Below are 144,179 nucleotides of genomic sequence, written 5' to 3'. Positions count from 1 at the left end.
CAGGTGTTTTAAGTACCACATGTTAATAAAGTGATCTGACAATATCTGTGTGATATAATATTTCACAAGTGCACTCTTGATCTAGTTTTGAAGTCAGAACTAAATACTGTTCTTTCCTCTTACAGGCAGTGTGCTAAGACCCTGCCCTAACTGACTTACCTTATCAGGCTCCAACACCCCTGGGTTATTGAATCTAATACACAACTGCCTGAGGCCCCCTGATACCCAACAGTCAAGGATGGCTTTTTCTTCCTTGGGCCTGCAGAATTATTCAGAATATCCAACCTCTAGGAAGTCACAGAACTTAGCTAACCCCACCTTGATCGCTAAAGAACTGCGCTTACAGCCCCAGCTTGCTGACCCTGTCCCAGGTGCAGACTGCTGTGTGGCCTTTCATGGCAGCCTCCTCCAGTTTGGAGCTGCAGCAAAAAGTTCTGCCTTTCACCCGAGTGTCACTGCACTGTCCGACCATTCAAAGAACCCAGAATCATACCTATTATCATATATTTATGAAATAACCTGGTATGTGCTAAGCACTCAGTGAACATTGCCTTTTTAAAAATGGGCTTTCTATTCCCAATTTCTGTAAAATTCTGTGCACATGAATGTTGCAAGACTATTTCTTTAAAAAATTCAAACTATTTAACCTTTAGACTGGAGCTAATCTCAGTAGAAAAATATTTTTTCAGCTTTAATGTAGTTTAACTTTATTGTCTTCCAGAATAAAAACTGAAGTATATTGAAGGAAGCCAGAATGTCACCCCAAAATATGCCTCTTAGACATAAAAATTATTTTAAGCTGAAGGCAACTAAGAAGCAGAAAACAGAAAAAGCGGCCCCTTTTCTGCTTAAAGGCAGGAAGTGAATTCACCTTTTACTGGAGACAAAATCTTATCAGCCCAGAGAGGGCACTAGAAGAACCTGCAAACCAGCCTTTTTGTTGTTCCTCATCTGAGGGTGTCTTTTCCCCCGTCATTGATTTTTAAAGAGAGTGGAAGGGAGGGTGGAGGGGGAGAGAGAGAGTGAAACATCGATGTCAGAGAGACACACCAATTGGTTGCCTCCTGCATGAGCCCTGAGTGGGGCCAGGGATCGAACCTGCAATGCTTTGGTTCGCGGGCCAACATTCTAACCACAGAGACACACCACACACTGAGCTAGGGCTGCTCACAGGTTTTTAACCAGAGGCTGACCTCCTTAACATTAAAAGCCAAAACACAGAAACAATGAATTAGAAAGGCCGTGCTCTGCTTTTGCTGCTGGAACAGTGGTTAGGGAAGAATACTGGGGGCTTTTCTCAGCCTTACTGCTAAATTATTAACAGAATCTGAAACTTGAGGAAAAAAACAATAAATATAGGCTGTCCCCCCAAAAATGTATGCACACATTTTGAATAATTATAAAGGCAGTGTTTATTAAAATACATTTCATTTTTGAAATTGACCTATCCACTGTTAAAGTGTGTATACATTTTGGGAGGGGATACCTATATCTTTGACCTTTGAGTTTTCAAACTTTCCTATAACTTTTTTTAAAAAATTTTTTATTGATTTTTTTTTTTTTTTTTTTTTAAGAGAGGGAAGAAGGGGAAGGGGGAGAGAGAGAGGGAAAGAGAGAGAGAGGGAGGGAGAGAAACACTGATCTGTTGTTCACTTATTTAAGTATTAATTGGTTGATTCTTATATGTGCCCTGACTGGGATTAAACACGCAACCTTGGCATATCAGGACAACACTCAAACTCACTGATCTACCCAGCAAGGGCCTCTTGTAACTTTTCTATCCTGCCTTAGACATTATATAAATTATTATTAGTATGATATGCATTGGTGCCTGGATTCCAGTCAAGCATAAATTCTCCTCAAAGAAAACCTCTGCATGACCAGACTGCCTGACACCCCTCGTGACCACCACCTGAAATTTATCTTTTCCCCATTCTGACTCAGGAGCCTGTAATTTTCCACTCCTAGTCCCTCCCTCTCAACCCCAGAGTCCTTAAGACTACCAGAGCCTTTTGTTTGGGGCTCCCTTGATAGTGAGACGACCCCCACATCTGTGCAGATCCACATGACCCTCAACCAGTGTGCTCTTCCATGGGGGGAAAATGGAAAAGGGGGAGGCAGTGGTTTTTTTCTGATTTCAGACTCTTGCTTATGCCATCGCAGTAAGTGATTAGAGGCTTAACTCTTTTGTTTTTGGCCTGTTGCTTTAATCAGCTACACTAGAAACAGGCAGCTCAGCTCTCTCTCCCAGCCCAGTGGAGCTCCTGGCAAATCTCAGGCCCAATTCACCTTAAGCTAAAGTGTAGTTAAAATCAAATAGTTTAAACCATAGTTAGATTTCAACAAATGTGTGAAGTGCCTACTGTATTCCAGGCACTGTGCTGGGCTCTGTGAATGTAGCAATGAATGAACCACAGTCTCTGCCTCTGAAGAGTTCATGGTCTGAGGGGCCTAGGAGGCCAACAGTTTACTTCAGTGTGGTGACTGCTGTGATATAGGTAAGCACGGGGTGCTTTGAGAACCACTGTTCTATACCGTTTTTGTTCCTGAGCTGAACAGGTGACTGGGCAATGTAGGATCTCTTTAGAAACTGGAAAGGCTCTTGTACAATTCCCACATTTACAAACTGTTCTTTCATAAACCACAAGTTTTTATTTATTTCCAAAGAAATATAGAACTGAAAGTGATAATTCTTGCTTTTTGTAACAAAGGTTGTTGTGACTCTGTCCAAATATTAGGACATAGTCCAGGACCATGTCACTGGTTTCTCTGCTATGAGCTCTATCTGCCCTAGGGTTGGGTTAACATCTTAAACAATTTGATGGAATAATCTACACAATATCAAATTGCAATTATTTAAAGGTGAAAGATAAGATGCATTTTATCTTGGAATAGATACAAAGCAACTGGGATTGCATTGTATGGTATATGTGTATGTGTAAGCACATGAATAAAGTTTTATATTCTATAAAAGTACAGGAAAAGATAGTTCTTCTTTATCCATGGTTTCACTTTCTGTAGTTTCAGTAATCCACAGCCAACTGTAGTCCAAAAATACTAAATGGAAAATTTCAGAAATAAACAATTCATAGTTGTAAATAGTTGTTTTGAGTAGCATGGTGAAATCTCCGCATTCGACCCTACTCTGTCCCACCTGGAATGTGAATTATCCCTTTGTCCAGCTGTATATGTTGCATGCCTGTTAGTCACTTAAGTAGCCACCTTGGTTTTCAGATCAACTGTCATGGTTTGTGTTCAAGTGACCCTTATACTAGCCTAATGCTGTGTCACAATGCCTATGTCATTCATCTCACTTCATCTCATCACATAGGCATTGTGTCATCTCATGTCATCACAAGAAGGGTGAGTAGAGTACAATAAGATATTTAGAGAGAGAGAAACCACATTCACATAACTTTTATTAGAGTATATTGTTATAATCGTTCTATTTTATCATTAGTTATTGTTAATCTCTTACAGTGCCTAATTTATAAGTTAAACTTTATCATCGGTATATATATGTACAAATAAACATAGGATATGTAGGGTTTGGTACTATCCATGGTTTCAGGCAGCCATTGGGGATGTTGGAACATATTCCCTGCAGGTAATGGCAGGACTACTATAATGGCATTTTTAGCAACTATAGTTGACTCTTGAACAACATGGGTTTGAAGTGCACAGGTCGACTTATACGTGGATTTTTAAAAATAAATATTGGAAAGTTTTTTTGAGATTTCCTTACTCCCATGAGGCAATCACATAGATTATACTAGGCTACCATGAAGTAATCATATTGCTGCTTCTTCATTATCAATATCTGAATTGTTACACCTGTAGATAAACATATATCTCTTTTTCACATTATTTTAAAATTTTTTGATAATTCTTGAAACTGATGATGACTATAGGGATTCATTAGCTACATTCCTTCTACGTTTGTGTTCATTTGAAAAGTTCTATAATCAATTGTTAAATATAAATCCTGTATACTTCGTGCACATGAAAGTCCTGGGTTTGAAAATTTTTAATTCTGATAAAGCAAGTAGAGCGAGGAAAAATTGAAGATAGAGGTTATTTGTTGAGACACTAAATGTGACTGACACTGTGCTAGGTGTTTGTCAAATTTCAACTAAAAAAATCTTTGTAACAACGCCTTGAGATGGATATTATGATACGTGGTTTATTATGAAACACCGGGAGTTTGGAGACATTAATTAATCCACTGCTAGAGAAGAACAGTGCAGGAATTTGAGCCTTGCTTGGGCCCCATTCTTAGTCACTGTCATCATTGGTATCATATAACCACATTGCTAAGAGGACAAACTGAGGCTGCACACCTGTTTAAAGGTGGAGGAATGTTTCACAACCATGTAGGTTCTGTAATAGAAGACAAACAGGAGCCTTCAACTGACATGTTTTATCAGTGCCCCTTAGCGTTAAAGATGCTTTTGTTTTTCCAGTTGATGCTGAAGTTGATAAATTTGCCTGCTGTCAAGAACATTACTTTGTACCAAAATCCACTTGTCTCTTTACCTTCCTTCTTTCCTTCCTTCCTTCCTTCCTTCCTTCCTTCCTTCCTTCCTTCCTTCCTTCCTTCCTTCCTTCCTTCCTTCCTTCCTTCCCCCTCTCTGTCTGTTTCTTTCTTTAAAATATACTTTTATTGATTTCAGAGAAAGGAAGGGAGAGGGAGAGAGAGAGAGAAACATGAATGATGAGAGAGTCATTGATTGGCTGCCTCCTGCACACCCTCCGCTGGGGATTGAGCCTGCAACCCGGGCATGTGCCCTGACTGGGAATCTAGCCGAGATCTCCTGGATCCTAGGTTGATGCTCAACCACTGAACCATGCTGGCTGGGCTGTCTCTTTACATTTCTTTCTCTTCTAGAAGATTCAAGGCTTGGCAGAGACCATGCTTGTATAATTCCAACACCATCCCAGTTCCTATAATAAGAAGAGATGCTCAATATGCATTTACTAAATGAATGACCAAGGACATTCATGTCACAACCTCATCCCCATGCAGAAAGTCTCCTTGTGCAGGATGCTGAGGCACAGATAGATTATAAACCCCCAGGTTCCAACGAAGGACTCTGCTGCATATTAAGTTCTCAACCTGTAAATCAGGAGATAACATACAGTGGTACCTCTGTTTTCGAACGTCTCCGTTGATGAACATTTTGGGTTACAAACCCCGTAAACCCAGAAGTAAATGCTTTGGTTTTCGAACACTCCTCGGAAGTCTAACATGTCACACGGCTTCCACTGAGGGCAAGACCCTAAGGCCTAGCTACCGGCTGTTGATCCCTCGCTTTTCCAAAACAGATTACATTTGAAAACCGAGGTACCACTGAATTACATTTTGATTTTCTACTTTTCCAGGGGATGGAGAAGACATAACATGTTTCTTTGAGTGGTTTTCGTGGCAGAGGCTTGGGGAGGGAAGAGTGTTTGAAGTAGTTGTTTTAGTTCTGAAGGTTAGTGTCAGAAGCGTTGCCTGCTAGTCTGATTCTAGTCTACTCAACACCAGTTGACTTTTGCCATTTCCCCAGAGATTTCATACAACTGAGTCATGCTGAGGTGCCATAAGAAGGGTCAGGAGATGGCTGCTGGATGGCAGGATATCTGCAGAGTTTGAAGTACTGTGTCTTTATAGTTAAACAGGAATTGACTTTATTCCAGACCTGAAACAGCTGTGGGCACTGCCTCCCATGGTAGCAGAGGGCTAGACAGAGTCTCCTCATGTGCTGCAGTAATACTGAAGGTCAAGGTTCTTAGCCCTGAGCAACAATGCTAGCTTTGCCCTGCTTCAGTGTGGGTGCATTTAGTCAGCTTTTCAGTGAGCATAGATGGAGTTGGTGCATTTCAGGAAAATGAGAGGAATAGGTGGAAACACATACACAGACTCAGTAAACTTTCAGCTGTTAGTCCTGACTAATCTATAGCATATTTTCTGCAAAAATTATGAGTTAAGTATAATTTAATGGAGATAAGATGCTTCTGACAATTTAAAAAATCCTATCATGCCTGGCCTGGTGTGGCTTAGCAGTTGAGCATCAACCTAGGATCCAGGAGATTAAAGTTTGATTCCCAGTCAGGGCACATGCTAGGGTTGCGGGCTCAGTCCCCAGTCAGGGGCATACAAGAGGCAGCAGATCAATGATGACTCTTTCATCATTGATGTTTCTATCTCTTTCTCTCCCTCTCCTTTCCTCTCTCTGAAATCAATAAAGATATATTAAAAAAAATTTTTTTTTTAAAGAAATAAAAATTAAAAACCCTATCATGACTATAGAAGAAAAAAGAGCCAGTAAACAGAACAAAATAAATGAAATGAGAACAAAATCCCCTCAACTTCAAGATAGTACACTCATTCCTCCTCTTTCCCAGGTAGAAGCTCCCTGGAGGTCATGCTCTAGAGTAAAAAGTAATTTACCTTTCCAGAATGTTCCAGAATATTCTTATAAAATGTTCCAGACAGGGAAGCCACAGCTTATAACAGGAACAGAAGTTGGCTGCCTGCAGCTACAAAAACCAAACTCATGAGACAGGTGCTGGTGGAAAAGAAAAGAGGTTTTATTCAAGTGCTGGTCACCTGAGTAGATGGGGGATGCTTGTCACAAGGCCCATCTCCACATCTCAGTGCAGGCTGAGGTTTTTACAAGGATGGAGGGGAAAGCAGAACAAAGAGATCAAGGGGAGGGGTTTGAAAAGTTCTCTACATGCAGGCCAGCACAGTCTATACCCATAAGGACCTCAAAACCAGTCAAGTGATGATCTGGTGTGTGTCAGGCTGGCCTTTTGTCATCCTGGTCTCCATCATTCTGGTTCTACGGTTGAAGGTGAGTAAATTTCCCAGAACTGGGATGACTGAAAGTCAGAGTCTGTATTTTCTGAAGTTAGTTTCTAGGATTCTTATACAAACATGCTGTTTATTTATAAGTTATATATTAGTCATAGTCAGTATTTATAGAAACAATGTCAAAAGAATGGTGGAGTGAGCTACAATTTCCACTGTTATAGGCTCAGTAGTATGCATCTAAGTCTTCTGTTCTACTGAAGTCTCAGGGAAACGGAGGCTTTGGGATCCTTGAGGCTGCTGCCTAAATGCAGTTAGTTGTTCTTCATTTGCCTGAGTCCTTGGACCTCATTTAGGCTTAAAAATGGGTGTTCTCCTTGTCTGTCGTGTTCAGTTGCATGTATTCCAGAGAGCCTTTTTTGTAGCTGGCTACCCGTGTGGGTTTTCGGTTTCTTATCATGGCAGTCTGTCTTTTCTGCAAAGAGTTGGCAATCATGTCTGAAAATTCGGCTTGTAAGCGCTGTTGATTCTCCCTGGAAAGAGTGGGGAGGGAAAATGGAACTTCTCAGCAATTCATACAGAATATTTCTTAGCTCCAGAACAATCAGTTCAGTTTACCCAACACTTATTGATGACTTCTTCTGTGCTAAACACAGGAAGTCCAGATAATGAGCCTTGTCTTGGATGAGTTTAAGGGACTGCCATCCTGCTCTGTGTAGTTGTAGAAAAAGCAGAATATATTTCAAGCTAAAAATTGTATTTCAATTTCAAAGTGAAACACCATGCTGCTAGAATTTGGAAGTGCTGTTAGGTTTACACATGCCACTGCAGGGAGGGGAAAAGAAGCCAACCAATGCTAGGCTCCTGCAAAGTAACCCTGAAAATGTGTTGGTCCCACACATTCCTAGGAGTGTGGATCTTATCTGGGGGGACTCAGAATGAATGGAGGGTTTCAATAATTTGGAATGGACTTGAGGCACTCCTAGTAAGAGGCCAGGTCCCCTGTGCCCAAGGGAAGATCTGGCTTGTTTTGGTATCTCTGTAGGCTTGCCATCTGTCTGGGTCCAGCATCTGGGAGTCTGCAAGACAGGGCTTCTCTACCATAGCAAATGTCAGAGCAACAGCCACATGACTGACTGCAGCAACCAATGTGCAACTGGATGACCATCTGAACCACCTTTAGGGGAACTGAACCTGTCAGTTAGACCCTAAACCTTGTCTTCCTCATCTCGGGGAAGACACAGGGGTCCCATTTTCAACATATGGCCCAGCAGAGAGCTGTAGGCAGGGGTGGGAATGCAGAGTGTCTCTTCCTCCAGTGTGCTTTACTCTTATCAGAACCAGACATGCAGAGGTGAATTCTCAACTGTCCTCTGTTCTCCTGGGCTAGAACACCCAGTTTCTAGCAGCTAGAGAAGGAAGGTTTCTAAATTTCTCACACACATAGTCCACATATTCAATACATCATTGCAATGGCAAAGCACTTGCCAACAATTAAATTGGCTGCATGTAGCATAACTTACAAAGCCAAGACCTCTCCTCCCCTCTCTTCCCCTCCCCCACCACACTCAGCAGCTTACACAGTAGGAGGGGTTGGCAGGTTGTACTCCTGGTCCTTCATTCCGGTCAGCCAGTAAGTAGTTTCAGTTCCTTTTCCCTGGTGAGACAAGAAAGGTGTGTACCATGGAGGCTAATGAAACAGTTCAGTTCTAGCCTGCCATTCTGACTAGTGTCCATTTCCAAGAAACATTTCCCCTCTGAGTTTCTCATCAGTGCCTGTATTTCAGTGCAGCACACATTGTTGATATGATCTACATTGTCTCTGCACAGATCTTTATTGCCTTTTTAAAAACAAGTCTCTAGCCCTGGATCGGTAGCTCAGTTGGTTAAAGGATCATTCTGACATGCCAAGGTTGCAGGTTTGAACCCTGTTTAGGGCACATATTAGAATCAACCAATGATTATATAAATAAGTGGAACAAATTGACATTTGTTTCTTCTCTCTCTCTCTCTCTCTCTCTCTCTCTCTCTCTCTCTCCAGTGAAAACAAAACAAGTCTCTCAATCACCAGGCATGTTTTTTACAAAGTAGAGTCCCCCCCCCCCAAAGATTTCAAAATATCACTATAGCAACATCACAAGAACTCTAAATTAAAAAGGAAGAAAATTCATCTACAGCTCCGTTATGCCAACAGATCCAACTGGCTTTCATCATCCACATTTACTTCTAGCTCTTTTTGCCACGAAGTTTGCCACAAAAGTTTTGCCACAGTTTCCTCACCTTAAGTGTGTGAATTAGAAACACATGTGCATCATAATAAACACTTACTAAGTGACATTTTCTGGGCCCATCTGGAGGCTATAAAATGAATAGAAACTCACTAGTAATTATGTTTTTGCTGGAGCTGGTATTTGAAAAGGAGAGTGGGTGGTTATATATATATATATATATTTAAAATCATTCATTTAAAAAAATAGTGGGTGTTTGTTTTTTTTTGCTGTGTTTGAACTGTAGTAATCCATAAACAACTTCTATTTGGAAACACATGCTCTGTGCAGAAAATGTATTTATGGAGGATTCAGAAAGTGAGTGTGATGTTAGGACCCTGCTACATAAAAGGAGGTTTTTCCAAGTTGCAATCACAGTATAAAGGCTAGAAGCGTTATGGCTCCTGGAGACAGATAATCTTACAGTCAATAGTTGGCTTCAGACCAATTGTGAAAAGATTGTAATGACCTTCAGAAAGGAACCTGAGGCATTTGGTGGGTTTGGAGGGCAGCTGTTCTAAATGCGAGGAACAACATGGAGAGTCTAGAGCAGTGGTTCTCAAACTTCAGTGTGCATCACAATCACTTGGAGTACTTAAAAATATAGATTCCAGCACAGCCGGCATGGCTCAGAGGTTGAGCATTGGCCTGTGATCCAGGAGATCAAGGTTTGATTTTCAGTCAGGGCACATGCCTGGGTTGTGGGCTCGATTCCCAGTAGGGGGCGTGCAGGAGGCAGCCAATCAATGATTTTCTCATCATTGATGTTTCTATCTCTCTCTCTCCCTCTCCTTTCCTCTCTCTGAAATCAATAAAGACATATTTAAAAAAATTATACATATATATGTGTGTGTGTGTGTGTGTGTGTGTGTGTGTGTGTGTGTGTATATTCCAGCCAGGCTGGCAAGGCTCAGTGGTTGAGTGTTGACCCATGAACCAGGAGGTCATGGTTCAATTCCCGGTAGGGACACATGTCCGTGTTGTGGCTGGATCTCCAGCAGGGCGCATGCAAGAGGCAACTGATCAATGACTCATCATTGATGTTTCTATTTCTCCCTCTCTCCGAAATCAATAAAAACATATTCTAAAAATATATATATAGATTCCTGGTCTATTTCCACAGCGAGTCTTAGTAGGCTGGTCGAGAGTTTAGGCATGTGCCTTTTATCAACCACCCAGATGATGCCGAGTCAAGCCTGGGCCCACACTTTGCGATCTCTTGTCTAGAAATTTGAATGATAAAGCAATTGTCCCGAGAGGTGGCCTTAAAGAGTGGCAGCATCTTGCAGTAAAAGCAAGGATGTAAAGAGATGGGTACAATAACTTAAATTAGTCCTGGTCAGACTGTAGCCCTGGGCATGGAGGAGGAATTGGGGGCAAAACTTGGGTACATGTGAAATAAATGGTGGCAGAATTTTATAACATAGTGGTCATAGTTAAAAATATCAAAAGGGCTCTTTGAAGTAAAGAAAAGAGTTCACATTCTTTGGTGGTGGCTTCTCCTACGTGGGAGAGTGGGTGACCATTGCAGGGACAGTGGGCAATCAATACAGGGAGTAGAGAAAAGGATTCTTCTTCTTATGCTCCTCAACATTACTGACAATTGGGTGTCCAGTCTCAAAGGAGGTGGCCCAGGGGTGTCTCTGAGTATTTTTTCTGCGTATTGCCTTTGTGAATTCTTTACCTTTAAGTATGTTTCTCCTCTCACTTCATATAAGAACTGGCACTCAGTTCTCTTCAGGATGGCTATGGTGGAGCCACTCACGTGAATTCTCAAGGCTGGAAAAGCAAAATAGAGCAATGAAAATCTTGTCCATTTTGAAATCTATTTTATGGCCGCATTTGTTTTCCCTTGATTTGGGGCATTTATTTCAGACATTTATTGACAGCTTAGATATTTTAGTGAAAGAACACTTAAAAATACATTTGGTGAGAGAAGAAATAGCATCACTCATAAGAATAAAGAGGGTCTGACACTGTTTTCAGGGTCCTGAGTGATGGGGCTCCCAGGCTGTGCTCCATAGATTCTCATTCCAGCTCACAGTGGCAGCCCCAGGACCTGGTTTGAGATTTAGCTTGTGGTGCTGAGCTTGAGAGCTGGAATTTGAGACCCCAAGTAAAAGTTCCAATAAGTAGCCTTGGTGTTGGTGACAAGGTAAAGATTTAGGAAACAGTTATACAGTCTTGGTTTTCTCAAGTTTCAGTCTTCTGGGATACTGTTATCTTCCTGACAAATAAGTGGTGAGGGTGTATTTCCATTCATAAGCCCATTGCTGTATATCACTTTTCCCATCATGGTGACAATAACAATAGCAAGAATAATGGCATCCCCATATTGTATGCTAACATGCATCAGAGGATTGCTAAGTGCTTAACATATATGATCTCAAATCTTTCAAGAAACCCTTTCAGCAAGGTTGGTATCCCAGCCTCAATTTATATCTTCAAATTTTTGATGCCCAGAAAGATGAGGTAACTTCCCCACTAGCTTACACAGACAGTGATCTGCCAAGTCTGTTTGGCCCCAAATTTATTCTTTCCTTTATATCATGATTTTCCAGTATAAACAAGTATCGGTTGTCAGTAAATTGCCAAAAATACTGTTCTAACACCTGTGTTTTTGCACCAATGCTTTAATTCTCTCTCTTTCAAATTTATCTTTATTGTTGAAAGTTATTACCAATACCCCCCTCCCCCCAATGATCCACTCCACCCCGCATCCGCCCCACCCCAGGCCTTCACCACACTATTATCTGTGTCCATGGGTTATGCATATATGCATATAAATTCTTTGATTAATCTCTCCCCACCCACTCCCCGACCCCCATCTTCCCACTGAGATTTATCAGTCTGTTCCATGCTTCTGTGTCTCTGGATCTATTTTGTTCCTCAATCTATTTTGTTTATTAGATTCCACATATGAGTGAGATCATGTAAAACTGAATCAGAAAGACTCAGGAAACCTGAATAGGCCAACAACAATTGATGAAATCAAAGCAGTAACAAAAAAACTCCTAGCAAACAAAATCCTGGTCACAGGGGAGCTTTCTAATTCTTTAAGTTGTAGGGTTAGCTAGTTTACTAAAAATTTTTCTTGCTTTTTGAGGTAGGCCTGTAGTATTACGAACTTCCCTCTTAGGACTGCTTTCGCTGTGTCCCATAGATTTTGGGTTGTTGTGTGTTCATTTTCATTTGTTTCCAGGAAGTTTTTGATTTCTTTCTTGATCTTGTTGGTAATCCATTCATTGTTTAATAAATGCTATTTAGCTTCCCTGTGTTTGAATGTTTTTGAGTGTTTTTATGGTAGTTGATTTCTAATTTCATGCCATCATGATCTGAGATGCTTGATATGATTTCAATCTTCCTGAACTTGTAGAGACTTGTTTTGTGTCCTAACATGTGGTCTATCTTTGAGCATGATCCATGTGCACTTGAGAAGAATGTATATTCTGTAGCTTTGGGGTGAAATGTTCTGTAAATATCAATTAAATCCACCTGATCTAGTGTGCCATTTAGTCACTGTTTCTGTGTTGACATTTGTCTGGAAAATCTACCCAGTGAAGTCAGTGGGGAGTTAAAGTCCATGACTGTGACTGTACTGCTGTTGATCTCTCCCTTAAAGTCCTTAAGGTTGTTATTGATAGGTCCGTATTTATTGCCATTTTAATTCTTTATGCCTATGTTTCTCTCTATAATAATTCTTATTACAGCAGTCCCTTTAACATTTCTTGCAATGCTTCTATTTCTACTTCTAATTATAGCAGTCCCTTTAACATTTCCTGCAATGCTGGTTTGGTGGTGATAAACTCCTTTAGCTTTTTTTTTTTTTTTTGTCTGGGAAGCTCTTTATTTCACCATCTATTTTGAATGATAGCCTTGCTGGATAGAGTAGTCTTGGTTTCAGATCCTTGTTTTGCATTACCTCGAATACTTCATGCCATTTGCTTCTGGCCTGTACAGTTTCTGATGAGAAGTCAGCTCCTTTGTAGGTAACAGATTGCTTTTCTCTTGCTGCCTTTGAGATTCTCTCTTTGTCTTGAATTTTTGGCATTTTAATTATGATGTGTTTGGGCGTGGGGCTTCTTTGGATTCTTCTTGCTTGGGACTCTCTGTGCCTCCTGAACTTGTATGACTTTTTCCTTGACCAGGTTAGGGAAGTTTTCTGCCATTATTTCTTCAATCAGTTTCTCTAACCCTTGCTTACTTTTGATCTCCTCTGGCACTCCTATGATGTGAATATTGTTATGTTTCATGTTGTCCCACAGCTTCCTTATACTGTCCTCCTGTTTTTTGTTTTTTCTTTTTGGATCTCTGATTGAGTGATTTTTTTTCTACCTTGTCTTCTAACTTGCTGATCCAACCCTCAGCTTCCTCTAATCTGCTGTTTATTTCTTCCAATGTATTCTTTATTTCTGCTATGCCATTCTTCATTTCTGATTGGTCATTTTTCATAGTTTCCATATCTTTTTTCATGCTGTTGAGCACCCTTACAATCAGTATTCTGAACTCTGTATCTAATAGATTGCTTATCTCCATTTCATTTAGCTCTTTTGCTGCAGACTTCTCTTGTTCTTTCATTTGAGGCTTGTTTTTTGTCTCCCCATTTTGGTTGCCTATTTGGGTTTGTTTCTATGTATTAGGTAGGCCTGCTAGGACTCTCAGTCTTTTTGGACAGTCTCTGGTGCAGGCCAATTTCAGACGCTGTTCGTGACTGGCCTTGAGTACCCTGTTTGGAGCTATCAACAACCCAGGGCTTGGGGGGTCCCCTCTGTTGGGGCTGGGTGTGTTTGGACAGGACCAAGATGCACATCAAAGTCTGCTTTTCCAAGGCCAGGGTCCAGAAGCAGATCAGGCAAAGACTCAAAGCGCTGAGGTCTACCTCTGCTGACACGCTGATTAATCTGATTCTCTTAATGAGCCTCAGGCTGTAGAAACTCCACAGGGTGGGGCAGCTGATTGTTATCAGTCTCTTAACAAGCTCTAGGCTGTAGAAAGTCCTCTGGGTAAGGCGAGAGGAGGGTGGGCAGAGTGGGGCAATTGCTTCTGCCTCAGGCAAAAGCTGCTTGGCAGGTAAATGTATGCTTTGGAAAGGTGTTCTCTGCTGTATGGGGAATGGCTCTGCACAGGAATCCAGATGGGTGCCTTCTGATCTCTATCTCCAGAGCCCACAACCTTAGATTCTCCTCATGCAGCTCCAGTCCACTCTGCCCTCCCTCCGTTGGAGCCCAAGGTGAGTGGCTACACAAGAAACTTTTTGCATTGGCTCTTTAAGAGGGTGCCTGCATTTCCAGCCTTCTCTCCCTGGCAGACAGAAACCCAGCTGCTTTTCACAGACAGATGTTATGTGGGCACCTTTCTCAGTTCTGGTGATCTGGGCTGAGAAGCCCAGCTTGGGGTTTATGGCCCAGAGTCCTCAGTGGGAACCCCCACAGCTGAGATCTCCCTTTGGACCTTCAGCTGCTGCCTATGGGAGCCCAGCCAGCTCTCTCGTGCCTCTGTACTTCCTACCAGTCTGTGCAGTCTGTGCTTTTCCTCCTTGGTTATGAGGGTGCTCTCCAGCTCATCTGCAGTTGCTGTTGATTATTCAGGATGGTTTTTCTATATTTTAGTTGTAATTCCAGTTTGGTCTCAGGAGAGTGTCAGTGTAGCTTCCACTTGGTCCACTGCCATCTTCAATCTCCTTATTCTCCCTTGTATACATTTCTATTACTATCACTGTCATCAATATTTATTGATCATCTACTACATGCAACACATAGTACCTCTACCTTGCCAGGCAAGTGCAATATAGATTTTTACATCTAACAAATACTAATATTTCCTTTATTAAAACTAATTCCCAGGAAAACCAAATAAAAGAGGAATAGGAAAGTGAACCAGGTTGTATACTCCATACCTAGCCTACTGAATTCTTTTTTAAAAAATAATTAAAAAAAAAAAAAATATATATATATATATATCTTCATTGATTTTAGAGAGAGGAAGGGAGATAGAGAGAGAGAGATAGAAACATCAGTGATGAAAGTCATTGATTGGCTGCCTCCTGCACGCCCTCTACTGGGGATCGAGCCTGCAACCCGGGCATGTGCCCTGACCAGGAATCAAACTGTGATCTCCTGGATCCTAGGTCGATGCTCAACCACTGAGCCACGCCTGGTTGGGTTACTGAACTCTTTTTTAATTTACATGGATCAATGCTAAATTTCATGCCTACTCCGGGTACAGCATGCATGAGTACATTGTAAATGAACCCTAAGTAACAGAAACAATCTAAAACTGAGCCAAAAGGAAGAATAATGATTGGTAAACAGCCACAACAAAAGCAAATGCAGCGAGGCCTGGAGTGACACAGGCAGGCATTCAGACAGTATGAAGAAGGGTCATTCACTCTTCATTTCACAGGTACTTCTTATGCATTTTACCCTACAATGCCCTTTACTGGAGGGCAGAACCTTGTCCTCTAAGGAAAAGTGCTCCTTCTTACGGAGGCCAGTGGATTCCATCCTAGAGGCTGTGTTGACAGTATCTCCAAATAGGCAATAACGAGGCATTTTGATCCCCACAACGCCAGCGGCACAGGGACCTGAAAAGGGCAGAAAACAGAAGTAGAGGAATGGGAATCTCAGAGTGGAGTTAAGGTGGTTCAGACTCTTCTTGGGGCCATAATGCTGAATACTTCATGTTATGGAGAAGTGTCTGAGGGTGTAAATAGTGAGCTTGGATTTTTGCTTTGAATGAGCGTATTCAACGAGGGAAGCGTCATTCATTGCATGCTTTCAGAAAGAATTTTGCTCTGGCACAGAAAAGTACATTTGCCCAAACCAAGAAGGCATCAGATTTGGCTGAAAGGTGGAAAGTCATTCCTAAGGGAGTGATAAAGCTGGGGAGGGCCTGGAAGTGGAAAATCCCTGCAGACATTACGTTTTGCTTCAACTATCACGATTTAACTTCAACCTTTTCATTTCATAGGGCTAAACCCTAGGATAATACCTAGATATTAGATATGTGTGCCTAATATCTATTCTCATTCCAGCCAATATGGTAGCCGTGGGGCCGTGGCTATCAGCTTGGACACTGAGTACGTCACAGGGAAAGAGATGGGGCTAGAACCCAGAGCTCCAGTTTCTCTGACTTTACTCAGTCAGACCTGTTGCTGTCCCATCCTGTGGCAATTAGCAATGGGTCAGAAAACACAGTATGCTACTGCTGGCTAAGGAGATGCCCAGGGAGTTCCCTCCTGTGCGTACAGAAACATCTCTGACATTTGGCTGTGGACATGATCGGGGAAGGCCACAGCTATGCTCCTGGCTGTGAAAGACGAGACAGCAGTTTTTAACTCCTGTTTACTGTCACTTTGAGAATGTCACTGATTTCTTTATCAATACACATGTACTTTCAGGCTTTGAGACTGGCACTGTGGATACAGGATGACTTGTAAATTCAGTTGTCCGGTCCTTGCCACAAAGCCTGGAGTGATAGCTTGGGTTTTCTATACTCTCGCTCTTCTGTGAGGCTTGAAGGCAGAAAGAGGAGCAATGACAGGAAATTCTAACAAGATGTGACTAATTTAACACAAGGAAAGACTATCTTATGACTACTGTTTCATAATGGAGTGAATTGGCTTTGGAAACTGAGTTTTCAGGAAATCCTGGGATTGTTTTCAAAGTGGCTATGCTATTATCTTGGACCCTGTAAAGATAATTTATGTCCTATAAAGGATTAATCTAGATGATTTCTGAGTTCCTCTCCAACTGTGTTTTTCTATAACAATTGTAACTCATCTTTTCAAATCTCTGCTTTGAGGCTGAGTAACTTTCATGGTTTTTGAAGTGGCTCATGTACTTTCTGTACCAATGAGAGGGGTGGGGGTGTATAAGTGCTCTTTTATTATAGAAATGGACCAGCCATTTACCCCCTGTAGATAATCTAATCCATTTAAGATACCATAATATTTTAGTAAAAAAATAAAAATACAGAAGTTGGGGGTGGGGGAGAGGGAGGGAATGGGAAGAAGATAAATGAAATAGTAAATACAGTGATTTAAACAGGAAATCTGGAACTTGTTATTTTAGTACATGGTTAGTGTTGATCATTCCAGGAATCAAGGAGCTGTCAAAGGTGTGGTTTCCTAGAACTCTCTAGGGATGTCAGATGTGTAATGGGACCTCATTTTTGGCAGATTCAAGAGTAAACCTCAAGTGAAAACTGATCACATCTGAAGACTCCTTACGCTTTCTGATTTAGTGGGCGCACAGAGATACATATGGTTCCCATTTGCTACAATGCTCAACTCCATACCAGAGTGAACGCCGATGCGAATCCATATCGGGAGGCCGGGAAGATGCTCTAGCTCGAAGGTCCCCATGAAGCTGAGAATATCCAAGGCCATCTTGGCAATGTCTACTGCATGACGGTTGCCATTTCTCTTAGGCAAGCCACTAGCTACCATGTAGGCATCGCCAATGGTTTCCACCTGTGGAAATAGTTTCTCATCAGTGATTCTGCCCCTTCAAAAGGCACAAGAAATTAAACAGAAGCAGTTAATCACATATCAGATACAAAGGGGAACTCAGTATGAGCATAGCCCTGTACACTTTTTTCTGGGACCAGTTCAAGATCAGTTCTATGCTAATTTCTTCAGGGTTTTTATAGTCTAGTAAAATGGATAATAAAACAGCTACAAAGGATTACAACTACATGCAAGGACTTCAAAATAATGTAAATCATCCAGATGTTCTGATAAGTCTATGAATGTTTAAGTAATCTGAATAGCTTTATGTAATTTTAGGAATACTTTTAATTACCAGAAAAGTCATTTTCAGCACTTACCATTTTTCACATACTATTTTGGAAAAAAAAAAATATTGTAGGTTCCTCCAAGATATAATACACATTCTTGTAGTATGGTGACTCCACACACTTTTCTTATAATAAGTAATAGGTTTATATTAATAGTATTGTATAAACATTATTCTTTGATAAATGTCCTCCCTTTAAATTTTAGTTTCACAATCATATGTATAGTTCACATTTATTGGTTAGTTAACTTCTTTTTGTCAACTATCCCTAAAATGCTTAATCATTTTCTGTCTGAGAAGAACTATTGGTAATATGGCTTTCTGACTTACATAGGGTGAGGACTGGGCTAAGACAAACCCTGAAAGGGAACTCCCCTCTGTGAGTAATGACCATTATGACAGAGTGTTATATGAATGACTTCTAAGCTTTACTTAAGGATACAGTGTTTCAGGCATGTTGTTTATATCTAAATATTCTTCACAATACCCCATTGGGGTAGATATTATCACTATCCCTTTTTACAGATAGGCAAACTGAGACTTGATGAAGTTTAGATATATTTTATGAGGTCACATGGTTAGGTAGGGGCAAATTGGGATTTGAATGAAGAGCTCTATTTCTAGTCACTTGTTCCATATGGTGTGCTGCTTCTCCAACATGAAAATGTGGGAGTTCAATTCTCCTTTACTCTTCTGACTCAGGCTCATTAGCCTAAATCTGGTCAGCACTCCAGTCAGGTAATAGATCCAGGTCTGAACTTGCAGAAAGTAAAGACTGTTCTTTAGTCTTCTCTGAAGGATGCTGTGATTTCAGCCACAACAAGAGATTCCTATTCTACTTCTAACTCCGGTGTCTTCTCTGCTCCACTTGCAATCAGCCTGAGCACTGTCCATTTGAAGATGATTTGAGAGTATGTCATTTTCTCTAAATTTAGCTCCCCAGATTCATCCCTGCTGCCCCTTATGTTGTTCCTTTCAAAATGCTTCTTGAAAGCATTTCACTTCTGGCCCTTATTCTTCCACTTCCCTTTACTTTTGGCTCAGATTCAACCACTGACTCATAATATCATAAATTAGGAAGGACAAGAACTGAAAAATAACAGGAATGACCAATCCTGACCCTGCTGACCTGGGCCCTGCGATCCTCTCAGCCCGTTAGGTGGGGTGGTTACCTTGTACACGTCATGGTGATCGAGGATGTGGTCGAAGCTCTTGTAGATGTCATTCAGCATGTCTACCACTTCCATGGGGGTGCTGTATTTGCAGATAGTGGTGAAACCTACAATGTCACTGAAGTAGATTGTAACTTCCTCATATAGTTCCGGCTCCACAATGCCTTTTTCCTTCAGAGACTTTACTACTAGCCTAGATGGAAGGAAAACAATATGCCATCAACTTTAGGACATTTTTTTCCTCTCTTACATAAGTCTTTGAGACAGTAGTAATTGTCCACCAGAAGTCTAGAATTTGGGATTTCCGGTGAACTGGGTAGCTAGGAAGCAAAGGTAAGTTCCATATACTATACATATGAACATATCACATACATACACATATAATACATGTATTTGAACTCAGATGACTATAAGCAGGTTCAGCATTAACTTAGTACTTGACTGTCGAACCTAATACACATATACACATAGTTCTAATACTACATAACCCTAATACATATACATCCTTGCCCACTTTCTACCTCTCTACTCATAGTTTCTTCTAGATATAGCTTTATATCCAGAAGCTGAGAAGAGTGTGTCGTTAATGTAAGAGCTTGCATGACTGTAGCTGTCAGATCTCTCTCATCACCTGAGTCCATGGTTTTACCTCCCTTTTGAAATGGCATTATCTGTTATCACTATGAAGGAATATGCATTTAAAAATTAACTTGGAGACAGTCTGAACCAGGGTTTATGTGATATATTTTGAACCAGACTTGGGTCCTTTAAAAAACAAAGTCAATGACCATGTGAACAAGTTGAAATTATGCTAAAACTGAAGAAGTCAGATAGAAGCAACTTAGACTATCTTTGCTGAAGAGATATAAACAGCAGTTTACTAGACTCAGAATTCGGAGAGAAGAACCACAAGAAGGGGCTCCATCTGCCTTTATGTGCCAAGGTGCCTTTTCCTTGACCCCAACCCCAACATGGGCTGCATGCTCCCCATCTGCCCTTGGGATCACTTTGTAAAGGACCTGAGTACGGAACCACTAGAATCAGGGAGGTGCCATAGAGGTCGCTGAGAATAAATCTTTATTTTTACAGATGAGAAAGCTGAGGCTTAAAATTATGATTTTTACAAGAGCCATAGCAGGTTCAGAACTCAGCAACATCCCACCCTTCAGTCTTTTTGTACCCAGGTCTGGGACTGTGGGGGAGATAGGGAAGGTCTGGAGGTGCTGACTGTGGCAGAGGAAGAATGTCCGGCACTTTCCGGGAAAACAGTCACTCAACCACACTAATTATTTAGAGAGCCTCCAGAGCCTTGGAGAGGGGAGGCTTTTTAACTGGTGCCATGACAGAACTCGGGACCTTTGAAAAACAGCCCTTGGGTGTGGCCATTTGGATCAGCCAGGGCACTTATGGGTGGTGGTTCTTGACATGCCCCGTGTAAGGGTACAGATTATTTATTTTGGAGGCTACCTAGATGTAATGATAAAATTGGATATTTCACATCTGTACTCTTCATTTTATTGATTATATCTGAAAAGTCTTATGAGCTTGGAAAATAGAGAGAGAGAAACTAATGTTGGTATATAAATGAAGGAAGAGCTGTGACTTCACATGGTGAGCTTTCATATACAGGTTGTTGCTAACACAGATAGAATTAGTGTACAGAGGAGATGTCTTAGAAGGGCTTCCCAAAGAAGAAAAAAACTTCTATTTTAATGTGTTAAAAACTGCTAAAGGGAACTGTTCAAATAAGTGTTTAAGTAGTTATCTGGCTCCTACATGCAAAATTATTAAGCTTATTAATAATTTTGCTGTAAATATTTCTTTTTCTTTTACATAAATTATGAAAGTGAGCTGCACTGGAGTCACCAAGCATTGCAGCTATTGAAGAGATTTGTGTTCTACAACCTCAGCAACCCAATGAAACATCTACCATCTCGTGGTCAAAGTGGCACATCGAACAAAAGGGAAGGAAAAAAGTCCGAGGTGGTGGGCCAGCTGTTTGAAATCATTTGAGTGATATTCTTGGTTAAGACACCCTGGAAAAGCAGCCAGATAATCAGGATCTTGTTTTTGTTACAATTCAGTGTTAAAGGCCAGGCAAGAAATTATGCATTATGTAACTAACATTTATGTTGTGCTGACGGAAATTGTCGAATAGGTTTCCAGCCTGTTCCAAGGGTGCCATCCCCAGGCTGTTCCTAGGCTCTCTGAGGCACGTGGTTCTATGTTAAGCTCTCTTAAGGTCCGGATGACTGAATAGAGTGTGCGTGTAACTTCTTCACCCAGGCTTGTAGAAGAAAAACGATTTCTTTATTTAGAAAATAGCTCAAAGAATCTGAAAAATCATTCTTTTACTAATGTAGAACTGATATTCTAAATTAAGCATGGATTCAAAATAAAATAATAACTAATGCAAATTATATATAAAAGTCATAGCTACTATGCATAATAACAACCACCATGGACGTTCCAGGCGCTGTGCTAAGTAAGCACCTTAAATCCTGCATATTATTTCAGGGGGTGTTTTGGGCCAGCCTGTGAGGCCCATGGGAAACTGAGGTTGGAGCATTCAGGTAAGTTGTCCAAGATCACACGTCCACAGTAGGCGGTGGAACCATGATTTAAAGTCAGGCCTCGATGATCTCAGTTTCCATGATGTCACCCAATGCTAGACTGCCTACACTACCCTTAACCTAGCAGGACATTTTATTATACTTCAACGAGAGGAGAGCATTGCTTCTCACTGGGACAGCGATGGGTGCTTCGGCCGACGCCTGTTTCCCAGCTCTTCACATTTTAATTTCTTGCTTACCTTTTAACATTCCTTAGTTATTACCTGGTACCAACATGTAACAAAACTTTAAACTGGGGATTCCAACCTTACTTCTTTTTCTTTTAATCCTCACCTGAGGATGTGTTTTTTAAAAAAAATGTATTTTAGAGAGAGGGGAAGGGGGGGAGAAACATCGATCAGCTGCCTCCCGACAACAGTCCAACCAACTGGGCCACACCAGCCAGGGCCTGACCTTCCTCTCTTCTGCAACAGCTGTTAAATTGTTTCACAGAATGGAGGTCAGCCGATTCTTGCCTCTGAGATGAGATGAGATGAGATGAGATGCCTGGCCTCACCTCCTCCACTAAAAACACTTACACTTCTTGTAGTTTGGCTTCTACTTTGAGGGAGAAAGAAAAAAGCAAAGAAACTCACACTTAGTGCCTGAATGTGCCTTATAGCTCATAAATTCCACAGGAAACTTTAATTTCCATTTTGAGACCGAGGAGAGACAGTGACTTGCTTAAGGTCCTGGACTTAGTAAAAGTGGTACAGAGATGTTGGAACACAGATCATTCCAACTCCACAGTCCACGCTCCTTCTATGGCACCGCACTGTCACTTGAAAAGAACCTCTTTTATTTTAGGTATTTAGAGTGCAAACCAGAACAAGGTTCAGCGAGGTCCATGCATTTTAAAACTCAGTCTTTTAAAGAATATGCAAAACGGAACAATCCTAAATAGATATAAAGAAAAACCATGCTAGACGAATGTGCTGAAGCTTTCAGCGTTAAGCATGAGGCATGGCTGTGTTGTGGGGAACAACATCAGCCGGACGACTTGCCTTACCTTGGGAGCAACATAAAGTTCAGTCTGTCAGCTCTGTCCCTCTCTGCCTTGTACAGCTGTGTCCTTTCCTCCACTAGATGTTCCAGGTTTCGAGAATATAGCTGTAGACGTCTGATCAAGGTATCCATATAACTTTCACTTTTCTGATCATGAAAAAGGCTGTGGGTGGTAAGAGATAAAGAGCTCTTCACATTGTTAGGAAAACATGAACATCATTATATCTATGGGCAAATATGATGAACAGATAATTAAAGAAAGAAAAAATAAGAATGGCTGAAAACATAACAAAAAAATTTAACCTCAGGAAAAATTAAATAGAAATAGAAAGAAGATTAATAAAAACAGAAAAGCAAATGTTAGAACAATAGTAATCAATGTAGGTAAGAAGGAGGACATGTATACATACAACCTTCCTGGAGGGCAATCTGGTAAAATGTGTAGCCTTAAGAATGCACATACCAATCAGCCCATCAACTCTGCTTCTAAGAATTGTCCTAAGGCAACAATCATGAATGTGCTGAAAATTAACTGCAAAGAAAGTCACAGCATTCTTTACAATAGCAAATGTTTGAAAATAACCTAAATGGGTAACAAAAAAGTAGTTAAAATATTATGGTACAATGGAGTATTAATGTATCATTAAGTATGAATTAGAATAGTTAAACACAGATACTACCTAAATGTTGCTCAGTGAAAAAAGTCAGTTCATAAAATAGCAAAAATTATAATCTCATTTTTAATTTTTGAAAACTGGCAGTCATTTACTTACAAACAGATGTTTGTACTTTCTCATTTGCTTATGCATTTTCCAAAATTTTAATAATAAATAATTTGCAATAAAGGCAAAACCTTTAAACAAACAAACAAAAAAGCTCTAGAGGTGATAAATGAAAGTATATGAGAAGAACCAAGAAAAGCAAAGCTGAGCCTTATATTATCTCCTCAGAATGGAGAGCCAGGGTCTGAAAGCAAAAAATCCAACTCTGGATGATTTTGTTAGACCAAAGAGACTTGGATGAGATGCCAGCTTCCTGGGACACTGGGGCCTATGGCAAGCCTTGGTGCAGAGCTGGCTGAGAGGCACACTGCGTTCCCACAGAGCTGTTGTGGGGGTCAAAGATAAGGTCTGTAACACACATGTTACAATTGAAGGGGCTGAACAAATCATACGGTTTCATTATTACGACAACAGTTATAAGTTACTACTTCTGCACTTAAGGAGAGGATGGCCTACATCATAATCCCCTGGGGTGGGGAGGGCTGTTTGTTAAAAATTTGATACATTTCTGAGTCCTATTGCAGACCTATGTGTCTGGGAACATCTAGGCTTGGAAGTTCCCCAGGGGAGTCTTACTAGAAACACCTGGTATAGAGTCTAGTTGGTAGAAAGGCGAGGGAGCGGGTATAAGGGATGAAAGATGTCTTACTTCATGATGAATTGATTCAATTAAAAGTTTCCTCAACCTTGGCTGCATATTTTAATCATCTAAGGAGCTATTAACTCCTGATGCCAGCCTGCTCCCCAGATCAATTACATCAGATTCTCTAGGGAAGACTATCAGGGGCCCAGTTTATCTTCAAGAGTTTCCATTTCGTCTGTCACACATACAATCTCATCTGCTTTTAGTAACAGGTTTGTGAAGCAATGAAAAGTGGGCAAGAATGAAATCACTTATTATTTCCTGCTCCTTTCCCCCCAAATGACAGTTTAGACCTACCAAATCAACTACCTTCACTCTACCTCAATGATTAACTTCACTCTACCTCATCTCCAGCCCTGGGCTTTCAGCCTCATTAAGTATCTGAATAACTTAATGAGAACTACAGAAAGTTAGAGCTGGAAGGAATTGTAGAAATGACCTTGTTCAGTCCAATTTTGCTAACAAGAAAACTGACACCCAATTAGGATAAGTGTTTTGCCCAATGTCCCACAGCAAGCTATTATCAGATCCTAGTGTGGAAACTGGATCTCCTCTCTTACTCCACTGTTATTTTTCTCACTCTGCACTGTATCTAACAGAAAACATGAGAAATCTAGAATTCAATGTTACCGGATAATTATGTTACCTTTTTTTTTTTTTTTAATCCTGAATTATAGTCTGATTCATGGCTCAAGCCTTAAGGACCTAGGGCCAAAGTTGCCAATCCTAAAATTCAAAATTTTTCCTTTTAAGATTTAAAAATTTTAAGAAACTTGGTAATCTTAAGAATTATCCAGGGACTTTACAGATTTCCAGGACCCATAATAGATTTCTAAATTGTAATTACCTGCAGAAGGGTCAGAGAACTATATTTTCAACAGACATATTTATGATTAGTCAGAATATAGTTTTTAATCAGGCAAGTTTTGTCCTTGAGTATTTAACTTTTCAAGTGATTATTTCCCTGAGAAAGTGGTCTGTTAGTCTCCATATCATTTTAATTTTTTTTGAGATAGGTGTTGCAGTCTGGATTTTTTCATTAGAACAGGCGTTCTCATTCATAGGTGCCACTGAATGTCAACTATTAGAAATATCTGAAACCAGTGAGAAAAAGTAAGAATTTCAGCAATACCCAAATATCTTGGCCAGTGTAGTTTCAATTTTCTTGAAATCTGGTCTCTTTTCTGGATCTTCCTCCCAGCAGTTCCTTACAAGTAGATATACCTGGAAGAAAGAAGGGGTGGATTAGCTTGGGGCGGGGTGGGGGGGGGTGAGTTGGGGTGGTATCCTCTCCTCTTTTCTTCTGTGATGGGAGTAATTGAGGCAGGGACAACGGGACTATTTTAAAAACATCTCAACTCTAACAGTGAGGATGAGGTCGCCCAGTTGTCTGCAGTATGTCTCGGGCATCACCACCTGTACCGCCTTGCCTAAGCCTTTCCCTTGGACACTGAATTAGTGAAAAAGGTAATATTGATTTTGACAAGGCTAGATCGATGGGAGAGACAAATCTTCACACGCATTTGCAGGGTGTATGTTGGGGAGAACAAGGAAGAGTTGGGGTCAGCGTGCATGAAACTGACTGTTAATGAAGCGAGGCACTTTGCAGCATTTTTTAACCATGGCTAACAGCAGAATTGCCTGGGGAGAGTTTACAAAACTTCTTTTGCCCAGTCCCCACCCTAAGAGATTCTGATTTAATTGGTTTGTGAAGGAGTTTCAGGGCTCTCAGATTTAGCAAGTAAAAATATAGGATACCTAGTTAAATTTGAATTTCAGATAAACAATAAATAATTTCTTTAGCATAAGTATGTCCCAAATGTTGCATGGGCAAAAGACAAAAAAAATATAATTATTATTTTTACATATTAATATATACTAATTATACTAAATAATGTAATTATATATAATAATTATATATAATAATACAGTATCATAATTATATATAATGTACAATTATAACTATATTATAATAATATGATAATTACATAATGTAATTATTATGACACGTGTTATATATTATTATTACATGTACATAAGAGAAGTGAGGAAGGGGAGGTTCAGAGGAAGAAGGAGACATGAGGAAGCCCATGGAAATATCTCTCATTTATTACCACTGGTTTGCAGCTTTTGTTGGGTCAAAAAGCATGGTGAAAACCACTTGCTTTATATAAAGTTCATTCTTCACTTTGACCAAAAATAGCATCACAAAGGTTAATAGTCGCAGTCCCTGCCCGTGTTCTTTGCCTCAGCCCGTCTGGATGTTGGTGTCGCCGCCGACTACCTGTATTCACCACGAGGTGGTGCCCCTGCGTCGCACTCGGTCTGCTGCGGCCCTGGGCCCGGGCACCGCCGCCCACCGACGGGCCGACGCGCCCCCGAGGCGCTCTGGGGGCGCTGCCAAGGCACCTAATTTCCAGCCTGTGTTCTATTGGAACCAGCTACTAGATAGGAAATCTTTTCTGATTTCCAGTTCCAGAGCCATCCAACTGCACGGGGGAATTGAGGAGGAAACGGTTTTGAGCAACATGTGGATAAACTCAGGCTAGAAAGGAGGGTTGAGCTGGGATCTGCGGGGGTGTGGGGAGGAGCTCCAGGATCCAGAAAGGTGGGGGAGGGAGAGAGTAAGACCAGGATAGGAGCAGCTCTGCTTCCGAACCTTGGGGCTACAACCTGCCTCTAATGTTGGAAGAGAGGAGAGGAGAGAGAGGCAAACGCGGCCCCAGCCCAGCGAGGCTGGCCGGACACCTCCCCTGAAGGGTGATTATGACATGAAGGAAATGTTTTTATCTTTATCCCGCAAGGAACAAACAAAAGGTGTTTGTTTTTTTAAGGCCATAGAAACTTTTAAAACACTTCATTTACTATCTTTGGGGATTATAAAAGCTCAGATAAAATTCTAAAAAAAAATTAGAATCTTTCTCTGTAGGCTTTAAAAGCCTTTGTGAGGGATTAAAAAATGAAACAAATGCAGAGAGTAAAGCTCGATTTCCTTCAGTGAAAGGTAAAAGGAGTGAAAGTCCACTTCCCTACTGCTTGCTGATGCTGGCACACTTACTTTTCAGTCACTAGGTAGTATTTGTAAGCCTGCTCAGTGTATCACCTGGACATCTGCTCTTAGCTCCTAGGAATTGAGAATGGGATGTGTGCTTAGGGAGCCTGCTCTTTCCTGGGTTGGGAGAGGTGGAAACCGACAAGGGCAGGGTGGCTCCTAAAGATATGTCTGTGTCCTAACCCCTGGAACCTGTGGATGTGACCTTATTTGGAAAAAGGGTCTTTGCGAGTGTGATTAAATTAAGAATCTTGAGATGGGGAGATTATTCTGGATTATCTCGGTGGGCCCAAATGTAGTCACATGTGTCCTTATATAGGAGGGAGGTGGAGGGAAATTAGAAGAGGAGAGGAGGGAAGGATGTGACTACCATCAAGTCAGAGATTGGAGTGTTTGGGCCACAAGCCAATGAATGTCAGCCAGCAGAAGCCTCTGGAAGGAGCAAGGAATGCATTCTCCCCTAGACCTTTAGAGGGAGCATGATCTTGCTGATAATTTATTTCAGACTCTGGCCTTGAGCAAATAAATTTCTGTTGTTTCAATCTATGAAGTTTGTGGTAATTTGTTACAGTGGCCCGAAGAAACTCACTTCCAGCTCTTTCTCCTCGGCTGTTTCCAGGAACAGATCTGGGCGGAAGGGCTTCACTCCGTTGGAACTCTCCACTCTGAAAATCTTCTCTGATGGGAAGAGGGTAATTCAAATTACAAGAAAGAATGCAACATGCAGAAATGCTAGTGGCAGTCAGATTCTGAATGGGTTCACCCACGCCGGATGGTGCCCAGCGAGAGTGCTGCAGAGCCCAGGCCAGCACCCAGTAGACATATGCTGCAGGAATGGATGAGCCACCAGGTTAAGGGGTCTCATACCCACTTATACCCAGGAGGCTACTTCACCTTAAGGCGACTAACCCTATAAAACTCAACTCGGATACCATTGCCTTCAGTGGGCTTCCTCTGACCAGGACTCTAGCCTGCAATCCCGACATCCCTTAGTCACCCCTCCCCTCAGGCAGTTAGGAGCTGGCATAGTAAGTGCTCAGTAAGTGAAGACCGAATGAATGGAATGGAACTTTGAAACAGTACCCCCAAGAGGCCCCAAGAAGACGTGTCACAAAAATTAGATATTAGTAAGAACTAAAATATGCATGTTGTCCCACTTGAGTGATCTAGTTCAGGTATTAAATAGACATATGACTGTTTGGAATCAGAAGGAAAGAGGGAAATTATAAGGGAAGATTCTTTAAGAAACAATAATACTGGCAGTAGTGACACCTGGCAGTGGTGTACTGTCTTACGCTTTTCAGAACACTAACATTCATTCATCTAATCCTTCCAAACCCCTGTGAAATGTGAAGTGCAGATATGCCATTGCTTTTGCAGCTGAGGGACAGAGATGTGGCTACACAGATTAGGGTCTCTGTCGGCCCAGAATGCAGGTTGGCCGGCTACCAGAGGGGGCAGATGAAGGGGTCAGACTCTTACCATTCTGGTCCCGGCAGCTCTGAGTGTAGAAGGTTTCCCTCCGCATGATGATCTCCTGCGCGATGATCCCGTAGCTGTACACGTCCCCTTTCTGAGAGATGCTGGCTTGGCGGAGGTGCTCCGGGGCTGTCCACAGGTCTGGGCATTCAGCATGGGGATTGTAAAGTTAAGGGGGTGAGTGGCCCACAGTCCCCAACCTGCTTCTGTCCTTTAAGTCCCTATACCATGCACCCTGAATATGAGTGGCCTTGAGTTTGTATGGTTCCAGGCTTTTGAGGAGTTTATGCTAATAATGGTAGGGTAAAACACACACTCACCTTTAAAGCTGACTATGTAATGCCAGGATTTGGGTGAGGTCATACGGCAATGTCTTCCCTAACACTGCTAGGAGCATAGTCCTGAATACCCTCCAGGTCCACCTAGAATAGCACCTGGTGTACAGGAAGTGCTCATAAAGATTTGTGGGATGAATGCACTAGAATATGAGAGGCTGAGAGGATTTAACAGCTTATGGGACATATGGCATAAACTAGGAAAGCCTTTGTAAATATTAAAAATATATGTTATATTACACAGATGTTTTTATATTACATAAAATATATATTTTATATTAAAAATATGTTTTTACTAAAAAATATAAAGACAGCAGATTCAAACAGAGATTATGACTGATATTTTCCAGATGTGACATACTGACAGCCTCCAAGTCAGTTATTGCCCATAGGTGTGTTTTCTTTGGTTCCCTCACTATTATTTAAAACACAATTTACTCTCATGTTACTGCTGTGCCTGCTCCTCCCTAATGCTTCCCATCTAGTCCACTCCACACACGTGAAGTGGTTCTGTGTTCTGTGTTTGGCTCCTACAGACACTTGGGTTTTGGACCCTATCACATATCTCATTTAGTAATAACAGGGCATACAGTTGTTCTCCAAAACCCCTTGAAGTTTTTCCAGGACCACCCAACTCCTTGTTAATTTTTTGAGATTTGTATCTTTGGCAGTTTCAATGAAAAAAATTTATAGGTTCGTGTTGTTGGGTACAGTGATAGGTTTATGATAAGGCATATTTTCTTCATGTGGTTTTCCATCCAAATGTTCATCCCCTTTTTGAATTTATGTTTTGTGACTCTATGTGACTTGTGATTCATGTGAATTGGCTCTAATGGTTTGGGGTCATAGGAAAGGTAGGTACATCTATTTATGCTAAAATCCAGGTGACCTACAGCATAGACAGGTAGGTGTACTTGAGGACAGGATTTGACCTGTAGTTCATCTGATTTTCTGTCCTGGTGAGTCATCTAGTGAGAGAGATTTGTTCTACTACATGATGAACCATGCTTGGCACACAGTAGGTCTTCAACAAGCACTTACTGGGTTGAGTCTAATGTCTAGCATGCTTGATGTGACTAAGAAATTAGGGGCAAAATTGTAATTTTTTTCTATTAAGGAAAAGCTAAAGGATTGAAATTAGAATTAGAAGTAGAATTTACTGTTTGAATCTAGGTGGTATTTTGAATCATATATTTCTGAGTCTATAACCCTGAGTTATAGTAAAGAGTGGGTAAATGTTCAACATAAAAACTCTTTATACTTTACAAATCATTTTTCTTTGTGTTACTTTTTTGACCCTTATCACAATCTTAAAAGAGAGAAGAATATATTTTACTGATAAGAGGTTTTTTCTTATCATTATCACAGATAAATAAATGATGTCTAGAATTTGGAAATGGGTCTTCTGCCTTGCACTCTATCTACTTGGGCAAATCTCTTCGCCTCTCTGAACCTTTATTCTGTCTTATAAAGAAAGCAGGTTACACCAGATGATTTTAAGGTCTCTTACTACTCTAATTGTCTCTATTTTTTTCACCCAGTTCTGCTTCCACAAGCTAAGTTCTCCATGTTTCTCACTGATATCAAGGGACTTGAATGAAGGAAATCCACAGAGGAAATTTATCCAGCCCAAGAAACACTTGTGGAAACTGGAAAGGGTGAGGTGCTGGAGAACAAGCCAGCTGTTGCCTCTCGTGGCTCCACGTATTCATTTTCTGATCAGTATCACTCTTTCCTGAGAGGATTATGTGGGCTTGTGAAAAAATAAACAAATAAAAAGACCAGTGGGAAACAGGTTAAAATTTCATTACAGACCTTTTCTTGGAGGTAAAATGGAATTGCAGCCAAAATCAGTGATCTTCACCACCATCCTACTGTCCACCACACAGTTGGTGGATTTCAGACGACCATGGACTTCCGTCTTATTGGAGTGCAGATATGACATCCCCTGCAATTTTCAGACGACAAGAAGACAAAGAGATAAGATACTCTGCATCTGCCTGATTGTTTTAAAGAAATGACATTTTGAAGTCATTCCAGCATGCAGACAGAATCGCACTATCAGATTTTAAACTTAGTTCCATTAATTTTACTTTAAAAATATTAAGGGCCTAATGTTTACCTAAGCGCTATATCCAGTTTTAAAATCTATTTAGGCAACACAGTAAAAGGCAATTGTCTAAAGACGTGATTGAGTAGTTATATATAAATATAAAGCAAAGGGTTGATCCTGTTTTCTTTTAAGTTTTTTTAAAAATCCTCACCCGAGGATATGTTCCCATTGATTCTAGAGAAAGAGGAAGGGAGAGCACACGAGAGAAACATTGATATGAGAGAGAAACAGTTGATGCCTCCTGTATGCAGCCTGACTGGGATCGAACCCACAACCTGGGTATGTGCCCTGATTGGGATTTGAACTCACAACCTTTCAGTGTATGGGACAACTCTCTAATCAACTGAACCACACTAGTTAGGTCAATCCTATTTTCTTAAAGTGTTTTCATTTACCATTTATTTGGTCTGTGACCTTGGGCATGTCTGGTTCTCTGCTACCTCAATGAAAAAATACGCATAATAAGACCTTGCTATTCTGAAGGAAGGGGCTAGGCTAAATTTTAGTCCCTAAAATTTAATGGGTTTCATTCTATTTTGAAAGGGGAAGCCTGCTTTTCTCTGGTGTGCTTCCCTCTGCTGGCTGGAGGTGTCATTGGAGACACTGGCTTTCAGCCTGGATCACAGGAGTTATGTGGCAAATAGTGTATCACATAACATTTTGCAAACTGATTCTGATCCTATGTGGAGGGAGATTTAAGACGGTATCAAAGAGCTCACTCTTGGGACTAACTTTTCTTCATTCTCGAACAAGGCCCTGGTTACTGGTATTCCCAAGTCTGGGAATATACATGTCCAGATTTATTTATTTAAAAAGACATCTTTTTAAATCCTCACTGAGGATATGTTTTTATTGATTTAGGAAAGAGAGGAAGGGAGAGAGAAAGAAACACTGATGTGAAAGAGAAACATCGATCGGCTGCCTCCCACACCCGCCCGACTGGGATCGAACTCAAAACCTAGGTATGTGCCCTGATTGGGAATCGAACCCACAACCTTCTGGTGTACAGGAGGACACTCCAATCAACTGAGCCACCCAGCCAGGGCCATGTCCAAATTTATTACTGCCTCACGCAACATGGTTGCCTGTCCTTAATATTTTCTCTTATAAAGCTGCAAATTCAATTGTTTTCCCTGCAGCTTTATATGATTTTGATTTCCATCAAGTCTATGAAAATGTGTGCCTTAAACAGAGTAGAAAGAATATAGTAACAGAAGGATAGGAACCAAAATATATTGAACACTTACTTGTATCAGGGCTTATACAAAGCACATGCATTATTTTATAAAATACTCAACAACCCTATAAGTACTACTTTTTTTTTATTTTATCATTTTACAGATGAAGAAGCCAGTGCACAGAGAATCTGAACAGCTTGCTTGATCTGTTTTCCTGTATTTAATTTTCTAGATGTCTTTTGTGCTTGTAGATCTCTTACCTTAGCAATGTCATACAAGACAGAGATCTTAAATTCCCAGTCCATGAATGTACCGTCAGGGTAGGAAATTGTGTCATTTAAAACTTCCTGAACAGGAGAAAAAGGAAAAGCACAAGATGAGTTGTCGCAAGGAGGGATATTGTGGAGCGACTATTACAGACAAACAACAATCTTCTAATCATGAGGTCTTGGGCTCAGAGAACAAATTGGAACTCTGTTGTCCTAGATTTCTTGAACATATACAAGGAGGGGAAAAGCAGGTTTACAGTTATGAGTCACAAAACACAGAGTTTATTCTTGTATTATTATTTATTAATTATTGTATTATTTTCCATATGAACAACTGTAAACCTACCTTTGCCCCACCCCGTATTTATTTTCTTTCTTACTTAAGAAACATTAGGTGGCTTTCATGACAAGGACATGAGCAGGGGATACCCATAGCATCCTAAATCCCGGTTCTTCCACCTGACAGGAAGGATTGAGCAGATGAGCAGACGCCTGCGTGAGGATTGGGCTGATGAGCCTGAGTGACAAGTCACTGGGCTGCAGGGCCTGTGTCATCAAAATTACACAAGCGTTTTTAAACAAGGAATTGTTGTTAGGAAACTCATTCAGTAGGCTTATGTTTTCACTTGCATGAACAATGACATCCATTGGCTTTATAGCTCTAAGGTGTTTTTTGTTGTCGTTGCTTTTATGTTTACTAAATTCTCTGCCCATAAGACAGAGTTTCTGGATTTTGTGTGAATTGTATGACCTAGAATTTTGAACTCACTATTTTAACATGGTGAAGGTTCTAGGAAGATGATTGTTCTGAGCTAATACCAATTCTTCATAGGAAACTCTAATGACCTAACAATAGTTTCTTGTTTGGGGAAAAAGTGCAATTTGACCTTTAGTTTTAACTCAGGCACTGTGCCAATAATTTTCAGCGACGGGTCCAAAGCCATAATTCCTTTCAGATAAGGCTGGCTGGGCTGTAGGTACCAGGCCAAGTTAAGGGAGGCGAGTTATGCACAGACACACTCTAAAGTAATTCTTTCCCTTAGCAACTGACATGTTTTATATTTTGTTTATTATCTCTTCACCTCGTGAACATGCGATCATTTTAAACTCTGTGATAATTTTTGTTCACTGCTGTCTCTGCGACATCTCGTTCGGTGTCTGGCTTGGAATAAATATTTTGTAATAAATATTTGTTGCATGAATGAATCAATTGTTCCTAAACAAGGTTAGCCGAGGTTATTGTATATTTATAAGATGGAGAGCAGATTGTCTTTACCCCATCTAGGGAGAAACTTTCTTATTTGTTTCTCCACAAAAGTAGGTTCTGATGGGATCTGCCATGGTTGGAGCCTGAAGGGATGACACAGGGAAGGGGCTGCCATTTGCCTTCGCACAGCCTTTGCTTTGAGGCTCACGGTAGGAAAGAGGGTTTCCTGGAGAAGCTTCTGTTGTCTGAACTCAAGGTGAGTAAGCAATGTCAGCAGGGGGCCCAGGACCACTCAGATAACTGACGTTTCCTGCCTGAAGGTAGAGCCAAAAATACTATGGGTATGACATTTACATGTTCACTAAGCAGTTTAGGGGAAAAAAGACTCTGTGAAACTCTTTAACCAGGCTTTGTTAACTGGTATTCTAAAATTGCTGTCTTATTAAAATTAAGCCAGCCGGGCGTGGCTCAGCTGTTGAGCATCGACCTAGGATCCAGGTGATCGAGGTTGGATTCCTGGTCAGGGCACATGCCCGGGTTTCGGGCTCCGTCCCCAGTAGGGGGCGTGCAGGAGGCAGCGGATCAATGACTCTCTCATCATTGATGTTTCTATCTCTCTCTCTCCCCCTCCCCTCCTCTCTCTGAAATCAATAAAGATATGTTTTTAAAAAAAAAAAAATTAAATGAATCAGAGTATGGTATAGCCCTCATATAATTGTTATCATTAGAAATGTTTTATTTAAATGATATATTTTTAATTTAAATGATCATTTTCAGCATCGGTTAAAATGATCATATGGTCTTATTCCTATGACATTTTTTCCTGTGACCTTTTGATATGATGCATTGGAGTAATATGTTTTCCATTCATAGAATTAACCATATCTGATTGTACTATGCTCCTTATAGACAACTGGCTTAGAGTTACTAGTATTCTATTTATAATTTTTCATCAATATTCCTAAGTATAGTCTTTAATCATATTTTATTATTAACTTTATGCTAGCTTTGTTGAATGTTAAATGAATTTAAATGTTCATATTTTTTCTTAACTTTAGAACAGTATTTATATAGAAACACAGAATTATTCATTGAAGTTTAGAATTAAGCCAAAGCTGGCCTTTGTAATGGAAATTACAATTTCTCCTATTGTTATTGGCCTACTTAAATTTTTACTTTTTGAGTAAAATTTTCATGATTATATTGCATCTAAAACTTTTTCCTTTTTTGGGATTTTATAATTAATAGTCTTGAAGTATTTTTTCATAATTGAAAGCATCTTTTTAATTATTTTTTATTCCCATTTTTTTGGTTTGTTTTAAGTTTTAATTAGAAGTCTGAGAGGCTTGTATCTTTTACAGCTTTTTAAAAAATAAACAACTCATAAGTGCATTTAAAAATTTTACAGCCCGGCCGGGCGTGGCTCAGCAGTTGAGCGCCGACCTAGGATCCAGGCGATCAGGGTTCGATTCCTGGTCAGGGCACATGCCCGGATTGCGGGCTTGATCAATGACTCTCTCATCATTGATGTTTCTATCTCTCTCTCTCCCTCTCCTTTCCTCACTCTGAAATCCGTGAAGATATATTTAAAAAAAAAAAAGAAAAAAAATTATACCTATTTTATAATGATTGAATTTTGAAAGTTCTTTGCCTTAGGCCATAGATATTCTTCTAAATTTTGTGTTGAATATGTAGATTATTTTATTTTTTTAAAAAAAGAGCGAGTAGCATTTAGGGCTATGATGTTTTTCTATAAAGATAGATTTGAGTTTATGCCATACATTTTGAAAATGACTATTCTTGTTTTTATTATTATTTTTTGGTGGAAGCTTATTAAAAAATTAAAAATTTCTAAGGGGTTTGTTTAAATTTTAAAAATTATTTTAAAATGTTACTGAATTATGAATATTTGGACCTCTTTGAAGCTGGTGCTGTCCCCAATCTTAGGCGTTTGGCTTTGTTATGGGGGAGGATATTGAAGTTATGAAGAGATACTGGGTCTGAAAATAGTCCAAAGGCAGGATGAGCACACATCCTAGTTTGCTTGAGGTCAGTTACAATTTATGTCTGCTATTCCAACAATTACGGTAGTTCCCCAACCCCAAAAACTTACTCTCAAAGTATCCTGATAAATTATATGGTCACCTACCCAAAGGTGTCTAAAAACCTAAAAGCCCTCAAAACACATGCCCAGAATCTGCTCGAGGTGGTTCAATTATTTCAATGCTCCTTGAAGCAACTGTCCTCGATTCCTTCCTTCTCCTACCCTTTTCCCATTCAGTCCTGTTTCTGCTTCACACCTGATTGTGTTCCTTGTACATGATTGTTTTTGTGTATGCTTCCCCTTCTGAACTATTTGATGATTTGATATTCCTACTGGACGCTTGGCTCTTTCCAAGAACCTGACTTAGTTCTGTCGTACTCTCTCACTCTGCTTTGAACTTGCTCAGCCCTGAGTACCTGACCCCATTAGGCAACACCTGGGCCATCCTCATTCCCTCACAAAGGAAAGGATGGTAGGAATTTATACAGTAGCCCAACCAGAACTTATGAACAAGTTTCCCAATGTTTATTTGGTGCTATCATAACAACTACCCATTTTTCTTTTAATGCAAATCAAGTAAATATGCAAATAAAGTAAAATTAATTTAGAGGTAATTGGTCACTTTTCCACATCAGCTCTGTTTTCTCAAGCCTACACTCTTGAATATTATTTTTTTATTATTATTTTTGTAAAGATATAATAAGACTGATTGACAAAATCTGAGTGATCTAGTTTGGTAACACATGGACCCCACCACCTTTTCCTGATATGTCTCTGATATTATTTCACTGGGTGAACATCTAAAACTTCTATGAGATCTTTTTTTCCATGTGGTTGACTAGTTAGGAAACTGGAAATGATCACGGTTCCTTACCCGGAGGGATCCCCTCTCGCAGTATTCGATCACCCCAAAGATCATGGTATCAAGCTTCACTGTGCCGTAGAATTTGGTTAGGTTGTAATAGTCGATCTGAAGCAACTAAAATAACATGTTTATTTACAAAGCAAGTCAGCCAGAAAGGAGCACCCAGTAAAAATGAATATGCTAATAAAACACGCGTTTTAGATCTTTGGGCAAACTATTTGGAATGTCAGTACATTTTTTATCACACATTGCAGTGCATCTTACTACACAGTCTGCCTTTTGTCAGCAAGGGGACTTGAAGCTAAACCTTTGACTACTCTCAATATCGGGACCATTCTGTAGGACATGCTAGTAGATTTCCAACATGTTTTACACCATCAAACATCACTTTCCAACAGCTGTTGGTAGAATTTTCAACAGGAAGAAGCATAGTCACCCATTTCTTGGCCCGAGGGCTTCTCTGTCAGCATCCCCCCAAATGCCTTGCTTCCCCGGGACCTCAGTGCTTAGGGAAAACGCAGTGAAGCTATTTCTCACTTACGGGTTTCAAGCAAGGGACACATACCTTGTTCAAGTCTATCTTCTGCTTCTCAGTGAAATTGCCATCATTGTGCTTGAGATCCTTTAGAATCACTCTCTGCAAAGATCAATGAAATTAAGAAGATAATGTTATAGCATGACTATTTATACGCATATTAGAATATTTTTTGTGTGTGTTTATCTTCCCACTGTACTGTGAGCTCTTGAGAGCAGCGACAGTGTTTAGCTGATGCCTATATCCCTGGGATACGGGAGGCTCGGGTTTGAATGTTTCTTTAAGAATGACTAAATGAAAAGGAAGGAAGGAAGGCTGGAAGGAGAATGGGCAGGCAGGCAGGAAGGAAGCAGGGAGGTAGGAAAGAAAGAAGGAACAACCCCCCATGTGGAATTGTCATATTCTTACTGAATGAGCCAAAAAATATATATAAATACTAGGGTTGCCCAGACTGCTCTGAATCTCTTTCATTTTTTCCCTTTGCTTCCTACACTCCACCTATGTTAAAAATTCTGTGTTTTTAAATTTTCCCAGGACTGTGAGTTTCCCAGGACCCTTGAAGCAGAGCCCTGCCCAGCCCTGTGAAAGGCTCCAAGGACAGCGGGTGGGAGCGGCCGGGCACCCACCCCTCCTTGCACAGCCAGCATTAGAAGCGGGCAGTGAAGAGTCAGAAGGCCCACAACACACCCCTCACTGAGAGCTCAGAAAAGCGTGCGGGGCACTATAGTCACCTTTTTGTCGTATTTGCACTGTCGTAGTCTCTGAATTGTATCTCGTCTCCTGTCATCATCGATCTGGCACAAGAAAAGGCTAATTATTCCAGAAGCTTCCGATCTTTTTCCATCCACTGTCACTCAAAGACTGAGAGGCTCTGCCAGATGAGCTGTACCTGTCCGCTCAGCATGCTGGGCAGGCTCCCAGAAAAAGTGCTGCAGTTGACCTGTGCTTCTCTCTCACAACTTGCCTTTCCTCTCCAGCAATAGCTTCTTTCTAGGCATCTACCGCTCTCATGCTTACCTCTGGGCTTTCCTCCCTTCCTCTTAGAGCCGTGCCGGCCCTCTTTCTTCTTCTGGTCTAGGTCAACCAGGGGTTTTCTTGTCTCCTTCTTCCTCTGCCCCCTCCTACTGGGAATCATCGCCTGTCGCTACAGGCAGTTGCTCTTAGGGGAAGAGGTTGTGCATTGGAGTTGCAAATTCATGCCTAAAGGCCCAAGTAGCAATGCAGGCGAGGATACTGGGCCAGGTGCCTGAGGGGGCAGCCCCATCAGCTCTGGGTGCAGCCTAGAGTTGCCAGATCATCTGAATTGTCAGAAGGAGCTCGTCACCTGCATTTTAGTAAGCCATTCCAAGATTTTTATATTTGGCAATTAATTTTAAATATTGACACACACACACATCCCTGCAGGACAGACATGGCCCTTGGTCTACCAGACTTCTGGTGTAAAGGCAGAAGAAAGGTTGAGAACTCTTGCACTCTCAATCTGATTCCATAAAAACCTGTGATCTATTATAATATTGGTTAAAATGTACCTCTTAGGGACATTTTAAAGTGAGTGAAATAATGTATAAGTTTCGGATTCTGAAACAAATGATCCCTGCTTGGCGCATTTTCTCCCCTGCTCCCAATGCCTTGTCAAATGCCTGGCAAGTTGTGCCAGCTCTGGACAGAATCCTTCGAAAGGCCAGGGACGCCTTACCTTCAGGCTGACATGGTTGGTCTCGTTGGTCTCCAGGGGAATGATGTTTTCACAAGGAATGTGGGACCATTTTTTCTGACGACGTTTGTATTCTTTTTTATATTTCCTGTGAAAGGAATAGAACCAGCCAATAGGTTTTCATTAACATTCGTGCCGTTTGGCTTTGGAACACTGGGAGAAATTGAAAACCCTGATGTTCTCAGGTAGATGTGTGGCGGGTGAGGCCAGCCCAATTATAGCTCTGTGATCTCCAACCAGGTGTGTGCCAGCCACTACTGAACTTGTAAGGATTTCTGGTGGCCTTTTATATTCTTTCTTCCTCCTTTTTGTTTCACTTTCTTGGGTCCTTCACTAATACAGACCTTCACTACAATAAAGAAGATGAGCTGATGACATGAAAAGAGTGAGGGGGGAAAAGGAGAGAAAAAACTTTTAAACTGATAACCTTGAAAGACAAAAACATTCCTTTTTAAACCACCAGAGAATATACCAGCTTCCTAAAAAAGTCAGTTCCTCTTATGCATCTGTGCCTTTTAAAACATATGTAGGAAGAAAATACAAAAGCCCAGAGAAATTGTAACAACATGCACCCCAACATTCAAAATGTCAAAGTTTTCTCAGGTAGTGTGGATAAAATAGAATCCTTGGGTTGTAGGCGTATTGCCAGGCTGCTTCCCAAAGTAACCTCCCATCATGAGAATTCCTGTTTCCTCTGCATTTTTTGGACTGTTACGATGTATGTGAAATGGCGTTTAATTGCTGCTTTGCACTTTATTTTCTTGATCACTGAAGAGATTATCTTTTCAAATATTCTCTAGCTATTTTATAGATTATATAGAATTATATAGAATTGTCCATTAATAATTTTGCCTGTTTTTTTCCATTGAATTGTCTTTTTCTTATTAACTTATGTGAGTTCCTTATACAGTCTGCATAACAAATCCATGGTCCTGTTGTGTGATGAACGCACAGGAGAGGGGGTGGTAGGTACCTCAGCACCAGGAGAGCAATCAGCAGGAGCAGGATCACCGTTCCCGTGAGGGTGAAGACCGCAATCATCAGGATTTGAGGTCCTGCCACAGAAAAGACAGTGAAAAATGCATTAGGAGGGATCACGGAAAACAGAATAAAAGCATTTCAAAGATTCTACTTGTATAATGTAACTTGGGGAGGGGCAAAGGGAGAGCCCTTTAAAAAGTATTCATCCTTTAGTCATCTCTGCATTGATAATACAGGTCCCGTGTCCTTGCTCTCTGAAGAAAGCTGTCTGGAATGTGCCCTGGGGAAAGGGTTTAATTTCAGCTCTCCTTATAGTCTATCTATCTCGTTTCTTTCTCATAGGAATCGCCAAATATTATAAGACATAAAATAGCTTTCAGTTTTTCCGATTCGCCATCTGCAGTAGAGTCGCTGCCAAGAGGCAGATTTTCCTGAAAACCCTACAGGGAAGACCATCGCTCCTGAGACTGAACCCCTGGATGCAACAGAAAATGTAAAGGTCAAGATCCAGGGTAAGGCAGGAATTCCTCCTGATCAGCAAAGCCTGATCTTTGCTGGCAAGCAACTGGAAGACGGCCGTACTTTGACGACAACTTTCAAAAGGAGCCAGCTTTTCGCCTTGTGTTGGGGCTTCGTGCTGGTGCTAAGACAAGGAAGAAGTCTTACAGCACTCCCAAGAAAAAGAAGCTTAAGAGAAAGAAGGCCAAGCGCTGTCCTGAGATGCTGCAGAGACCATGGCAAAGTCAGCCCCTTCCCGGGAGTGCCCTTCAGGCGAGTGCGGCCGTGGAGTTTTTATGGCCAGCCCTGTGACAGACATGACTGTGGCAAATGTCTGACCTATTGCTTTGAACCAAGAAGACTGGTGTGGTGGAGGCCTGGGGCGGGGAGTGGGTGCGGGGTGGAAGGGGTCAATGGTGAAAAAGGGGACATCTGTAATATTTTGGACAATAATAATAATAATAAAACACAAGGAAAAACAAACGAGCAAACCAGAAGACAAGCAATTGTATATGGGTCAATAAAGGACAGGAATTAATATTTAATTGCTGGGAAAAAAAAGTTTCCAGCACACAAATAATTTTGGTGGTGGAAGTCTACCTGGTGTTCTTGAAAGCAATATACCTAAGGAGAATTCGAAGTGGAAGACAGTGACAAGCATTTTTTATTTATTTATTTATTTTTATTTTTTAATATATCTTTACTGATTTCAGAGAGAGGAAGGGAGAGGGAGAGAGATAGAAACATCAATGATGAGAGAGTCATTGATCGGCTGCCTCCTGCACGCCCCTGACTGGGGATCGAGCCCGCAGCCCAGGCATGTGCCCTGATTGGGAATCGAACCCCAATCGCCTGGATCCTAGGTCCACCCTCAACTGCTGAGCCACGCCAACAAGCATTTTTTAATACAGAGCACAAACAGAAGAAAAGTAAGCCGGGGCTGGAAGAGGAAGTGAGAGCGTTGCCTGCTGGTCCTTTCCAAGCTCTCCTAGGTCATTGCAGGGAGTCCGTGCAGAATGCGGAGCTGCGTAGATGGGGTGATGTGAGGGGCTCGCAGAAGAGTAAGTGGGGCCCAGGGCAACGTGGGTACAACTCAAAGCAACACTGAAGCGGAATCTGAGCATGCAGAGGAATAAGTCAGATGGAGAAAGACAGCAACAATGATAAACTACAGGAAACCCGTGGTTCATTGAAGCCCCGATGGGTCTCTATTCGACTAAGAAGTTAGTGGGTGGAAGACAAAAAAACCGGAACGGATTACCAGGCAACAGACAAGAGTGTGTAAGAAGCTGCAAGGTAACAGCAATGTGCTGAAGGAGACAGGCTTCTTCTCACAGCAAAAAGAAAAGAGACCCAATCAGAAATTCTAGGGGAAAATGTTTAAGGAAGACATAGTCTAAAAACGAACCAAAGTAAAATTTGGCCAGATTTTGAGAATTTGTAATTTTTTTTAAAAAGTTCATTTTTTTTTTTTTTGGTATGTGTGGCACAAAGGGGAGACACTGGAGCTATATAGAAAGAAATGATATCGTGGCATGCTATTTAGCTTCATGTAAATAATAATAATAATGAAAGTATTATCAACTTATAGATAAATGACAGAGGGCTTCATTGTGATTACCAAATAAATATCAGCCCTGACAAATTAAAGTAAAATACAGGAGAATCTGGGAGCTGAGAAGGAGGTAGAAGAAAAAATAGGGACACTAATGTCTTCATCTTACGAAGTTGGGACACAAGAACTTTTATATATAGTTGATAGAACAACACTAGAAGCTCATGCATATTAATTAAAATTATAAGGATACCCAATAAACATATTGACAAAAATTTCTGCTAAGGTGAAATTTTTTAAAAAAGATTTTTAATTGATTTTTAGAGAGAGAGAAAAAGGGAGATGGAGAGAGAGAAACTGATGAGAGAGGGAAACATAGATCAGCTGCCTCCTGGACACCCCCTACTGGAGATGCAGCCTGCAACCGAGGGAATGTGTCCTGACCAGCAATGAAGCCAGCAACCTTTCCGTGCATAGGATCATGCCCCACCAACTGAGCCAAACTGGCCAGGGCTAAGGGTGAAACTTTTAACAGTGAAAATGTGAGCTCTCGATTTCTAGTCTCCTCAGGGCAGAGATAAATTAGTAGGTTGAAGTTGGATTTGTATTCTGGGCACATCTGACTTGGTGAATTCTGTTTATTACTATTACACCACTTCCATCACCACCACCACCATTGTTAAAACCATCATTCTCATGCCCCAGCCAGAAAACAAAAGTGAGTATGAGATGTACACCTGAGACTAATACAATATTGCATGTCAACTGTAACTGAAAAACAAAAATTATTTAAAAAATACCATTGCACACTATTACAGATTAAGATTTGATTATTTTAAAATAAATTTCCATGCTTATGTTTATTTTCAAAAAGCGAGTATGAGAAATACAATTAACCGGGACAGGGGATTCTACTCATCCGTCTACTAAAATTTAACATTACACATCCCCTAGAGCATGAGCTGGAAGGCATATGGGGGACTCCCATCCTCTGGGTCCTCAGTCCACCTCAATCCCTATCTGCTTCTCACAGTGTGAATATTTCATTGCACTAAATAGAACTATAATATTTAAATGCACTACATACAAATTAAAATAGTATTTTAAATTTTATTTAAAAACTGGAAAAATAAAATATATTCTTAGCCATTTTAAAGTTTGTTTAAAAATTTATTTTTCAGTTACAGTTGACATAAAGTATTGTATTAGTGTCAGGTGTGCAACAGTGATTAGACATTTACATAACTTATGAAGTCATCACCCAGATAAGTCTAGAACCCATCTGATATCATACATAGTTATTAAAATATTATTGCCTATATTCCCTATGCTGTACTTTACATCTCCATGACTATTTTTATAATTGGCAATTTATAAGTTTTCATTCAACATACTTTTTAGTTTTGCTTGTTGGATAAGTCAGAGCACATTAGCTCTAAGGCTAAGCTTCTGCTGCCTTCTGGTGGCTACTAAGGTTATCACATTTTATTTAACTGGATCACAATGAATATAGATTGAGTTTAAAACCCCAAGGTCATAGAAAATGATAGTTGGAAAGAACCTTGGGATTTGTTAAATCTCCTGATTTAACAAAGGAAAGTATTTATACTTAGAGAAGTAAATTGGCTTAAATTAACACTGTATAGATTATGCTGACTAGAAACATATATATAGTTCCCTCCCTCCCTCCCTCCCTCCCTCCCTCCCTCCCTCCCTTCTTTTCTTCCCAAGGCATTGTGTTGGGGCAAGGAGATATAAATAAAGAATGGACCTTACACATATAGTGTGTGGTATAAAAAGATGTGTAAACAAGTATGTGTGGTATAAGTATTATGCTAGAAGTCTGGTAGGATAACAGCAAGATCAATACTCTCCTGAGGTGCTAAGCAAAAGCTTAGGAAAGGTGAAATTCACGTTAAATATAAAGGATGAGTGGCTGTTTTCCAGTTGTATTGGGCAGTGATAACTTCTGGTCAGAGGGTAAAGCACCAGTAAGGACACGGGCATGAGGTTGCAATACCCTTTCTTTAAGGAAGTAGGAGGAGGTTGAAGAGAGTGAGGAATGGATTTCAGGTAAAATGAAAAATAAAGCTGGAGATGCAGAAAGATCATGGAAATTTTGTGCGGTAAGTCATTTGGACTTTATTCTGTAGGTACAGTGGAGCTCCCAATTGAAGTGTTAGCAACAGTGCAGAAATATGACTGGATTCCTGCGGCCACTCCGGTGGTGGTGGTGGCTGGATGGAAGGTGGGCAGGAGGCAGGACTGAAGCAGGAGGCAGATGCTGAAGGCCTGGACGAGAGCAGAAACCTAATCTGTGCTGTCGGTTGCTGTGTCCCAGGTGCTTAGAACATTGCCTGGCACTATGTAAAACTTTGTTGAATGAATGAAAAGACAGTGAGGCTGTAATTTCCAGAATAAACGTCGTCACAGTTGGCAGTAACCAGGCAGGAATGTTTTATTTGCATACTATTTGAAAGATTGAGTTTCTTTATTTGTAAAGTTTAAAACTAAATGTAGTGGCCCTGGCTGGTGTGGCTCAGTTGGTTGGAGTGTTGTCCCGTGTACAGAGAGGTCGCAGGTTTGATTACCAGTCAGGGCACATGCCTAGTTTGCAGGTTCTGTCCCAGGGGCGCATATGAGAGGCAACCAATAGATGTTTCTCTCTCACATAGATGTTTCTCTCTCTCTCCCTCTCTCCCTTCCTTTCTCTAAAATCAGTAAACATATCCTTGGGGAGGATTAAAAAACTAAATAAAACTAAATGTAGTAACAGCTAAGTAATGAAAAGCTCTGGGTAACTGAATTTTTATTTCCTTTCTAGTTAACTGAGGATGAAGTGAAGTTGCCCAGGATGATGCAATGTCCCAGTCCTATAGATTATAAATATTCAATGCTCTCTTTAGGTAAATGAGAGCTCTCTTAAAAATTACTTTTTGAGAAGTTCAACACAGACCTTCCATTCAATAACCCAAACATCTAAAACCTCTTAAAGAAGTGTATTAAAAATCCAAACCTAACACTGCCACCGAGAGTTATAGTTAAGGAGAAAGAATAATTTTAACTCAGAAAGTTACAAAAGGAAGAAGTAGAAAGTTGCTGAAGCCTGTGAGAAGAGAGAGAGATTTCAGAAGTCAAGTTTGGTTTAAAACCTAGGAAGCTTGAAGACAGTTCTAGAGAAAATTAAAAAACAACAAAAAATCTTGCTAAAGAAATCAACTTTAAAAATCAGTAACAATAAATCTAAAGTCAGCTCAGGATTACTTATTGTGTAGAAGGGTGGGGTCCCCACTTCCCCCCTTCCTCTTTGCTTTAGTCACCTGCTCAAGCCCATTGAATAAAAACACAGGGATCATTTTGAACCGGATTTGACCCACGGAGCTCAAGAGGACTAGAAATGTAGTCATTACAGCTTCAGCACAAGCAAACTCATGAAACCAGAATTGTTCTCTTTATGTCAGATCAACTTTTCAGAGTCTCTGGTGGTAGAGTAAGGCTGGGGTAGAAGTATTTCTGGTTTAAAATTTTTAATATTTAAAAAAGTGGTAAATTGATATAGAGTCATTATGGAAAATTAAGAAAAATATAAAAGCAAGAGAAATCTTCTAGGATCCTATCACTCAGAGGTTAACATTTTACCATATTTATTTACACTCTTATTTCTATAAACTGTTCTACAAAGTTACAATCTCATTAACTAAAAAGCTGTATTTTCCTATTACTTTATATTGTAAAGTTTCCCATGCCATTTAAAATTCTTTGTAACTTGGGGTGGTGACCACATAATACAGGGTACAGATGATGAATAGTAGAATTGTGCACCTGAAATCCATATAATTTTGTTAACCAGTATCAATCTCAATAAATTAAAAAAATTTTTTTTGGTAAATAATAATTTTTAATTGGTTGCATGATGCTCCATTTACACATATATAATTATATATATAATTATATATCATAATCTTGTTAATAATTGTATTAATGTTATTTCACTTTTCTTCCTTTTTGCATCTTTGGGTATACATATTTGTCCAAATTTAAACTTTTTTTTCTAAAAATAGATTAGTAACATGGAATTACTATTAATTGGCCAACTCCATCAAGGACAGACTGTCCTGAGACTTTTTTGCCCAGGATCCACCTGGCTGGTCCTGTCCAGGGCAGACCAATGTTATACAGCTGCACTGAAACTTGCACGGGTGAAGGCCTGGTCATGTTAGGGCTTTCCAGAACATGAGACTTCATCTTAAGTAGGTGAGTAACCATCATTATAACCCAATATGTGTCCTATGAGGGAATGGGGGAGACTTTGGAGACCATGCTCAGCCTGATGACATCAAGTATTCGTTGCTGAAATATGCATTCTCTGAGTTTACTGCAGTAAAATATAAAGGGAGTAAGAATACCTTTGGTTTTCCCAATTGTCAAACCTAGTTTTCTACAGGATAATTTATGTCAAAGGGTGGGTAGATCTCATATTAAAAATAGGTATGCTAAGTTAGAATAGAGATATTTTCAGTGTTTGATCAGAACTGTAATATCATTCATTGTGCAGAGGAGTAAAGTCCACATTTATCAACCTGGCAAACATAATTCAGACAAAAAGCAAAATGAAACAAAAGCACAGGCTTCTTACAAACACCATAGAATTTACTCTCCTTATCAGAAGAAACAATTTTAAAAAAAGAAAATTCACTGAGGCTATCTTACCCTGGCCTGGAATATCATTAGGAAGCTTATGGTCCTTCCAGATGAATTTGGGGCTGTCATCCACTGTGGTAGTGATATTGTCATGGGTGTCATACCTCAAAAGAACATTGTACTGTGTCAGGATATGAAAAAGAAGGATAAACAGAAAAAGATTTTAGAACAACTTCTGATGAAATTGACCGTCCTGTCCAATGACATTTGACATTTATAGTAACAGTTCTCAGTGAAACAAGATAATGCTAACCAGCCGTGGGGGAGCTTATTAGGATTCATTTATTGCTTCACAGCATGAATGTGAATTTAAGCGCCATGTGGGTCAATTAGTTTTCTGTTTTTTGTTTGTTTATTGTTTTAATAACCATACACTATGTCTACCCAATACAGGTTCTTTGGGTCTTTCGAGAACTGGTTCAAGCCTTTCATTTTACAAATATTAAAATAGAGGCCAAGACTAACAGACATATGAAAAGATGTTCAATGTTAATAAACATCAGAGAAATGCAAATAAAACCACAATGACCTATCACCTCACACCTGTCAGAATGGCTGCCATCAATAATTCAACAAACAACAAGTGCTGGCAAGAATGTGGAGAAAAGGAAACCCTGGTGCACTGTTGGTGGGGTTGCAGATTGGTGCAGCCACTATGGAAAACAGTATGGGAGCTTCTCAAAAATTTAAAAATGGAACTGCCATTTGACTCAGTGATTCCATTTTTTGGTATATATTTGAAGAAACCCAAAACACTAATTCAAAAGAATATATGCACCCCTATGTTCAATGCAGCATTATTTACAAAAGTCAAGGTATGGAAACAACCCAAGTGCCCATCAATAGAAAACTGGATAAAAAAGCTGTGGTACATATATACAATGGAATATTACTTGGCCATAAAAAAGAATGAAATCTTACCATTTGCAACAGAATGGATGGACCTAGAGGGTATTATGCTCAGTGAAATAAGTCAGTCAGAGGTGGGCAAATACCATATGATTTCACTTATAGAGAGAACAAACTGATGGTTGCCAGAGGGGAGTGGGTTTGGGGGACTAGGTGAAAAAGGTAAAGGGATTAAGAAGTAGAAACTTGTAGTCACAAGAGTCCCAAGTATAGCATGGGGAATATAGTCAATAATATTGTAATAACTGTGTATGGTGCCAGGTGGGTACTTGAAATATGGGGGTGATCACTTCGTAAAATATATGATTGTCTAACCACTATGTTGTACACCTGAAACTAATACAAAAGAATATGAATATAAACTGTCATTGAAAACAAAACTTAAAGTATTTATATAATAAAATAGAAGCTAAGAGAAATTAAATGGCTAGCTCCAAGTTACCTGAGAAGTGAAGCACCAATGTTTTCCACAATATTAAGTTATTATTGAAAACGATTTCTTGAAAAAATGCACCACAGCTGAAATCAATGATCTATTTTGATATATGTCAAGGGGCTCTGAAATACTTTATTTCTTAAGTCCTGTCAATTACAAAATTTTTGAATCTCTTTTTTTCCTCTAATGTGCTTTCTTGTACAAGGCACTAGGTTTTTAAGACAAAAGGCTTCTTTTCAAGTAATCTGACAATGGGAATATTAATGTATCCTTAAATTACTGCTACCCACGTTGAATCAGCTTTTAACAGACATCTAAAAAATAACCATCTTTCTAAATTCACCATCATTCCCTCAAAATATTCTGGACACAAGTTTTACGTCCTCAAAAATATACTCTTAACTTGACAGCAGAATCTAAAATTGCATGTATTGAGGGTAGGAAATATCCTGTACATTAGGGTATGGTACAGTGAATCTCTACGGAGACCTACCCTGAATATAGAATAATATACCTATAGTGCTATGTTTTGAAAATTTATCCCTGGTTTCCCCACATACACGTATTACAAAGCACAATTGGTGGCATTAGATTATTGAAATATTCAACTATATTTGCCTTCAGAGAGAAGTGCACAGAACAACATATTTTTATTTTGAAGAGCAGTCATGAGGCTGACATAGGCTCTTACACTCATCCCAAGTGCAACTAACTTAGAGGGGAGAGTAGTTATCTTTGTTGTTACTACTAGTAACTGAAGCATGGAGAGGATCTTATTTTAAGGTATTACCAGCGAATGTATGCTAAATATAGCATTATATTAAAGGTCCAATATTGTAACTGAAAACTTTACATTATGTTTCTGAAATGCTGCCCCCAAATTTCTAGTTTAACTTTCTTTTCTCTAGCTATCCACATTTTCCAATACTGATATCTTTTACAAAGCTGGATCAATATATATGTTCCTAAGAATGACATGATGCTCACACTGGAAAATTACATGAGAATGAATAACTCTTTCTTTTGGAGTCCTAGTTATTTAAGGACCCACCCTCTTAAGTACAAAAGCTTTCTACTGACCATTTGGGTGGCTACAACAGTGTCTTCAATAGTTTCAGATGGGCGCTACTTTGGGTGACATAAAAACAGGTGCTTTGTTTTTAAATGCCAGATAAGAAGCTAAGCACTGGAGACATGTAGAGGTAAAATCCACTCCTTGTCTTTAAAGAACCTACTAAGTTGGAGAGAAGACATACATAATGTGAATAAAAGCATAGCACTATCGGGCTGTTTATATGTGCCAGAGGGATTGCACAGTGATTTTCAAGAGAGTTCAGATGGAGAGAACAGGAAATGTTTTACTGAAATTTTTAGTTGTGGAAATGAATAAATTCTTACAAGAGCACTGTCACCCTCTCGTTGGTATCCGATCAATAGTCTGGTCTTTATGTCAATGTATTCTGGGTGGTATGCTTTTATATAGTAAATAGAGTGGATAAAAAGTTCCATGGGTCAAAATGCTTAAGGAATGCTGCCCCAAGTGGAGCATAATTGTGAATCGGATATAAACCAACTTCCAGAAGTTACGTTTACATACTTCTCTAATTCCTTCACTATTACTCGCCTCTCAAGTTATCCCTCCTCAGCCAATCACTTGAACCCAAGTTCTTGATAAGAAGTCAGACATACTTTGTTGGTCTCCGTGGAGGTATATAGAAGCACCATAGTACTGTCGATATCCCCATAGATGTCCAAAGTCACAGGACCTGCATACCCTAGAGCAAAATCAGAAAGAGTTAGAGGCATTTGTTAACTTACTGACTGAAAGACCAGTTGGATCCTGACAATATAAAATAGGTTCAAACTGCTTTATTTCACTGAAAAATTGTTGACCTAAATGATCTAATCTGAGGGCATCGGGAGTGGTTTTTGGCCCTGAGATCTCTGAATAGTATTTTTATGAGAGAGGTTATTTAGTTAGAAGGAAAAATCTTTTTCATCGCATTTAGGGTGGCACTAAGTGTAATAGATTCCTCCTGATTATTAGTGAGAAGTTTTTGCTAAGAATATTTACTAGACTAGTATCACAGTGTGTAGGTCACTGCACAATCTAACTTAGATTCTAAAAAGATCAAAATTCCCTCACTATCACTTGCTGGTTGAAGACACTGAGAAAATTAAGTTCTCTGTGTCTTAGTTTCTCATCTATGAAATAATAGCAGTACAACAAAGTTATGAAATGGCTGTTTAGGTAAAAATATGATCAAATATCATCAGTTTCATATGGTTTAACATAATAGCTAATATTTATTTTGCATCTACTATGCCAGGCTCTGTGCTAAGTGGTTTATATGCATTTATCATTTTGCCCTTCCTAAAATACCATGATATAGAAACTAGTATCTCCATTTCATTGATGAGAAATCTGAGATTAGAGATGTAAATTACTTCTTCCAGGTTGTACCCCTAGTGGGTGGCTAATTTAGTACATAAATGTCTCCTGGCTCTAAGCCTGGCCTAGTGGCCATTAAGATGCTTGACCAAGCCCGGCTGGGCGTGGCTCAGAGGTTAAGCATCGACCTAGGATCCAGGAGATCAGGGTTCGATTCCTGGTCGGGGCACATGCCCAGGTTGCGGGCTGCAGCCGATCAATGACTCTCATCATTGATGTTTCTATCTCTCTCTCTCTCCCTATCCTTTTCTCTCTCTGAAATCAATAAAGATATATATAAAAAAAGATGCTTGACCAAGATCATGGATATGATAAAATTAATTAAGAATGCACAGAAGCCCTGGCCGGTGTGGCTCAGTTGGTTGGGCATCATCCTATGCACCAAAGGGTCACAAGTTCAATTCCCCATTAGGACACATACCCAGGTCTCAGGTTCGATCCCCGGTCGGGGTGCGTGTGGGAGGCAAGCAATCGATGTTTTGCTCCCACATCAATGTTTCTCCCTCTCTCTTTCCCCCTCCCTCCCTTTCTCTCTCAAATCAATAAAAACATATTTGAAGAAAAAGAAAAAGAGTACACATAGGAGGATTCTGAGAAGATGGTAGAGGAGGAAGCACCAGAAATCTATCTCCCCCCACCTAGATAACAATTGCACTGGCAGAATCTGTCTGGTGAAACTATTCTGGAACTCTGAAGTCTTTCAAAGGGCTTACAACTTCCAGGGGAAGGCTTAGATGGTAAGTTGTGATTAATTTTCATCCATTTCCGCTCTTAGCATAGCAGCAGTAGCTACTTATTCCCCCACCCCTCAGTCCTGTGGCAGACAGCTGTGCATGTGTTCCTGGAGCAGTTCACACAAAGCTTGTAGGAGCCAGGGTGAACAGAAAAGAAAGACCTTGTCCTCCAAGTACCAGGGATCTGTGCTCTAAGTGCTGATTGTTGCTTATGATCACAGAGGTGCAGACAAAGAGGTGGCAGCCATTGTTGCTGCATCTCCTCCCATTGTTGCAAACCCCATCCCTCTGCTAATATGACCTTCCTGGGGTATAAAGGGTTGGTGCCCCTTCTACCCCCTTAGTTTTTCTCTTTCTTCCCTTTGAGAGACAGACATTGATGACTAGGACATTCAAGCAACTGCACTGGACATGCCCAGGAGAAACCAGAAGTTCAGAAAAGAACCGAGAAGGCCTTAAGTTTACTCCTTAGCATAGAGATAGCCTACAAAAATAAACAAAAAACAAAAACAAAAACCAGCAAACCCTGGGGAATTTCCCATTCCCCATGTGGTTTCCAGAATTACCACATTATTATATTCAAATGTCAAATTTTGAATAACAAAAGATCACATGGCATACAAGGAAACAGGAAAATATGGCCCATTCAAAAGAAAAATAGAACTGTCCCAGAAAAAGACCTGACAGTGAATCTACTAGACAAAGGCTTTAAAACAACTATCTTAGTTCAGCCAGGCGTGGCTCAGCGGTTGAGCATCGACCTAGGATCCAGGAGAGTGAGGTTTGATTCCCAGTCAGGGCACATGCCCGGGTTGCGGGCTCAGTCCCCAGTGAGGGGCGTGCAGGAGGCAGCAGATCAATGACTCACCATTGATGTTTCTATCTCTCTCCCTCTCCCTTCCTCTCTCTGAAATCAATAAAGATATATTTAAAAAAAAAAAAAAAGATGTTTACAGAGCTAAAAGGAGATATGGATAGAGTCAAGAAAATGATGCATAAACAAAATGAAAATATCAATAAAGAGAAAGAAGATCTAAGAGAGAAACCAAAAAGAAATTCTGGATGTGAAAAGTACAATAACTGAAAAGAAAAAAAAAAGTCACTAGAGGGATTCGAAGGCAGATTTGAGCAGGCAGGAGAATCAGCAAACATGAAATAGGACAATGGCAATTATTGACTCTGAGGAGCAGAAGGAAAAAAGATTGAGGGAAGGTGAACAGAACCTAAAAGGCCTGTGGAACATTATCAAGCAGACCAACGTATGCACTGTGGAAGTCCCAGACGGAGAAGAGGGAATATTAGAAGTAATAATGTCCAAAAACTTTCCAAATTTGATCAAAGACATGAATATAAACATGCAAGAAGCTCAATCAACTACAAGTAAGGTGAATTCAGAGACACACACCAAGACATATTATAATAAAACTCTCAAAAGTAAAGACAAAGAATTTTGAAAGCAGTAAGAGAAGTGATTTGTCACATACGAAGGATACTTAATAAGGTGGTTAGCTGATTTCTCATTAGAAACTCTGAAGGCCAGAAGGCAGTGGGCTGATATATTCAAAATGCTAAAAGGAAAACTCAACTAAGAATCCTTCATGACATATTACAACAGGGATTGAACCTTGAGGACAGTATGCTAAGTCCCCCCTCCCTCTTTGCTTCTTCAGGGGAGCGGCAGTGACCTCTTCTATCATTGTCATGCTCCATAGACATTGAGGCAGCCCTCAGACATTAGTGCTGGGTGTCTACCCCCCTCTGAAGCCAAGAGGAGACTCCCTCTGCAGTAGGATAAAGGCTTTTCAGAGTAAGGATATAAGGCAAGTTAGAAAAGTCAACTATCATTCATCTTTCACTTAATATACATTAATCTAAAAAGAAATATTTTTTATAGTATCTGGATGAGGTCTGGGAAATGAGTTTCAATAGGAGCTTGTGTGGAAAGGAAATGCTGATCCCTGTCGTTCAGAGGGACGTGTGTTGAGAAGTTTTGGGTGGTATTGCTATGAGAGGTTTTGAGTTGGAGGGGTAACACAGGGTCCCTGATTTCTGAAGGATGGAAAGAGAAACATGGGAGAACCAAAATCAAACCACAGATATTTTTCTTTTTGCTAATCTCCAAGCACAGTCAGGACATCGTGGCTCAAAATGATCTGCAATGAACTTGTTCATAACTACAGGGTCTGAGCTACATGCTCTTTCCTTGATATTCAGAGATTCTGAAGTTCTAAAGCATAAACTGAGGTAGTTATTGATAATAGCACTCCCAAAGTCTATACAATGGTGTTTGCCCCCAATTAAGTTCAATGGTAAGTTATCTGCTGATCCATCTATTTCCAAACCCCCTCTTTGCTTCCCAAAGTCCATATTTCTTCGCTTTCTATAGAAAGTGTTAGTTAAGTGTTGTTGTTTGCTTTTAGATGACCAGTACCTTTAAAAGTGAGGTTCCTGAACGCATGAGCAAATTCGGGGCTGGTAACATCTTTTCCATTTTTAAGAAATATCTGTAGCACGTGTCCAAAGAGCAAGATTCCATTCAAATAGGCAAGAGAAAAGTCATTTATCTCCTGAATGAGAAAGAAAAATCTTTAAAATGAGTTCCAAAAAAGAGATTCTGGTCTTGAGCCCGGATCAGAATGTTCTTGGGGTCAGCAGGGTAACTGGAAGGGTAAATGAATTTTGGGGGAATTGTAGAAATGATATTAAAGGAGAATTTTAGAAAATATTTCCTTGGGGTGGGGCTCTTTACTAACCCTGTGTCATAATTCTGTCTTCTCTTGGGATCAATAAACCGAGAACACTGCCTTCAGGGAAGAAACTAAAAGCAGTTGCACTTCCTTCCCATAGGGATAAAATACATCATTTCAATCAGGAAGGACAACATATAGCATTTTCCTACTTGTAAGATTTTATAGAAAAATAATGCTTGTAGTTTAATGTTTTCATTAAAGAGTAAAAGGGAACCACAGAAACATCCCTGCCTTTGAGTATCCTGAATGGGGCAGGATGAGTTTTGACTGGAAGATGCCACTGAGCTTGCCTTGAAGACAGTTCTAACTGGGTGTTACTTCAGACCATCAACGTCTTCCCAGGGGAACATAAAAGACAGGGTCAGGCCCTGGCGGGTGTGGCTCAGTTGGCTGGCATCGTCCCGGGCGCCAAAGGCTGCTGGTTTGATTCCTCGTCAGGGCACAGGTCTAGGCTGAGGGCTCCATCTCTGGTAGGGGGCGTGCAGGAGGCAGCCAGTCGATGTTTCGTTCTCACATCAATGTTTCTTTCTCTCTCCCTCTCCTTTCCTCTCTCTCTAAAAATTTTTAAAATCTAAAATAAATAAATAAAAGAGAGGGTCAGAACTCCCCTGCAACAGAGTTAGGCTATGGATTAAAGGCTCCGTGTCCCACTGAGACCAACTGAGTTCTGTCCGCTTGGGTACTTTGGATTGCCCACCTATGAAGAATTACACTTTTGCCAGAGCCTAGAAGCTATGCAGGTGTTACCTGAATACTATACCCCAAAGAATATATGCTAGAAAATATAAAAGGGGAGGGGGGACACCTCTCATTGGTTTTAGAGTCTTTTGCTGAAATCATCATTTTGTGAGATGGAAAGAATCCAGTTAAGACCCAGCCGTACCCCAAAGGGGGTACGGCCCCTAATTTTGGCAGGGTTGTAAAGCAGAGGGCTTAGAACTGCTATCGCAGGAAAAACTGTGGCACTCCCAAAGATACCCAACTTTCCTTACAGAGTTCTGTAAGCCTGGCCTTTGCTCCCAAAACTGCTCGGGGTCCTCAGGACTGCTCCTTCCCCCCTCTTCCCACTCCAGACCTGCTCTCAGCTGTCTGTGAGGGCAGAACACATCTGATGAATTTGATCATATTAAGGCGCAGTGACTGACCAAGCCCAATATGGTATTAGAGTAAGAGGCCCAGCATTATAATAAGGTGACCACGATTTAATGTCCAATTGGAGCATCGTTTTTGGGGACAAATGCTAAACCAGATGGGATGCTGGGGTAAGAGGAATAAACCAGGACTCTCCTGGCAATGGTTAACTTCATCATAACTGACGACAATGTCTTTACTTAGGAATACAGGGATGGGCAAAGTAGGTTTCCAGTTGTATGTGAAACATAGACTTTATTCATGTATTATTGTTTATTAATTATTGTATTTTCTATATGAAAACTAAACCTACCTTTGCCCACCCTGGTGTATATCTCTAAAGGTAGAATTTGATATTGGTGCCAGCAGAAAGTTGCTTTAGAATGTAGGAAAACTTTATTTATTTTACATCGTTTACTTTCTACCTCCCCTAAGTCAGTAGGGCATCTTCTAACTTCCCACACTGTCACTTCCATTCCGATGTCACAGAAGTGTGCACTGTTGTGCTGGTTGAGAGCCTGGCACACTGACCCATAGTAAGAGTTTTAGTAGCAGGGATCCTGCTATTACACATAGCTGATCTCACTTGTTGAGTGAATTGGAATGAGTAAAAAAAATAATAATAATTGCTCATCTAAGAATTAGAGTCCCAAATAGTAGAATAACATCTTAACCTTGATGATGAAAATAATAGTTTGTATATATGAAGCTTACCAGTGACATGTTCTGGGAGAAAGAGCTGTCTGGGATGGGCTTTTCAGCAGGCAGTGTCAAAACAAGGACATTTTTCATATAGTCAGGGGCTGTGACATTGTCCTTGAGGTAGTGGTCACTGCAATACAAAGCAGTTTCTCATGAAAATTAGGTTCCTCCAATGGAGCTTCTACAATTCACACAAACTAAAACATCAGCCTTGAAATAGTTTAAAACATTTTACTTTTTCCAGTAACCTGCAAAACTTTCTACTTGCCCCAGACAGGCTTATTTTCTTCCACACCTGCTAAGCTGAACAAGAGAACTTAGGCAGCTGTGCTTAATGTAATCAAAGGGAAAGGAAGATCAGAAGGCAGATAGTTCTTTGAGGGAGATTTGTCTGGGCTCTGGACATGCAAGCTAGTGGTTGCTTTCCAGACTTAATGATCCTTGGTTTATACCTGGGAACATTCTTTCCCTTAAGTGCTCATAACAATTTAGAGATATTAAGGTATGATAGAGAGAATTTTTATGAGTTAAAATTGCTTTTCTAATGGTGAGACATAAGAATGGAAATGCTAAACATTTTCTCTGACACTGTAAACTTCTTGACATTTGCTTATTGGTCCTTGTACCCTCCACCCCAAGATAATACTTGGCACACTGTGGACTCCCAATAATGTCTGAGATTGTGCTGCAAATGGTACCTAGCTTCCTAACCATTTAAACGTTTTAATAGGCCAAGAATCTAACATGTTTGAACCACTATATCTAGGCTGACCATCACTTAATACTCAAACAGTAGGTGGACACATCTATGAATTGAGGACTGTGTTGAATATTTTGCTCATATTATCACATCTAATTCTAAAAGTACTCCTATAAAGTGGACATTTTTATTCTCATTTTACAAATGAGCAGATTTAATCTCAAAATACTAAGCAATACCCAGGAGTTAAATGAACCAGAAGTGTCAGAATTGGAATTTGAACCCAAGTTATGTCTAGTTTCAAGTGAATCTCATGATTTTCCCGAAACATAGCTGGGCGTCCTTTGGGAATAGTGACAAAGGGTTGCCAACACTTTGGCAGTCCGCTGAGGATTTGCTAAGAGTAAAATTACACCAACTTGGCTACACTGAGAACTCCTTCCAGAGGGCAAAACAGTTATTGAAAGAAGCTATCAATGTGGTTGTAGGGATGAAATGTTGATAACTTGCCCTCCTTCCTTTATTCTGCAGCTAAAAAGTTAAATTGGTTGATTGAATTATGTTCTGAAACAACTTGTGGTCAAACAGGCCTGCAGTTCCTATGCTTCATTTCTCTTAACACTGTGAAAAGTATGTTTAGTGTGGGTGAAATGACTAGGCAAATATGGGAAAGAGCTAATGCAGTAATAGCTCTGGTCTGAATACAGAAAGGTAATGATTAATGAGCCAGGCAGATAAGTGAAGTCATATGATCTAGCTGATGGGGCAAAGGGCACAGCCACACCAGTGAAACCCTCTTTAAGCTTAACATGACTCAGATATTACTTTGGCACAGTTAGTTTGTGGGTCTCCACATTAGAAGATGAGTGGTAAAATGAGGGATGCACTAAAAAGTGATTTCTGTTTTCTAGAGTTTCCTCTCTTCAGTTCCAGGGAAATGCAGAGGAAAAGATCACCACCCAGTGACTATGCCAGAGTGGGCAAAGAATAACTGTGTAAATCAAATTCATTTAACTGGAACTTTCCTCATACCAATGGTGGCTGAAGGAAAAACAATCTAGGATCAAAGGCCATTAGCAATTGAAGGCACAGATATGGCACAGGTTCCCATAGATAATATTATTGGATTGTAAGTTGATTTAACACTGCCTGGGAAAAGACCTTAAAATCAGGCTGGACACCAGGATGACTAGACATGAGGGTTTCATGGGATTTTCATAAAACTTCGGTATTTAGACATGATAGTGATGTAAAACAAATATACCTCTACTAAGACCATGATTAATTAAATAAGAATGAGGCATGATAAAAAAGCAATGAAACATAGGCTAAAATATTATCATCATACTGAACCCTATATGAGGCTGGGCAAAGCAAAGGAAAAGGGGATGCGCCTTTTGGAAGTCCTTGGAGCATTTTCTTTCTGAATGGAGAAGAGTTCTTCCAAATATTATACCTGAATAGATCCACCAGAATAATGACAGTGTCTTCAGCCACCTCCCGGTCACCCTTGAGGGAGGAGATGGTGTCTGGTGTACCACACACAACAATCACTGGAGGAGAGAGAGCAAGACAAAGAGGGAAATATGCAACGGTCTGCACACAAACAGAAAGGGAGCCTGGTGCCTGAATTTGAACCCAGTTATGTCCATGATACATTTATTTTAAGATTAACACCAATTCCTCAAATTATTGCCTCCCCTTTTCTTAAATTTACAGAGTCAGAGGAGAGCTAAATGGAATCTTAAAAAGAATGATCTAGTCCATCCCCTTAACTGTATTGATTTAAGGAGACTGAAGCCAAGATGTCAAAGGGTTAAAGAACTAGTAGATGATAGAGGTAGTTTTGATATTCAAGTCTTATGAGTCCGGTTTGGTACTTATTCCATTACACCAGGCTGGAGTCATTACAAAAACTACTTTCATTGATAACTGTTTTCACCTCATCATTTGTAAAGTGGCTGGAAAAGATATAGTATAAAAAGTTAATATGAGAATTGATGAAGCTTTTCTAAGCTTGTGGGGCTTTGTAGCTTCTTAGCTCAGATCTTAGTCTTAGTGATCTCAGTGACAGAGTCCAGTCTGATTCTATAATTGCAGCTAGACTTTTCAAATGCATGACTTTATGAGTAAGAGGAGGTGGGGGACACTTCATTAGATTTTAAAAATATATTGTGCTGCCCAGTTGGACTGTAAACCCTTTAGGGACAGGAATAACGTAATGCTTTTTTTAAAAAAAAAAAAATCATATTTTGGTCAATGTTTTCCAAATGGTAGGTTCTTGATTTGGTACATGCTTAGTAATGACAGTAGATGATGATGTGATACCAGGAAATCCTGCCAAGCAAGCATTTTCCCATAGGAAATTCCCAAAATTGATTCCTTTACTCCAGATACATTCTTATTTGTGAAGAGAATTCTGTGGAAAAGTTGTTAGGCAAATCACCTAAGAACTTAGGGAGGATGGCTATCCCATTAGTCTTTCACACTTGACCTGTAACTCGGAGATCAGTGGGCAGGTGAGATACTTTGCTTACTTTTGTAATTTTGCTTGAGGCTAGATATCAGTAAACATATCCTCTTAGTCATGAGGGGAGCAGGGTTCAGAACGTTTGAGGAATTGTCACAAATCCAAGAAAATATTAGATTGAGGTGAACTTAAAAACCAGTTTACTGTGATGACGGGTTGTGATATCATTTTGGCTTATAAAAGTTGGATTTTAACATCATCATTACTTTTATGAAGTTAATTTATTTGCCCAACACAATTTTTCTAATTTCTCTCAGAGGATATGGTTCTAATCAATGAAAGAAACCATATAATGGAGTTGCATGCAACGATAGATCTCCCAAAAGATAAAAATAAATTGAGGTAATGATGATAGCTCTGCCTGATAGATTTGTTAAAATAATTCATAAGGAAGTGGTAGTTGTGAGGAAGAAGTTGGCAAAAAATTACCTTCATGTCTTCTTACCATTGCTTTGCCTATCCTTGTCCATTAAGAATTTCTGAAACTCGGCCTCTCCTCTTAACACATCCTTGAAAGTAAGTTTCTGAGAAAAATAGGAAACTCCAGCCTCCAGAGCATTGAGGTACCTAGAACAAAAAAAAAAAAAAAAGAAAGAAAAAAAGAGAGAGAGAGAAACTGTAAGAATCCAGCTTAGTTTCTTCATGGCCTTCCATGCCATTTGATAATTGTTTATAGATCTGTCCATGAGTGTGGGCATCTAGTTTAGTGAAAGTATCGGGGAAGTTTTAGGGAAACTTCATGCACATATACACATAGTAGAGATGTGGTGGGTCCCTAATAATGGCTTCCTGCTATTTGTAGAAGGAAGGTTCTATTCTGCTCTATAATCCAGCCCCATTATCACAGATAAGTTGAAACCCTTGAATGTAGAGTACAAAAATTCAAAGTTCATAGAAATAATTTATCCTCCTGTGTGAAATGAACTTATGTGTGTTCTAAGTTCACCCCAGAGTTTCTAGGATGAGGTCCTTGAGTTCATTCTTGTAGTTCCCCAGGTGTGCAATCCCAGTGGTGCCCTACTTTTATTCTTATGTGTACTTACATGGAGAGAGACTACAGAACTGAGCAGCATCTTGGAGATACAAATAGTAACCCAATCAAAGGGTTCTCTGTGCCATCTTTGCTGATGGTGAGTGAACCTTGCAATTTTATTTTAGCAATGGTGCCCATTGTACTGTTCTCTGTCCACCCTCCCCTACTCTATTCCTCTGAAAAACTATGAGAGAAATGATTTCTAACTAATTGTAGGTATAGGCAGAATGCACATTCTCTGGTATCATATCTTGCATGGTAATGTGAGAGCATTAACTTCTGGTTTTCATTTCCGTATCTGTAAAATGGAAATCATAGTATCTGTTCTCTTTTCTTCAAAGGATTTACTGTGGGAAATCAATAAAACTACCTTGAAGGGACTTTGAAAACTAGGAAAAGTTTGAAAATGCATTGCATGCTGATTATATTTATGATACTATGTTTCTTTGACCCCTTTGCTTTCATTTGTGTGTAAGAAAGTGGGCTGGTGTCCACTCCCAATGCTGTAACAGATGGAAGGTGCATCTGATAATAACCAGTGGCCTGCCATGAGTCTATGGCTTCTTTTCATGGCAGATGCCAGAGAATGTTAATAATTCTGCTTACCAGAAACAGTCCTCAGACTCAGTATTATTCTTGAAAACATATGCAGTGGTCCAGGCAAAAGTTTTGAATGTCAAAGAATTGTTCTGCCAAAAGTCAACCAGGAAGTACATCAACTTCCTAGCTGGAGACATCAGCCTGGTTAAAGTTTCTTTGAAGTCACATGACAATCCAAAACTTCCAGCTGAAATCATGGGATATTTCAAATCTGTGTCAAGGCTATGCCAAGAGGTAAAAAAGAAATCAATATTAGGATTAACTTAATAAGATCACTCTTTAACTTGTTTCAGCATGTAAAGAAACAGGATCACTCAAGCAGCTGTCTTATATAAGTGTCCCTCCCACACAGGTGAATTTTAAAACAATGTTTATTGAGCATATGCTGTGTTCTAAGAACACTCTAGGTGTCTTCATGTGTCTGTGGCTTGGTTTCTTTGATTTATTCTAAAATGAGTTGTCATTTGGGCTGTCATAATATGCAGGCTGGGACATAAAACTTTGGGGAGTAGGGCTCAGAAAATAGGGGATGGGCCTCTATAGCTACCACAGTTGTAAAGTCCAAAGGATGCTCTCTACACTTTTTTCTCTTTTCATTGCCTTACTTCTGGCTCTTCTGTGGACGACCTTTGTGACAGACATCAGCTGAGGATATTAGAGTTTTCCTTCCTCTGCTCAGCACATGGACCTTCTTGTAGTTCCTTAAACATGTTAAGCTTTATTCTCCATCAGGGCCTCCCAATACCAAGAATGCTGTTGCCCCGCCCCCTTGGCTGACTCTTGCTCCCATCAGGTCCTAGATTAAATGTCTCTTTATCCATCAGGAAAACTTCCCTTGATACCTAAGACCAGGTAATTATTTGGGTGCGTATCTGTCTCCTCCACTAGACTGCAAATTTCATGAAGTCAGGGATCATCCCGTCTTGCGTGTTCACCTCAGCATCTCCCGTCCACCTGGTTCAGATGTAGGTGCTCAACATATATTTGATAAAGGAAGACAACAATATTCCCTTCCATCTCCAGTGTTCCACTGAAGGGTGTCACTGAGTGTTCTGCTTCCATCTCAGACTGCCCATGTTCACAGCCAAATTGATCTTTATTTCTCAAAATTGTTCCTTATTCTGATTTTCCCATTTCTTTGTGTTTTGAGATCTCAAAGCCTTTTTGACTACTTTCCTTCCCTCACCCCAACATCCAACCAGTTATCAAATACTACTGAGTCCACCTTTAAATGTCTTCGAGAGCTATCCTCCCTGTCCGCGTCAGCTGCTCTCATGCTGACAGCGCCCCCTCGCCCCTGCTGGCCTCCTTGTCATCAGTCTCCTCCTCTGCTCCCGTGTTTCCTATACACTGTTGTCAATTATTCTTCCCAAAGTTGAGCTGCTTCCTATGGTACTTCCCTGCCCAATCTTAGTGGTTAATGAAATAGAACTAAATCTAATGGAATACAACAAATTATATACAACTAATAATCTAATTGAATGTAACTCTCTCGCCTGGAACTCATGACCTCCCAACTATGGCCCGCCTTAATTTTTCTAGTTTTACCTCCATTACTCTCCTATACATCTCTTGCATGTCAGTTAGCACAGACTTCAGTAAGTTTTCTACACTTCACTGCTTCTTTGTTTTTACACTTACTTCTCCCTCTGCCTGCCTGGGATGCTTATTCCTTCATCTCTACCCATTCTACCATTTCGACATGCAACGTCCATGCCACTGCCTTCATGAAGCCTTTCCCTTCTTGAGGCATAACTCTCCCAGCCAGAGGCGACCATTTCCTTCTGTGCATCAGAGCGTCTTGCTTGTACTTCTCTGATAGAACCTATCTCGCTCTGACTTGTACTGGTCACCAGTGTCCTTGTCACCTTCTCTGTCACCAGGCAGAGGCTGGGCTTTACTTAATTCTCTCATTTCAATAAAACGAAAATGCCTCTTGGCACATGGTAAGTCCTCATAAATGGTGAGTCAATTCTCTTAATCTTCCTTTTCTTTTGGGCCTACTCTATAGCATTATCAATAAGTGGTCAGACAAGACAATCGGGAATGAGTGCAAGGAAGAGTAAATTCTGTATTTGTCTGCATTTGGGTATGGAAGATGGGCTAGGAAAAGTGCTTCTGGGGTGTGCCTATGGTGTGTGGTGGCCCTGAGCATCTGAGTCTGTCTGTAGAGCTGGGTGTGAGAAGCACAGTTTGCAACAGAAATTTCAGAGGTCTAATGTTTACTCTCCAGAATCTGTTGCAAGGGGTTCTTCAGCATGGTATTCTCTGGGTAGACGTGGGGTGATCCTTGATTCAGGGGAAGATTGTAACACATGAAAGAAAGGTATGTGGCAGGGATTTTGACTGGGGAAGGTATAATCTGGCAGAACAAAGTGTTTGTGGTCCCTGGCCAGTGTGGCTCAGCGGTTGAGCATTGACCTATGATCCAGGAGATCACAGTTCAATTTGTGGTCAGGGCACATGCCCGGGTTGCGGGCTCGATCCTCAGTCAGGGGCGTGCAGGAGGCAGCCGATCAATGACTCTCATCACTGATGTTTCTCTCTCTCTCTCCCTCTCCCTTCCTCTTTCTGAAATCAAACAAAAACAAAAACAAATAAACAAACAAAAACAAAAAACAAAGTGTTTTTGGTGATGAGATTTGATGAGTGGAAGGCATGAGGGAGATTGTCCCAAAGAGAAGTATTTGCATTCTAGAATATCCTGAAAGCTTCTTTCTAGGCCGATGAGGGCATTGTGCAAAGTACTTTAATATGTTATTTATAATCCTCAAATAATGCTATGAAATAAGTACCTTGCTACTTTCCTTATTCTTATAAACAAAGAGCTAAAACAGAGCCCTGCTAATGCCCTTGGGTGCTGCCCTTTTCTTTGTGTTTCCACACTCTGCTTATAATTTTGTGAGTGTTTCTTTGATTAAGCTCCTCAAATCATCCAAGTGCACGGTCTTCCCTGCTTCCTGCCAGACTCTCTTTACCTATACCGCGCTGCCTCCCCAGCTCAGAGTCGGCACCTGAGCCTGAACGGCTACTGGCATTCACCGGGCACTGGGCAAGGGTAGAATTACCTGGATAAGGGAATGGCGGTTATTAGACGGGTGGCAAAATCCGAGGGCCCCAACACTCCTGACTGTGCTGCCTTGACTAGACTGCTGTTTGATAAACCATTTTAACACTGGTGTCATGTCGTGACTTCAATTCACAGTCGCATCAAAACAACAACAAAACAAACTACTTACTACATCTGGAAGGTGGAATATGTACACGAGGGCCCCATGAGGGCACAACCCATTTTTTTTTCACTCTGTAGGAGAAAAAAAAAACAAGAAAGAAAACTAATCCCTAAAAAGAAAAAAAATGAATCAAAGGACAGAAAAGAAATGGCAAGGGGAAGGCTCCCAGGTGAGAAAGTGGACCGCTTAAGGTGTCAGAATGCAGAGCAGAAAAGAGCAACCTGGGCAAGGGGCAGCTAAGGGATGAAGACTGAGAGAGGCGCTGCTGTCGGGGGAGGGAAAGGTGTTCGCTGAAAGTGCGCTGACTGCCGGGACGTGCGTTCTTTATCAAGAGGGAGACGCAGGTGGAGGAAGAAGGACTGGCAGATGGGCACATATGCAGGATCTGTCGGCCACATTAGAGAAAAACTAGATCTGGAGGTGCTCTAGAGGGAGTGGGCAAGTTTTAGAGAAAGCTACAGAATAGGGCTGAAGAGAACAAATGTAATGTGACCAGCTGGGTGATGACAGACCTTGTTTTCTGCTATTTCTCAAGGGGACTGTGATTAGGGATATCCCGTCCTTGGTTTTACAGAACCAGGTCAACCTCCCTCTGTAGAGATCCTGAGAAGAAGCATGGAAACTTCCTTGCTGGCTCTCCCACCCCGGCCCTGCCTCCCAGGATTGAGGATGACAGCTGTAATGAGTCACTCCAGCGGGCCTGGGTGTGGCCTATCTCGGTGGCAGGATGTTATTGATTAAAGCTTTGGAACCATGGCTCTGTGCTCTTGGTGCCCTGTTTCATGGAGAGCCTCTTGAAAGATTTCTGTAGTAAAAGGGTTACCCTTTGAGACAGCATGGAGGGACCTAGAGAGTATTATGCTAAGTGAAAGAAGCCAGTCAGGGAAAGATGAGTGTGACATGATCTCACTTATATGTGGAATTGAATGAACAAAATAAACTGATGAACAAAATAGATCCAGAGACATAGAAGCATGGAACAGACTGAGGGATCTCAGAGGGAAGGCAGGGTCTGGGTGGAGTGGGGGATTGGGAGAGATTAACCCAGGAATTTATATGCATATATGCAAATATGCATAACCCCCATGGACACAGACAATAGTGTGGTGAAGGCCTGTGGGGGTGAAGGGGTCAATGAGGGGAAAAAAGGGGGACATCTGTAATACTTTCAACAACAAGGATAAATAAAAAATAAAAATAAAATCACATATCAATGCACACAGTCTGCCCCCCACACTGGCAAAACCCCAACTATGAATCGAAAACAGTACAGGTATCTATAGAAAAAAATCTGTGTACAATGACCTGTGATGTTCAAACCCATGTTGTTCCAGGGTCAACTGTATATATCAAATGCTACCATCTGAGTATAAAAAAATAGAATATATATTTGTACCTTTTATATGTGCATAAAATAGCTTTGGGGAGAGAAAACACCCCCCCAAAAAAGATAACATTGGTTGCTCCTTTATTTTCTTCGTAGTACTGTCATTATGTGAAATTACCTCACAGATTGATTTCTTTACATATTTATTTTCTGTTTCCTCCACTAGAATATAGGTACTATAGAGGCAAGACACAGCTTAATAAGTTCACATCTGTATCCCCTACATCTATTCTAGTGTCTGGCACATAATAGGTCTCAATAAACAGTTGTTAGATATTATTTGAAAAGAAAAAAATAGTGTGGTAAAGGCCAGGGGAGGGAGTCTGGGGTCTGGGTGGAGACAGACAAAGGGAGGGATGGGGGACATCTGTAATAGTGTCAACAATAAAAAAAAAATGGGCAGAGGATATAAATAGACATTTATCCAAGAGGACGTACAGATGGCTAACAGACATAAAAAATACTTTCAAAATCACTAATCACTAGGAAAATACAAATTAAAAAAAAATATATATATATATATATATATATATATATATATATATATATATATATATATATATATAAAGGGGGCATCTCACACATCTACTCACTTCTAGAAAACTTGGAACACTCTTTAGTTCCATAAAGGTCGGCTTGGGATTGGAAGTTGGGAGAAGGGATTGGGCAAGAATCTCTCTCTTCCCATATCTACCCTTTGACATTATAGTTATTGCTTTATAGTTAGGCTTCAGAGTCTGACCTCATGTAACCACATATATGATGATGACTTGAAACAGAGATCTATCTCTGCTGTAGGGCTTTAGGGTATATTTTCAATAGAGCATCTCAGGTATTTCTTGAGGGACACAAAGGCAAACCAGTTAATACCAACATTTAACTTTTTAAAAAGTTTTTAAAACAAAATAATTCCTTTCCATGACACTGAAAGTATACAGATAGTACAGAGCTAAGGTTCTTCCCACTTTCCTGGATCCCTGGAGGGTCCTCATCACTTGGGAAATCTACAGGGATAAAGCCAGAGCACCCTGTATTTACATCACTCAGCATGGCTGGAGATGACGTGAGAGATGCTCATGTACAGGTGCCCAAGGCTCACACTGTGATGGTCCTGTGACAAGAGGGTGTGAGCTATATCTACAAAGACAGATACTTACTGAAATTTTCCTGAGTAGGTCAAGGCCTTCACAGGTGCTACTCCGACAGTCACTTGACTTATAAATCGTATCCTTTGTAACAGTATAGTTAGCAGTCACAGTCACATTTATGCCTGTTATCCAGACAGGAGGAAAAAGAGAAAACTAGTGTTATTTTTCAGGAGTTCATACCAGACATAAAATTTATCTTTTGGCAATTGATCCTGGGGGGAAAAAATGGAGATCCATTTTCAGGCCTACGAATCATTTGAGTTCTGAGTTCTTATATTACTACTTTGTCACTTCTTGTTTCTCTCTGTCTCTGTCTCTCTGCTTCTATCTGTCTCTCTCAACAGCTTTATTGAGGCATAATTTACCCCCATAAAAATCACTCATTTTAAGTGTACAACTCAATGATTTTTAGTATACACATACACAGTTGTGAGTATACGAAACATAGTTTATTCTTGTATTATTATTTATAAATTATTGTATTATTTTCCACATGAACAACTGTAAATCTACTTTGCCCCATCCTGTATATATATTTGTGCAACCATCCCACAATCCAGTTTAGAATATTTTCATTTTCTTTACCTTCTTTTCATAATTCTAGACTCAGCAATTGTCCTATATGAGTCTGGGAAGTGTTAGGAAAGCAATGACAGCCAAAGTGAACTGTGCCCACCCATTCTGGCCCAGAATCTTTGGATAACGGATCATCTTCAGATGAAGGCAAGAACATCGATGCTAATATCCCCGTGTATCACTAGGTATCACATTTTGAAAGGCAATAAAGAGATAGCAGAACAATTTGACCAAACTCTCTTGCATTTTGTTTTCCTTCCAATAAAAGTATTCAGGACAAATCCACAATTCCTAAACAGAGATATCTTTAATTTTGCAAAGCCCTTATATACGAAGCCTGGAAACCTCAATTGCTAGACTGGCAGTCTGAGTGACTTTCTATGTGTTCTTGCACAAGCCCTTTTAATTTCTCTATTTGGTTCACTCACTTGTAAAATGGGATTAAAACCAGGTTTGTTAAATTTTTAATTCCTTTAAATGAGAATATAGGCAACAGAAATTATTGTTCTTCTGAACATCCAAACTAGAATATTTTAAAATATACAAACCTGTTCTTTCAGAAAATGGAAAAGTCTTTGCACTTCTACAGTCACCTCAGAAATGTGTCTACCAACTAGGGAGCATTTTATCTCTTGTCTTTTTGTTGTTGTTGTTAATGCAAGAATACTTATTTTTTCTCTATTAAATTAATTAATTATCTTAGAGAAAGGAAGGGAGGGAGGAGGGAGAAAGAGAGAGAGAGAGAGAAAAACAGAGGAACACCGATGTGAGAGAGAAATAATCGATCGGTTGTCTCCCACACACCCCGACTGGGGATTGAACGTGCAACCTAGACATGTGCCCTGACCGGGAATGGGACGGCCAACCTTTCCGGGCATGCGACAGTGCTCAACCAACTGAGCCACACAGGCCAGGACAAAGATACTTATTCTGATACTTTGTTTAGTAAGAGATCTAAATCAGAGATGACTATTTTGTTTGCTAAGACTAACCGAATAGGAGAGGTCAGTGTGATAAGACCAGTCAGAGAAAGTTAGTGGAAGGCGTGGGGTCAGTGATCCATGTGCCAGCCCTGTATACCTTTTATCTTATTTAATTCTCATTACAATAGGAAGAATATAGAGTATATGAATCCAGGAGAATAGTATGAGTGAGGCTGTGGTGGACCTGCACATGGGAGAGTGCATATGGGGAGCTGTAGAAAATTGGGGTGAAGAAAGTCTTGGAAAGTAGCAAGAGGAGTCAGCAAGTGAAGTGGAGGCCGATGCAGTTACATGATGAAAATGGGGTGTTGGGAAGATGGCCACGCTTTTGCTGTTAATGTGTAAGCCAGCTCTTCCTCCTCAACCGCCTATTGTCATGAGGGACACTGAAGGTGACTCTCTCAAACATCCTAGGGTCAAGGCAGCCCGTGACGGGCACGGCAAAACCCAAGAATAAATACTGTACGGGGTCTGGGAGAAGGGGAACCGACATCTATGGAGTGTGATCTTCGACAAGTGATTTCACTTCTGGGGTGCCAGTTTCTCACCCACTTATTCACAGAACAGAACAGAATCATCTCTGTTACGATATGCCTGCCATTGGGCTATGGATTTTTGCATGCATTATGTCACTCAATTCTCCCCTGAATCCTATGAAGTTAATTAATAATTTACCTTCCTAATTTAAAAATGAGAAAGTGGAGGCTTAGAGAAGTAGATTAACTTGCGTAGGGCTACACACTGGCGAGGAGTGGAGCTGGGTTTTGAGCCCAGGGCACTCTGATTCTAGATCCTGATTAATATTCGATAGAACAGCAGTTCTGAAAGTGTGAGCCATTGATTCTGGCAGTACCTTGAGACTCTTTCAGGAGGTCAAAACTATTTGCATAATTATATTAAGACACTCTTTGCTTTTTTCCGCTCTCCTGCACTCATGAGCATATAGTGGAGTTTTCCAGAGGCTACATAATACGTATTATTACAAGACATTAAGTGCAGAAGCAGATATGAGAATCCAGCCATTTTCTATTAAGCCTGACATTAAAGATTTGCAAAAATGTAAATCAATACCACTTTCCCACCTACTTCTATGTGTTGATTTTGATAAATATAGGTTTCCTTCACTAAGAAATAGTATTTATTTCTGTTAACCAATAAAGTGTTTATAGTTATTTAAATGAATCAATAAGCAAATATTTAAAACATTTCTTAGTTTTAATTTCCAATACAGTAAGTGCCAATGAAAGTAACTGCATAAACAAAGCTCTTCAGATTCCACAGTTATTTTTAAGAGTGTAAAGAGGTCTTGAGACCAAAAAGTTTGAGAGCCACTTCTGTAGAACACAGGGTAATATGGTGCTGCCTCTCAACATTTTATGGCTATGTGACTGTTTTTGTTTTTCATCCCTTTGATCACCCCAAATCCCAAATGATATCTCAAGAAAATAGTGAACATTTTTTAGACAATGGAAAGGCTTCCATGGAATGATAATTCGAAGCTTAACTTTTAAAACAAGCAATTACCTCAAGCACTATTTCTCTTTCCTCTCTGGCCTGCACTCTCACTGTACCATGGTACCTCAGTCCTGGAAGAATGAGTGGAACCCCATAAAATACAGGGTGATCTCAGAACCGTCTATCTCCTACCTAGGGCTTTAAGGATGGGTTGTACCAAGGGGAATCTGAATATAATGCCTGAGTTTAGGACATGACGGCACGTGGAGGACATGGATCCGGAGGGTTTAGCCATGGAGCACATGTCCTTGAGGAGTTAATGTCCTAAAGTTGAAGGAATCTTTCTTCATGTTTTTCATCAAGTCCTATCTATTCTTCAAAATCCACAAAGGTTACCTATGTACTAGAAAAATATTGATCTCTTCCATTTGGAAATCACCCAGAACCTTCGAACTCTTAATTTTCTTCTATTTGGCCCTTAAGTATATTGTCTTAGAATTTTTTCTGAAGAATAATGCTCAGTATGTTTAAAACATGAACCTATCTTTTCCTCACAACTTGCACTTCTTGAGTTTATTATGCATGAATGCCCATCCAACAAACTGCATCCCAAATGCAAAAATGTGGGCATCATAGTTTGTTCTTTCTTCCCCCTAAAATCCTTCACTTGTTTAATCCATTCAACAGCCTCACCATTAATAACTCTATTTTACAAATGAGATGAGTGAAACTTTGAGAGAATAACTCATTAAATTAGTAAAGGATGGAGCAGGTACTCAAATTCAGGTTATATGAGTTCAGAGATCAAGATCTTACCAATGCACTTCACTGTTTATTTTATATGACTGGTAACTTGTTCTCCTGACAGCAGCAACAGCCTAGCAACAACTACAGCACTAACATCCTCAAGAACAATATTGTGACAACACTCAAAACAACTGCCACTTATTGAGTTCTCACTATTTTCAGTCAGTGTATTAGGTACTTTATACTAATTTTCTCATTTAATTCACACCATATCTATATGAAGTAACTGCTACTATTGCAATTTTATAGGTGAGAGAATGAGGCTCAGAAAACTTAAGTAATGTCCTTGAAGTCACCAGTGATAAATGGTTGGATAAAAGGCTAGAATATGAACCAAGATCTGTTTGATTCTAAATCTCTACTTCTAACCTTATTTTAATGAGAAAGTTAGTTCATGGTAGGTAAAGATCTTACAGTGGCAAGATACACTCTTTGGAATCAGACCAATATGAGCTTGAAACTCATTTTGAACAGACAACCTGTATGACTTTAGCAAAGTTATTAAACCTCCACTGTGAAACTGTCAACAATGCCAATCTTACAGAGCTGTGATTAAAAAGGTTATATATCTTACCTCACGCATGATAGGTATTCAATAAACAAGGAAACCAAGGTTCAGAGAGACAAGAGAAATTACTCACCCAGGATCACAAAGAGAGAAAGCTCTGAGAAAGGGACTCCAATTCAGGTCTTCAGACTTTAAATCAAATGTTTTTCCCATTACTACACACTGTCTCAGTAAGTAGGAGATTTTTATTAAATGACCTCCTAGTTTCTCTGTTTACATCTGAATCTCGTCTCAGACAGACTGAAGAAATGTATATTGCACAGAAAAAACTTATTACACATACATGATGTATAATATCTGTTGGTATTATTAACAGACAATATTAAATAGAGAAAATTAAGACATACCCTCCTCAAAACCATAGATAACCATTAAGATGCATCAAATAACATTGGCTCGGTAATTATACTTCTAGCAATCTAGTTTCAAAGAATGAAAAAAACACACCATATACATGAATATGTTTAGTGTAGTATTTTTAAATAATTATGCAAAATTAAAAATAATAAAATACCTTACAACATGGAATTATTAAATGATTTTGGAGAATACCTACTCCAAAGAATATTACACATCTATTCTCATGATGCTATGAAGATTATGAAGCTACAGGAAAGTCACTTGTAGAATAATGTAAATCAAGAGGATAGAAAATTGTTTCTATGCCATAGTGATCCCAACCATGTTCATAAAAACAAAAAACTGAGAAGCATGGAAATATCCAGGTTGCTAGAAATTATCAGTGGTGATTTTTTCCTCATATTTTGCATATTTTATCTAATATCTTATTCTACATATTTTATCTAATGTTGTAAAGTTTACTTTAATAATTAAAAGATACAATGAAGAATTACAACACTGAATTCAATTGGAAATTTATTATATTGACTATGTATTCTATAAGAGCCACCAGAGAAGTAAAGAATGGACAGATGGGTTAAAAATCCCAGAGAAAGATTTAGCACCTGTATGAATTTTACACTCTTAATTCATCTTCTTGACTGGTAACCCTATGAAATCTCAGGTCCAGACCAAATCTTGCCCCTGAGCAGCTGCAGGAGGAATCATGATACCTCCTTGAAACTGAGTAATAAATCAGGTTTTTACTGAAATGCTATCTGGGGCATTTCACTGCTGTAAACACCTGGCATTCCCCAGAGCAAGGTGGTTATGAGTGAAATCACTGTGGTAGGACTCAAATCCTTCTGTTTGAGAATCTACCGCCTTGAAATAGAAAGGGGGTGTGGGACAGGCCCTTAGAGAAGGTTGGTGATCAGGCAAAGAACACAAGATCTTAGCAACCCTTTGACCCTAGGGGTCGTAACAGGGAGGAGGAGGATTCTGTTAGCATGTTCTTACCATCATCAATGAGACGCTTTCTCACTATTTCCACTCCCTGTTCCACTGCCTTTCTCAAGTTGTCCGGGGACTCTGGGAAGGCCGAGTTTTTCATCATCAGGACGCTGATCTCGTAGCTGCCATTGCGGCAGTTCTGACCCAATGGGGTGGTGAAATGCATCAGCCTTGGACAGAGGAGCAGTGACAACAAAGCCAAGCCCAACCGTGGTGTCTTCATGACCTCGCTCACCTCAGAACCATACTCCTTGTGCTCAGTTGCTTTACTTTGGGCTTTTAGGGAGACAGGAACTCCAGCTGGACGGCCTCTAGCTGGGTCCCTCTGTCCACTCTTCCACACGTTCCTTTCTGGTCATACTCCACTGGTCACGTGGGCCATAGAATACAGCCTGCCTGCCAGTAATTAGCAGCTACATTATGGCAGGAGATAAACCAAAGTTCGCTTTGTGTGTTTGCTCACAGAAAGGTCAGAGTTATAAACAGGGAGATTACCTAGGCCTCACCCAATAAAAATACATCAATTTATGACATATCACTGGGAAGAGGGAAGTATAGTATGTACATAAAAAGCTTTGTAATATGGAAAATAAAGGTCAAAAGGCTGAACAAAAGCACAAATATGATGGACTATTAGTGTTTAGGTTATAACTATGCATTGAGACTGAATCCTTAACTAGGAAGAACTATTTTTCAGTCACTCAGTTGGCAACTATGTATTGAGACTTGACTGTGTGTTGGGTATTGGCGAGGCACTGGGCATACAGCCATGAATGGCATGGATACATTAATGTCCTTATGATACATGCATTCTAGTAGGGGAGATAAACATGAAACAAATAATTATAAATAAATTCAACCATGAAAAAGTGCAAAGTGCTGTGGGAACACATGGCAGATTAACATTACCTGGAAAGTCGAGGAAGCGTCCCTGAGAATGTGTTCTTTAAGTTGAGCCCTAAAGGATTGACGGGAATTAGCTAAATGGAAAGAGAGAAAGGGCATGTGAGGGAGACAGACAGCTTGTAAAAAGGCCCAGACACGGGAAGTGGCATGGATGTTTGAAGAACGGAAAGAGACACAGAATGGCTGGAATGGAGAGAGCTACGAGTCTAGCGGCAATAAAAGATGCCAGAGGAGTAGGTAGAGTAGGACATAGGGTTTCCTGTAAGCCATTAAAAATTTGGAACTTTATCAGAATTAAGAAAAGGATGTGATCAGATGAAATTTGTAAAGACCTCTTAGTCTGCTAGGGCAGGAATAACCTGGAGAGAGGCAGGAGTGGGGACATGGAGAAGGTTAGGAGGCTGTTTCTGTGGCCCAATTCAGAGGCAAAGGAGGCCTGGATGAGGGCAGTGGCGGTGGAGATGGGTTCAAGAGATATCTGAAAGGTAAAGTGGATTAGAGTTGACCTTGCATTAGATTTGGGGCTTTAGAGACAGAGAAGAGTCGATGGTGACTGCTGATATGCTCAGCTGGGTAGATGGGAAAGCTGTGAACTATGTTCTAGAATTCTGAGAGGAGCAGCTTTGAGGGAGAAGACCACGACTTCCGTTCTTGGACATGTTTCTTTTAAGGAGACTGTGCAGATGTGAAAATAGTCTCCTTGGAGTTTTGGCAAGAGGACCTGGATCTAAACTGGGCTTTAGAAATAGTCACAGGTGTAGTATGATCGAGCAACTAATGTCATGGTTTGCATCATTGATGACCACCTATGGCAAGAATTACATTCTAAAATGAATGACATCAACAAGATAGAGGACTAGGAGGTCCCAGCCTTCACCCCTCCACAAAAACAATAAATTCACGATGACTCGCTGATGAAAGTAGCTGTGGGAGAGTTGGGAGTACAGTGAAGAAGCTGCAGCAGCCAGTGGAACACAAAACCCAAGACAGACCCAGCAGCTTGAGCTTCAGCAGACTGGGCCGCGGTCAGGCTGGGCAGGAGTGGGTTTCCCGCTAGTGGAGGGGCAGCTTGCGGTTTCGTGGGCGGCCTTTCTTCACACCTGAAATCCAGGACGGCCAGCCCGGGAGTGGAGGTGTGGGCGTGGCTGCTGCTGTGCACAACACAGCACCCGGAGTAGGCCTCACCTTGGAGGGACTTGAATTTGGTGATAAGTGCATCGAAAAACTTAAAGGTAAAGTGTATTACCCCTTGTCATTTGCAACTTGCCATTCATGGACACACAAGGCTATTCAAGGCTACAGTTGCTGGTAGTGATGTCATTCCACACATCCACAAATCTGTAATTGGGAAGAAAGGACAACAGAAGACTGTCTAAAGGATGCCTGGGTTTCTATTATGTCAGGACTCTAAGTTCTCTAATAATTGTCCAGTGTGGTGATTCCAGTGGACTGTATTTCTGTGATAAATCGCCTTTTTGTAATTCTATTTAAGGTAGGAGAAAGAATAGACTTTTTGTTTTGTTTTAATTTGGTCTGGGAATTGCAAATATGAAAGGAAGTCATGTCAGGTGATGTCAGGGGGTGGATGAAGTGGTAACTGCCTTTAATTTTTTTTTTTTTTTTCCGGAGGGAGTGGAATGGAGAGAGATGTGACAGAGATACATCGATTGGTTGCCTCCCACACAGGGATTGAGCCTGCAACTGAGGTATATGCCCTGGGTCAGAATTGAACCTGGGACCCTTCAATCTGCAGGCCCATGCTCTAACCACTGAGCCAAACTGGCTAGGGCAACTGCCAGGTGCTTTTACTTCAGATATAAACATAGAAGGTAGATGCAGTTCTGGGAATCCTTTAATAGCATGTAACCAGGAAAAGGCTATCAAATGTGAAGAACTAAGATAACAGTCCTTCCTGGATTCTTTAAGGCAAAAATTATGTGTTCTTTATGTTGTAAAACTATTGGCATGTAGATCATAAATAAAGGGAGGCAGGTTCTGCTGGGAAAGTTTCAGGGATCAGAAGCAAATAATGGAACACCTAGGTTAGCAGATTTATGAGACACACTCTTCAATAGAACAAAAAACTTCTAAAGATATAAGAAAAGAAGGGAAGGGACACCTAAGCAGGTCACCTGCATGTGCCACTCCCTTGTTTTTGGCAATACTTTGGGTCTCTTTGGTTTGCTTTCTACTAAGATCCCCTCCTCACCTTCTTCAGGGCCTATGGGAACACACTGCATCTCTACACTCTATAGTAGTCTCTTATTTCATTGGAGATGCAAAAAATAAGTTTTTCAAAAGGAATTTAAACCAACTAATTGAACTAAGGGAACTAAAACATGGAAGTTTTTTCAGGTCTCAGATGTCTTTATAGCTTTTAAACTCTCAGGGATACAGACAGCGATGGAAAAATCCTGGTAAGTAAGGATGTAAAATAGTGAGAAAGAAGCCAAGCCCATTCACAGCTGGCACCCACCACATCCCTGGGAAAGAAAAATTGAGAGAATTTAAATTAAGGCATTTGCCAGAAAAGCAGAAGCTAAGAGTCAACAAAACAAATTACAAAGCTGTAAATTCATCAGGAAAGATGAATTACACTGAAGACGGGAAGGTGGAGGCTAGTGAGAGTCCGTAGCAAAAATTTAGAGAGAAAGCGGCAAAGGTAAATTATAACAAACATGAAATTAGCAGGAATAACAACAATGATGCAAGAGGTTTGGATTTTGTCATGAGAAAAAGCAGGAAGTCAGATCAAGAAGTTTCTGGCGTCAGTTTTCCTGTCTCATTGCTGTAAAACACACACTCAGGGTGTATGGTGCCACTCATGGAGGTTTTCTGCATGACCCACATAGAAAAACTGGACACTTAAAAACAAAACAGGCTACGTACTTGATCTTGAAAGAAGAATGGCAGGAATAACAAAATAGTTTTAGAGTTTAATGCTTTTGAGTTTAACTTGAAGAAGGGCGGGAAAGATAGATGACAGCAGGTGAACTCTAAGTTTCAAATTCTCCTCCAGCTGAAGGGTTCCTACAGCGTTCTCAGAGGAAGACTGTCAACGGAAGGATGTCCAAACCTGCGGAGAACCTTTGCAAGTTTATTTGAGCTAAACTGACAACATGCTGGTACACAAGATCTCAAAAATCCTTCCCAGAAAGACAGCTTGTGGTTTTTTATACATTTGGAATTAAGGAGGGAAGGTAGAGATTACATGAAGGTGGGAGAAAGCAAGGCAGGGAAATCTCTAGGGTTGGAATACGGGAGAGTTAACAAGACCACATGCTCTCAAGGGTCTGAAAGAATCCTCCCTCTACCCTCTTGAGTTCTGAGCTGAGACTCCTGTCATAAAGACAGACTAACAAGAAACAAACAAACAGACGTTTATTAACATAGATACCTTATGCAGACCTGGGAGATACCCAGATATCGAGGTGGCTTAGAATTCAGGATTAAATACCATTTTAAAAGGGAAAGGAGGGGAATGTGTGTACTACTCAGGGAAGAGGAAATGACTTTTAGGGAAGACGAATGGGCTCTTAGAAGAACAGATGGGAGGGAGGTGTGACAGTCGTGACACAGTTTGTCTGGGTGTGGTGTTGACGTCTAGTCTCCTCTCCCATAATAAGAGCTAATCTTCCCTGGTTGATAAAACTCCCTGGGAGGGGATTTATGACAATTAAGTTCCTTTGGGAAGATCTGGATTTTTAGGCAGATGTGGGGAGTTCAGAGAAAGGCCTCTCCCTGCATTTGCTGTTTTTCAAGTGCCTGCAGCTCAAAATAATCAATATACCAAAGCAGCATATTTGGGGCAGGCATATTCTGCTACTCATGTCTGTCTGCACTTTTTTCCCTAGGAGATCTCATCATATATAATGGCTTTATATAATCTCTATATGGTGACTGAATTTAAGTTTATATCTTGAATCCGTCTCTCTTTCTGAACTCCAGACTATAAAGCCCACAATCCTGATACGTCTACTGGGATACAGAATAGTCTCGCTCGCAGCGTGTCTGGACTGCATCCCCCTGGGGCTTCCTCCTCCGTCAGCCTTCACTCCAGGAAACGCAGCCCTTGTCCACTCTGTTGTTCTAGCAAAATCTCAGTGTTATCGGTGGGGTGTCCTCCATGCTCCCACCTGCTGCTGGTGGACGTGGAGCTCTTGGGGTGCCGTGGGAATAGGAACTTACTGAGGCCCCCACGGGAGGATGAAGTATTGTTGACAACATTACTGATGAGGTTACATTAAGGGAGTCGCCTTTCAGGGTCCCATCTCCCTTTATCCTGCATGGAAAAAATTCCACTTTGTCTTCAGCAGAGCTAGGATTAGAGCCACTGCCCAGAGTTTCCGTTGCATGCTGAAGCACAGTCCAGCCTAGCATCTGGCTAGTTTAGCTCTGCTCCCAGCTGCAGTCCATTGCTTTGGGGCTCTACCCAGCTGCCCGCCTGGAGCCTGCATTTGGCGGCCACGCAGGCTATGGCTATGGCTATGGCTATGGCTATGGCTATGGCTATGGCTATGGCTATGGCTATGGCTATGGCTATGGCTATGGCGAGAGAACGGGCAAACTGAGAGAGAGAGAGAGAGAGAGGGAGATGGGGAGAGGGGGGGTAGAGAGAGAGATTTGTTCTCCTGGGGTTTTAACATAATGACCAATTAACTTCCCAAGATTTCAAGGACTTACATTGGGTTCACCCCAAAGCCAGTGATCTTTTTCCAGGTTAGACTGAGAGGCTTCTGGCATCAAGCACCTCCTCCGGTGCCATTTTGACTCTATTGCACTTGTCCTGTCTCCCCCTGCTTCCCGAACAATCAGTACCAGTATGGGAGCGGGGAAGGGAGGGCTGCTAATCCCTGTTAGTTCCCTTGGAGGGACAATGCTGCAGTTCCCTGGGGTGGGAAGCTGCAGCTTCCTGGTGAAACAAACAGGTCTCTGCTTCCCAGCTGAATGTGCTCAACAATTTCTGACTCTTCCTCTGCTTCCTTTCCCATCAATAATTAACTAGCTTTGGAAATACTTTGAATGAATCTTTCCCACATGCATGATTTTTAACACCATGCATTGGTGAGTTTGGAAGATGCTGTTTCACTGAGTTATGCAGATATTTCAAATGTTAACACATTTCATTATACACTATCAAAATATCACACTTGTTATATCACCACTGATCTCCTTAGGAAAGTGTTTAAGTCAGGAAGATGTTAAGCTCATGGTAGCAAATCCAAAACATAATTTTCACTTGTATGCTTGAATTTTATCGTTGGTAACAAATACTGCCAGTTGTATTTCTTGAAATGACAGGCTTACTTGGTTTCCTTTTTGAGAAAATATTTGCCTAAAACTCAAGTCGGAATAACCATGATTTGTCTTTCAAGTTCAGTTTGCAACTCAAACATACAAATGAGATGTGATAGGTGAAGAATATGACTACTAATCTAGCTTGGCGCCACTGCCTTGATCTGTGGCTGAGGTTATAGTAGTTTTACCCCACCATTGCTTTTAAACTAGTAACACTAATGTCAACAAAGAGAAAAAGGCAAATAACATTTTAGTATTTTTATGAAAATAGTCTGCCTTTGCTGACCCCTTAAAGTGTCTTGGGGACCCTCACCCAAGGAGTCTATGGACCACAGTTTGAGAACGACAACTCTACATGATAATTAACTTGCCACATTGAAGGTCTTATCTCCTCTCACTCTCTGCCTTGCTCACAGTTCCACCCACTTGACATTTTCCTGGGCTGTTCTTTCTGCGTGCAACAGTCTGCCACTTGGTGTCTTTATAGTTATCAGATTTCAGCTCAAATGGCACCTCCTAGAGGCCTTTCTTGGGATCATCCAGTTTAAAGAACACTTCTTCCCCCTAGTGATTCTCTGTTAGGTTACCCTGTTCTATTTTCTCTATAAAAGTTACCATTATTTGATATTATCTTGTTTAATAATTAATTTACTTCCCCCATTAGAATTTAAACTCTATGATTTCAAGGAATTGAACTGTCTTACTCATTTCTGTATCTCCATCTCCTAGAACAGAGCAGTCAAAATTCAATAAACACTTATTGAATAAATGGATTTTTAAAAAGATCTTGAGGAATTAAAAGAAAAGGTGGCTGTGGCAGTAATTTGAAAAGCACAAAGACTTATAAGGTGGTTTATTATAGTTTTCAATATTAATTTCCCAATATACCATTAATGTCTCCTAACTACTTCCCATTTTTCAAATATTATAATCAGACTTTAATATTCTCTCTACACCAATATAGAATGTGTGTTCCTCTATTTCCCCTTCTCACTATTAATTACACTTGGATGAAGTGCAAAATATTTTAGGATATACATGAAGAAGCTAGAAAGGCACTTAATATAATCCTCTCCTTAATTAAAAAAATAATTTCTTCTACAGTGACTTTAGAGGATAGTGTTAAAGTTAAAAGCTATGAACATGATCAATTTGGAGATTTGACATCTTTAGTATATTGAGTCTTCTTGTTCAAGAACAGGGTCAGTCCGTCCTTTATTAATGTATCTAAATGAAGTTTTTCTATTATCTACATAAGTATATGGTACATTATTTATTAAAATTACTAACTACTATATGTGTGTGTTATTGTAAGTAAACTATAAGTTGTATTTTAAAAATTCCTTATTGTTTATGGATAGAAATTTGTTTTTTATATTGATCTTTTACCTGGCAACCCTGCTAAACCCTTATCACATACTAATAATTTATAGGTAAAAATTTTCTGTAAATGAAAACATCATTTACTGATTATTTTTTCTTTCCCCCCTTTTTATTGTATTGTTTTAAATAGGAGTGGAGAGATTGTACATCTTAGCTTGCCTAGGTGGGAGTTAAGACAATTTTTATATTATTTCTTCTCCTTTCTTATCTACGGTTTTCACTTAACAGTATGTATCTTCTGTTTCTTATGTTATTTTTTTTATTATTATTTATTTATTTATGTTATTTTTTAAATTTATCTTTATTGTTGAGAGTATTACAGGTATACCATTCCCCCCCACCCCCAATTGATCCCCTCCACTTCCCTCCCACCCCCTTCCCAGGCCTTCACCCTCTCATTGTCTGTGTCCATGGGTTATGCATATAACTTTTTTGGTTAATCTCTTCCCACCCTCCACCCCTGTTCCCTCTTTCCTCTGAGATATGATCATCTGTTACATGTGTCAGTGTCTCTGGATCTATTTAGTTCATCAGATTCTTTTGTTCATTAGCTTCTTCTTAAAGAAGACCCTTCAGCATTTCCTGTAGTGCTGGTTTAGTGGTGATGAACTCCTTTAGCTTTTTCTTATCTGAGAAGCTCTTTATTTGACCTTCAGTTCTAAATGATAGCTTTGCTGGGTAGAGCAATCTTCGTTGTAGTTCCATGTTTTTCATCACTTTGAATATTTCTTGCCACTCCCTTCTGGCCTGCAAAGTTTCTGTTGACAGTCGTATGGGTGCTCCCTTGTAGGTAACTAACTGCTTTTCTCTTGCTGCTTTGAAGATTCTCTCTTTGTCTTTAACCTTTGGCATTTTAATTATGATGTGTCTTGCTGTGGGCCTCTTTGGGTTCCTCTTGTTTGGGACCCTCTGTGCTTCCTGGACTTGTAAGTTGATTTCTTTCCCCAGGTAGGGGAAGTTTTCCGTAATTATTTTTTCAAATAGGTTTTCAATTCCTTGGTCTCTTTCTTCCCCTTCTGGCACCCCAATAATACAAATGTTGGGCCTCTTGAAGTTGTCCCAGAGGCTCCTTATACTATTTTCATATTTCTGGATCCTTTTTTCTTTTTGCTCTTCTGGTTGGGTGTTTTTTGTCTCCTCCTGTTCCAAATTGTCGATTTGATTCTCAGCGTCCTCTACTCTGCTGTTGATTCCCTGTAAATTATTCTTCATTTCAGTTCCTGTAGCCTACATTTCAAATTGGTACTTTACTATGTTATCAATTTTCTCAGTTATCTCCCTAACAGTCTGCTTAAACATCCTTATAACCAAAATTCTGAACTCTCTGTTAGCTTGCTTGGATCTATTTCATTTAGTTCCTTTTCTAGAGATTTCTTCTGTTCTTTCCTTTGTGACATCTTTCTTTGCCTCCACATTTTGGCTGCTTTCAGGTGTTTGTTTCTATGTAGTAGGTAGAGCTGCTATGTCTCCTGGAATTTGTAGAGTGGCTTTGTGTAGTAGGTGTCCTGTAGGGCCCAGTGGCTCAGCCTCCCAGTCACCTGAGCTGGGCCTTCTAGGTGCTCCCCTGTGTGGGCTGTGTACAGTGTCCTGTTGTAGTTGAGTCTTGGTTGCTGTTGGTGTCCCTGGGAGGAACTGTCCCCCAGGCAAATCAGCTGTGAGGACCAGCTGCAACTACAGCCAGAGAGCTGCTGTGCTGGAGACACCCCTATGGAGCAGGATTTACTTCAGTGGAGCTTTGGTGCTCACCAAGTGCGCCCCTTGAGTGTCGCTCGTGGATGTGGTAGGGTTGTAATCCAATGTGGTCGAGTCTGCCCACCAGGTGCACTGTCTCTGGGGCCTCTCAGGAGGTGCAAAGTCAGCCTGTGCCAGTGCCTTGCCCAGGGCCACCCAGCATGAGCTACACAGCAAACCGTAGTTGGCTGCTACTTGTGCTGGGCTTGGAGGTGTCCAGGAGAGGCCAAGCTATGAGCCAATGCAGCTGCCGCTAGGGCCTGGCCTGGGGCCCACTGCTGCTTGTTTGGGAGATTTTAGGAAAGTCCTAAGCATGAGGCTCGAGAGGCCACTTGCATAGAAAAGCCCCTGGAAATGGCCTGGATGAGCTGCAGGTGGGGCGGGGCGGGGCCTCCGGGAATCATGGGGTGGGGCCAAAGGTGCGAGCCACGTGCTGGCGATTCAAATATGGCGGCTGCCTGCGGCTGTGGGCTGTGCACCGGGAGGAGTCGCCAAAGGAGCAACGGCCTCTGCCAGCCCTTCTGCCTGGGAGGAAGCCGCCCCTCCGCCTCTCGCCCGGATCTCAGGCAGGTTAGTTCCTCCCCGAGTGTCCCAGGTCCTTTCAGGCTGCTGCCCGGCGCTGGGCTCAGAGGGAGCGCGTCCAGGTGAGTCTGTGCCGGGCCCTTTGAGAGGAAAGCCTGGGGCTCCCGTAGCCTCCGCGACCCTCAGGGACAGTCCCGCTGGTTTCACAGCCCAGAGTTGTGGGGACGTCTCTTCCCGGCCTGGAGCCCTGGGCTGGGGGCCTGCTGTCGGGCTGGGACCCCTCCCTCCTCTGGGAAACCACTGCCACCGAGATTCCCTTCTGGGTTTCAACCGCGGCACTGGGTGTGGGCCCGCGGCCGCGTCTCTGAGATTCAGCCCCGATCCCCCCGCGTCTGCGCCCCTCCTACCGCTCTTGGTGCTTCTTCAGCTCCCTGGTTGTGGGGCTTCTGTGCAGCCAGATCTCAGGAGGCTCTGAGTGATGGTGGTTCTGACTTTAGTTGTAATTTTGATGTGATTTCGGGAGGCGGCGGGTGCAGCTGTTACCTACGCGCGATCTTGTTGTTCCTTCCTGTTTCTTATTTTAAAGGTAATTCTTTTAAATATTTCACCATTAAGTATGATGTTTACTGGGGGGGTCTTTTTTTTAAAGTTTTTTTTTAGATTCTTTTATCATGTTAGTGATATTTTCTTCTATTTCTAGTTTTCCAAGTTTTTAATCATAAAACAATGCTTTAATTGTGTTGGTGTTTTGCATCTATTGAGATGATCAAATGCTTTTTCTACTTTTGTTTTAATGAGCAAATTATATCAACATATGTTATCATGTTGAAAGTTGCACTCCTGGAATAAACCACATTTGGTCATATTTTCTTATTTATACATTGCTAGACTCTGGTTTGCTATTTCATTTGGATTCTTCATCTATGTTTTGAGTGATATTGGTTTGTAATTTACCTTTATAATATGAGAAGAGACTGCCTTTGTTAGGTTTTGGTGTCAAGTGTCAAGGCTGTACTAATCTCTGACATAAGTTGGGAAGTATTGTTCCTTTCTCTATTCTTTGGAAGAGTTTGTATAAGATTGAAACCATCTGTTCTTAAATGTTTAAAGAGGGTATGGCTTTTTTAAAACAAACACAAAAATGTAAAAATTACAAAGAGGAAGCTAGTTTTTTCCTCCTACATTAGAATTAAGAAGTTCTATTCCTTAGTACACTACAGAGTGAAAATACAACTAAGAAATAATTGTAGTATGTATAATTGCCAAAGGACTAACGTGTGCAGATTACCTTAAAACTTCTACAAATCATTAAGAAACAATTAAGTATAAAAATGATCCACATATGCCCAGCCAGGCGTGGCTCAGCAGTTGAGCATCGACCTAGGATCCAGGAGATGAGGGTTCAATTCCCGGTCAGGGCACATGCCTGGGTTGCAGGCTGCTGCCGATCAATGACTCTCTCATCATTGATGTTTCTATCTATCTATCTCTCTCTCCCTCTCCCTTCCTCTCTCTGAAATCAATAAAGATATATTTAAAAAATAAAAATAAAAAAAATGATCCACATAATTTCATTCTAATCATTGTAGGCAATACCTTTGTAGGCAATACCCTATGTAGGCAATACCTTTATTAATTTCATTTTAATCATTCCAGTTTTTTTAAATGCAGACAAAAAATATTTTTATTTCACCTCTTTCTTAACTAGAGACATCACGTAATGGTAAAAATCTTAGAAATATCTCCATATTTCCTTTTTATTTTTAAAATAAGAACTGAGGTGAAGGGTAAGCAAGCATCGATTCTAGGGCTGCAGTGGAGACTAAGTCTTGGGCCTCCTGTAAGGAGGCAGCGAAACAGAATCTGAGACTCTTCCACCAAGCTGGGACACTCACAGAGGGGAAGAGGTCATGATTTGATACCAGCTGGCCCAAAGGAGAAGGAAACATTCCTTTTCCCTGGAGGGCAGTGTGCTCAGTTTAGTTCCTCAGGACTCCTATAGATGATCGTGAACTATGTATTAGTTCAGAATAAAAACTTGCTAAATACATGAAGACACAAGTCTTCATGTGTGTCAGCAGAAAAACAAAACACTAGATGCAGACCACAGTGAACTCATATTGTACTTATCAGTTCATTCTGGCTGCCGAATTACATTTCACTATAATTGATTCACCTACTCTCTTGTCAATGTGCATTTGGTTTCTTTGTTCTTGGTACTGTGAACAGTTCCACCAAGACCTTTAGTGAACATGTGTCCTGGGACATACATGCTATAATTTCCCTTAGGCAAATAATACCCAGGAGTGGAATTGCTGGTTCAGCATATATGTGAATCTATTTTCAAGCTCACAAGATAATAACAACCTTTGTTTCAAAAACAGTTGAACCAATATGTACTCCAACTAGCAATTTAAGAGATTCTGTGAAACACTTGCTATTGTGACTTTTAAATTCTTCCCAATTAGTGAGTGAACTAGGGCATTTCACTGTGGTCTTGATTTGCAATTCCCTGATGACTAATCAAATGAACATCTCTTCCTATGCTTATTGGTCATGTTTTCCCACTGTCTTTGCCCATTTTTCTGTTGGCTTATTTGGACTTGGTTTCAATTTTTATCCAATTGTTTATCTAGTCCATTGCATTATTCTTGGGCAACAGGGCAAATTAAATATCCAACATTAGGAGGTTCCCCACACACACCATGCCTGGAAACTACTCTGGCATTTGTTCATGCTGTTTGTTCCCCAAGTCTGGTGTGGCCTTCCCATTCTCCAATGGGCCTTCTGCTCAGAACAAATGTTACCTGATTGTTAAAGATTCCCCTAAGCCTGCCAAAATTTATTATGTATACCAATAACATTTCATTCATACAATTCTATTAGAGCAAACCACCTGTGTACAACTACACAGATATACTTCCCCGCCCCCCATCTCTTTACTTGGAAAAGAGAAGCTTCTTGATGGCACAGACTGTGCTTATTTATCTCTGAATCTTCAAAAGTTAACATACTTGGAACAAAGAGGTACAGTATTAAATATTCAAAACTCAGAAGAGATGACTTGGCTACAGGATCTAATTTCAACGGCCTTCTATTCACATTGTAAGAGAGGTATTATAGAGAAGCTTTAAATTAAGTTCTTTATTTAGCAAACATCTGTAGCAAGGCATTTTATTAGTCAACTTCTGAAAATCTCAGTTCCAATTTCAAACATTCTGTTGTGTTCCCAAACCATGTGACCCAGTTTTTATTTGGAAAATATGATTGCTTCAGGACTGGGTACTTCCATGGGACTCATAATCAGAGATAAAAATAAGATTTTCTGTGCTCAAATCACTTGGCTATATTTTATAAAGAGCATCAAACATGAACAAAAATAGCTATGCCATAGGAGAGAATATAAATTCTATTTTACAGTACAAAGAATTGAGGCCATTACCCAAAATACAAACAAACAAAAAATATTAAACAATTCCAGGTAAGTTAAATACTTAAGAAATATTTTCAATTGTCATATGAATACTTATTTCTGTGCTTCATTGGGGTCCTAACCTTCCTCCTTCCTCCTCAATAATTTCACTCATGCTAAGATGGGGATTTAATAGGTATATTACCCACCTACTCAAATTCTTCATTCACACTCAACAAATATAAAGTCACAGAAGTTTGCCAGACTCTGCTGCTTCTTTTAAGTAACTTTTTTCCCCACTTGCATTAAAGCAAATTGAGCTTCTAGGACTTTCTCACTCCCTAAAAATTTAATTAACACCAGCATCATGAATACACTTGAGTGTGTATGGAGTAGGAGAAAGTACTTGGACAAGGAATACAGGGACAGGGGCCTCCATGGCAGGAGCAGTGGTGTAAAAGGGTTAAGGTCAAAGGGTGCCAGATCCAACAGGGTTGGGTTCAAATCCTGACTCCAGTTCTATTACCCCCTCCCCCTCATCAGTTTTCTTATCTGTAAAATGGTAATTAATAATACAGCCATTCACTGGGAAATGTGTCCTTAGGCGATTTCATTGTATGGACACCACAGAATGCACTTCTCAAACCTAGATGGTATAGCCTACTACACACCTAGGCTGATCCTAGGCTACAAGCCTGTAGAGCATTTTACTGTAAAAAACAATAGGTGATTAAATCAAGTACAGGAGAAAATGATGCAATCAAGACATGAAAAACAGCAGGTGTATGAAGCTGCTGATGGTGTAACAATATACTGTTTTTGCAGCAGTTTTTTTAAGTATAAAGAATACACCCTAAAATAATGATAAAAAGTATAGTATAGATGGGCTGGCATGGCTCAGTGGTTGAGCATGGACCCATGAAACAGAAGGTCACTTTTAGATTCCTGGTCAGGGCGCATGCCCGGGTTTCGGGCTCTATCCCCAGCAGGGAGCGTGCAGGAGGCAGCCCATCAATGACTTTCTCTCATCATTGATGTTTCCATCTCTCGCTCCCTCTCCCTTCCTTTCTCTGAAATCAATAGAAACATATTTTTAAAAATAGTATAGTAAATACATAAACCAGTAACTGTCATTTATTATCATTGTCAAGTATTATGTACTGTACATAATTATAGGTGCTATATTTTTGAATGACCAGCAGCACAGTAGGTTTGTGTACACCAGCATGACCACAGACACCTGACTAATGCCTTGCACTATGATACTACCCACAGTTACAGTGTCACTAGGTGATAGGACTGCTTCAGCTCCATTATAATCTTATGGGACCACATTCGTATATTCAGCCCCTCATTGACCAAGCTGTAATTATCTGGCGCATGACTGTAAATATTTCATAAGTTTGCTGGATAATTGAATGTAACAATGAAACACAGGGTTTCCAAAGCACCTGGCACACCAATAAATGAATGGTATAATGAAGGAATACAAGAAATGTTTCCCTAGTGCATTTGAGACATGTATCGCTTAAAATGAGACATGCAAAGCTGTCAAGGATGGGAAGCTCCTCCAGAGCCCCTCTGAGCAGCCACCTCCAGGAAGCTAATTGAACTTCAGGGTCACCACATCTAGGGTCCTAAGCCCCTTCCCCATTTCCGTCCGATGAACAGTTGAGTTAGTAGTGCAGGGAGGCCATCAAACTGAGTTAGGTACCACCTGGCCTCACTGGCAGCCCCAGCTGGCCTGCACGTCAGGCGGGACCCCTGTCTGCAGCCCTGCAGTAGTAGACTCCGGAAAACGCCCTCCAAACAGGGCCCCCCATGCGCCGCACCTTGCTCGAGCTCCCCTGGTCGCACGGCGGGGTCGCTGGGCAGGACTCCGCTACTGCACAGGTCTCTCGCCCACACTATTGTCACCGAACTTAGTGGATCCCAGCCCGCCGCCCATGTCCTTTCTACAGCCCCACCAGCCAGCGGCTCTGAAAAGGGGCCTTTCCTCTGAAGCCAGGGGCTCATCTCCCGGCTGAACCTGCTCGCATGGCACAGTCTCCTGAACACAGCTGGGCCTGGATGTTGGGCAGGACGCTGCCCTGCGCCCCTGGCCGCACTGCGGGCTAACTCCCGCGTTCCCGCCGCCGGGGTTCAGCACGGCCGCCGGGCACTCGGGATCCGGACGCTCACCGGCTCCGCGCGGCTGCCTCGTGCAGATGGCCCACGGGCAGCGCAGGGGCCGCGGCCTGCACCCGGCCTCCGATGTCGCCCGCACTTTGCCGCCTTGCCCGTAGCTTCTGAGCTCGGTCATCTCTTTTTCAAAACGCCAGTGAAAAACACACACATTCACACTTCGCGCGACTCCAGCGAGCCGCACACCAGGGCCGCCTTTCGCGCTTACAGACGGGCCTGCAGCGGGCGCTTTCCTATTGGATGCTGCGAAGTCCCCAGCTCCACGGGGGCGGGACCCGAGTGGCACCGGCTAGGAACCGCCCCCTCTGACGCGTGGCCCTCCCGTCCAATCAGAGGCGGAAAGCCCACTAGCCCTGATTTACATAGAAGCCGCTGGACAGGTGTTCGGAGCCAGGGGCCCCAGCTGCCTAGAAGCCGTCTGCCACTCCTAAAACGTGGACTTTGTAAGGTAGAGACATTTCCTTCTCCCAAACAGATTCCAAAGTAGTCAGGCATCCCAGGCGCGGCGCTGGGTTCACCGCTCGAAGCTTGACTGCTCACACCCACCCTCCTCCCAAGCCCCAAATATTAAGCCTGTAACCTGGAGACACCCTCCAGAGCGGTTGCTTCGAAGACAACTTGACTACATCCAATGGCATCTGGAATGCTTCACCAAAAACGCCTACCTGCTTTTAGATCCGACATTCACACGGTAGATAGTATTAACAGCTCTTCATGACGTTTGGGGGGGGGGGGGGTTAAAACGGGCCTTTTGGAGTCAGGAGGTAAACCGCGGAGGCCACGCAGAATGAGACACTGTCATTTCAGCGCCTGTCATTTCACCACATCCGTGGGCTGGACCGGGCCGTCTTGCGCCTGGTGCACTCCGCGTAAGTCACCACATGGACGATCACACGCTCCAGAAACACTTTGCGCTCCCCGAGTCTCCTCATGGGTGAGCCCAGAGATGCGCTTGAGACCACCCCATCCAGCAAGACGGTGAATAAATAACAGGCTTCATAATGCCCGAGACTGCGGCGCTTGGCTCCTCCCTTACCCGGACGTCGCCCACCTTTACCTGGATCACGCATCTTTCTGATAGCGTCTCACCCGCACAGAAAAGCAAGCAGCCGACAGTTCTGTGAGATTAGACCAAGGCTTGCAGTGGGCGGAGCTCCAGGCCCCCGGAGACCTTTTTTTACTCCCCACAAGTAGCATCTAGCGAGCAGAAGGCAGAACAAGACTGATTTGTGTGGGTGTGTGTTCGCTTTTTGGGGAAAACTTTTTGTAATTTTTGCCATAAAATTGACTCAATAGAATGTATATTGCCTTTTCTCGACGCTTGAAACAAAGTAGGCTAGATCCTCTGCATGCTGGGTTTCCCTGCCCAATCTCTCTGTCTCCCACCTCCTTGTCTCTCTCTCAGGCCCGCTGGAATTCTCTTTATTTTTCTAATGGAATGCTTACTCTTATAAAAACCATTCCCAGACCAATATGAAAATGAACAGGAACCAGCAATGCTTTACATCTTGTTAGATTTCAAAGCAATTGTTTTACAGCTTTTCACCTGTATATCTTTTTAAGTCACTTAGTGGGGAAAGAGGAACATTTTTAATGGTTCTCTTTTCTCTTTTGTGGTCCACAAAAGGTCCATTAATTCAGTTTATCTAACAGTTATTGGATGCTTACTAAAGTATTTAATCTTTAAAACACTTTCAGCTGGTAAGTGGTAGAGCCAGGATTTGGATGGAACAGTCTGGATCCAGGATTACCACTTTAACCATGACAATATACTGCTTCTCAGCTCCAGAGACATTTATTCTGCTCCTACTATACATAGGTTAATTATTGAGCTAGGCAGTAAGGACGTATACTTAGGTAGATGAAAATTTTTTTTTCAATAAAATCAAATCTTTATTGGATGGTGAGAGAGTCATTTTGTTTTAAGTAGCTACTAAAATTCACATAAAATATTGTTTATTTTAATAAGTGTTCAACATTATATCACATAACCAATTGTATAGTTATGAAAAATATTGAGGTAAATGAAATTACCTCAGTAAATTAGTAGAAAGTAATTTATAATAAAAAACCCCCCAAACCCACCAAACTTATTTTGTTTTAAATGCTATGGCTCTGCAAACACAGTTGCTGCCGATCTTTCTTCCTTTAGTCTTTTCCTGACCTCTGAGCGCCACCAGAATGTCTCACATGACCATATCTACCTCTGGGCTTGTCTACAAAGAGAGACCCTCATAGTCTTTCCCGGAGAACGTGATCCGAGGAGCTCCTGTCCGACTAGGCTAAAGCCAAGGCCAAGACTTTCGAGCCTCAGCAACTAAGCTGAGCCTGCATCCTCTGCAGAATCCAGAGGCTCTTTTCAGGCTCACCACCTCAAAGCCAAGAGATGTTAAACTTTGGCTAAGTGAGCTTGTTCCTGCCCTCTGTGAAGAAGGCGTTCACATCTAGTCTAGCACTCTAATTTCACAACCCTTAGAAACCAAGAATGGCAGCCTGGTGGGGCACAGAGCTTTGCGGGGAGTCCAGTGTCTTCGGGTCTAGTTCAAGTTCAGATGGCTAAGTCCATACGAAGCTTCTCTTGGAGCCAGTTTCTCTCACTGTTGGGTAATCAGCCGGAGCCTCTGGGTTTGCAGGAGGCAAGGCACCTGTTAAAAGAACAGGCGACGTACCCTATCCTGGGGAGGCAGAATTCGGTAGAGAGTTTGTGATTTCGCTTGAGGACCTGTGTTGTCCACAAGTGCGGGCTCTGGAGTTAGATAACTACCCGGCTAGGATGCTGAATTAGGTCAGAAAACCCGCTTAGAGGGCACAGCGACGTCTGACACACCGTGCGCGACCCCAAGGCACATTTATTTCCTGAGCTCTCCGTACTTGTGGATAGAGGATCTCTTCTTCCGGATCTTCCTTAATTCTTAAGACTTTATTTTCCTGAGTGGGACCGTAGACATTGAAATCTCAGGCCGGGCGTAGCTCAGCAGTTGAGCATCGACCTAGGATCCAGGTGATCGGGGTTGGATTCCCGGTCAGGGCACATGCCCGGGTTGCAGTCTCGATCCCCAGTCGGGGGCGTGCAGGAGGCAGCCGATCAATGACTCTCTCATCATTGATGTTTCTATCTCTCTCTCCTTTCCTCTCTCTGAAATCAATAAAGATATCTATTAAAAAGGAAAAAAAAAATCTCAGGGTCCAATACATTCTAGGGAGCCCCAAAAGGCGGGCCCTTTGCACCTATGTAAATGAGAACTGAGGTTTGTCCTTTTGATTGGACAGAGCCGGCGAGGGCGGTCCCTCTGCCAGCGCGCTCACTGGGAGCGGAGCCTGCCTATCATTGGTTACCGGAGCCGAGAGCGTTGCAGCGCCCAATGGGAAAGCGCTGCCTAGCGGCTGCAAAGTGCTGGCGGAGGCAGTTCCGGGGAGTCGCACTCCCCGCCGGAGCCCGACCGAGGCCGCCGCGGTTTCTTCTCTCGCTGGAGTTTTAGGCGCGAGGCGAAGATGTCTGGTCGCGGGAAGCAGGGAGGCAAAGTGCGCGCCAAGGCCAAGTCCCGGTCCTCGCGCGCGGGGCTGCAGTTCCCGGTGGGCCGAGTGCACCGGCTGCTGCGCAAAGGCAACTACGCGGAGCGCGTGGGCGCCGGGGCGCCGGTGTACCTGGCGGCCGTGCTGGAGTACCTGACGGCCGAGATCCTGGAGCTGGCGGGCAACGCCGCGCGCGACAACAAGAAGACCAGGATCATCCCGCGCCACCTGCAGCTCGCCATCCGCAACGACGAGGAGCTGAACAAGCTGCTGGGCAAAGTCACCATCGCGCAGGGCGGCGTCCTGCCCAACATCCAGGCCGTGCTGCTGCCCAAGAAGACGGAGAGTCAGAAGGCGAAGAGCAAGTGACCCCCGCGCCACGGGGCAGCTGGCGGCCGGCGGAGGCTCTTCCCACGGCCGCCCGCAGCCGTTTTGAACCTGTCGGATGTCGCGGCCGCCGGCGCGCTCTCGCGGGGAGGGGGCTGCGAGGGGCCCTCCGGGGTCGGGGCCCAATAAAGTCGGTGAAAACCGTGTGGTCGAGAGAGCTGTGTAGTGGCGGGGCGGCCGCGGGTCGGCTCCGGTCCGCGGGTCACCCTCCAGGCGTCGGGGGCGGGAGGGAGCCCCCCAGGGATCCGCCGGCTGGAGGGGCGGAGTCGGGAGCGCCCCCCCCCCCCATCACCTGACGGCCCAGGAGAGGCGGAGTCCCTGTGGAGGCGGCTGGGGGATGATTTTTACTGACTTTTTCCCAGGGCTTTAGCTCTCTGGGTGGTTGAGAAACTAGTTCTAGGAGAGAGACGGTGGGACCCAGCTGCCCCGGGGTAGGAGGTGGTCTATCGGGCCACACTTTTCAAAAAAGTAGAGTAACTTTCCATCTGGGAAGAGTGGCTCTGGTGACACAGGGTCAACTTAGATTTTTCTTAACCTGTTAGCTGTTGTGTTGGCATGTTTTGGATGTCAGATATTTTTATACACACACTGAGGTTCACATTTCTTTAAAGTGAAGGAAACACCCAGTATTATGTGTAACGCAGAAGCGTGAGTCACGAGGTTGGAAATTTGTTCCCCTGACACTCATGTTGCATAACAGTGCAACGCCTTTAGTCATGAGTAACCTATGCTTATGAGCTTTTAAAATGACTTTCTCAAGTTTCTAGCTTTATAATGGTCTTGTCTCCATCATGTTATACTCCTTTGGAAATGTAGTAGGTTTGATTTTGCTTTATGACAACAAATAGCCTGCTTGAAATCCCTTATGTTCTTCCACTGGCCTGAAGTAATGACCTCATTCCAACAATGCCTGTAGGGATTGCATTGCTTAATACCACAGCAATGCTTTAATAATATGTGAGATATGAGAAAAGGTAAGGACAAGTGATTTCCATGCAGGAAGAAACCCATTTCAGATAAAGAATTTACATATAAAAGTTAAACACTAGCAATACTATTCTGTACTTGGTTGACCCTTCCATTCACCTTTTTCCACAAGCTTCATCCTGGCCCACAGGCAGGGCCCACAATAAAGATCCCAGTTTATATTTTACTTCTTTGAATTCATCTTTCCTGTGAGTCAGAGTTGAAGTCTTCCTGAAAAAAGAGAAAAGAGTATGTCTTCATCCTTAGCAGTCTTTGGCCCGCTTTCCCTCATGGACTCTCTTTCTTTCTTCCCCAGTACTTACTGAGCATCTCTATATGCCATGCTCTGTACTAGGTGATGGGTGATGGGAGTACAGCTGTAAATGAGGCCAACTAGATTTCTGCTTTCTTGGAGCTCACTTTTTTTTTAACCCTCACCCGAGATATTTTTTCCATTGATTTTTCAGAGAGAGTGGAAGTGGAGGGGAGAGAGAGAGAGAGAGAGAGAGAGACATTGATGTGAGAGAGACACAATGATTGGTTGCCTCCCGCACATGCGTCAACTGGGCCGGGGATTGAGCCTGCAACCAAAGTATGTGCCCTTGGTCAGACTCAAACCTGGGACCCTTCAGTCTGTGGGCCAGCACTCTAACCACTGACCCAAACTGGCTAGGGCGGAGCTCACTTTTTTTTCTTGATGACTGAAGACAGGATTATGAACAAATAAATATCAGAGAAAAGATTCCTCTTCAGCTTCTGTTAGTATTTGTGCCACTTCACTGCTTGTGGAATGAATGTTGGGATTACTTTTCCCATGTGGTCATCTTTGAGGTGTACAAAGGCCAGGCCACATACACTTCTGTTAAGCAGATTTTTGCACCCTAATTCCTGAGGAGATAGACCCCAAGGGTGCCACGGGCAGGTTCCAGGATGCCCAACTGTTTACTCCACTCCTCACCTTTCATCCAGAAGGCTTCCTCTTGTAAAATAGTCATAATACCCCTTTTGGGGACTGAAATTGTTCACTTACTATATATATTAGGCACTCAATAAATTAAAAGAAGTACCATTTCCTACAGGATATGGGCTTACCTTATAGGTTAAAGTATAGGCGACCATAACTAACAAGAAGTTTTGGTTTGGTATGATTTGATTTTACTGCCCAGTTGTTAGGATAGTTCTCAGTGTTGCCACTTTGGGGATAATGGTAGGCAGTGGAGAGAGAAAAAAAAAAATCAAGTGCTGGTTGTGACATTTAAGTCTTAATTTCCTGAAATATTTGAGGCTGATTACAAAAATGATGAAGAAATAAGGACAAAGGCCATCAAAACATTTATAAGAAAAAACCAAAACACTTTGCTTTCCCCTCTGAAGACTCACAGGAGTCTGTCTATTGAACACTGTTACCTGAAAGGTAAGACAGGCAGGATAGAAAGTGACTGCCGCCCCACCTCCACTTGCCACTGGCCTGAAGTCCTTAGGTTCTCCCTAAATACTTTCCCTGCTGCAAGGTTCAATCGGCCCCTCATCATTTCTGTTTTTGAGAGTTGGCTTTTTTTTTTTTTAACCTGAATAATTTATTGACAGTGAAAAAGCATTATCTCCTGCAAAATCAATTCAGCCTGTGACCCTTGATGAGCAAACAGCTTTTGCCGATGTATGTGGTTGTTTATTTAAAAGCCAGTATTTCTTCAAGTACAAGACCATATGGAAGAAGTCAGTAAAAAAACACACTGATGGGACCTGAATTCTGATTTTTAATAGATGTGTAATCCATAGTTATATTTATAGACACACATACTCTTTCCTGCAGAGATAAGCCATTCAGTGTGGCAGGCTGTGACTTGGGCAGAACTTATTTATTTTCTGTAGGGCCAGTTTTGTCTTTGTGTCTCTGAGAACTGACCTGTTTAGTTTTTTTCTGGCCCCATAGTTGGTGATGACTGGCCCACTACATGCAAACTTCTCACAAATCCCCTTCCAATAGTTGAAAGGTCATATGCCATGGTGTTTAAGACCTCACGGTCTCTGGAATGAGAAAGGTTCAAATCCACCCTGTTCTTTACTAGTTGGATGACTTTGGAAATGTTACTCAGTTTCTTTCAACCTGTGTGATCTATTAAGTGGGCATAATAGTAGAGTTTACCTTAGTGGATTTTGGGGAGGAGTCAATGAGACAATGTGAATGAGAGCAGTAAGTGTCTCATACAGAACCATGCTCAGTGAATAGTAACTATTCTTATTTTTATGGGAAAATGGATAGAGCAAGTAGCAGTAGTTACGGGACCTATTGAAATAGTAAACATGTCATTCTAACAATCCTGTGACTTTTCTGGTAGAAAGTCATAAGTTTAGCGGCTGTTTTATTAATTACAGGATATCCATAACTCACTTTAAACAGAAAAAGGCGTAATAAATTGTTGACTCTTGTGAACCTTAATTTGCATTCCCCCCTCAGGACAATCTAGTTTGGAAATAATGGTGTGTTAGGTGCACCATGCAGGTTAAAAATGGAACCTGTTTGTTCAACTGATTGTGCAAATATTGTGTTATACCTATGATTGATAACCACTGTCAAGAAAAATGGTTATAGTACAATCAAAGAGATGATTATAATCTAGCAGGCTACATGTAAAGAAAGGAAGATGCTTAGGGTGTTATAGTAACAGGCAATAGAGACACTTGTGTCCTTCCGCCAGCTAGGGAGAGTGGCACCTGTGATAAGTCTCAGTATGTGTGTTAACCTGACATGACAGGGTGTTCTGGGCAGAGAAGCAAAATACATAAAGGCATGGGGGCCCAAAGACAATCCATGCAGCTGAATGTGAATGAATCCAGAGGAAAAGGTGTGACCTGGAGATAAGAATTTGGGAGTCATGACTAAAAATGGATAGAGTGGACAAAATCATCCAGAGGGAATATATATATATATATAGGATATATGTATAGATATATAAGTGAAAGTATAGAAAACAGCGACAGCCAACAGGGGATGTGAGGATCTATGAGATCTAACCATCTGGCAGAGGGAGAGGAACCACTAAGGAGATGAGAGGACATGGCCTGAAGGACACCAGGAGACAGAATGTAAAGGGATAGAGATTTTTCACAATCTGGGTTGCTGCACTCCTTGATACCCCCTAATTTGCTCATATTTTGACATATAACTAGAAAATGTTATTTAAAGGTTATTACATTTTCCCACACAGCAAATACTGAAAAGATGGCTCACTTGACTAATGGCACTGGAATGGATATGCATTTTTGCTGTTTATAGAAATTCAAGGTATACATGGTGATAACTGAAGCCGTCTTTTAAAAAAAGATGAGAATACTGGTAAAGAACCATTTTAAAATGCATCCTTTATTATCATTCCTTGCAGTTGAATAAATATTTTTTAAAAATGTTTTAATGAAGTTTAATTTTTAAAAAGTTATAGAAACAGTGGTAACATTAATTCATAAAAGCTATGTGGGTATTTTAGAATGGTAAGCATTCTAAAACTAAATTTTTACAATCATAATGTTAATGTATTTTCCCAATAGAGGGAAATGGAGAGTAAGAGGAACAGAAAATACAGAAAGAAGAAAAAGGAAGGAAGCCAGCTGGCTTCAGGCAGACATGAAATTGTCACTGTAGAGCTTTATTTTGTGTTTCTCTCCAAGGAGAGGAAGAAAATTTTAGTAGATGAAAAACAGATTTTAACATATACATATGTAAAAGAGAATGACAGCACATTTGGACAGTAACTTGGGTCCTTGATAATTTTATCAAGCCATGCAACTAAAAAGCCAGCACTACTGAAGGAGGGATAAGCCCTACATTGGACAAAATGATCTTTCTTTTAGATGAAGCAGACAAGCAATCTGCTCATGAGGGCTTATTTGCTTTTGTTGTCCTTTTCAAATGAACTATTTTGTTCATGTCAAAAACTTAAGTGGCCTTTGCAATTCCAAAAGACTCCTGATGAAATTATGCCTATTTGAGAGATAGGTGTACAAATTACTGTTGTAATGAGTAGACATGAAGGAAGCAGATGTTTGGCCTGGAAGAGGTACAGTTGTAGATTATACCGACTGGGAGAAATACAGTAATTTCTGATCCCAAGAACTTGGCCAACGCCCAGTCATTACCCATGGGTCCAGGCAGACAAAACTAAACAAACCAGTTCTCAGGGACGCAAAGACAAGAGTGAGGAAGAAGTCTATCAGGTTTAGAAACTATGACCAGAATCAAAGTCTGTCTTAAGGTCGCTGTTCAGAGGAGAACTTCTGAACTACTCAGCCCTTGGAGATCAGCTCAGAAACAGACTTTACAGGCCTATGTCCATCCTTTTCCTACAGACTTTGCCTCTACAGAGAACGCTAAATATTAAGCAAGCTAGGAAGCAATGTAAACAGAAATAGATGACTAAAAGTTTTACCAAATAATACTGATCTGATCGGACAAAAAATCCCAAGATATTATTCTTAGGGAAACATCATAAACTCAACACTGAAGTGCTTCATCAAAATACAGAAACTCAAGTCAGCATGAACTTAACCTCCCAGCCCTTCCAGAAGAGGTGCCATACAGATGGAAATCACATGGGTTTCAAATGTTCATGCTGTTACTGAGTTGAGAGTCCTGGTCCCAGCAATGAGTGCTCTAGCTGAATCTGTATTTTTATTTAAGCCTTCTGGCTAAATACCACCATGAACATACCTGTAGTTGAACAAGTTGGATTTATTGCTCTTTGCAGCGAGAGAATGCATACTGTGGGGAGATGTGGTATGTTTCATTGAGGGTATTAGGATTTATTATAGATTTGGGGTTTATGTTCACTGACTTTGGGGCTTTGTCCAGATTGCATGCTGTTGGGACTAGAAGGAAGTCTACAATTTGGGTAGCTAATGCATCTAATAAGGTACAAGGAATGGAGTGCGGCTAACGCTGTAATTGGTGCATATGCTAATGAGTATTGGCCAGCATAGGGGCCTGTTTGGTCATTTTTGTGGTTTGGACAACTCATATTTGACACAATTGCAGAGTACTTGTTTCTGTTTTGATTTTTCACAGCCACAGAATGGCCTTGTCTGGTGTTGGTGTTCTGTGAAATTTTCCACAATAAACCACTCTGTAGTTGTGTCAGGCCAACTCCTAGCAACATTAGATCCTCGCTGACAGTCCAGGCCAGTTCTGAGCGGCCATGGGCTGCTTTCTCCTTTCTCAATAGCTAAAGAAAAAAATGTGACATGGAGAAGGTTTGCTGAGCAGCGGAAATAAAGACATCTCGAAGCAAATGTTGCAAGTGTCCAAGTACCATGCAAGAGAGAGCTTATGTCTATGGGTGTTTCAGTCCCACATTTATGTACTTTAAATATTTGAATCCTCAAACATCCCATGTTCATCAAGGAGCTTTTCATCTTGAATTATCTTTTTGTGTGTGTCTTCAAATCGGGTAACGTTATAGTTTGATGATCCATGTATTTCTAATAGTGAATTGTTTTAAATTTATATTTACCCATACTTATATGTAATTTTTATATATTTAAGTGTATATACTGAATAAATGCTATGACCTTACTTTCTTCCCTTCTTCCAATATTCAGCTTCTCATTTGCCCAGCCCCCAAAAAACCAATGTTATCCTGATTTGAACACATCAGATTAAAAAAAACTTGTCAGAAAAACATTCAACCCAATAAAAATCTAGGCATTTATTTATATGCTTACTAAGCCTTGGCTTTCTCATTCATAAAAGTAGGGCAATAATTCCTTATGATACAGCAGTTAGTGACTAGTGTATGATAAGAGCTCAGTAAATGACTTCTATCATTGTGATCATAATTTCTGCTTCACTTTTCTCTTTCCCCTTGGAATTCTTGTCTCTCATTCAGTGTTCATGATATACTCTATCTGCTCCTAAGCTTCATACTTCACAGGCCTACTAAGATTTCCATGAGGTTATCTCACAGGGATTCAAACACAATCTGTTCCAAACAGGGCCAGTTCTCTTCATTCTACACCCCTCTCCCATTTACTACCTAGGTTTGAATTTCTGCTCCTTTGTGTAAACCTGGGTAAGTTATTTAATAATTCTGTGCAATTGACACATCTCTAAAATGAAGGAAATGATGGTAGCTACCTAGCAGGGTTGGGGTAAGGATTAAATTAATACATGTCAAACACTTTGCAGGATGCCTGGCACACAGTAAACACGTTAGCTGCTACCATCCTTTATCTCTTCAGCTCCACACCCTTTATTCCATAATGATACTACCTACAACCGAAGCCCTAAATTGGAGACCCTAAATTCTTATTTCTCTTCTGTGTCTCTCCCTATGTCAAGCTGATAATCCAGTCTTGTGCTTTCTCTCTGCAATAGATCTTTCAACTCTCTTCCACCCTCCTGTGCTAGCCTGGGTACTCTCCATCTTGTGCCTGCAGTGGTCTCCTAATGCATTTTCCCACCTCTGGTCTTTCACCCTTGAGTCAATCCATCCCCTTACTCCATAGCCACAGGTCTCATTCTGAAATGCAAATTAATTCTAAGAACCAAATTATATTTACCATGTGTGAAACACTATTCTGAGTTTTACAATTGATTTATTATATATATATATGTGTGTGTGTGTATATATATATGTTCAATGACTTCTCCCTCATTCATATATTATTCAATAAATCTTATATTTTTTATGGTATATGATTGACATTAAAGGCATTTAAGGTACAATGGAAATAGGTATGCCTTGCCTGAATGCAATGCATATTGTTTCATTATGCATATGTGTGCACACATGTGTGTTTACATATGAAACACACTACTGGGCCACTGGATTAATCACATGAGCCCTTTAGCTTCAATATTCTCATCCGTAAATTGGAGAAAATATCTTTTAAAAATCCCCAGAATTACAGGGTAGATGAGTTAGTGATTAAAGCACTTAGTAAAGAAAATAATATCAATGCAAATTAACAGCGTTAAGCATTCTTATTCATTTTATGTGCTTTTAAAAAGCTTAATAAAACCAACACATTCAAAAAAGAAAAGTAACCTTTTCTGATTCTATAATAGTTTTGAAAGGTCTGACATTCAGTCGGTTTCAGTTCACAAATCTCCGGGGAAAGTGAGTCATCATCTTTAAGAAAAAGACTGAATATGTTCTTAGCAATAAATAAAACCTCTCAATTTTTCTAAAGTCAACATGGTAATATGAGGGAAAAGAGTTCTCTTTATCCCTTAAATTTAAAACTTAGCTCAACTACATTTTCAATGAAATTCTCATTCTGTACCATACATTTAAATATTTCTTTTCTGACCATAAAAAAGGATGTTTATACATTACTAGGAACTCAAGAAGATCTTGGGGTAGACAACATTTATTTATTTCATGAAACACTCAAAGTTTAGGTCAGTGGGGAATAATTTTAATTACAGAATTGTATATTTTCTTCCCACACATCTCGCTTTGCATTAGGAAATGACGTTGTAATCCATTTCACTACAATATTACAAAATATTTACAAGAAAATATTAAAAATAAACACAAAAAGCAAGATGGGGTGAAATAAACTGTTCCCCCCCCAAAAAAATCTCTACTCCAGTGCACACAGCACACAAGAGAATCAAAAACAAATAAGTAACAAATATTCCCCTGATCACAAGTTCCACAGAACTGGAAGGGGAAGAAACGGGATGAGGATGGTGGCATGACAGGGAACAGATGTTAGCAGAACCGCTTCAATAACCAACCTGATCTGAGTGAAACACCCTCTTCTATGCAGTGAATTCCAAACAAGGTTAAACTTTAAGATGTTCCTTCAAATGAAATTAGAAAATACCCTGACAGTGAAAGTAGCTCTTTTGCCTAAGTTTCCTAAGAGCCTCTCTTTCCACGAACCAATAATGTGAACAGAAGCCTGTTCCAGCATTAAAAGTTGTCACAGCAGCCCTTCCATCTCTTTCATAAAAGCTTCATACACATCATCTTTAGTTTGTACTGAGACGGGAACAGATGGGCCAGATTTGGGGGCTGCTTTGGCAAGAGGCACAGCAGAATCATCCTCTGACTTTCTTTGGGGAGCAGCAGTAGCCCCTTTATTTTCCCGACGGACCCTCAGTGCGGTGGGTACGAATCGAGTAATCTCTGCCTTGGGATTAGTGATTTGTGGCTTGGCACTGATGGTTGCTGTGGCTTTCTTCTCAATGGTGGCTGCGCTCGTGTCATCCGCCTTGGGTCGCTGAATCAAGTTGGGTGGAGCACTTAAAACTCCTGGGTTTGGCAAGGGAGCCGGTGGGAAAAGCCCAGGTGGGGCAGGTCCGAGTGGAGGCACCAAAGGTGGGCGCATCATGCCAGGACGAGGTGGAGGGATACCTAAACGAAGGCGAAACAGGCTGATGAACACTACAGAAACTAATAAAATGTAACTAATTAAATGCAATTAAGATGTTAAAAACATAGGCCGACAACTTGAAAAAAAAAGAGGACAATTTACATAAAACAAGCTGAAATCATGCTGCTTGCCATTTGAAACTTGGCTATATTATGATAGTAAGAAATATTTTATTATAAAACAGTATGCACCTTCAGTCTGTATTTTGTACTTATAGTAGTAATGTTTTCTTCCTCTCTAAATAATGTACTACTTGAATTTCAAATTTGACACTCCAAGAGTCTATTCTACCTGTATAGCGCAGACACGGTTGGGGCTTGATTCCCTCCCATGCATGATTTACTGATATCCACACCACTCCTCCCCACAAAATGGTAACTCCATAAGTGGGAAATAAGACACTGTAACTAATCACAATATATCACCATTCCTGGAAAAGAATTCAGGTCCCACTGGCAGTTCAGACATACCATTAACATTTTACCAAGAATAGCAGGTTTAATTTTCTTCAAATGCCACTTTTAAGACTAAATACCAAGTACTATATTTTATCAAATCTAAGATGCTACGGCTTATACAAACTCATAAATATTCCATATACAACTAAGAGAGAAAAAAAGGTCCAAGCTGGGGGCTTAAAAGACCTTCATATTAAACTGGAACAGTCAGGGCAGTAAACCAGAAATATACCTGCCACACATAATGAGACAAGGAAATTTGCATATCTAGCAATGATACTGGGTTGAGGGGAAAAAAACTCTCCCTTGTGATTTTCAACTTTAAGTTGGTAATTATGCAGGGTCAGTGCAAATACTCTATGAAAGAACTCAGGTTCAACCCAGGCTAATAGCAATTAAAAAACACTATTTTAAGATATTCCTTCATTTCAGGTTATTGAAATGTGAAAATATGTCCTAGAGCAAATAAAATATATGTAGACAAATGTTTGCTATGGAAATAAAAAGCTGTACCTGGAGGTGCAGGGGGAGGTAGTCTTGGTGGGGGTCCCCGAGGAGGAGGGCCAGGAGGCAGACCTGGAGGTGGACCTGGGGGAGGGCCAGGGGGTCGGCCTGGTGGTGGTCCTGGAGGTAAAAGTCGGGGTAAAGGCCCTCGGAGTCCTGGCATTCCAGGTGGTCTCAGGAATGGAGGAGCTCCTGCAAAGAAAAAAATAATAAATGAATGTCAAACAAATATATATGAAGTAGTAATTATGGTATAAAGGTAACTCAGATATGGTATGATTTATCACTTTAACCTGAAATCAGAAACTTCGAAAACTGATTGAGCCTGGCCAGCATGGCTCAGTGGTTGAGTGTCGACCCATGAACCAGGTAATCATGGTTCCATTCCCGGTTAGGGCGCATGCCGGGGTTGTGGCTTGATCCCCAGTTAGGGGGTGTAAAGGAGGTGGCCGATCAATGACTCTCTCTCATCATTGATGTTTCTTTCTCTCTCTCTCCCCCCCTTTCTTTCTCTGAAATCAATAAAAACATATTTAAAACCAAACAAACAAAGGATACTCTTATCACAGCTCTGTTGGGCTGGAAACACAGAATATGAGAAAAATTCTAGAATCGTTACAACACGAGCTTTCTGAAAATGGACTATAAAGTAAAGTGCTTCAATGATCTGCTGAAACTCATTAAGATAAGGACAAAGACGACTAAGAATGACAAAAGATTGGTTATTTTGCTTTGGACCAAAAGGAAAAGAACGAACTCAATTAAAAAGAACTTATTTGGCTGTAGAGAAGGAATAAAATCATAAAGAGCCAAGACGTTCTATATGTTGTTTCATATTGTAAACCTTTTATACTTTTAAACTGAAGACTTGATTAACAACTATCACTTTTGTCTCTAATTAAAAAGATTACGCTGATATCCAGTAATCCCCAAACCAAAGGATATGAGAGTATTTACTGTGTCCTAGTCCCACTGGCAACCAATTTTGAGCAGGGTCAACTTGTCATTTAAAAAGTAGTACTAAAGCCCTGGCCAGTATTGCTCAGTGGTTAGAGCATGGGCCTGTGCACCGAAGGGTTGCGGGTTCAATTTCTGGTCAAGGGCATGTACTTGTGTTGCAGGTATACTGATCCCCAGCCTGGTCGGGGTTCGATCCCCAGCATAGTCAGGGTGCGTGCAGGAGGCAACCGATTGATGTCCCTCTCTCACATTGATGTTTCTGCCCCCCCCCCCTAAAAATCAAAGGAAAAAATATCCTTGAGTGAGGATTAACCAACACCAACACCAACAACAACAAGTAGTACTAAAGAAAGTTTCCATTACACATTTCAGTTTCTACTTGCTAGAATCAGAACTAAAGAATGCTGAAAAAGGAAGAGCTTGGGAGAAAAAGATGGCTGTCAGAAATACTATGAGTTGCAAGCAATACTCTAAGAATAACCTAGTTGCACCAACCCTCTGATAATCCTTCATTTCTCAGGGAATGTCACTAGGAGGAAACAAGAAAACATCAATACTAATGACATATTTTTTGGAATGACTTTATTCTCACCACACTAACTTAATTACTTATTCATAATATGTAAATGTTTACCTGGAGGTGGTCCAGGAGGAAGGCCTGTAGGTGGTCCAGGTGGCCGTAAAGGTGGAGCAGGAGGTGGTCCAAGAGGAGGTGGTCCAGGCATGGGAGGTGCTTGTATCTGAGAAGGGGGAACAGACTGTGGGGGAGCTTGTTGCTGTGAAGAAGCAGATGTGCCATCAGAAAGAGATTCCTCTTTATGCTGCTTTTGTGATTGCTTTTCTGCTTCAGAATCATCAGAATCACCTTCATCATCATCCTCTGAAAATTCCTCTACTTCCCGTCCCTCCTCAGGGATTTCCTGACCTGAAAGAAATTTTAAACCAGGTAAATGGAGTTGATTTTGTTTTACAACCTGTAAAAGAGTGATGCCTGAAGACACATGTTCAATACATGTTTTCTTAAACAGTCTTCTTCAATAAAATACTTGAGATGTGGAAGAATCAAATAGTCTTCCACTCATCTGTGCTAGTGCAGCTTAGTAGGCAGGCTTCAGAACAAGTCAGACCTGGATGAAAATGCCAGTTCAACCACCTACTAGCTGGGTGTAAACTTTGGGCACCTTAATGTCTGTAAGCCTTATCTTTTGTAAAACGAGGATTTGTTACTTATTTTAGGGTTCCTGGGATACTAAATGGGACAATGTATGGGAAGCAACTGGCATGAAGAAATACCAAAAGGTGACTCACTCCTCTTTCCCTGCCTTACCGGCCATTCGAAGCATCATGGCTTGAAGAGGAGTCAGCTCCTTAATGTTCTTCTTTTTCTTCCTTGATTTTCCAGGCATATCTGCAAATCGTACACTCAAACCTAAGGGGCCAGAGGAGGGGGAGAGGGGGTGAACTGGCATCAACACAATTCAGTAAATGCTTACTAAATAACAAATACTATAATTTACTAGGCACAAATGCTGCCTGTAAACTCCCTGTGAAACTTGGTAGAGGATAAGTACAAAAAGAGCCATATTAAAGGTAGTAAATAAAGTGCCAATTGGTAAATATGTGAAGTGACTTAAAAGTGGTAAGTTTAAAAAAAACTTCAAGAATACTAACATCTTTATGCCAATAAAATTGAACAACCAGATAAAAATAATAGACAATTTTTAAGAAGAATATGTTACTAAAATTGGTCAAAGAAGTGGCAAGACCAGAATAAACAAAAATGAAATAAATGGTAGTCAAAGATCTACTCACTAAAAGGCACCTGGTTGAAATAATTTTACAAGGAAATTCAGCCAAAATTATATTACAGAAATTTCCTGTAAAAGGGCAAAGGAAAGGATGGAATGCTAACCAGAACTCATGAAGTTAGCATAATACCGATACCAAAACCGACCTACTGGCCAACATAAAATACAAGCAAATTGAATCTGACAGTTTAAAAAAAGAAAAAAGCCATAATGCAATTCACTACAATAAACAACTTTAAAAAACACCATAACAACATCCTGACAGGTGCTTAAAAAGTATTTATGAAAGAAGCTTAGAAAACTAGGACTAGAAGGAACTTCTTAACCGACAAAAAGGCTATTCATTAGACGCTTTTCAACATCATACTAAACGATGCAGTGTTAGGAGCACTCTTGGTAAACATTCACAAAAGGATAGGAGTTCCAAGTGGACAGGGCTTTAGTTTTGTTTACTTCACATCCTTAGTGTCTGCAAAAATGCCTTGCATATAGTAAAAACTCAACAAATTTTAGCTGAATAAATGCTGAATCATAGGACAGCCATTTTCAGCAAGTGTGCACTGATGAGTACATGTTAAAAAAAAACAGTTGTCGGAAAGGGAAAAGAGACAAAGACGACAAGGTCCCAGAAGTAATGGAGCTGCTGGGGCTCTAAGGGCTTCCTATTTTCTAGTACTAGCACCATCATTTTTCATTACTAGCTCTCTCTATCCACCCTTTTAAAGTAACTTTTTGATTCTTAATAAGAATTATGGAGAAAAAATTGTCATCATTACTAATATTGACAGTACTACTAATACATAAGTACAGTATTGTAGGCTACAAAAATAATTCCAAAAGATGCTCCAAGACTACTGAGGTGTGACACATTATACATTTTGTACTGCTCAGAACCTATTACAATGGTTAAAATTTTCTCAATGAATATCATAACTACATTTTAAAAGTACATGTAACTCAGTCTGAATTTATAATAATCAAACACATAACATACATTATGGGTATATACTTCCATTAAGTCATGACTCCACTCAAAGGCATACCTGCATAATTATGGTTCTGGTTCATGTAATGTATCATGGACACACATAATTTAAAGGGCTTCAAATGTAGATATTGAAACGAACTTATTAAAAAGCAACAATGTGAATATGGTTTTCTCAATATAGTTACATGGTTACTCTCCTTTCTTTCCTATACATACCCATGAGAGAACATATTTATGTTGTTGAATAGCTATTATCTTTACCCCCAAAAGTGAACTTTATCACACAGACATTTTTATTATATACATGGCCTAATTTTTTTTTACATGAATTAGTACTTATCATGTGTCAAGAACTTTGAGAGAGCTGATATATAAAGATGAATACAGGAAGCTCACAATTATTTCCACAGTGCATTAATAAATCAGGACCTTCGGCTTGTGTCCTATTTATTGATCAATACCATGGAACTTTCATCTGCATGTACCTGATTTTTTTTCTTCATTGTTGTTTCTTTCATTATCATCACGGTGCACAAACTCATCCCCTTCACTTTCTCCATCTGATCTGTCAGTGTCGCTGTCATCAGTACTGTCATCATGCTTATCTTGATCCATGTCCTCAGGATAGCCATCATCTTCACTAGTGCTGGAAATGTCATCATCATGACCTCGCTGAGCTGGAAAGGGAGGAGGGAGTGGGGAACAAATAATATGATTGGATCCTCCATTACACGGTCCCCAAAACACAGAAATCATGTAACACAACAATCTAATTGTTTTAAAAATTTCTGTAGTGCTCAGCTATTCAGATAGTCTGACAATATTTTCATTTGGCAATAGTTTAAAATTCAAATTTGAAAACAAATTTCACTTAGAAGTTGCATAAACATATATATACACAATCACTGTGACTGTGTACAATACTCTAGTCTGATGATAAACTGAAAGGTAAACAGGTATCTAAGTCTTAGGGAACTGGTATCAGTGATATTCTAAGAAAAGCCTAATATAAAACATAATAAACATTTCTATACGTTATGCATGATGCTTTTACTTGGGTAGATCCTATGGTTTATCCATCTGTTAGTATGTATATGGTATCCTCATTTATTTCCCAAGTTCTTGGTGATGAACAAGGGTGGTGAACAAGATGTGAAACAGGGCCAACATAAAAAATGACAGTGGGAAGGTTATAAGAGCAAAAGGAACAGCCACTCCTTACCAAGTTCAGGACTATATAACATGTCTTCATCTCGCCGACGAGGGGGAAGATCTAGGGCAAAGCCCACTTTACGGCCATACATTTGCAAGACTTGAGGAGGTGGTGGACCAGGGGGCGGACCCGGAGGTTTTCTGCCAGGGGGCAAACGTGGAACACCATGTCCAAGAAGAGGAAGAATAGAAACTGCTCTAGTTGGAGGTCTGTAAAGAAAATTTTACAGTAATCACATTAACAGTGGTATTTACTTCTTCTAAACAATTTTCAAGGGAGTTTTAAATTTCATATTTAATCAAATGAGGGCCTGCTTATATTCACATTGTCTTATTTCCCACTGCATTACTTCTGGCTCTAGATAGTCAAGACATGCTTTTAATACATGCTATATGATTATGCTCCACTTACCCATAGGCTGAGGTCTTTTTAAGGATGGAGGGTGGCTGGGCACCAGGAAGTGGAATGTCCTGGATCAAGATGTTGGAAGGAGCATGTGGCATATCTGGCAAAGGAATACTATCCACTTCCACATGCTGAGCGTTCTGAAACAGAGAGCATCTCTCAGTAGGAGGATAAGAGCAATCCACAAACTCAACACTAAAAATTCAATGTCAGCTGTTTCATAACCTGGATTTGCTTTTCACCTAACATAAATTTATCACAAAAAAACAAGAATAACAAGTCTCATCAGTATTTCCAGTCTGTCAATGAACTGAAAAAAATCTATCTTCTCTAAAAGAACCAAATCCAGTTGTGCCCCCCTTCCTCTCCCAGTATCAATTAATTCTTTTTGGTTTTGGTTTGAAAAAGCTGCTATTTAGAGAAGTCCAACTGTCAAAGTATCTAGTACTAAAGCCACCCTATTTAGTATTCTGGATGATAAATAACACATATCAATTAACTTAGTACATTTCCAGTGGCAGAGCTTGGGCTCTAAAATTAGTCTTTCACAATTTCTGCGACATATTAGCTGCACCACTAAGTTAGTTATCTTAGTTTCCTTTTTCTGTAAATGGGACCCACACTACATACTTTACCAAAAATTAATGCACTCATTTTTTTCTCCTATTTTTATTTTGAGGCAAAATTAACAATGACATGTACAAATTCAATGAGTTCTGACAAATGCATATACTTCAAACTCATTCCCAGTCCATCCCTAACACTATCCCAAGGCAACCGCTGTTATAAACTTTTTGCTTGTTCTACAATTTCATACAAATGAAATCATAGTAACTACAAAAGTCTAGTATGGTCTGTTTTTGAGATTTAAAAATACCTAAGCAGTTTCCAGTTTTTGGCTATTACTGTGTTGGCAGATGAATTAATTTCTCTTGTAGATGTTCAGTTTGACAAGAAACTACCAAGAGGAAGAGGTTCAACAATCAATTCTCCCATTAATAAGTTTAAGAGCAAATAGAAATATAACACTTTAGTTTCTCTTTCAGAAGAAACTCAATTACCTTCACAGCGTCAAAATATTGGCTAAGTTGAGCCCTCTTCTGTTCATATTCTACTTCTAGCTTTCTCAGCTCTTTGTAAATATCTGGATTCTCTTTTTCATAGAGTCGTAAAATACGTTCAAAGGTTTCACGCAGCTTTTTACGCTTGTCTTTTAGCACCTTCTCATTTAACTGTGGCTGTTGCACTGGGTTAAACTCTGAAAGAAAAGAACAAATTATGGAATTAAATGCAAAAAGGTTACTTCACTTAGATTGTCAACAGACAATATCATTTAATAAAAAACTTATATGCTAACATTTTTAAAAGGGAGCTAGACACCAGATATATTCAATTCCTAAAGAACTGCAATAGGTACTTATGAAAATTCCACCATTTAAAGATGGCCATTAATTTTACTTTCCTAAGAAATGTCACCTAACTTTCATCATCATTGTAATAAAAATCTATTTCATTCCTCTGTGCTAACGACCTAGTTAAGCTTCAGCCAGACACTTGGGTTTACCTACTTCACTGGCTCTGCCATTTAATTCTGAGATGGTGGGCACTTTATTTAAAAAAATATCCCTTGGTGTCTGGCTCATCAATTAACTATTATTTTTATAACAGACTGGTGTTCTTTGTCTAGCTGCCATACAACCCCCTCTTCCCATGTGTTCAACATGGGCCTTAATTTCAGGTGGTCGTCCCAAGAGGAATTAGTACAAGACTCCCAGGCCTGCCTGGTTGGTCATACCTGTCTCCCTCCATCATCCTTGCCAGTGACTGACTCAGAGATCAAATGGCATATGATCCAAACTGGGACCATATCCCTGTCTGAGGTTTTTAAATGTACATGTGGAGAGAGAAGCTCTCACAAGTAGGGATGAAATAAACCTAGAGATATCTGTGGCCTTGCCTCCCAACCACCACTATATTCCCATACATATTATACCTCCCAACCTAAGAGATTCATTTGCAGTATGCTGAGTAAAGCCAACAGACAGAAGACCAGAGACAAACAGGCTTATAAGGATACCTGGGTTTTCAAGGCCAGCTTCTCTCCGGGATTTCCAAATTATGGGAGTCAACGTATATTTTTTTCTGTTTAAACTAGTTTGAATTGAGTTTTATAAATTGTAATTAGAGGGCTCATATACAGTGTTCCTTTCTCCCTTTTCCTTAAAGAATAACAAGTTTAATTATCAGCTTCCCTGAGCCCCATTAACTGTAAGCCTTGGCGATTTATTCAAAACCAGAAGGTACAGTCTTACACTATAGTATTCCTAGTGTGTTAAACTACATAAGTCAATTTAGGATCATTTACTAGATAATATCCTGATACTCTAGGAACAGCATTTGTCCTTATTGGAATTTAGACCAGAGGCAACAAGTTGATCAGTTATAGCTGAACTGGGAAAGATTTGGCATCATGCAGCCTGACCCAGAACTCTTGCCCAGGTTAGTGCACAGGCTGTGCCACATTACTTTAGAAAGCTTACAATACTGCATCCCCACATAACTGAATTTTGGAACCCCATTTAATGTATCACTGAGAAAATCTACTGTACCTCTTTCACTTACTGTTTTTGGGCAAACCACTGAAACTTTCTGGACACCTTTGTAAACAAAACTTATAAAGATCGCTTTAATATGTAATTTAAAAAAGTGGCAGGGAACAGAAGACAGAATTGGCAAAAACTTGACAATTGAAAAACACATAGGAGTTAACTTGACTTTAATTTTGCATGTTGGAAAACTTCTATTAAAAAAAGGAAATTTAAAAATCTCATGTTCTAAAGTTAAAAAAACAGTTAATAAGTGGGTTTGGATTAAATTTCCTATGGCAGCATGACACATATGATTCTCTACCTACCTTAGATGCAAGGAAAGATAACATGCAGTTACCTCATGTGAATCCAGTTATGGCAATGTAGTGATGCTGAAGATGCATATAAAGAGACTGAATAAAATTAATTCTATGAAACGTGAAAAGTGGGGGGAATCCTAATACGGTATTTGATATTAAGTAATTGATGATTTCTGCTACATCAAGCATCTTTGGATTTTCTCATTGGAAAAATATGGGAAACTGATAACTCACGGTGGCCTAATAGATTTACACTGTAGTTAACAACATTAAAAACAAGACGAGACAAAAAACCCCAAGGTGATTCAGAAGCCAGATTTCTCTCTTCCCTCAAAAAATGAGCTGGCCAAAGTGGGTGTTTATTACCTCTTACCTCCTAACAACAATTAGCTTAAGCTAAATTATGGCTTTCCTCTTATTCCTGATGAGATCTTCAGTTTACAATTAACTCTCCAACACTCCATTTTGTCTTTCTGATACTAAAACTAAATTCAAGGATCAAATGCCATCATGTTTTAGTTTTTGTAATGCCTGTACTGCTTCACTCAGTATCTGCCTGCCCGCCTGCCTCTGTGTCGGACCGTTATCCCTGCCATAAAATCTAGCCTTTTAATAAATTCTTACCCATTTCATCCAATTTCTCCATGTCCCGGATAATCTGTTTGGGATCCTTCATCTTTAAAACCGCAGCTCGTACCATCATGCGCTGCTTTTTGTTCTTAGAAAAAGGAAAGAGCAGTATGTCAAGAAGCTAGATGCTCATGAGTTTTTATTTCAATCTCCTTCAAGAAATTTAAACTGGGGTTTAACTTTTTGGTTTCTGATCTCGTTTCAACCACCAGAAACAGAACTATGTAATGTTTTACTCTAAAAGATGTTTTAACTTTCAATAAAAAGGTAAATAAATGTTACTTATTAGATGTGCTTTCTGAGGCAAGTATTTGTGAGATCTAAAGCAATTATTTAAAATAGTTTTAAGTTTTTTTTCCCCAAATAAACAAAGGTTTCAGCTAAATTCTAAAATTATATAGCAGAGAAAACTTTTGCAGGATTTGATGCTAAACAATGCAACAAGAACACACAACTGAAAATGATTAAAAATCTAAGTTCTCTCAATGTGTTACAGTATGATACTAAAAAGTAAATCCTTCCTTATTCTGGGAAGCACTTTGTCACAAACTCAACAGCTACATAACCAGGAAAATGAATGCACAAAGCTATTCAGCATCACATTTATTTTCATTCACTAATTCAGTAGCTATCAACAAAGTCGTATGTTTTAATAACTAACAAAAAAGAGCTACTTTCAAAAGTATTTAATTCACTGGGAAAGGTAATCAAATAATCTTACAACCGCCCATTGTGAGCTTACTTACTTCAGTTTCCAAGAATATCATATAGATGGTCCCCGACTTACCACAGTTTGAATTAGGACTCTTTGACTTTACCGTGATGCTAAAGCCATATGCATTCAGTAGAAACTGTACTTCAAATTCTGACCCTTTCCCGGGCTAGCCATATGCAGTACTATATTCTCTCGTGATGCTGGGCAGCAGCATGATGATTTTGCTCAACTGTAGGCTAATGTAAGTGTTCTGAGCATGTTTAAAGTAAGGTAAGCTAAACTAGGTTGTTTGGTAGGTTAGGTGTATTAAAAAACATTTTGACTTAAGATACTTTCAACTTATGGTGTATTTATAGGGACGTAACAGTAACCTCATCTTAAGTCAAGGAGCATGTGTATGGTATTTTGGATTAGTAAATTTTTATGGCTTGTTATAAGAAGCATAAAGTAGCTGGCTGGTGTGGCTCAGTTGGTTGAGCATTGCCCCATGCACCAAAAGGTCATTGGTTCAATTCTGGTAAGGGCACATGCCTGGGTTTTGGGCTCCATCCCGAGCAGGGGGCGTGCAGGAGGCAGCCAATAGATGTTTCTATTCATCTCCCCCTCTCCCTTCCTCTCTCTATAAAATCAATAAAAACATATTTTTAAAAAAAGAAGCATAAAGTATATTTCCTGGCAAATAATTAGAAATGTTATTTTGAAATCCACTAATCCCAAAGTAAGATGTGATAAACAACATTTATAACTAATTTGATGCATCTGAAATCTTACCTTCTTTAATTCTCTTTTCCGGGCTTCTTTTCCTTGAGGAAGAGAGAACATAAACCTTTCAAATCACGACCATTATTATAGCATTTTCTCAACACAGATCATTTGTATTGTGGATGGCTGTCTTATACGCTGTGGGATATTTAGCAGCATCCCTAGCCTCTACCTACTAGACGCTACTAGCACCCTTCTAATTTTATCAAATAAAAACGTCAACATTTTTGCCCTGGCTGATGTGGCCCAGTGGTTAAAGGGTCGGCCCACGCACTGAATGGTTGTGGGTTTGATTCCTGGTCAAGGGCACCTACCTGGGTTGCAGGTTCAATCCCTGGCCCCAATCAGGGCCCACTCCGGAGGCAACCAAAAGATGTTTCTCTCTCCCTGCTCCCCGCCTCGATTCCACTCTCTCTAAAAACCAATGGCAAAAATATCCTCAGGTGAAGATTAACAACAAAAAAAGTCAACATTTTTTTGGTTTTCTTAAGGAATAATTAGGGACACAGAGAAAAAAGATGCCATAAAATATTAAACAAGAACCTTAAACTAACTTGCTCAAAATTCCAAATACGAAAAGAAAGTTTTAAGCCAATTCTATTTTGCAAGTCAATCAAATTAGAAATATGGGTATGAATTTTTTTCCATGTTTGAAGTTTTAATCATGTGCTCACAAGAACACAGGACAACTTCACACAACTGACTCCTGGCACTGTTGATCTTGTAATTAAGACATCATGAAATAAATTCTCTAATGCTTACAATTTTTACCACTTCTCTTCTTCATCATCCATATTAACGGATACTTACGGGCTTGGTCTGTGGGGTTCATGAATTTTCCACTCTTGGTGGATGATGTAGATCTTCGTCCCATGTTGACTATCTGTTTGGTTCACTTGTTCAATTTAAAAAAAAAATCTCAGTAGCAGCATAAGAATGTCCAAACCTGTAGAAAATTTGTATAAGAGTATATTAGAGGGTATCTGAGCCAAACTGATGACCTGCCTGGCAGCAAGACCTCAAAAATGCTTTGGATAATGACAGTTTTGCTGTCCCTTTTATACCTTTGGAATTAAAGAGGGAATGTAAGGATGATTACCTGAAGGTGGGAGAAAACCTATGATTGGATTATAGGATAGTAAATAAGATTATGTGGTCCCCTGAAGGTCTTTAAGCCTCTGAAGGGTCTGAAAGAGAATCTTGTCAGAAGGGTGTCAACCTAGATGCAAAAAAAAACAACAAAAAACCAAACAACAATGGCCAGGGCCTGCTTTACGAAAAGATAAACCTTTTACTAGGCAAGTGACCCAGGTGAAATTTTCAGTAGACTATACAATACCTTCCTTTCTTTATGAAGATTTTATCAGACATTATTAGTCAATGCCTCTCTCAGCAAGTGTTCAATTGACTCGACTTCTGCTAAATGTCAGAACTGTTCCAGTGGCAACTAATTTACCCCGTTAAGGGTTTCCTCAGAAAAACTGGGAGTCGGGGAGAAGGGAGGCGGGAGGAAGCACATTTAGTACAAATACAAGCTCTCCTATCTTTGACGGCCCCTTTTCTTTTTTGCTTTCCTCTCCCAATTCCTCTGAGGCCCTCGTTTTGACTCACCTTTCCGAAACTGAACCAGAATACAAATTACAGAAAATGTTCATAGAAGACATTGGAGCCTTAGTCTGCGCAAACTACTTTTCTGTCGTAAAGCAGAGGCGACAGGGAAATCGGGCCACAAAACCACGAGGAAACTCTAGAGAGCCGACGAGGCTCCGATGGGAGGGAGCCCACGTCGACCGGGGGCAACCGCAGCAGCAACTGCCGAAACCCTAGAGACGGTTGACCCTGACTCGAGGTGCAGACATCAAACCGAAGGCTGCCTACCAGCCAACGGGAACAGACGGGCGGCGGCGCCAACCGACGCGGGCGGAGTCCGCTGCTTAACCGCTGCTCGCCGCTCCGCCCCAGGCTCGGGGATCCCCCCAGTCCGCGACCCGGGAGACCCCAACCGCGGAGAGGAAGAGCGGAGCTAAGGGGCCTACTGTCCCCGAGGCAGCCGCGCGGGCCCCAGGAAGGGAGGGGAACGACGAATCTGACTGGAACAATCCTGCACACTCACACTTCTGCTGGGCTCTGGGGCTGCGAAGAGCCGGGAGGGGACGATTCAAGGCCTCTTTTACTTCGTAGGGGCCTTCACCTCGGCTCCCGGTCAGCTATCCAGCAACCGCCATCTTGAAACCTCGCGCCCCTCCACCATCCCTACGTCACTTCCTACCCCCGTGGGCCCACGATCTCAGCACCTCTCGGCCCTGGAAATAGCGAACGGACCAAGAATTCCACGACCAGAGTCGCTTCCGCTCCAAGACAGTACCCAATTGGTTAGTTGTCGGCTAAGAGCCCGCCCTAACATGACGCAATACAAAGATGCCACTTTGATAGACACTTCCGTAGGCCAATAGAAATAAGACAAACTGAGCAGCTAGGATATATGATTGGCTGGTGGAAAGCACTGTCTGGGGCTAGAGGCATTCTGACGTCATTCCGGGGTGCTTAATTTATTGCGCCGCGCCAGACCCGCGGATTTAAGACTGGAGCGGGTGCCGCGCTGTGTCTGCTTCGTGGGGTTGTGTTAGTTTTGGTATTCTCCTTTTTCGCGACGTAAGCTAGTGCGATCTTCTGAGAATGTCTGTTTGAAAACGAATCCCCGAATAATATTTGCTAGTGTTTTGCTAGCGTCATATCCGTGTGGACGTTTAGTAATTGTTTATGGACAAACAACTTTTGTAGACGTGAGCAAATCAGTGCCCATATTCGAGTCCCAGATTGCTAACCTACAGGATTACTCTTTTGGGAAGGAAGTGTGGGGATACATGTGCTGTCAGTTTTAAATTTACGACAGGCGAGGTTATATCGGCTTCCGGTCTTTTCACCAGGCCGAAGTCCTGTATGATGTCACTGTACGTACGGGATTATTCCTTTACCTCTAGTCTTCCGAGGTTCTTTCTCTTCCATCCGTTCTTTCTTTAAGACTCCTCCCCTATCTTTTCCCCTTAGACGCGATTTTAAATATTTAAAAATTCTCCCCTTAAAGGACACACTTGTTTATTTCTGATCTTAATCTGAATACCCCTTATAAGAAAATACATTGGATATAGGCCAATTCCTACAATCAATTATAAATATTCTAAAATACTGATGGAGGTACATATTAATTTTTAACAGAATATTTAAATGTGCACTTAAGTGTTTAAGATTGGTCCTTTATCTAAACTAACCTTTGTTTTAGGAAATTGTTGATTTGGTTGGTTTTAGACAGACTTGAGTCTCAGAAAGGACAGTAAAAAGATCTTGTAGTTTAAAGCTTATAAATCAGGTAACGAACAACAAAAAGATTTAATGTTGAAGGTGAACTAAATTGTGATATTTTGGAACTAATATTAAAAAACAATAGAAGAGGAAGTTAGTACTTCTGAAAAGTTAACGTATTTCATCTAGCTTTTAATTTTTGAGATATGTTGAGGTTTTTAAATTTTAAGACATTTCTTGAACTTGGATGCAAGAATCAATTATAACAAACACATTCTTGCATCAGTAGTTTACCAATAATTTTGTAAGTATAATCTGAGAGTCTCAATGGGGAATTATTAGTTGTTTCAGGATTTAGAAAACAGTTGCATCTGCAGAAATTTAACTGAACCATTCATTAGGCCTCTGGATTTTTCTGAAATTATGTAATTGATGAAATGGGCCACCTAAAGCTTTATATAGCAAGGGCAACTTCTTCCTTTCTGCTAGTATTGAAATTGAAAGTAATTTTTTTCTGAAAACTCTTGAGAGAATCAATTATGACTTTCCTCTGAATGACAAATTCTTGAAAGAGTTGCTACTTCCTCTCCTGCATTCTGAATGAATTTTATGCATGTGTATCTGGGATTTGCTTAAAAAAATGTTCCAGAGTGTTCAAACATTTCACTTGAGGGATATTTAGTCATCAAACCACAGTTGGTCAGGGTTGACTACAATTATAGAAACAAAAACCTTTATCTTTTTGGTTTTAACTTTTTATCAGTTAAAAATCCATTCAGATTATAGTGTGTAATTAGAAGTTTACAGAACCATTGCCTCCTTTCATCATTGAAGTAAATAGTTACAAACCATATTTCAGTCTTTTCCAGTTTCCAGAAAATTTGATTTAAACTGATGGTCGAAATTATGGTAGTATTTTTATCCCACTCAAAGGCCCAGGGTTTGTGTCTACGCAGAAATTACTATGTATGTCCTCTTAGAACTGAATGATATTTGAAGCGTTAGAAATGAAAGTCTCTACTTCCAATGTACATTTTATGGATTTTGACTAGGAATTAGAAAGGAAAAGGCAACCTTTACACCTGCTGTTCTACAATAGCGTTTACTCTAATATTGATTTGATAGAGTAGAGTGAGAAGACATCCTGGGATATAATTTTTATCTCCCAGGTTCTAGCACCAACTGATCCAGGCATCATTCATCATTGATGCAAAACTCCAGAGTCATCGAGTTTTAGCATATCTAATTCCTCTTTCCAATTCTTTTACCATATTTATGTCTATGTTGGAAGCTTATGGAAAATGAACCTAATCGAAGAAACCACTGTTAGTGAAAGAGAAGCAGAAAATATTTCAGTGGCAAATAAGGTGGTGGTTTATTTCATTTGGTGTTTCACTGTGTTGGTGACCTCAGCGATGGCATGATGATATTTTTCTGAGGCTAACTTGAATTCCACCAGATGCTTCTCATAACTTTTGATGGCTGCTTGTAGCTGCGTTTTCTCCACTGCTCCCAGGATGGCCCGGAAAACCATATCTATACCAAGGCCAAGAGCAGCAACTCCTATACTACCAAGGAGAGAAGCACCAATTTGAGCTAACACAGTGACCAACTTGTTAATTATGCCAGTTGTGACATTTGAGCTCACAAGTTTAACAGCCACTGCGCTTGCTGCAGAAGTAGCTTCTCCCAGGATGATAGAAATAACCTTTTGTACGATTGCAATTTTCTCTGTTTCCCTTTCCTTAATATCCTGAAGTTTTCTGTAAAGGGTTGGCTCTAGTTTATCTTTTAGCGCTTCATCAACCTTTTGCAATTCCTTTTGGATTTTCATCACGGCTTGTATGATGATATCACAGTTTTCTTTGATGGTCCCATTTATTTTTATCTCAATGGAGGCCAGCCTGCACCCCAAATGCATATTTAAAACTTCAATCAGCTCATTGGTGGCCTGGAAGCTGTCAGATAAGCAGTCAAGGAGCTGTTGATGAAGACGGTTTACTTCTTCCCGCCTCCTCGGGTTCTCTGGGTAGAGGAAGTCACTCTGAGCCATATTTCAAATATGATCTCTGAAAAAGAATATGGTAAATTTTCACTAAAAATCTTTAAATATATCTACTGTCTGCACAGATTTGACCAGGAAATCTTTTACTTTATGAATAGCAAAGTACCAATATGCTCTGTAAGGAATTCCTCAGAAAACTCAACAGATTCTTCAAAATTATTTTTATGGAACTTGAAGTCAGTGTTTGGAGATGCAGGTAACAGAATACAACCTACTGATGCATTAATTAAGGAGTTACATTTTATGGCGAGGGGAAATCCTAGGTAGGAAATATTTGTGTTTATGAAGCATCTGATTATTAATAAATAAATGTGATTATTTCCAAGTAATATTTAATAACATATTTGGAACAGACCGCAATTTGAAATGGCCAGCTCTTGATAACTATCTCTTGATTAGCTCCTTTATTTCTCTAACCTCTAGTCACCACCTTGAATAGACCTATCAGATTGATTTCTACAATATTTGGAGTTAAATTAGTAGGGCCAAAAGAATATTAAAGTCTCTGAGTTTACAGGGCTACTAGTTTATAATTTTCCTTATATACTGTTATCTTAATTTACAACATTCAAACCACTTTATATAGGGTGTCCCCCCAAAATGTATGCACACACTTTGAATAATTACAAAGACAATATTTATTAAACTACATATCATTTTTGAAATTGAGCTATCAGCTGTTAAAGTGTGTATACATTTTTTTGGGATACCCTCTGTATCTTTCAGCCAAATTCTCTAAACCTAAGGAACAATGAAAGGCAAATATAACAGAATCTTTAAAAAAAACTCCTTGTGATGAGAGTATATATTCAAGACTCCTTGCATTAAAATCTCACTGGAGGAGAAAATGGGTATGGTGCAGGGTACAGTGCAGTTATGACTATCTGATTCTATTTGCAAAGCTTATAAAAGAAATGATTTAGAATGATCTGTATTGTACTCGGCCATTACTAAGATAGGTTAGAGTTACCCTTGGAAAGAAGATAATGCCATTGCACCGAAGTATTGAGGAATAAGTGGCAAAGTACACCATAGACTGAATAAAGTAAGCCTGGGAGGAGCCTTCTTGTGTTGGCACTGCTGGCTCACAGCACCATGCAGAGAAAAAAGGAATAAGCTTGTTCTTAAGCGCTGATTTGTGTAAAAGTTTGAGCCTTGTAAAAACAGTGTTACTCAATGTGCATACCTTGAGTATGATTACTGATTACTTGTGTGCCTGGCATTTTTCTTTTTCTTTAAATGTCTTGGGAGAAAAGACAGAGAAAATGGAGTTCCGTGTATCTGTGTGGGATCTGGCACATTCTCTCTTTGACTAAACAGTATCTTGATTAATTTGGGCCTGTTTTAGGACCATGGTTCTGAGCCTAGATAGAGGAACCTGAGAAGTATGGAATTAAGGAGTTAACGTGTTTTTCTCTCAAGAAAGGAAATATGAAAATAACCTATTCTTCAAGTCATAAAGATATAATTTGGAAATGGAGAGGGGAAGATTTAAAAAAAGTGAATTAGGAACATAATAATTTATGCTGTTAAATTTAGAAAAATACACTGTTATCCCTGGTGGAATGAACTTGATCATGGTCAGAAATCCATTTTTATCTTTGATTCAGATCCAGTATACACATCTCAGTTCCATTTAAAGAAATTGTTTGTTGAGGGTTTATTAAATAGTACCCAAACTCACCATCTGGTTGCAAACTGAAATTTGATAACTACAAGTTTGGACTTTGATTTCTTTTTTCTTCTAGGAATTTTCCATTAAACTTTTTTCTTTTTTTGGCTCTTAGTTTTCAGATCTTATCATGAAATGAACACTCCAGTTTCTGACTTTGAATTCAGATCACCAGCTACATCCCTATTCAGATACTGAGTTGAGAGGAGTCTTTCTTACCTTGAAAAAGTGGAAAATATCTCTAGCAACTATCATATGTCATGATCTGATGGCATAACTTTCAGAAAAGGTGTGTGATTCTATTTACCTCAAGATAAACAAATGGAGAAATGAACCTTCCTCCTGGGTGGGAGGTTGAATGCTTCCAAGTGATCAATTTCTTCTCAACAAATTTATTGTTTTAACACAACTTGACAAATTAATGATGAAATATATCTCAAAGACTAAATAGATGAGACTACTTATTTTTTCAGGAAAAGTACTGATGGCACATTTTCCTTCTCAAATATTAAAACACCATCAAAATAAAATATTAACCAGTATTGTACAGGCGAAAGAGTAGATTGAATTATGGAACAAAATAGTCCTCAAAGCAGATCCTTCTATATATTTGATTTAATATATAATAAACATAGACTCTCAAATTGATGGCAATTGAAATTATTATTTCATAAATGATATTGGCATAATGGGATCATTTTAGGGGTTAAAAGATAATTTAAAAATGTTATTAGCTAATATATATTAAAAAGTCAACTAATAGAAGAAAATGGATAATTTTTAAATGTCTGTGCAGAAGAGGACTTTATAAGCTTAAAATCATTGAAAAAAGTTGTACAAAAACTTGACTAACAAAGATAACCATGTAAAAGGAACTAAAAGCAAACTGGGAAAAGTACAAGAAAAATGAAGAAATATTTCTAAAGAATGTTGTTATTAATAGGAAAACAGTAATAATCTAAAAGCTGAATGAGCAAACAACTGAACAGACAGTAAAAGAAGACATAGTAGCTAATTGATGAAAAAAATTCAATTTTACCAGAAATCAAAGACATTACTTTTTCAACTACAGAATATTTCTCTATATAAGGAGACCCTTGCACATGCACTTTTATACCTAGATAACATAGGCATCAAATTCATAATTTTGTGCCAATAACAAGTTTCAGTAAGAGACATCAAGAAGTGCCTAGAATTATTTTTCACATCTAATACAAAAGGACTTTTATTTTTCTGAGTCCAGCTTACCTTCCTCACTTTTTTCTTCTTGGGGAAGGGCTTTGGGAGGATTCCTTATGCAAATATCTTCAGCAAGCCTGCTACCATACCTGCTCCAGTACTGAACACAGTTCAAGATTATTTCTATCCCAACAGTGAGATAAATGCTAGAGAATTAGGTGGAGAGGTGGGGTTTGAAGGTGAAACTAATGAATTATTTCTTGGACAGGTGAAATTTGAAGAGCCTGGTGAAGGAAGCAATTTAATAATTCAGCAACAATTTATCTAATGGAGCAGCATCCTACTATGTATAAGGTAGTATGCTAGGCTCTGTAGAGCACGCAAAAATAAAAAATGCATGGTCTTTGCTTTCATGGAATTTCTAATCTAGTTGAGAAGTTAAGATGGTAAAAATACATGTCAACTTGAAAGTAATATGTCATTCAAAATTATATGAGAGAGGTGGTGCTTGACTTGTGCAAATTCAAATTTTAAACAAGTCACACGTTAGTATATATAGACACTGGGTCAATATGGCGACATTCAGTCATCCAGAGCAGACTAATAATTTGCAACCTTTCAGTTTGTTGCTTTTAGATATGTGCTTGACATTTAGAAGCGATGTTATGTGCCACATGGAAAACCACAGTTGGTAATGTACAGCATTTCCAGTATTTCCCATGACAATTTAGTTCTGACTCTCAAACTGCTTACTTCACTCAGCAGAACAAAAGCCCTTCAATTAATTGGAGTCACCCTTCTTTAAGATCCTAGTTATTTCTTAGGCATGGCTAAGTGATGTCTTACCAAGAAAATATAGTGTTGGATCTAAAAGGAATTCTAGACCATATACTTTCCTCTATCTTATTAACTTTTCATGGATGACCTTTTAAATATGGACTTTAAAATTTAATGTTTTAAAAATCATTTTAATATCATTTTTAAAATGACTTTTAAAGGTTGGTACCAGCAGGAAGCTGAGTGGTCTACTGAATCTATCTCTGATTACTTGCATCTTTGTATGGTAAACATAAACTTTTACATTATTTGTTTTCACGTGATAGTGCTCCCTGTCATTGAAAAATTCACTCTGGGCTGTTACCATCTGCTTGGGCCCAGCAGAGTTTGTGCTTTTATGCGTGTATTTTATTATAGTGGCTTTTGAAATAGGTTCTAAAGAGCCCGGGGGCAGCCTGATGGGGAATTACTAGGCAGCAGGGGGAGCTCTTGGTCTCTGGCTGCTTCTTTCACCCCAGTCTATGCTGAAGCAGCTGTGCTTTTTGTTGTTGCAGTATTTGGGGTGTGGGTGGGTAAAATTGTATTTGATGAGCGCTCTGTTGCTAAAATAGAGTTTGGAAATCACATGTATTTTAAGCTGTTATTGCATTAAAAAAGAAGTAAACAAATTGGAATGCCAGCGATTAGCATTTGGAAACAAACGCTAGCTTCATTCAGATGGGTTCTTATTGAATCTGTATTAATTTTATTGAATTGAGAAGTAAACATTCAATATTAAAGAACATATAAGAAATGGTAGAAATATATTGATGATTATATAGAAAAGTTAACATTTATTTAGTGATATTATGCAATTGTTTTAGTTTCTCAGGAAAGGAATCCCCTTACAAAATGAAAATGTATAGATTATCACATATTCAATAAAAAACACTCAGGATATTTTGTGAATAACAATAGTGCATTGACTGTCAAGTACTGTAGAAGTTTAAAGAGAGAAATTGATATTGAGGTGATTAGTGGAAGCTTCGTAGAGAAAGTGGCATGTGGTATGAGTTTGATAGGTGGTAGTGTTATAACATGAAGAAATTAAAAATAGAGGCTGCAGAGCTGGTTGAAAAAAGGTAAAGGAATTAAGCCAAAGGAAAATGAAATTAAAAAGAAAAGATTTGATTAAAAGAGTATTTTAAAATATAAAGTCAAAAGCACTAATATGTAAACACTTTAGAATAGAGGAGGAAAAACACCCACAAACCTATCTTCTTACTTTTTCTGTTATTCCTTTCCCAAGTTTGTTAAAATATGTATTTTTGCAAAGTTGCAATAATGATATAAAGAAAATTTTCATTTTATGTTGATTTACTTTAACAACCATATTTCTAGGTTTGTAATCATTTCATTGGTTATATAAAATATCCCATAAAATACCTTTACTAAAATTTAATGAATCCACAATTGTTTCACTAGCATAATATTCTGAGCATTTTAATAACAGATTCCTTCCCCCTCTTCTAGTATCTGGATTATTTCCTCAGGATAAATTTACAGAAGAATTATATACTTAATGGGAATTAAAATTTTTATTACTTTTGCTATGTATTGCAAATTGCATTCCCAAAACTTTCACACTGCCACCAAAAATAAATTTTTTACAGCAAGACGTCAGGTGTGTTTCAAAGTCAAAGATGGTTCTGTTAAATATTGATTTGGGGAGCACAAATTTAAATTTCAAGAATTCTTGCCTTTGTGGAAATACATACTGAAAACACTGATGAAATGATGCAGTCACTGAGATTTGCTTCCAAATTACCTAAAAGGGAGAGTGTAGTAGGGTTATAGGGGAAATAAAATGGACCTTGTTTTGATAATTTTTGAAGCTAGGTTATAGGGACATGGGAGTTTATTATATTAACATCTTCACATCTGTGTATGTTTTAACTTTTCCCTTAGTAACAAAAAAAAAAACAAACAAAAAAAGATGACCCTGATGCTTAGTCTTTAGTGTTCTCTGAGGTTTACATTTCTCCCTGCTGTCACTTTTCCTCACTATTCACATTAGGTCAGGCAAGGTTCATTTCTTTGGGAGTGTGGGAGTAGGATCTAGGTAGTAAAGTCAGAAGCTTTTCAGGAGAAAATAACAGTTACTAACTAACAGTTACTAACAGTTACTAACTAACAGTTACTAACTAGTTCTGAGCCTGCTTCTTTAATACAAAACCATGGCCTTTAATTTAAAAAAAGAAACAAGTTGATCATGGTGTGATGACACTTTCTTATGTAAATTTTTCTGAAGAATATTTCTGATTAGAAAGCAGAATATCAATGTCATTCATCAGCATTTACCAAATGCTTACTTGAGAAACATCTGCTCTATGCCTGAGGCATTAAAAAAAAGAATGTTTTTTGCTCTCAAGAAAGTAACATTCTATTTGGAAACACACAGCAAATTCCCAATGATGTTTAAAATGTAATAACTTATGAAGGAGCCTAAGCACTATGCATTACCTATTGGATTGCACATTCATTCTTTTACAGATACTGAGTGCTTATATTAAAGACATAAAAGGAAATTTAACAATCCATGTAAACAAGCACAATGATACAGGTGTCATTTCATCCTTAATGCTTTTAAAAATTGATGTCTTTACTGGTTTTTCTTCTTCTCTGACTTGATAGGTTATATAAGCTGTACATCTTTTTCTGGTGTCTTCAGAGAAATAAATAACACAAGGAACCTTGCCATGGGATCCTCTTAAAACAAAGTTGTTTTGTTACTTTATTATATTTATGGCTAAGATTTAAGACTGACATGTTATTTCAAATTGCCTATAATATTGAGGAACAGTATTATATCGATACTAATAAAAATACCCATATTGCTTACCTTGCTGTGTTTCTGAGTTCAGTAGCCCCAGCAGTTGTTTAGCAGTATTGTTGAAGTGCTTTTCCATCTGGTTTCATCTGGATGTTTCTGATGGAATGTGATGACTTACAGGCTTTGCTAGCCTCTGCTGGGTCCCTCTGCCTGTCTGGTTTATGGACTATTTCTGCATGGCTTAATTCTTAGAATTCTTCTATTTGCTATATTAATGTAAAATTAGTATATATTAAGTAATATACTTGGAAAGACTACTAAAGTGGTAAAACTTACTTAATTTTCTGTTCTTTAATGGACTTTTTATTCTTGAAAAGTGCTATATAACTGAGCTAATTTAATTGAGGAGAGAAGATGGCTCTTTGATTACAGCTCTCAGATTTTAGGATTTCATCTTGTCAACTAGTCTAGATATTGTTTCCTTGAGCTTCTGTTGCATTTGTACCTCCATCTGTTGCTAATTGCTTTGTTAGGTTCCCAAGAGACATAAATCCTATATTTCCAGTTAAATGTGATTTTTTTTGTGTACCATTAATTCCTCTGACCTCTATCATTAACTTTCTTGCTATCTTGGTGAATTGTCTTAACAATATAAAAACCTTAAAGACCAACTTGACTCTTTTCCCTTAAAGTTTAGAACAGAGTCTTCCATGCTTCTTCCCTGGATTCTGTCCTAATCCCCATTGATTGCTCTACAACAAGGACACCTCAGAAGCAGGACAATCACTCTCCATGAAGTGTAATTTCATGGAGAGACCACAGGCTTTAGGATAAGTCCTGATTTCGTGTACCCAAAGCACCACTTACTAACCATGGGACCCTGGAAAAGTCACTTACTCTGAATATATTCATTGGTGTAATGTGAGTATGAGTACATAATTTATGGATTGTCATAATGATTAAATGAGATAATTCTTTAGATAATGCATGTGTAAAGTACTGGGCATACTAAAGCTTACTAAATGGAAGCTTTTCTTATATTAACAACAATAATTTCTGTGTTATTGGGTGATTAGACGATACAGAGACAAGATGCTATCTAAGAGACTTATAAAATCTAAGGGTGCTGCCTATCATAGTCCTAAAGAAGGGCTAAGTGGGGTATTACTTTATTTTTGTCCCAGTGAGTCAATTTGTACTCAATGTATCCTAGGGCCTCACCATGTAGGGACATGGGAGAAAAAGCAAGAAGGAGGTGTAGTCAGTGTATCTGAACTAGGTATGGATGGATAAGAGGGATTTCCATAGATGTGTAGGAGCTGGGGTATGGAGGAGATAATGCAGGTACAGGAAATACAAAGCAGCTGCACAAAAACATAATGAAGTATTTTCAGGGGAAAAAGTACTCTGCTGGTGGCACAAGGTATATATGAAAGATGGAAAGGAAAGGCAAGTAGTGAAACATTGGGAGCAGTTTGTTAATGGTCTTAAATGCCATGCTAGGAGATTTATTTTATTTTCTAGGCACTACTGAACCATTACAGCTTTTGACTGTGGGATAACATTAGGAGGTTTAGATTTCAGGAAGGACACTTTATATAAACTGAATTAGTTGGTATGAACAGTAAACATGGGTCAGCAACTCCAATGCTCACAGTAGCTGGACAAGATATGTAAGTACTTGAAACACTTAGCATAAGACAAAAGGGTGCAGAGGGTGAATGTTTAGTCTGAAGTGGACAACTTCAGCTCTGGGTAATTTTTCCAAATCAGAACATGGGCTTAATGTTGCCAGTTAATCGCATTTTTTTTCAATAATCAATAGAAATCAAAATTTCTGTCTTTTGGTTTCTAAATTTGGCAACTGATATGAATTTTGAAAATACATTGTGGTGGTCTTATAAAACACATCTGCTAGTTGGATTTTGCCCATGGATTGCATTTTGACCTCTGGAATAAAGGTATTGAGACCAAATGTGACTCTTCTAAAATTGTTGAGATGAGAGGTAACTGGAGTAGTAGTTATGGACTGTCAGGGAAGGGATAGGTAGTAATAAGTTCAGAGATAACAAATCTTAGGGATGGATTTGATACAGGAAAGAAAAAATGGATTTTGAGCCTCAACAATAAGGCAAAGGTTAACAGGAAAAAGTGTTTTTTGAGGAGACAAGTGCAGTTTTGGATACACTGTATGGAGTATACTTGGTGCAGTCACCTATATAGATGACCACTAGGTAGCTGAAAATGTACACCTGGAGATCAGGAGAACTGCTGAGGCTATACAAGGGGATTTAGGAGTCATCTATATAGAGATGGCATTTGTAGTTATGGGGACAGTTGAGATCTCCAAGGGAGAAAGTGTAGAATATAATGAGGGCCAAAGGCACAGTGTTGCTGAGCTTAGGATACCAGAGAGCTATTGGCGGTTTAAGGAGGAAGAGAAGCATGTGAAAAGAATAAATGCTTAGAGAAGATGTAGAAAGACCAGAGTTGTACGTCATGGATGCCTCAGGAAGAGAATATTTTGAAGCAGGAAGATGTAGTCAGCAATTTAAAATAACATAGAGAACTAAAAATGGCTAGAGCCTGGAAAAAGGCCAAGAGATTTTAAGGTATTGGTTCCTTATAGGAAAATAATGGGGGAATAGTAAATTATAGTTTCTCTTGTGAGAAATTTGAGAAAGGATGGAATGAGATGGCATCATTACTTGAAGGGAAGTCAGGGTCAAACTTTTTTTTTTTTCGCCTGAGGAGGAAACTGAGTATGTATGTAAAGGAAAAGGAAAAATGAAGAGTGAGATGTAGGATGCCAGATGCTGCCATAACACACACTATAGACTGGGTGGCTTAAATGAGAAATTTATTTTCTCACAGCTCTGGAGGCTGGGAAATCTATGATCAAGGTGCCAGCCCATTCATTTTCTGGTGAGGGCTCTCTTCCTGATTTTCCAGCAGCCGCCTTCTTATTGTGCTCTCACATGGCTGAGAGAGTGAGGTCTCTGGTGTTTCCTTTTACAAGAACACTAATTCTATCATATCAGAACTCTGCCCTTATGATTTCATTTAACCTTATTTACGTATGTACTTATATGCCCTATATCTAAATATAGTCATACTGAAGGTTAGGGCTTCAGCACATGAATTGTGGGGCACTATTTAGTCTACAGCCTAAGAGAAAGAGAAGGTGATTGAGGAGATACAAAAGGTGTAGAGGAGATACAAAAAAAAAATCACAAACTATGGTTAGCAACATTAATACTCCTTTCCATAGCAGAGTAGGAAGTTTGTAATGAAAGTACAGGAACATTTTTAGACAGGTCAGACATTTTGGGAGTTTGCATCAAATGGCCTTGGTCTTCTTTGAAATACTGCATTCTCTACCTCTTTGGTCTGCTGTTATCCATCTTTCAAAGTTATCTGATAGTTACTTTATATATTTTGTCCAAGATTTTTAGTTGTAATCAGTAGGAAAGGTTGTATGGAATGTGCTTGCTCTATCTTAACTAGAACCTGAGCCTTTCTGTATAATTTTTAATGCTTTATTCAGTCTTTTCCACTAGATTGAAGAGTTATTGAGGGTAATACCTGAGAATGGTGTCACTTCATATATCGGCATATCCAATTCAGGATCCAGCACACAATATTTGATATGTGGTTTAAATCCAATGAAACACCCCTCTTCTACTCTGTTTTAGTAGTTTTGCTATTACTTTTTTTAAAGCAGAGGATCCTTTCTGCTTTAAAGATTGGGTAGCTTTCTGAGCATTGACAGGAGTCATCTTCACTTTTAGATAATACTTTGAGTCTTTTTTTGTGGTTAACGGGTAACTTAGTTTCACTGCTGCTTTGCTTTGCAGTGCTGAGACATTTTCGTTGGAGAAATGTCTTCAGAGTCAGAAAAGGATACGGAGAGGCTGGTTCAAGCTGCCAAAACATTCTTTCTTCACATGCAAGATTTCACTTCCTTCACGAACACGCTCACCGAGTTGTTTAACAGCAGTATGAATACTCAGATCATCTCGATGGCTGTGAAAGAAGATGGTTATATTAAGGATGTCTTTGAACAGATGCTCAAAATTTTTAAGGAGATGAAATCTGTCTTGGATTCAAAGGATGACAAAAAGCAGCAAGACTTATTTTCCAAGGTTGCAGCAGCGATGTCCTCAGTGCTTGAGAAGAGTACCAATGTAAAGGAGCTGCATCAGTCGGCTAAAGAAGAGTTAAAAAATATCCATATACCAGCCATTGTCTCTTTGCTGAATAGTAGTAATGTCTTTGGGATTTTGGAATCTTCTCTTTCACTCTTGATGAAGCATCCCATCATAAATCTTAAATTAAGTGACTTCTGTAGAAAAGACACCAAAGAGCAATCAGATGCTACCACATCTGAGAAAAGCCCAAGTGCAGGTCCATCCAAAACCACTACAACAGACACTGTGAAAAAGTTGCAGGATGCACTAAAAATTGAGAATGCTACGACTACCATGCAGTCAGCTGCAGATCAGCTGGAGCAAATTGTCAAAACTCTGAGACCAATCTTAGAGATCCTCCAAAAAGCCGTAAAGACTATGGAAATGAGTACGTCTGGGAGTAAGAAAGCCAGTGACTAGTAGGAGTGCAACAGAAGTGCTCATTTCTGTCAGAAAATCAGTTCAAATCCTGTGAGTTTTCATTGCACATTTTAATACCTTTGATGTCAGACATGTGGTCTGTTGGGACATTGATGCAAAGGGTAGTCACCTGGTAAACAATTTACTTCAAGTTTTGCTTTCTTCAAATAAAAATAATAATGTCTACTTGAAATGGTAGTTACTAAAGAAAATTTATTGTTAAAAAATCAAAGTAATATTACACTTGAGGATGTTTCTAAAGACTATATTTTATCTTAAAGGGAAATTGAAATAACCTTAAACTAATTTCCACTCTTAGTAATTCTCTTTCTAATTACTACAGTGCAAAGTCCAGGTAAATATTGTCATTAGATAATCCGGCAGAAACAACTGTTCAGGGTTAGGAAACATAGAAAGTAACCCTCTGCATTTTTGTCACTCATATATCAATCTCTATATACCTCAGGGCCTTGACTATCATAAGCAATCACTCAGTACTTTTGATTAGATTTACCCAGAAGTAAATAAGAACAACAAATGAGTAGTAGTATAATTTTATTGTTTACATGTTAGAATAGATAATTTATTCTCATTTGTTTCCTCCTGAGGTCTTAGGATTAGGAGATATTAGAGGCTGAAAAATGGAGGTGATCTAATCTTTCGCATTGAAAACACCATGACACTCATAGAAGTAGGATGTCTGAGATGTGCTTGTATTGGGGAAGAAAAGTTAGGTCAGTCCATTTGCCTACCATAAAGCCTTTGACTCTCATGCATTGTGAATGAGTGTATGCTCTCAAGAGTGCCCTATTTAATATGACACCTAATAGGAGCTTAGTTGAGAATAAGAAATGCAATTAATCACTCTAGTTCTTTTTTACTTATTTTATTTTAAATTTAAAAAAATATATTGATTTCAGAGAGAGGAAGGGAGAGAGAGAGATAGAAATATCAATGATGAGAGAGTCATTGATGGGCTGCCTCCTGCATGCCCCCGACTAGGGATCAAGCCTGCAACCCGGGCATGTGCCCTGACTGGGAATCAAACTGTGACCCCGACAATAAGACCATCAGAATGTCCTGTGGTGAGGGTCAAGGGGATTTTGACCATTTCCAGGGCGTAGAGGGCTTGGCAGAAGCACAGTTTTAATACATTAATTCTGCATTTTGTCTCAGCTCCAAAGCTAAAACCTCGTTTGTTTGCAGTATACCCATTAATAGATGGTTATTTTGAGGAGAATCTTGAACTGATCTGTTTGCTACCCTCCCCTCAAAATTATACATGTATAAATGTGAGTGGGGAGGTGCAGCTCTCACTTTGCTACTTCTTCTAAACCTGGTGTGTCCCAGATTTCACCACCTTTTCTTGATTTTAGGTTTGTGTCTCAGGTTGGGGGTGATCCACGTGGAAATGCATGGAACAAAGACCAAGAACAGTCCTGTCACAGAGTCTTTCTGTGAAATGACTGGTGCCAGTTCAAGGGAAGTCCTCACTAGATGCCGGTGGGAATGGTGGCTAGTGTGGCCCCTTAATGTTAGAGATGAGGGGTGCCTACTTCAGTAAAGATGCATGTTCTTCAGATGTTGGCCATCACAGCACCTCTCACAGAGATTTTCCCACCACCGGGCACCACCAATATGCCCACTCTGGTGACTTCTTGTCTACTGGGAACAGCTTGTGGAAGAAAATATTAGGGGAAAGCTGTACTCTTCTCAATCTTCTCACTTTTATTTAATGTTTGTCTCAAAAACGTTGGTTTGGGGTTCCTCTCATTTATTCTCAAGTTTTTTCAGTTTTAGAAGAACAAAGTGGGGAAGATACACTTGGTTCTGTCTTATGCCTCACCTCATTCCTCCTCTCAGGCCTTGGGCACAGCAAGGCCTGTTTGAATGAAGCATAAGTGGGGAGAAAAAAGTGAATTGCCATAAAGCAAAAACAAAACAAAAATGCATGATTATTTACTAAAAAATAGTAAAAGGAAGAAAGACAGAAAGAAAAGTCCTTTAATATTTATAATATCATCCCCCCTTTTACCAGTAGCCAATGTTTAGTACATCTTAGTATCTCTGAAAGCATCTAGCTAAATAAATGTCTGTTGAATTTTACCAAATCAAGAACTAGTCCACTCAGTGTAAGTCCATTTGATTCAGATCATTAGACACCTCAGGCCAAGAATCCTGATTCCCCAATCAAACCAAATTCTACCTAAATTTCCTTTCAGTGGATTGATTTTTTAAAAAGTAAGAGTAAATAGAGAACTTTAGGACAAGCAGACAGGTACATCAGAGCACTGTATTATAAAGATAAAAATAATAAATAGGGCCAGAGTATTTTTGTATATACAAAAATAGAGATGTATGTGTTACTTTAATAAAATTACTATAGGGGATAAATACTAAGCAACCTTGTAGTGTCGTATCTTTTAACAATCCAGGTGAATTTATGCACATTTGAAGGTCCATTTACCTTCAGAAGATATCCCAGATAACAAAGGAGCAGAAATTGCCGAGAATTTTTTGAAACCGATCTCCTAAAGTTTCATGAACTTAGAATTTGAATCAATTGAAATCAATGGTCCACTTTACAGACTCCTTGCTCAAAAAATGGAACTATAGGCAAAGATTGAAGGAATGCAAACTATATAATTTCCTCCTTAATTTAACCCACAAATCTACTTGATTCAAGAGAATTATTTCTATCTCCATAGATTTATTCAGTAAAACAGCAGCAAGAGGAGATAGAACTAAGTTATCTTTTAAAAAACTTGTTTATTCCCTTAAGAATTATAATCACATAAGTCACAAGCCTGGAGGGCTTATTAAACACAGATTTCTGGGTTGCTGATTCCACAGATTTGGGTTCAGGCCCTAGCATTCACATTTCTTTTTATTTAAATATTTTTTTTATTGTTTTTTTTAGAGAGAGGAAGGGAGAGGGGGAGAGAGAGAGAGAGAAACATCGATGTGAGAGAGAAACATCAATGTGAGAGTGAAACATCGATCGGGCTGCCTCCCCTACACCCCCTACCAATGCCTGCAGCATGGGCATGTGCCCAGCAACCTTTCAGTAAATGGGACAATGTCCAACCCAAACACTGGCCAGGGCTAGAATTCACATTTCTAATGGGTCCTTCAGGGCTGCTGCTGCTGATAATACTGGGAGCATGCTTTAAGAGCAACTGAGTTAGGAGAATTGTCTTACACAGAAAACTGATTTTTCATGGAGATCAAATGCTTTAGGCTGGCTTTTGAGCTTAACTGAGAGGCTTCAACTTTCCTCTCCAGTCTACATTACTCCTTCACTCTGGCAGACCCGACTATTTTCTGACCCTTTTATACATTGATCATTCCTATATCTTACCACTTTTTTCTACTCAGCTTTCTTTTCCACCAATCTGAAGCCCCTCCCCTAAGCCTCTTCTTTGATAAAAAGCTATATCCAAGCCCAGGCCAGAAGAATCTCATTTTTCTCTAAACTCCAAGCACTTATTATTTGTACTCATTTTTGGCACTAAGCACTTGATATATACCTGTCCCTGCTTGCTTTAAAAATTTTTTTCTCCCTTCTCTCATCCGTTACTCCCACTCCAGTGTCCCAAGACCTGATTCAAAAGCTGCCTTCTATTTGAAGCTTATTTCCTGCCTCAGTTAGAAGGAATCTCTCTTGAATTTTCCAGAATGGGAGACTTGATTTTCCCCTTTCTTTTGGTACTTTCTTTGTGATTTGTTTGTGTTCTTAATTTTTCCCAAGAGATTATAAAGGCATGGAAGATCTGGCCTAGTGTATTCAACTTTTAATCCCCAAAGTGCTTTGTGCCCAGTGTGACTCAATAAATGCATTTCTATGGCACAGAAAAAAATTATGCAAGACATTAGGAGGCTACTCCTAACACATTTTATCACTGCCTCTGCCAAATTCCCTGTGCAATGAAGCATAGAAATTATCTTTATGGAAATCCTATGCTTGCTTTATTGGATGTAGAGGCCAATGCAAGCTAGGTGACAGAGGTGCCCTTGGCCCTGATGTTCTCAGAATCCCAATGTAAACAATGGTAGTACTAGATGGCTGAATTCTCTACCAGGTGATTTTATGCCTCTAATTTCCCATTGAGTCTCTTCTATCATGACATAGACCCTTCAGGAAGTCCTACTAGGGCTAGAGGAATTGATTTTCACTTTGCTGTTTTTTATCCACATCTCTAAGTAGTGTGGGCTTTCAGAATTCCAAGGTATAAAGCTAGCTCTTTCACTCTATTTAGCCCAATATAAAGGTATTTGGAGATGAGGTAAAGTCCTCCCCCCCCTCCCCCCCATTGCCTCACATATTGTATACTACTGGAGAGAAGAGTGGAGAACATTCCCAGCTGTGAAGTTCATTGATTTATACTTCTTTTTATCCAACTGTCTGCACATAATGGGGACTCAATGTATCATTGCTATCTGTTTGGTAATTGGATGTTTTTTTCCTCCCAAATCTTTGACTTTATCTCCACACACATCCAATGCTTTCTTAAAATATGTAAATTTTCGATGAATACTTAAAATCCAATTTTCCATAAATTCTCTGAAAATTAATGTATGAGTTTAAGTTTTAACTTTTGTAATAGTTTAGAAACATGTATGCAGTACCCCATTACTGGCAATGAGTGAGAGTTTACTACCATCTTTCCTTTGTATTTCTCAAGTTTCCATGTTTCCTCCCATCTGAGACCTCATTAATTTGATCTTTAATACTAATAAAAATCTCTGAAGAAAATTCATTCCTTAATTATGTCTCTGGGGCTAAAAGCTTTTCCATTTAATGAAGAATTTGTCCTTTGCTTTCTAATGCAAAATTCTCTGATTTTTTTCTTATTTAGGAGTGTCCTTATATTCATCATAACTCCTCTGATTACTTGAAATAAAAAGTTTAATTCAAATTATTTAAGCAAAAATATGGTTTATTGATTCATGTAATGAAAAAGCCTGCAGGATGCAGTTTCGAGAACAATTGGATCTAGAGCCTTGTACACTCTCATCCAGACTCAGTTTTTTTCTTCTTCATTTTTTAGCTCTTCTTTTACTATGTTAGCTGCATTTTTACAGAGGTATTAATCCCACTCAAAAAAAGGCCCCACCCCATTCCTAAACACAATGCCAAAAAAGTGCCCTGAATTCATCTCATAGACTCTGATGAGGTTATTTTCTACTCCAATGTGGATCTGTGTGTCCATGGAGAAGAAACACACTGAGTTATAGGCCCACACATAGGCAACGGGCTGAGCCAGCTTGGCATCAATTAGGGGGTGGGAGGTGGGGTGAGGGCAGAGCAGAGTGATTCTGTAGGGATATTCAGGGTGCCCTGACTGGAATAAAGCAAAAGGGTTCAGGAAAAGCAAACTGACAGGGTTCCTTTATATTCCACTTTTGGAAGAGATGGTGACAATAATCCAAAAGGAGAGAGCAGCAATAACTACAGGAGCAGGGATGCACTTTTTGCTGGAAGCTGTAAAAACGAACAAAAAAGAGATGTTTTAGGTGGCAGAGATTTAATAAAAAACAAAACAAAATCCTACCCAATTTCTCCTTTGATTCATTTTTTTTAACTTAGAAAATTTCTAATAAAAATATCTGATGTTAGCTACTTTGTAAAAAGTATTCTCAGATATTTCTAACGAACAGAACTCAGCTGGCCTATTTTGCAGATGATGAAACAGGCACCAAGAGGTTAAGAGACTTATTTCCGGTTACCAGGCTAGTTGGGGGGAGAGATCTCCTGATTTTCAGTCTTTATTATTATCATCAGCATGACCGCCACCACCATTAACCCCATCTTAATTATCACCATCTTCATCACCGTTATGAAAGCTAACACTGGGCAACTAGTTTCTTCTGTGTTAGGGTCTGTTTTAAGCACTTGCTATAAATTAACTCATTTAATCCTCACAACAACCTTTTGAGGTAGTTATTCTCATTATCCTCATTTTTTACTTAATAAAACTGTGACACAGAGAGGTGGAGAAATTTCTCAAACATCATACGCCTAGTATGTAGTGTAGGCAGCATTCAAACTCAGGCAGTCTGGCTTAACTCTCTTTTATATTTTTATTGATTTCAGAGAGAGGAAGGGAGAGGGAGAGAGATAGAAACATCAGTGATGAGAGTCATTGATTGGTTGCCTCCTGCACGCCCCCAACTGGGGATCGGCCCCCAATCCCGTAACTGGGGCATGTGCCCTGACTGGGAATTGAAAGGTGATCTTCTGGATCCTAGGTTGATGCTCAACTGCTGAGCCATGCCCGGCAGGGCTTAACTCTATATTTTTAACCACTGTATTTTCTTTCCATATGTTTCATGTCCTCGTAGAATTTTTTAAATTTATAAGATGAGCAGAAAGTAGTCACACTCCTGGTTGGGGTGTGTGTGAGTGTGTGTGTGTGTGAACTGCCTACACATACAAGCCCTTCACAGGAACTAGGGAAAGGTTAACAGCCAGTTAGGTATGGCTGATGGAAGCAAAACTTGAATACAAAATAACTGTTGTCAGGGAATACAGTGGGATGAGAAACCCGTGTGTTTAATTCCATGGATATAAAGATCACTCATCCTCCTGTGTGAGTCTCAAGGAAATTCCTTTCCTTGTGACATCGCAAGAACTCCACTTCCACTGGTAGCAGACAGGGACACAGAGGGAACCCACCGATAACACTTTGTTTCTATTCTTATTGTAAATATTACTGAAGCACACATTTTTCCCCATTGAACTATTATTCCACTTCCATGTGCACAGTACTTTCCTGGAGTTTTTCAGTTGTGTTTGAGAGGGTGGATATTGCTTGCTATCACAACAGTTCCTCTAGGCAAGTATTGCCCCCATTTTATAAATGAAGGGACAGGCTCAGAGTTTGTCATTGACACAAGGCCACATAGCTAATAACATATGCCCAGCGTTTATTGGCTCAGAAGTCTATTCTCTTTCCACCATGCCGTGTCATCTCCTGGATTCATTCGATGACATGCTCACTTTGTCATCCGTGTGTCTGAGAGAGGCATTCTACTTCAAGGTGAAGGTGATGCCGAAATGGATAAAACTAATTTGGGAAACTTGAAGCTCAGAGTAAAAGAAAACAGGAAACAGGAAGTTAATAAAACAAATAGTAATAATGGTAACAGCAGCTAAAAAGTTTTGAGTACTTACTTATATGTGTCAGATGCTATTCTAAGTGTGTTTACTCCTCAGAATCTTATAAGGTAGGTTTTATTTTAAAAATTATTTTATCTGTAAAGAAACAGGCACAGACAGACTAAGCCATTTGCCCATGTTTTCACTGCTAGCAACTAGCAAGGTTAACATGTAAAAACAGGCTTACTACAAACAGTTGACTATATTTTTTCCAGGAACATGCTTAAGAATTTCAATTATGTTAAACATTTTAACAAATAAATCCCTCTTCTTTGTGAATTCAGTGATACAGAACAGAGCATGTATTTGTGTATCTACAGAGTTTTGGCACAGATTATTATGCTGAAGAAGAAACATTTAAGGGCAAGTAACTAACAACATACTTTGAGTCTCTCCATGGGCCTGAAAACATCTGTTTCTATGGTAACCAGTAGTGGCCATGTGAGGGATGAGAGGAGAATTAGAAGGGAAAGCTGTTAGTTTAGAATGTCTTAAACAATTTTTCTTTTGAAAATTCACTCCCTTAAATATATTATACTATTAATTTGACTTCTCAGCTCTCTGAAGGCAACAGATTCCTGGGAGCACTGTGAACTTGAGAACTGCAGTTGCAAGTTAACAGAACCAATTTTGAAATAAATTGAAGGACTGGAATACTCTTCAATCTACTGTCTCTTCATTGGGAGAATTACAGTGTCCTGGCTGGCCAGTTGTAAAGGTGTTCATGTTGGCTTTCAAATATCAAGTTTCCCAGGTCGAGAGGGAACAGGAGAGGAAACATAAGTGACTGGCTCATAGGGACTTTTTGGGACATAGAACAGCTTATGGCTTCTGCTAGTAGAAAAATGGAAAGGACAAGAAAGTCTCCTGAGATGACCCCAGTGTCATGAAGAATTGGATATCATTATTCCTTAATACCATCTGTGAATTTTCTAGGCTGAGGTGAATCCTAGAGTCCAGGTGACTGGGAGAAGTGTAGTGGGCAATAGCAGTTTTATGGAAAATCAGGTCTGATGAGGAGACTGAAGGGGTGCAGAATATGTCACCCCAAAATATGCTACTTTGGCATAATGGTTATTTTGAGCTGAAGGCAACCAAGGCCCAGCAGACTCAGGAAAAGCTTTTACCACCCCCTTAACTGCCTCAAAGAATTTAGACAGGGTCCTGCATCAGGAAGAGAGCTACTACTAGAGATCACTTTTTATATCAGAGAGACTTATCTGAATGGCAGGCAAACATTGGTTTACCAAACATTTACCCTTCTCATCTTCCTATGAATTGTACTCCTCCCCTTTGAAGTCCCAGATCCCTGTCCCTTTCTTTAAAACATTTTAAGGCTTAATTGCTTGACTGCCTTTGAGTCTCATATTTTTGTGAGGCTCCTGTATGTATGAAGTTAAATTTTTTTTCTTGTTAATCTGTCTTTTTATTATGGTGGGAGGGGGAGTCTCAGCCAAGAACCTAGACCCTAGGGTAGAGGGAAAATTATTTTTCTTCTCCTATAGTACATTGATCTCAGTCCATCCCAGTGAAGGATTCCCAGATAAGAAAACACATTACTTCCCTCCTCCCAGTCTTCATATATGGTTCAACCCAATACAGGTCCAGGATGTTGAGATAAATAGAATATTATTTATCAGTTAATAGAAATTACTTAAGGAAAGTCTCAGACATAGCTTACTCATTGAGAAAAAACATTGCAGTTAATAGCTGAAAATATTCTGAAGCCAATCAAAAACTTAATTTTTTTTTTTTTAGTAGAGCTAGGTGGATATTTGCTGTGACCATTCCAAATCTATACAGTCTTTTTGTCCTCAACTAAAGTGACTGTGCTAACAACGAACCAGTGGTAGATGAGGCTTAGGTAAGGTGGAGCCCGAGGGTGAAGCAGCCTTCTCTTCAACTTTCAGCCAGAGTCCAGAGTCAAGGGACAAATGTCATCCTTGATGCTCAAGATTATCCTCTCCCTCTTAGGCTCTCCCACATAGTTTTATAGCTGTGTTGGCTGGGAAGACACTCCAATTCCAGCTCTTGGTCTATGGTACAATGTCTTTGAACAGCATATAGACTTTTAAAACCAGTGGTATTTTTATTCAGCCATTTAAATTTCTTTTCCCAAGGCTGCACAAGCTGCCAATTGGCAAATTTCTAAGAAAAATATAGATATGAAAGGTCACATTGCAAGTGACCACATTTCAGGTCATTAACATTATGGCTACAGCTTCTTAGTCTTAACTAGGGGTTGAACCTTCTAGAATATTTTCCCTTTCTAGCAAATATTGGAACTGTTTTTAGACAATTGAGTTATATGGTCATCTGACCCAAGGCCCAGCTCACTTAGAGACATGAAAGAGAATGCTTCGTTTATTCATTCATTTATTCAACAAATGTGTGCCAAGGGACTAAAGTTAATAATAGTTAACACTTATTTACCTTTTATTGTATGCTAAGGAGTATAGAAATAATTTAGTATTTTATCTTCACAAGAGCCTGTAGGGTTCTATTATGATGCTCATTATGTAAATGCAGAAACTTAGATAGTTTAAGCAGCTTGACTGAGAACACTGCTAAAAAGTGATACAAGCTGATACAAACCCAGACAGGGTGGATCTGAGGTCAAACTGCCTGGATTCCGTGCAAGCTCTTAAATACTGTGTAGTCAAGTCCCTGCCCACAAAAAGCTTACAGAGCAGCATAAGATGACTGATTCCGTTAAGTATGATTCATGATTTCAAATAAGTTATCAAGACCAGCCAAAATTCCCGAATCTAGTAATATGCATGGCTTACACCCCACTAAGCCTTAACTCAAAACCAAATTAAAGTTGTGTTGGAGTAGTTTCACCACAGGAAAGCAAAGATCATTAGTCTGGGTGGGAAGGTCTTGAACTATTTTTCTTTGAGACTTACAGAGTGTCAGAGCATAGGTAATAGTTCTAGTATATATTCTTCTCCCTCGGTTTCCTACTGCTTGATGTAAATGTTCTACGATTTTTCACTTAATATATTTTACTGTGCTCATTAACCTAGTAGAAAAGTTATTTGTGTCAAATTCACGATGAGAATGAAGCAACAGTGTATTTCCAAAGAATCCTGGAACCTGGCTATAAATGTTCTCATTTATCATCAAACCTTTGTTTTATTTAGATTCTAATCTAAGTTATTCATTCTCCTCTGCAAACACTAATCTCTTGGATCTGTGGGGGTACATTTGCATTTCACTCACATGGCTGCCTGCCATATGGCCAAGGAGAAGGGGGGAAGAAAAAAATGTGGTAGGTTGCCCTTCCCCTGGGCTAGCGCCAGAGTGAGCAGGCCCTAGACCTCAGCGTGGAAGCCAGTTCAAGGCCCTTTGTGACACTGCAGCTCTGAAAGCTTGAGAAATGCTGACAGCCCGAGTTAATAACAGCGGCAATGATGGAGCAGAGAAAGATTCAGTGGTATTTCAAAGGCAGACCCTCCCACCCAAACTAACGATCCTTACAGCTGGGATGGGAGTAAACAACTGCACATACGGATAAGGACTTTCCCTTTCCCTCTGAATCAAATAAGGCCCAGTGTTTGCTACAGAACTACCGCTCTGCAAAATGACTGTGGCTGGCAACCTACAAGGACAAAATGGAATCAGCCATGTGTTTTTCTAAAAAAAGAGCTTAACACATTTTTTTTGTAATGTGTTATCTCTAATTTCTTCTGCTTCAGTTTATTTTCCACAAAATCATCAGAACTCTTGCTAAAATACCGATTTAATTGATGCTCCACTCCTTAAAAACTTCTAGTGACTTCTCATTACCCCCATCCATACGGCATGAAGTTTGCAAGTCCGGAGCGTGGAATACAGGAGTTTTTACAGTCAGGACCCATCAGAACTCTCCTGACCCGCTCACTCTCCTGCTCTCTTTCTATTCCTGGTCCCCGCCTATGTCCTGCACTTCCTACATTGCAGCCATCCAGAATTTTGGAGATTCCCTGAAGGCACTAGGCTGTTTGAAATCTCTGTGATTCAGTATATACTGTTTGCTGGTTGAAATGACTTTTTCTTTCTTCTCTCACTGAAAACTCCCATTCTACAAGTCCCACTTTGTCTTCTACTACGAGGTCTTCCTCACTTTCCCCAGAGGGAATGAGTAGCTTCATACACTGAGCAGCCACAACCATTGCTTAAACGTCAGGTGTGTTACTTTGTACTTTTGTGTGTAGATATTGCTCATATTTCCATTTCTCATTAGACTAAAAATCCTCCTAGGAGAGTAGTTCTGCTTTATTCCTTTTCTTTGCCTGGGGCCTCCTATGCCAGTTCCTGGAACATAGAAGACGCTTAATAGATAAGAGTGAACCCATGAGTCATGCCTCCTGCTTTACTTTTAGCACTCCTTATGTATAAAATGATCATAACAAAAAAAATGAGTTTGAGGGAGAAAGGAAAGATGCTATATTTTATGCACTATCTTTTCCAGTAGAGGTTTACTCTCTCATCTAGAATGCCCCATATATTAGTGTCATTGCAGAAATACATTTTCCTAGAGGTAGTTAAGGAGGAAGAAGAGAGGGGAAACCAAGAAATAAATTGTTTTTTTTAATCTGTCAGTTCTGCCATTACTAAAGGCCAATTTCTATGTTTTCGTTCTTTCCCCCTAAGCCCACTCAGAAAAAAATATTTTTATAAAAGAATAATAGTCTGTGATCCTGATAAGAGTGAATTCAATTTATATCAATAATAATACCTTTTAGCAGCTGACAGTTATATGTGCTCAGATTTCCAGTTGACCGCAATTGCAACCAATTTCCTCTTGGGTGGTAGCTCATATTGACAACTTCAAACAACTCATAGGGAGGGACCAGGACCTCTTCCTTGAGAGAGAAGCGTTGTACAGGTGCACCCAGGCAGGTAAGTATGGTAAATAGAGTTTGGTTCTCAAACTTCCGCGACTCTTTCCTTAAGAGGGAGGTGGAGAGGAACTGGCCAAATCGAAGGGTGGCACCTATATAGGCTTCCGAGGAGAAATCAGCCTCATGATGCACGTCGTAGCACAGAGAGCCATTCTCCCCGAGGGTCCCTTTCCTTAGCAGCTGGATTGCTGAGGTCAGGTAGTAATGTAGGAATTTGAAATGGAATGAATGTTTATACTGCCATGCAGACCTGGCAGTGCTGGCCATGGCTCTAGAGAATTCAGAACGAACATTGTTGTTCAATGTGTAAACCATGATGGCCACAGCATGTGTGATCGTCATGTTCTTAGGGAGAGTTGTAGCTCGGCTCAGCCAGGTCAAATGGGCATTGTGCCAGGCCGAGTGATAATTCTTCGGAGCTTCTACTTCTTTTGTGAAATAATCCCCTTCATTTAGCTCCTCCATGACCTGTTGGCTACAGCCTTGGTATTGATCATCAAAGGAATCTGGTGCCAAGTCAAAGTTGATTTTAATCGCAACCTATAAGAAAAGAAAAATCTTGATTGTAATTTTTAAAATAGGATGGTGAATCTGATGGCAGATTTTCTGTACTCTGTAAGACCATCTCCTCAAAACAAGTATTTGTTGAAGTAAGTTTCACTCAGAATCATACACTGCTCCAGTCCTTCTTGTATCAGTGACCTGTGTTGAGATTGAATTCTGTTTGATAAATATCACTGAAAGCTCAAAGATGCTCATCTTCCCAGGGAGGAAGTGACATTTTTTGTATCACCAAAATCAGAATGTTTTTATTTTTGCATATTAGGTATGTTGAAGAAAACAATTAATAACCTTAAAGTTTAGTTATACTTTCTATTTCCTCTGTGGACCCCTTTCACATTCCCTCATGGGTGTTTTGAGGACTATCTCTTTTATAAATACCTGAAAGCTATATTAAGCCTTTGAGCTTTATTTAAGAAAGACTTAAGTGGTGGGGGGTGGGAGGTGGAAATCTGTAATTCTCAAGTGATGAATAATGTTGGGTCCTCCGGGGGATCCCCAGGAAATAACAGACCTCTCTTCTGTTCAGGTTATGAAAAAATTTGAGAAAAAAAGAGCAAATATAGAGGCTAAAATATCATTTTTATTAATGAATCATGTCATGTTGGGGCACACATCTTTTTAAAATATGTCTCTATTGATTTCAGAGAGAGGAAGGGAGAGGGACAGAAAGAGATAGAAACATCAATGATGAGAGCCATTGATCAGCTGCCTCCTGCACACCTCCTCCTGGGGATCGAGCGGGCAACTGGCCGGGCGAGGCACACATCTTTAGGTCTGATGATGAATGTGCTTGTTGGGAATAAACCCCAGGATCAGGTAGACTTTCCCACTCAGCTACAGATAGTACTGAATGCAGCTTACACACGTAAGATTCTTGTCATGGAGAAGCAGGACTCCTGCCCTTTGCCATCAGCTTAGCTCCCAGGAGGAAGAAAAGCAGTGTCAAGCTGAGCATAACCAGTTATTCTTCCTTATGTTACCAATCAAGTAAATTTCCTCACCTCCAGGGTAGCGGAGGGCGTAAAGAGTTGGACAGTGGTAGGGAGTGTGCCTAGAAAAGTCACTCCTCTTGGAAATCAGGAGTGGGAAAAACACATTTTCTAATGGGTAACCAATTGAATTTTTACTTATTGATACCTAGTGCATAGTAAACTGAAGTTAGAGTTTGAATACAAGTTCACTAAATGCCATCAGTCCATCATGTAGAGCCACATTTCAATGATCTCAATCCCAAGATGTTTCTTGCTTGACAAAGAAATGATGCTTTTCTAATAAACTGGACTCATTAAGGAATATATTAAGAGATACAGTTCCATCCAGTCAATGTCAAGGATGTTGTGGCTGAAACTCAAAAGACACCATTTGGTATTTTTACTGTTATTTATGTTAAATCATCTAAATGTGTATAAATTAGAAAAAATGTTAAGACTGCTTAAATAATTTTAACCAATAACTCTATACAGCAACTTTACAAGCAAATCTAGAGAATCTATTAAAGCCAAAACAAAACAAAATAAATAATATCACATTTTTGTCAAATCATCATTATGATAAACTCTAAAACTATTATATTACTAGATGTCAAATACGTAGTCTGTTATTTTAAAAGATTAGGCTGTTTTCCTTATATGGAACTTTAAATTATAATGCTTCTTTTGAGTTGATCCATACAATACAGTCAAAAGCCAAATAGGCTTGGTTAATTTTACATTATTTGTCCTACAAAAGCAATGTTTTAACTTAAGTTTTGTGGAGAATCCAGAAAATAATACCATGCCTCTAGCTTCCATGCCAGATTTATAAACTGTAAAGAATTTCAGTTTTAAAAAATTGTTTTCCACTCTTTTCTAGCAAACTTAAGATATCTGAATGAAATCAGATCCCAAGTGCCTAAACGTCATTGAAAGGTCAGCAGGAGCCTGTTGGCGTGGCTCAGTGGTTGAGCGTAGACCCAAGAACCAGGAGATCGCAGTTCGATTCCCGGGCAGGGCACATCCCAGGTTCTGAGCTCGATCCCCAGTGGGGGACGTGCAGGAGGCAGCTGATGAATGACTTTCTCTCATCATTGATGTTTCTCTCCCCCTCTCCCTTCCTCTCTGAAATAAATAAAAACATATTAAAAAAAAAAAAAAGGAATGTCACCAGGAGAAAGCTCTGTTGGAGCTTTAATCAGAGAGAGATCACCTCCTCAATTGAGCCCTTCCTGGGAACTCACCGTGGGTCTCTGCAGGCCAGCGAACAGCAGCAGGAGAGGAAGCTGTGCTCGAAGGAGCCAGATTCCCGTCACAGGAGCTGCAGTTGTTGGGAGAAGAATCTTCCTGCATCTGTTGGTCAACGGACAACATTTGTTTGTGCTAAATGTACTTCTTTGCTCTTGCAGCTTCATCCTGAAATGAGTTCTCCCAGTTCTCCTTTGGGCTGTTCTATCCGTGAGTCTCAGCAAGAACCTTCCTTGTTAATGTTTATGTTGAGACTTCTGTTGACCATCACCAACTAGCAGTTTTTCTGAGGAAAGAGATCAACTCCAACTTCACTGCAGAGCTGATGTCTCTGAAATAGCCAGACTTGTGCACCAAACAAGGAGTTCTAAAGTGAACTGATGGTAGTTTCCAATTAAAAAAGCCCAACCTTTATCTAATCTGTATGCAGAGGAATTTGAAAGGCATGTTGAGAATCAGGCTCAGAAGTTCAGCCTCAACTTGCTCAGGGAGGCAGGAGAAGGCACACACGGTACAGTGTTTGAGGCCAAATGACATTATCTTGATCGGCAGGCTTTCACTGTGAGTGATATGATTGGCTCCTGCAGGTTTGCTGGGAAGGTGCCACCTCAAGATGGGCCTTTGTCAACCCCATCTGGTGCTGCCGATAGGTCCTTCCCAGAGGGGACTATCATAAAGCAGCAAGCCTTTTAGGGTTACTGACCAAAAGAAGGCTGTTTTCGCTGCTTTTTCAAGATACCTTTGGAACTCTCCAAACCAGAATTTACACCTGTTGGGGTCATAGGTCTTCCTATCAGGGCAGGCATC

At 40.1% G+C, this 144,179-nt stretch overlaps 6 protein-coding genes across 10 annotated transcripts; 2 read left to right on the top strand and 4 right to left on the bottom strand.

Annotated features, from left to right (window-relative positions):
• Nucleotides 1-6,594: 6,594 nt before the first annotated feature.
• Nucleotides 6,595-72,390, bottom strand: GUCY2C (guanylate cyclase 2C). Its single transcript, XM_081129274.1, has 27 exons — nt 72,098-72,390; nt 66,359-66,471; nt 63,821-63,885; nt 60,588-60,803; nt 59,394-59,515; nt 57,875-57,971; nt 55,731-55,848; nt 53,567-53,702; nt 49,639-49,724; nt 46,614-46,725; nt 39,843-39,924; nt 38,852-38,957; nt 37,887-37,949; nt 37,186-37,257; nt 36,630-36,734; nt 32,496-32,582; nt 30,760-30,892; nt 28,613-28,750; nt 27,720-27,808; nt 25,211-25,302; nt 22,658-22,816; nt 19,037-19,229; nt 17,365-17,539; nt 15,551-15,649; nt 10,751-10,845; nt 8,380-8,456; nt 6,595-7,332 (listed from the first exon to the last, which is right to left on the bottom strand). The coding sequence occupies exons 1-27, from the start codon at nt 72,312-72,314 to the stop codon at nt 7,158-7,160; spliced, it is 3,222 nt and encodes a 1,073-aa protein (XP_080985400.1). The 5' UTR covers nt 72,315-72,390; the 3' UTR covers nt 6,595-7,157.
• Nucleotides 72,391-89,511: 17,121 nt separating this feature from the next.
• On the top strand, nt 89,512-91,582 carry H2AJ (H2A.J histone). The gene has a single exon (XM_081130409.1). It carries the CDS (start codon nt 91,020-91,022, stop codon nt 91,407-91,409), a length of 390 nt encoding a protein of 129 aa, XP_080986535.1. The 5' UTR covers nt 89,512-91,019; the 3' UTR covers nt 91,410-91,582.
• An 8,158-nt stretch (nt 91,583-99,740) lies between these two features.
• WBP11 (WW domain binding protein 11) lies at nt 99,741-114,477 on the bottom strand. 2 transcript variants are annotated; one of them, XM_081127371.1, is made up of 13 exons: nt 114,237-114,467; nt 112,934-113,069; nt 112,133-112,164; nt 110,641-110,734; nt 108,170-108,366; nt 107,115-107,248; nt 106,713-106,912; nt 105,976-106,167; nt 104,022-104,123; nt 103,560-103,619; nt 103,329-103,470; nt 101,744-101,926; nt 99,741-100,753 (listed from the first exon to the last, which is right to left on the bottom strand). In XM_081127371.1, the coding sequence occupies exons 2-13, from the start codon at nt 112,995-112,997 to the stop codon at nt 100,603-100,605; spliced, it is 1,551 nt and encodes a 516-aa protein (XP_080983497.1). In that variant the 5' UTR covers nt 112,998-113,069; nt 114,237-114,467; the 3' UTR covers nt 99,741-100,602. The 2 variants fall into 2 exon arrangements, with proteins under 2 accessions (XP_080983497.1, XP_080983496.1); XM_081127370.1 differs by having other exon boundaries at nt 103,329-103,619; nt 114,237-114,477.
• A 214-nt stretch (nt 114,478-114,691) lies between these two features.
• On the top strand, nt 114,692-128,622 carry LOC308553007 (uncharacterized protein C12orf60). Of its 2 annotated transcripts, XM_081128504.1 has the most exons (4): nt 114,692-114,775; nt 119,276-119,449; nt 120,608-120,693; nt 127,786-128,622. In XM_081128504.1, the coding sequence occupies exon 4, from the start codon at nt 127,810-127,812 to the stop codon at nt 128,536-128,538; it is 729 nt and encodes a 242-aa protein (XP_080984630.1). In that variant the 5' UTR covers nt 114,692-114,775; nt 119,276-119,449; nt 120,608-120,693; nt 127,786-127,809; the 3' UTR covers nt 128,539-128,622. The 2 variants fall into 2 exon arrangements, with proteins under 2 accessions (XP_080984630.1, XP_080984631.1); XM_081128505.1 differs by lacking the exons at nt 114,692-114,775; nt 119,276-119,449; nt 120,608-120,693 and adding an exon at nt 124,789-124,849.
• Nucleotides 116,174-124,086, bottom strand: SMCO3 (single-pass membrane protein with coiled-coil domains 3). 3 transcript variants are annotated; one of them, XM_081128509.1, is made up of 4 exons: nt 123,998-124,070; nt 122,874-122,923; nt 120,409-120,499; nt 116,245-117,492 (listed from the first exon to the last, which is right to left on the bottom strand). In XM_081128509.1, the coding sequence occupies exons 1-4, from the start codon at nt 124,062-124,064 to the stop codon at nt 117,422-117,424; spliced, it is 279 nt and encodes a 92-aa protein (XP_080984635.1). In that variant the 5' UTR covers nt 124,065-124,070; the 3' UTR covers nt 116,245-117,421. The 3 variants fall into 3 exon arrangements, 2 of the variants coding, with proteins under 2 accessions (XP_080984634.1, XP_080984635.1); XR_013998174.1 differs by lacking the exon at nt 122,874-122,923 and having other exon boundaries at nt 116,174-117,492; nt 123,998-124,076; XM_081128508.1 differs by lacking the exons at nt 120,409-120,499; nt 122,874-122,923 and having other exon boundaries at nt 116,174-117,492; nt 123,998-124,086.
• A 4,840-nt stretch (nt 128,623-133,462) lies between the features above and the next one.
• ART4 (ADP-ribosyltransferase 4 (inactive) (Dombrock blood group)) lies at nt 133,463-143,890 on the bottom strand. Its single transcript, XM_081124354.1, has 3 exons — nt 143,369-143,890; nt 140,424-141,129; nt 133,463-134,023 (listed from the first exon to the last, which is right to left on the bottom strand). Exons 1-3 carry the CDS (start codon nt 143,537-143,539, stop codon nt 133,932-133,934), a joined length of 969 nt encoding a protein of 322 aa, XP_080980480.1. The 5' UTR covers nt 143,540-143,890; the 3' UTR covers nt 133,463-133,931.
• Nucleotides 143,891-144,179: the final 289 nt, after the last annotated feature.

This window comes from Miniopterus schreibersii (assembly GCF_964146895.1).
Source record: "Miniopterus schreibersii genome assembly, chromosome: 2".
Classification (NCBI taxonomy): Eukaryota; Metazoa; Chordata; class Mammalia; order Chiroptera; family Miniopteridae; genus Miniopterus; species Miniopterus schreibersii.
Note: the sequence above shows the minus strand (reverse complement) of the source record. Positions and strands in the feature narration are given on the sequence as shown.

What these genes read in the sequence shown, in the direction of transcription:
- GUCY2C (XM_081129274.1), bottom strand. Translation starts at nt 72,314, where the DNA reads ATGAAGACACCACGGTTGGGCTTGGCTTTGTTGTCACTGCTCCTCTGT. An exon ending in ACCTACTCAGGAAAATTTCA is followed by an intron (nt 63,886 to 66,358) that starts GTAAGTATCTGT and finishes TTTCTCCTACAG; the next exon opens with AGTGAAAAAAAAATGGGTTG. An exon ending in CAGGAACCTCACTTTTAAAG is followed by an intron (nt 49,725 to 53,566) that starts GTACTGGTCATC and finishes ATTTTGCTCTAG; the next exon opens with GGTATGCAGGTCCTGTGACT.
- H2AJ (XM_081130409.1), top strand. Translation starts at nt 91,020, where the DNA reads ATGTCTGGTCGCGGGAAGCAGGGAGGCAAAGTGCGCGCCAAGGCCAAG.
- WBP11 (XM_081127370.1), bottom strand. Translation starts at nt 112,997, where the DNA reads ATGGGACGAAGATCTACATCATCCACCAAGAGTGGAAAATTCATGAAC. An exon ending in GGAAAAGAGAATTAAAGAAG is followed by an intron (nt 110,735 to 112,132) that starts GTAAGATTTCAG and finishes CCTTTTTCTAAG; the next exon opens with AACAAAAAGCAGCGCATGAT. An exon ending in CAATGAAGAAAAAAAATCAG is followed by an intron (nt 104,124 to 105,975) that starts GTACATGCAGAT and finishes CTGGCCCCTTAG; the next exon opens with GTTTGAGTGTACGATTTGCA.
- SMCO3 (XM_081128508.1), bottom strand. Translation starts at nt 117,476, where the DNA reads ATGGCTCAGAGTGACTTCCTCTACCCAGAGAACCCGAGGAGGCGGGAA.
- LOC308553007 (XM_081128504.1), top strand. Translation starts at nt 127,810, where the DNA reads ATGTCTTCAGAGTCAGAAAAGGATACGGAGAGGCTGGTTCAAGCTGCC.
- ART4 (XM_081124354.1), bottom strand. Translation starts at nt 143,539, where the DNA reads ATGAAGCTGCAAGAGCAAAGAAGTACATTTAGCACAAACAAATGTTGT. An exon ending in CTGGCCTGCAGAGACCCACG is followed by an intron (nt 141,130 to 143,368) that starts GTGAGTTCCCAG and finishes CTTTTCTTATAG; the next exon opens with GTTGCGATTAAAATCAACTT. An exon ending in TAACTGTCAGCTGCTAAAAG is followed by an intron (nt 134,024 to 140,423) that starts GTATTATTATTG and finishes TCGTTTTTACAG; the next exon opens with CTTCCAGCAAAAAGTGCATC.